At 37.4% G+C, this 144,179-nt stretch overlaps 2 protein-coding genes across 2 annotated transcripts; both read left to right on the forward strand.

Moving 5' to 3' along the window:
• The first annotated feature begins 42,875 nt into the window (after positions 1–42,875).
• LOC121969923 lies at positions 42,876–102,665 on the forward strand. The gene is made up of 5 exons (XM_042520244.1): positions 42,876–43,280; positions 64,041–64,165; positions 74,449–74,540; positions 78,397–78,483; positions 102,399–102,665. Exons 1-5 carry the CDS (start codon positions 42,934–42,936, stop codon positions 102,504–102,506), a joined length of 759 nt encoding a protein of 252 aa, XP_042376178.1. The 5' UTR covers positions 42,876–42,933; the 3' UTR covers positions 102,507–102,665.
• Positions 102,666–105,327: 2,662 nt separating this feature from the next.
• On the forward strand, positions 105,328–106,238 carry LOC121969924 (ATP synthase subunit b', chloroplastic-like). The gene has a single exon (XM_042520245.1). It carries the CDS (start codon positions 105,469–105,471, stop codon positions 106,132–106,134), a length of 666 nt encoding a protein of 221 aa, XP_042376179.1. The 5' UTR covers positions 105,328–105,468; the 3' UTR covers positions 106,135–106,238.
• The last annotated feature ends 37,941 nt before the right edge of the window (positions 106,239–144,179 follow it).

Here is a 144,179-nt window from a genome sequence, read left to right on the forward strand (position 1 = left end):
GATTTTATGGGAAGCCTAGATTATCTCCCTTAGCATAGGAACAGTATTCAAGATGTAGTTTAAACATGAATTCCAGATCGAATAGCAATTAACAGGAAAAAAATTGTATTAGTTAGCAAAATTCTTAAATCAGATCAGTTTTCAGCACATTAAGAATAGTTAGCAATAGTATAATGTGACGATCCGGCCTTACAGCTTAGCCAGTAGAAGGTGGGTCGTTACAGGTATGTGCCTCCATCTCCTACTAGTAGTAACAGAAGCTAAAACTACTGATGGTATGATATGAAAAATCTCCAGAGACTATAATCCTTGAGCTCTATTAAAGTCAATCATGCTTAATGGCTAACCCATCACATGTAATATGTGTTACAACAACCAGACAGGTACTAAATAAAAAATACTAATACATGTCATAAACTATAAAATTACACATCATACCTATATGTCGTCTGGAGATGTTCCATCGCTGTCCAGTCCCCAACTTCTGACCTCAAAATTCCGAACATGAAAATCGTCGAAAATCCATAATAAAATCCGAAACGGAAGTCCAAACATATACGTAATGGAAAATCCGTACAACCAAAATAACTACCCAGTTTGACTCGCAAACTTGGGCTAACACAATATATCCAGAATACTAAAAGCAAGTATCACACCCTGCTCTGATACCAATAAATTGGTATCAGATAAATCTCGAAAATCCGTAACACGAAAATCAAAACAAGTATCGCCAAACTTTGGCGCTCTGATACCATATAAATTGGTATCAGGTTATCACAAATATCCAAAATATGAAAACAAAGATCGTAAAGCTTAAGCTCTGATACCACTAAATTGTCACGCCCCAGAGGAGTCCCTGTCCGAAGAAATTTCGACAGCATCTCCCCTGTACGGCGGACAATCTGAAACTTTTCTACATCATCATATACATCAGCCACATGCGGCTGGAATAATAACAAATATAAATAAACAACAACACAGACAACCACGCAGTTTATAATAATCAAACTGAATAGTAGTACAATGACTCGAAAACAACCCTACTCAACTACACTCATAAAGCTCAAAACTGATATCCTACTCCACTACACTCGTAAAGCTCAAATCCGATGATAAAACCAACTTACCTCTTCTGCCATCTAGGCAGGCATGTAGTAAAAGCAAATCCAAATAAAAGTCATCCATAAGTAAAACAATCCATACAAGATCCAAAGTATCCAAAACATAACAAGTTCAAAACATAGTCCAGTAAAGAAAAAAAACAAAAGATCAATAAGTCCTCGTGGTCTGCAGGGGACTAGCAATTGGAACTCTCTCCTGACAGCATCAACCTGAAAATAATAATGGAGGCGGGGGTGAGTCCAACGCTCAGCGGGTAACAACTGATATACATAGTAAGGAAGTAACATCTAGCACTAATCATGCGTACAGTCTCCTGACGAAATAAAGGTAAATGCAAATCTGAAATGAACAGGAGAATACTGTACTAACTAGGACCTGATACAAGGACAAAATAGTCCGAGAGGTATAGAAATCCTGTATGCATGTCAAGCATGGGCATCCAACCAATATGCAGCAAATAAATACAGCAAACACAATCACAATAAATAAATGCATCAATGTGTATGATGCCAATGCAGTCATGGTCACCCCTGATGCCAGTCAGCCATCTCACACCCAATGGTGGGACCGAGTGGGTAGGGTTGTGACAACCGTGCACTCTGCATCACTACTCCTGATGAGTGACCGAGTGGACGGGATGCTGTCGGAGTACACACATACTCCTATCCCAAATCATAAATGGGGGAGCGCAATGCTCTCATCTCCCGGTACACGATGACGGGGAGGGGTCTTGACGTGCTACCACGCTGCAATCACACTACCCATGAGCGGACCAACGGAGCACCGAACGAGCAAACTGACTTGCTACCACGCTGCGTCACGCTACCCATGAGCGTCAACAACGGAGCACCGAACAGTGATGAAACTGGCGATGTGCTCGATAATAATGGAGCAATCTGTCACACAACATGCAATCATGCGAATGGTGCATGACACTAAGCATGGTAATATACTGAATCAATCTATATACATATAAGATGTGCACCATAGTCAATAAATCATATCAAGTGTACACAGATCAGATAAGGTATCATACCTAGGTCCTGAGCATGGTGAAGCATGGTTATATCACTACCCCTAATCATGTATAATCAAGTAAGCCATAACATGAGATGCAAAACAAGCAATCAACCAAGCATGTAACAGGTAGCGGGTAGTGACTAACCGAAACAAAATAATAAACATAATTTTTACTATTTGTTAAATTCACTACTATGTATATCAAAGACATAAAGTCAAAAGTACCCGCCTCCAATAGAAAAGGATCGTATCCAAAACAAATCCCCCGTCAAGACACCGTCTCGAATCAATGTCCTGTAATAAATCGTACAGTTTAGCTAAGTTTAATTATAACTAAAATAGCTAAACCAAACTATTTTTCTTCAAGAACCCTAATTAAATTGAACTCAAAATCAATTAAGATTAGCTCCATTAACCCTAACCATTCTATTATTCGATTTCATTAAAACCTACACATGAATCCAAGTTAACAATTATTGCTAACTCGACTAGGAATCCAATTACCAAAATATATCCAAGTCCTACACCTCACCTCAATTCAAGAACTCGGTTGAAGAAGGTGCTGCTGGACTAAAGGGCAATTGCTGGAAACTGTGGCCGGAGTCACTGCTGTCACAGTTTTGTTGTCGTCACTACTCAAGAACCACTGCTAGGCATCCTTCACAGTTAGACCATTCCCATAATGATATCAAAACGCAAACCTCTACGAATCTTGCACCCAAAAGTAAACAGACTTACCCCAATCAGTAGTTTACCTCTCTGGCGGAATTGGCACAGTGAAGAGAGGCGAGGCTTCGGCTGCGCCAGGAGGTGCTGAGGGGTTCTGGGCAATGCTGGCCGAACAGCGGCGTCAATAGCAGTGGTGAGCGAAAGACGGCTAGGGCAAGAAGGGACGGCGGCTGTGGCCCAAATCTAGGGCACAACACAAGAGGAAAGATGGCTCAGGGAGACTCAAGTGAGCAGTGGCAACAAAGTAGGGCACGCGATGAAGGGGGCGTCGCGGGAAGAGGAGAAGTGTCGGCACTGGAAAGGCGGTCGGCTGTCAGTTGTGGTGGCGGCGGCGCGTCGCTCAGCGAGGAGGAAGAGCACCCGGCGATGCTGTCGGGTGGAGAAGGCGCAGAGAGGAGAGGGGTTCGGCTCGAGGAGGAGGAAGAAGAAGTGATCTGCGGCGGAAGAGGAGAATCGGGGAAGGAATAGGAGGAGAAAAGAACTATCGGGGAACGGCTCGGGCACGCGGAAGAAAAAAGAAAAGAAATAGAAAATAAAATGGAAAAGAAAATCAAACTTTTCCTCGCTTAAATGGGTAGCCTAAACAGGCTCTTCCGGACCCCGTTTTTATCCCCGTAAACTCGTCCATACGAGCTCCGAAAAATTCCTGAAAAATTTCCAAAAATTTCAGAAAATTCCCTTATTATTATCCGTCATTTTCCGGTATTTTACACTTAGTAGGTAGTTAGACAGATCGTGCTTGATTTACATAATGTAAGGAGATCAAAGGATGCAGTCACAAGTAAAATACTTACTAACCAGTGTAAGTATCCTAACATAGTCACCTGTTAACCAAAACATAAATGACTACATAATCCTCCACTAACCTGTTCAATTAGGTTAACCAATGAATCCAAAGTATATACAGTACGTCCAAATCCTGCATAAACAAATACACAACTAGTATATAGCAAGCATTTAACAAGTCTTGACTAGCACAACAACATGTTATCACGAATAGGTCTCATGGTGGTTAGGGTATATAAATAGTCACTGTTCATGGGAGAATGCTCTACCACGATGGTCCCGTGGGCAGACGGGATGAAGTAGCTATCTAACTCCTTTGCCACTTGCTGGGGTTGCAAGGTTGCAAATATAGTCCTACCTTGAAAACACATGGGAAAGATCATGGGTTTATAAGAGAAAGATATCTCCATTGGTATGAGTGTTGGGTTTTTCGTGTAGGTTAGTCCTAGGAAAACGTACCGGTTCCACTGTATAAAAAATTTTGTACAAGTGTCGAACATTTCCTTAAATAACCTATTGTGTTCTTTAGAAATTAAATTAGGAATCGCAGACAGAACTTAACATTTTAACTTATCTGTTCTTAATGATTTAGATTTGAATCGCAAACGGAACTTAACACTATTGATTCAAATCTACCTAAGTTATTAATTTCCAAAATTGACTTCCAGGACTGCATGGCGAGGCACATGGCCTTCTTGGATATGGGAGCAACCACCACCGCCTAGGCAAAACCTTTTAAGGAAAGCTAATATTTATTTCCTTAAATAACTCTAGGTAAACCAAAAAGAACAATCGAATCACAAATTCGAAAAAGAAAAAAACACAAACTCGAAAAACTATTTCGAAAAACTAGATCTAATTGCCTCTTATATTTAGAATTCTTACAAAGAAAATAACTAGTATGATGCGGAAGAAAACTACTAGTTATACCTACTCTTTGTAAGCTAATGACCTCGAGATCTTCTGCCGTATTCCTCGCCTCGCCTTGGACGTCGTGTGGTCGATAATCCTCCAAGATGAACACCACCCAAAAGAGTCCTTCCTCATCCTCTATAATTAGGCCACCACCACCACCAAGGAGAAGAGAGCAAAGGGAAAGGGAGAAGGGAGAGGGCCGGCCACCAAGAGATCTCCATGTAAGAGAATAAGAGTTGTGTCTCATGAAGCCCCCTCACCCCTTCTTTTATATTACTTGCCCAAGGCAAATAAGGAAAAACCTTTTACAAAAAATAAAATCATCCAAGAGTTTTTCCTTTTTCCTTTTTATTTTTCCTTTTCTTTCCTCTTGACTGAATCAATCACCAATCAATGGTTGTGATCAATCCTATATGGTTTAGGATTAAGTTTGGCCGGCCCCTTGCTTGGGCACCAAGCAAGGTGGTCGGCCACAATATTTAGAAAAGGAATAATAATTTTTTTATAAAATTTTACAAGAGAAAAAACTCTTATAAAATTTTACAAGCTCTCTTTTCTAGAGTTAAAAAAAGGAAAGTTTTTAAAAATTAAAACCATGTTTTAAAATTTAAAACTTCTCTTATAAAATTTCCTTTTTTAACATGATGATAGAAAATTTTAATTTTAAAACTTATCTCCCTTTTTTCTTAAACCATGAGGATGATTAAAAAAGGAAAGTTTTAAAACTTTTAAAACTCTCTATTAAAACATGTGGTCTAATTCAAATAAAAAAAGTTTTAAAAATTAAAATCTCTCTTTTAAAACTTATAGTTTTCTACAAAGAGGATATTTTAAAAATTCAAAACACCCCTCCTATTTGAATTAATCTTGGTCGGCCCCTACAAGCTTGGTCACCAAGCAATGGGATCGGCCCCTATAAGAGGATGTGGTCGGCCATTGCTTGCTCACCAAGTAATGGTCCAGCCCCCTTCTTGGACACCAAGAAGAGTCTTACATTTGGATGGACTTGAGGCTATAATAAGGCTACGACAGGGATCTAGAGGAGAAATTGGTTTTTTCCTTCCGATGAGCTTGAGTATCCCGTGCTCGCCCCGAACACACAACTCAAGTTCATCGATAACAACTCATTCCACTAGAGAGTTATTACCGCACTACCGCACCAATCCCAAATTACATTATGAGCTCCATCTTATCATGAGTGTGTTAGTCTCCCTGTGTTTAAGATTACGAATGTCCACTAATTAAGTAAGTTACTGACAACTCACTTAATTAATATCTAGCTCCAAGAGTAGTACCACTCAACTTTATTGTCATGTCGGACTAGGTCCACCTGCAGGGTTTAACATGGCAATCCTTATGAGCTCCTCTTGGGGACATTCTCAACCTAGATAACTAGGACACAGATTCCTTCTATAATCAACAACACACACTATAAGTAATATCATTTCCCAACTTATCGGGCATATTGATTTATCGAGCTAAACCTCACCCTTTGATAAGTCAAAGAAATAAATATTAAATATATGTGCTTGTTATTATATTAGGATTAAGAGCACACACTTCCATAATAACTAAGGTCTAGTTCTTTTACTAAGTCAGTACAAAAAGAACTTACCTAAATGATCCTCCTCAATACACTTAAAGTGTATCAGTATAATTTATTAGTCAAGATAAACTAATACTTAATTACACTACGACTATTCTGATGGTTTGTTCCTTTCCATCTTAGCCGTGAGCTACTGTTTATAATTTATAGAGAACCGACAACATGATCTTCTGAGTGTGACACCACACTCCATGTTATCTACTATATAAATTAATTGAACAATTACATTTAACAAATAAATGCAGATATTGACCATTGTGATTCTTTTATTTCAACAAATAAATGTTTACAAAAGCTAGACTTTTAATATATACTCTAACAATCTCCCACTTATACTAAAAGACTAAGTTGTCATATCTATTGCCTTACATCTGATTCCCATCCCCTCCACATGTCGATCAAAAGCTTTCGCCGAAAGGGCCTTTGTGAAAGGATCTGCTAGGTTATCTTCTGATGCAATCTTGGCGACGACAACTTCTCCTCGCTTGACGATGTCTCGTATCAGGTGGTACTTGCGCTCTATATGTTTACTTGCCTTATGAGCTTGTGGTTCCTTCAAGTTTCTAACTACACCGCTATTATCACAATAAATTGTGATGATCTTGGGCAAACCAGGAATCACATCTAAGTCCATTAGAAAGTTCCTAAGCCATACAACCTCTTTGGCTGCCTCAGAGGCTGCCACATACTCAGCTTCCATGGTTGAGTCCGAGACGTATTTCTGCTTAACACTCCTCCATGCAATAGCTCCACATCCTAGAGTAAACACATAGCCTGATGTTGACTTACTATTGTCCCTATCTGATTGGAAATCCGAATCCGTGTAACCCACAGGGAGCAAATCGTTTGCTTGGTAAACTATCATATAATCTCTAGTCCTTCTCAGGTACCTTAATATATGCTTTACCGCAGTCCAATGCCCTTGTCCAGGGTTACTTTGATATCTGCTAACCATGCCCACGGTAAAACAGATATCAGGTCTCGTACACAACATTGCATACATAAGGCTTCCTACAGCTGAAGCATAAGGAACTGCCTTCATGTCCTCAATCTCCTTTGATGTCTTCGAGGACATCTCTTTAGATAAGGCTACTCCATGCCTAAAAGGTAAGAAACCTTTCTTGGAGTTTTGCATGCTAAAACGAGCAAGGATTGTATCTATATATAAAGCTTGGGATAGACACAATATTCTTTTCTTGCGATCCCTTATAATTTTGATCCCAAGAATGTGTGCACATTCTCCTAAGTCCTTCATATCAAATTGTTTGGACAACCATACCCTTACGTCCGATAATACCTTGACATTGTTGTCAATTAACAAAATATCATCTACGTATATTACAAGAAATACCACCACGTTTCCGTTACACTTCTTGTATACACAAGACTCATCCGGACACTGAATAAATCCATATGACTGGACTACTTCATTAAACCGGATGTTCCAAGATCTTGAAGCTTGCTTCAGTCCATAAATGGATCGATTAAGCTTACACACTAGATGCTCTTTGCCCTTTTCAATGAACCCTTCTGGTTGCTTCATATGGATGTTTTCTTCAAGACTTCCATTAAGGAAAGCTGTCTTGATATCCATTTGTCAAATCTCATAATCCATATGAGCGGCAATGGATAAGAGTATCCGGATAGACTTAAGCATGGCTACCGGTGAAAAAGTCTCCTCATAGTCGATTCTCTCTTTCTGAGTATACCCTTTCGCAATAAGCCTTGCTTTGAAGGTTTCTACCTTCCCATCTATCCCTCTTTTCCTTTTGTAGATCCACTTGCATCCAATGGCTTTTACACCATCAGGTGGTTCTACTAGCTCCCAGACCTTATTAGAGTACATAGACTCTATTTCAGAATTCATTGCCTTTTGCCAAGATACTGCATCTATATCTTGGAGTGCTTCATCATATGTCCAGGGATCAGGTTCATGTTTACTCGGGATCAAGTCCGAAGACTCCCCCAAAAACATGAATCTGTCAGGCTGCCTTACAACCCTCTTACTACGACGAGGCACCGTCTGTGGTTGTGTATTATGTGTGACACGTGTTGCAGTCTCTTGTGGTACTTCATCTTGTATTGTTGGTACTGAAGTAGACGTGTCCTCTCTAATTTCTTCTAGAACAATTTTACTATTGGGCTTGTGATCTATTATATAGTCTTCTTCTAAAAACTGGGCATTGGTGCTAACAATGACCTTCTGGTCTTTAGGACTATAAAATAAATCACCTTTTGTTCCTTTGGGATAACCCACAAACACACGAACTTCTGTACGAGATTCTAACTTATCAGCATCTGGTTTCAGCACATGTGTTGGACTACCCCAAATCCGAATATGTTTTAAACTGGGTTTCCGCCCATTCCACAATTCTGTGGGAGTAGAAGATACTGATTTAAAAGGTACTGAGTTCAGAATGTGTGCTGCTGTTTCAAGAGTGTATCCCCAAAACGAATTTGGCAATTCTGAATAACTCATCATCGATCTAACCATCTCCATAAGAGTCTTATTCATTCGTTCTGCCACACTATTCTGTTAGGGTGTACCAGGTGCGAACAATTGGGATTGAATCCCGGCCTCTGATAAGTAATTCCTAAACTCTCCTAAGAGGTATTCGCCACCACGATCAGACCGTAGTGTCTTGTTACTTTTACCTAGACGTTTCTCCACATCAGCCTTGTACTATTTGAACTTATCAAAGCACTCAGACTTGCGGCGCATTAAGTAAATGTATCCATATCTTGAATAATCATCTATAAAAGAGACAAAATATTCAAAACCACCTCTATCATGGATAGACATAGGACCACACAAATCAGAATGAACCAATTCTAACGCTTCTTTGGCTCTATACCCCTTGGCCTTAAAAGGTCTCTTGGTCATTTTACCTTCCAAGCAGGATTCACATGTTGGAAAGTTTTCCAACTCTAATGGACCTAAGAGTCCATCGGCTACAAGCCTTTGAATCCTACTTAAGTTAATATGACCAAGCCTTAGATGCCAAAGATGCGTTTGGTTCATTTCCGAAGGTTCTTTTCTCTTATTAGAGTTAGAAGATGTGTTATTAATTTCCATATTTTACTTTGTGGGAGAAATTGGATTTAAAGTATATAAATTGTCAACCAATGCACCAGAACAGATAATCACCTTATTTCTCTTTATAACCATATTGTTACTAAAAGAAACTGAATATCCATCAAAATACAGTTTAGAAACTGAAATTAAATTCTTTCTAAAACTGGGTACATAAAGACAATTTCTTAAAACCAAACTTCTATTCCTATTAAAAGATAAGCAGACGTCTCCCACTACAACAGTCGCCACCTTAGTAGCATTGCCCATGTAGACGGTAATCTCTCCTTCAGTTAGTCGTCGGGTTTTCTGGAACCCCTGCAAGGAATTGCAGACATGATCAGTGGCTCCCGTATCTACACACCAGGTGCTGGTAGATAACACCGCTAAACATGTTTCAACAACTAGAGTATGAGATATACCTTTATTGTTCTGATTCCTACGAGGACAGTCCGCCTTCCAATGCCCTGTCTGCTTGCAAATGAAGCACTTGCCTTTCGGCTTCTTCATTCCAGCTTTTTGTCCCTGAGGTTTATTCACTCTCTTCGCTGAAAAGACCTGTTTCTTCTTCTTCTTGCCTTTCGGCTTAGAAGTAGAACCATTTTCAGCATAGTGAATCTGAGAACTTTGACGAAATATACCTTCTGCTGCCTGTAGTTCTGTCAGAAGTTCCGCCAACGTATACTCTCTTTTGTTCATGTTATAGTTCAGGCAGAATTGCTCAAAACTTCTAGATAGCGTCTGGAGAATTATATCGATCTGGGTTTCCCCATCGATTTCTCCTCCAAGGACTTGTATTTCATTCAAATAAGCCATCATTTTGAGGATATGATCCCTTACGGGTGTCCCCTCAGACATGGTGGCTATCATTAGCTTTCTCATTGCCTCTTGCCTAGCAGTTTGACTCTGGTGCCCAAAGAGTTCTTTGAGATTGTTCATTATATCATAAGCTGTTGGTAAATCTTGATGCTGATGTTGCAATACATTTGACATAGATGCCAAAATGTAACACCGCATCATCTCATCAGCTTTTACCCATTTCTTATGATATTCAATCTCCTCTGGGGTAGAGTCACCGTCAGGTGCATTAGGGCAAGCCTCAGTCAGTACAAACTTATAGCTTTCTGCAGTAAGGACAATGTCCAGGTTTCTTTTCCAATCAATATAGTTGGGTCCAGTAAGTTTGTTCTCTTTCAGTATAATGGCCAGTGGATTGAAAGTCATCCTAAGAATCACAAAATTAACTTTGGTTAGGACACTAAATTTAGAATAATATTGATTCCTCAAACAATACTATTTTAAATTAACCAACACCTCAAAACACCGTGAATTTTGTATGCCACGATAGTGTGGACGTATACAAATTCATCATTTGTAAAAGGAGGGTGTAACCCATTAATTTTATTATATTGTCAACCTAACTTTTTGACAAATAAAATTAATAGTTGGTTTCCTTCGGTCACACAAATAATAGCAGTGACTCCGATGGGGAGGATACTATTAGACGTGCCTAAGTGTATACCATTACTTGACACTAAGTCCATTAATAAGATTGTGCCCCTTTCGATGGGGAAGATCACACGCTCTTAATTAATTTTCTATAGTCATCCTAAATGGAAGTTTGATCTAGTGATCCGCAAACAAACTCATCCGATATGGAGGAAGGCACTCAGAGCCAACGCGCAAGTTTGCTTGCATCACTTACAAACCAGTAATGGAGACCGTGGAATTTATTAAAATAAATCCCTATCCCACTTAGTTATTTAAAATGAGGAATTTTAAACTATCCTAACATACATCACATGCATATAAACATCACAGTAAATAAAAGCAATAAATTTGGGAATTAATTTTCCAACTATTATGGCCTTTTCCATCACTGTCTTCAGTATGCTCCAACCCTAGTTGCTGCCATCTTTAGCCACCGCCATCGGGTTGAGTTGTCGCATCCATCTTGCTTCTTATTCCGCTACGCCTCTGGTGCTCCAAAAGTACCACGCCTCGCAAGAATCCGATCCACAACAAAAATAGAATTTTACATATATCGATCCTATATTCCACGAGGGAATGTACATGTATTCTAGATCGAAAAAATAAAATTTTAAAAATAATACAGCTCCTGCTATATTTTATACATACAATCATGCACACAAATAATGCCCTTGACATGTCCAAGGGTCCAAACACAAACAATATCAATAAGTCATAATAGTTGGAGCCTGCAACCAAAGAGTTAGCATATCCTACTATTTTCCTGCCTAAATTATGTATGACATGTGCATAACCTATTTGAATTCTAAAAATACACAGAGGCAAACCCTGGCTCTGATACCAATTGTTGGTAAGTCCTAGGAAAACGTACTGGTTCCACTGTATAAAAATTTTTGTACAAGTGTCGAACATTTCCTTAAATAACTTATTGTGTTCTTTAGAAATTAAATTAGGAATCACAGACAGAACTTAACATCATTGATTCCAAATTTAACCTATCTGTTCTTAATGATTTAGATTTGAATTGCAAGCGGAACTTAACACTATTGATTTAAATCTACCTAAGTTATTAATTCCATAAATATTAATTTCCAAAATTGGCTTCCAGGACTGCATGGCGAGGCACATGGCCTTCTTGGATATGGGAGCAACCACCACCACCTAGGCAAAGCCTTTTAAGGAAAGCTAATATTTATTTCCTTAAATAACTCTAGGTAAACCAAAAAGAACAATCGAATCACAAATTCGAAAAAGAAAAAAACACAAACTCGAAAAACTATTTCGAAAAACTAGATCTAATTGCCTCTTATATTTAGAATTCTTACAAAGAAAATAACTAGTATGATGCGGAAGAAAACTACTAGCAATACCTTCTCTTTGTAAGCTAATGACCTCGAGATCTTCTGCCGTACTCCTCGCCTCGCCTTGGACGTCGTGTGGGCGACGATCCTCCAAGATGAACACCACCCAAAAGAGTCCTTCCTCTTCCTCTAGAATTCGGCCACCACCACCACCAAGGAGAAGAGAGCAAAGGGAAAGGGAGAAGGGAGAGGGTCGGCCACCAAGAGATCTCCAAGTAAGAGAATAAGAGTTGTGTCTCATGAAGCCCCCTCACCCCTTCTTTTATATTACTTGCCCAAGGCAAATAAGGAAAAACCTTTTACAAAAAATAAAATCATCCAAGAGTTTTTCCTTTTTCCATTTTATTTTTCCTTTTCTTTCCTCTTGATTGAACCAATCAACAATCAATGGTTGTGATCAATCCTATATGGTCCCTTTTTGGTCAGCCCCTTGCTTGGGCACCAAGCAAGGTGGCCCACCATATTTAGGAAAGAAATAATAATTTTTTTATAAAATTTTACAAGAGAAAAAACTCTTATAAAATTTTACAAGCTCTCTTTTCTAAAGTTAAAAAAGGAAAGTTTTTAAAAATTAAAACCATGTTTTAAAATTTAAAACTTCTCTTATAAAATTTCCTTTTTTAACATGATGATAGAAAATTTTAATTTTAAAACTTATCTCCCTTTTTTCTTAAACCATGAGGATGGTTAAAAAAGGAAAGTTTTAAAACTTTTAAAACTCTCTATTAAAACATGTGGCCTAATTCATATAAGGAAAGTTTTAAAAATTAAAATCTCTCTTTTAAAACTTATAGTTTTCTACAAAGAGGATATTTTAAAAGTTCAAAACACCCCTCCTATTTGAATTAATCTTGGTCGGCCCCTACAAGATTGGTCACCAAGCAATGGGGTCGGCCCCTATAAGAGGATGTGGCCGGCCATTGTTTGGTCACCAAGCAATGGTCCGGCCCCCTTCTTGGACACCAAGAAGAGTCTTACATTTGGATGGACTTGAGGCTATAATGAGGATACGACAGGGATCTAGAGGAGAAATTGGTTTTGGCCTTCTGATGAGCTTGAGTATCCCGTGCTCGCCCCGAACACACAACTCAAGTTCATCGATAACAACTCATTCCACTAGAGAGTTATTTCCGCATTACCGCATCAATCCCAAATTACATTATGGGCTCCTTCTTATCATGAGTGTGTTAGTCTCCCTGTGTTTAAGATTACGAATGTCCACTAATTAAGTAAGTTACTAACAACTCACTTAATTAATATCTAGCTCCAAGAGTAGTACCACTCAACTTTATTGTCATGTCGGACTAGGTCCACCTGCAGGGTTTAACATGGCAATCCTTATGAGCTCCTCTTGGGGGCATTCTCAACCTAGATAACTAGGACACAGATTCCTTCTATAATCAACAACACACACTATAAGTAATATCATTTCCCAACTTATCGGGCATATTGATTTATCGAGCTAAACCTCACCCTTTGATAAGTCAAAGAAATAAATATTAAATATATGTGCTTGTTATTATATTAGGATTAAGAGCACACACTTCCATAATAACTAAGGTCTAGTTCTTTTACTAAGTCAGTATAAAGAGAACTTACCTAAATGATCCTACTCAATACACTTAAAGTGTATCAGTGTAATTTATTAGTCAAGATAAACTAATACTTAATTACACTACGACTATTCTGATGATTTGTTCCTTTCCATCTTAGTCGTGAGCTACTGTTTATAATTTATAGAGAACCGACAACATGATCTTCTGAGTGTGACACCACACTCCATGTTATCAACTATATAAATTAATTGAACAATTACTTTTAACAAATAAATGCAGATATAGACCATTGTGATTCTTTTATTTCAACAAATAAATGTTTGCACAAGCTAGGCTTTTAGTATACACTCTAACATTTCGGGCCGCAAAAACCGCTTTTTGCGTTGCGGAAACCCCGAAACCCCAGCCACCGAATCCGTGCGAAGAATAAAATTTCGAAAAACATTCACGTACGAGTTTCTAAGCCTAGATCTACAAGATAAGATCTTTACCCTTGATACGAAGCCCTTCGCTTAATCCCGCTCGTCCAAAGTTCACCGGATCTCAAGAGTATCAAGGTAGATACTCCTCTATGTGTATCCACACAAGCAAGAGATGGAGAGAAACCACTAGGATGATGTGGCACACCATGAAGTGGTCTTGATGATGTGGCACATCATCATTAGTCCACTTAATGTCAACTCACCAATGAGATGGCAAATGGTCAAGTCAAACTTGACCCTTCATCTTCCTCTCAAGTCAAGTCAAACTTGACCACTTCTCTCCCTTGGTTGATCTAATCTAACCATTGGTTCAATGTCAATTTTAATTTAATAAATCTCTATTCATTGAATTAAATTAATTAAATGAGTCTAAGTCCAAATTAGACTCACTTAACACATGAACCAAATTGAGTCTAACTCAATTAGCGCAATTTGGATTACTCTTAATCCAATTTGGTTCATCACATGAACTTAATCATTTAGGTTCATCAAATGAACCTAATCTCCATCTAATTACCCTTTGTGTGTGACCCTATAGGTTCTTATAACGTTGGCAATGCTCCTAAACCAATTTAGAAGAATAAGTAATGAGCGGTATCTAGCAACACATCATTACTACCCAAGTTATAAGAATGTTGAGATCCAACATCACCTTGTGACTACTAATTGTGACTCCTCACAATATATGACATTGTCCTTCTATCCTAGACATCTAGATTGATCAATGTGAGACATAGACCGTGTCATCCTCTAATCAATCTAAATCTTGAACTCCAAGTAGACTCACTCAATCAAATGAGCTCAATATCTCATATTGACTCATTTGGGCATGGCCATGCACTTCGTGGTCTCACTCTATCAAGAATATCGATGTTACTCCTGTCATATAGGAGGGATAGATCCCATCTACATCACTCACATCCCTCCGCATAATTTGTTACATACCCAGTAATCGCTTTTATAGTCCACCCAATTACGGGGTGACGTTTGACGAAACCAAAGTACATAACTCCTTATGTAGGGAACCATGGTGACTTCAGGTCCAAGGACTAGTAGTCATACTAATAGCCACATGAGAAAGTATATGACACTCATATAGCGATCCATGAAACTTTCTCATGGTGGGTCATTCAGTATACATTCTCCAATTCATACCCATGTGTCAACTTGATATCTCCATATCCATAACTTATGAGATCAAGTCATCGAGTTGACCTACATGCTAGTCTCGTTGCATTAACATTGTCCCTGAATGTTAATACTCGACTAGGAATGATTAAGAGTAGTGTTCCCTATATCATCTCACTATCGATTCAACCAATCGATTGATATAGGTAAAAACCTTCTACTCAAGGACGCTATTATACTTAGTTATTTGGCACCAATACAAGTAAGTATAATAACAAAAAACAAATACCTTTATTTATATACAAGAATATGATACAACGAGTCCATACAACAATCATCAAATGATTGGCTCTAGGGCTCTAATTAACAATCTCCCACTAGCACTAGTGTCAATCAGTGTAGGCTCTAAGGCCTAATGACCTAGTGTGACCATCATGCTTTCTCTGTCTCAAAGCCTTGGTCAAGGGATCTGCAATGTTAGCCTTTGTGGGTACTCTGTAAATCTTCACATCTCTTCTCTTGATAATCTCTCGAATGAGATGGAAGCGTCGTAGTATGTGTTTGGTCCGCTGGTGTGAGCGAGGTTCCTTAGCCTGCGCAATTGCTCCATTATTGTCACAATAGAGCTCAATAGGGTCAGCAATGCTAGGAACCACCCCAAGTTCAGTGATGAACTTGCGGATCCAAATTGCCTCCTTTGCTGCTTCTGATGCAACAATATACTCGGCCTCTGTCGTAGAATCCGCTACTGTGTCCTACTTTGAACTCTTCCAGCTCACAGCACCACCATTTATACAAAACACGAACCCTGACTGTGATCGATAATCATCCTGGTCGGTCTGGAAGTTGGCATCACTGTAACCCTTTACAGCTAGCTCGTCATCGCCTCCATATATTAAGAAATATTCTTTAGTCCTTCTTAAGTACTTAAGAATATTCTTGACCATTATCCAGTAACTTTCACCTGGATCTGACTAGTATCTGCTCGTTATGCTCAAAGCATACGAGACATCAGGACGAGTACATAGCATGGCGTACATGATAGATCCTATAGCTGAGGCATAAGGTATCTGATCCATGCGGTCTCTCTCCTCTCTAGAAGAGGGACCTTGAGTCTTCGAAAGACTCACGCCATGTGACATCGGCAGAAATCCCTTCTTGGAGTTCTGCATGGCAAACCGTAGGAGTACCTTGTCAATATATGTACTCTAACTTAGGCCAAGCAACCTCTTAGATCTATCTCTATAGATCTGTATACCTAGAATGCGGGATGCTTCACCTAAGTCCTTCATTGAGAAACAAGTCCCTAGCCAAGTCTTGACAGACTGTAGCAAAGGGATGTCTTTCCCAATGAGTAGTATGTCATCCGCATACAATATGAGGAAGACAACTATGTCCCCTACAACCTTCTTGTAGACACAAGGTTCATCTTCATTCTTGATGAAACCAAACTGTTTGATTGCATCATCGAATCGAAGATTCCAGCTCCGAGAAGCTAGCTTTAGTCCATAAATGGACCTATCCAGCTTGCATACTCTGATAGTATGTTGTGGATCTACAAAACCCTCAGGTTATGTCATGTACACATCCTCGAGCAGGTTTTCATTCAGAAACGCGGTTTTGACATCCATCTTCTATATCTCATAGTCATGGTATGCTACAATAGCAAGCACGATCCGAATGGACTTAAACATTGCTACTGGAGAAAAGGTTTCATCATAGTCAATACCATCAATTTGCTTGAAACCTTTAGCTACCAAGCGACCCTTATAGATAAGTCCATCCATGTCAGTCTTTCTTTTAAAGACCCACTCACACCCAATGGGTTTTATCCCTTCAGGTGGATCAACCAAAGTCCATACTTGGTTAGTGTACATGGATTCCATCTCGGATCTCATGGCCTCTAGCCATTTCTCGGAATCTGGTCTCATCACAACTTCTTGATAGGAGGTGGGCTCATCCTCTATGAGCACAACGTCATCATGGTCAGACAAGAGAAATGAGTATCTCTCAGGCTGACGACGTACCCTATCAGACTTGCGAAGAGGTATGTCTACTTGAACTGGTTGTTGTTCCTCAACTCCTTGTGGAACAACATCATCCACAACACTCTATGGTTCCAGTTCAACTTCCATTGAGGCTTCAGTGCTATTGTTCGCATCTTGAACTTCTTCAAGATCGAACGTACTCCCACTAGTCTTTCTAAAAACAAAATCCCTTTATAGAAATACCCCAGTCTTAGCTGTAACACCCCTAGAAAGCCTAGATAAAGTAAGGGCAATGAGAGTACGAATGTAATGAAAAGAATGTGTAGATAGTCTACGTTGAATGTTCCGATGGGAAGGATTTAGATGATTAAAAACTTTATGAAAGAAAATAAAGTTGAGAATATAAAGTTCTATACATGATTTATAATGCAAGGAATTAATGTAAACAAAAGAAATATGAGATATTATATATGCATGTATGAAATATTTATGCATAATGCATATACATGAATTATTTTGTACAAAAATATGTTAGGAGAAGGAATTGATCCTTGGTTCTCTTGTGGATGCATGCATGTGTTAACCAAGTGTGATAGGAGTGAATATTGTAAGAGGAGAGATGGGAATTATAATTAAAGGAAAGAAAGGAGAGAAATTAAGAGAAAGAAAAGAGAGAAACTCAAGAAGCATTTCTCTAGCATATTCTTTCTCATTAAGAGGAGAAGTAAATGAGGAGGATGAATCAAGTCAAGTTTTCCTCCCTCACTTTAGTATAAATAGGCATGGAGGGGGCTTCATCCTCAACTCACTCTCCTCCTCTCCTCCATTTGTGCCGAGCACTCTCCTCCCTCTTTCCTCTTGTCCCACAACTCTCTTTCTTTTGTTGCCGAGCAACACAAGAGGAAGAAGCCTCCTCTTCTTCCTCCTCCCCTCCACCAAAAGACCTAGCCACTTCTTCCTCCATTGGTGCTGAGCAAAGCAAGCAAGGAAGAAAGGTCCACAAGCAAGTTCTCAACTCTAGGAAACTTAAGCAAAGAAGGTAAGCTTCCCCTCACCTGCGGTACAAGGCTTTCATGTGATTTTCGGATTCTTTTTCTATGCCTTGAAACAAAGTTTTTTTTTCCCTATGTTTGTATACATATATGATGCATGATCAGAGGTGTATGTAACCCTAGAATTTCAATCAAAAATATTGTAAATAGGTTAGGAAAATTATTGTCTAACCAAACTAGTGCAAGTTTCCCTCTATGAAATGCTAAGGACCTTCCTATGGTTTTCTTGCTTGGAAGTTGATTGGAACCAAAAGAACCCCACTCTCATGTTTCGGCCAAGAAAGAATTTAGGGTTAGGAGGACCTTGAATTTAAAATAACTATGCTTATATGACATGATATAAAGTTCTTAAGAGTTGTATACTTGTATGTTGAAAGAAACTCATGAACCTTACTCTTAATATTTCGGCCATGGTAAGGTGATAGTTTAGAGAAGCTTAAACAAAATTCTAATATGCTCAATGACCTCTGTGATATTATGTTATGAAAGACGATTAATGCTCTCATGTTTAATTGGAATGTAGAAAATTAGTTACATGATTTATGACATGTAAGATCACAAGAGTCCTAGCTTGTTTATGATCCAACCTTGTGTATGATGTTCTTAGTAAATCTTGCTATGAAATTTACTTAGGTTTCCCATGCTTTAGGCCACTTAAAGGAAGTTTATATTCTATGAATTTCGGCCAAGTGAGGTTTAAAGGACCTAGAGGCCTTGGAAATGAAACCTAAGGGGTTAAAAGTACTTCTTATGAAAACTTGATAATGTGTGAATGTGATACATGTTTGTATGACCTAAATGAATCATTATGTGTTCGGCCATGAAGGGATAGATGCCCTAGAAACCCTAGAACAAAAATTAAATATGTCTATGTCATGCTGTATGAAAATGATATGATAATAAGTTAGAATGCATGATTGCTTTAGTTACGAAATGATATGCATAATGAAATTATATTATGAAATATGCCATGATGTGTTATAGCATAGAAAATGTTATACATAATAAAAAGAAATGAAGTTATGTTATGATATGTGATAGCATAGAAAATGCTATACATAATGAAAAGAAATGAAGTTATGTTATGATATGTGATAGCATAGAAAATGCTATACATAATGAAAAGAAATGAAAAAGAATAAATGCATGAAAGATTGTTAAGGACATGATATGATAGTTATGCATGATAAGTTATTTTTATGGTTTGTACCAAGGGTGGGCTCCGTAAACGCCCCGGGGTCGATGGAGTAAGACTCGGGCCTCATCAGTAATGGGCCTTTGAGTGCCCTAGGTCGATGGAGTAAGACTCGGGCCTAGTATGTATGCATGGTAGGGCTCAAGACTTGCTACCTTGGACCTACGCATTAAGTATGTGGTACAAACCGGGATCCCAAATGATGATGATATTAATTTCAAGTACTATTAAGTATAAGTTTTCAAATTCACGATGCATTGCCTACATTCATATGTGCTTGAATTATATGATGATATGATATAATGTCATGTGATATTATGATATGAATATGATGTCCTTGTATGTCGTATGCTTATGATACCTTGCATGATATGTTTGAATAGAATGATATGTTATGTTATGATTAGTTGAGACGATGATATGTTGATCCATTCTTGATATACGATGATTCTCGGTTTTAGTGAGTAGGAAAGGAACTTACTGAGCCATGAGTGCTCATAGCTTACTTTCCTTGTACCGCAGATAAAAGAGAAAGCTGGATGTACAAAGGAGCAGCAGGAGGAGCAGATAGTGATGTGTGTGGTGGTGGCTCGGCAAGAACGATTCGGACAAATTAATATTTTTAGTTATATGATCAATATATGCACATTCGAACTAATCAGAATATGTGATATCATGCTTAATAAATTAAATTCTTTAAAGTTTTTATTCTTCCGCTGTTATAACTAAAGCATGTACGTAAGTAGTATAAGAACGTAGCGCCACCTTTGGTTGGGTAAGAAGGGTGGGCGTTACAGGTGGTATCAGAGCCAAGTTTTGCCAGCTCACTACACACACATCAAGCTCCTTCCTGTCGCTCCAAGTAAGTACAGTTGCTTAATTTATTTATATGCAAAAAAATTAGTATGATACTCTAGGATACATGAATAATAGCCTAGGAAGGATACCTTAAGTTATACCCTAGAAAATGGTGCATGATGATAAGTAGGTGATATTCTAGGATGCATGAATGGTAGCCTAGATACAAGAACCTTAGGCTATAACATAAGAGGAATAATGAATCTTTAAAATCTTGTAGAAATGGACTATATCCCGTTCGAATACGATCCCGAGGATGTAGAATATTTTGGCGAATATCTCGAGTTCGCGGATTAACCCGATATGCTGGAATACTTCGACAACTATGTGAGCGACTCGGAATCTCCGGAACACGGCGAGTTCGGAGAGGAAGATCTCGAGGAAATCGAGGAAGGGAATTCGGACGATAATGAAGATGAAGATTCAGAAATTATGGAATATTATGAAGGAGAGAACGAGTTTCCTGAGATGGGCGAGGATGAATTTAACCTTGCTGAATACATGGAAATGGGTTTCAACCCCAACGATGTAATAGACTTCGAGTGGGGACTGAACAACCTCGAGGGGGAACTAAACGAAGACCCGATGGAACCGGACGAACATGTTGAAGAAGACGAGGGAATGGATGAAGAGACAATAATTGACCCGGAAGAGGCATCAGAGATTCAACCTCCGATAATGCCTGATCCACCCCAGAATGATCTGGGCATGTCGATACAGGTTGGGTTGATGATGACTACTGCTATCATGTCCTTTATGGCAGGAGTAGTCACAACCTACCTGGCCTTTTAAGAGAAGGAGTTATGAACAAAAAAAAAAATGTAATAAAAGCTTTTGATGAATAAAAAGAGTAGAAATGGTATCAATTTAAGCATGAGTCAAGAAAGAATGATAATACCATCGGCTAGATCTTGACGCGTATGAATGGTAAGGTAATCTAAAGATGATATGACAACCTAAGAAAGAATACCTCAACGATAACCCAAACATGGCATGAAACCTAGACATGATATGTTAAGATATTCATGCATAAATGATAACTTAGACTAATCTTGTTATCATTTAGGAAAAATAAGTATGGCTAGAAGACGAAATACCAGAACAGAGGAGACCACACCTCCACCTGATTGGGCACATGTAGTTACTGAGCTACAACGACAGCTTACGGAACAGCAACAGATGATTGCTACCATGATGAATCAACAAAGGAATCCTGCTAACCGGAGCCAGTAGTAGCACCAGTACCACCAGTGAATCCGGCACCGGTGGTTCGCCAAGAAGCGTATCTGATCCAGTGGCAAAGACTGAGGCCAGAGAAATTCTCTGGTAATTGTGAAGCATGGGACGCACAAGCTTGGTTTAAGACAATGGAGAGCACGATAGAATTATTGGACTGGCCTGAGCATGAAAAGGTCAAATGCGTATCATTCTGTCTCACGGGAGACGCCCGAATGTGGTGGGACAGAGTGAAAGTGAAAAGACCAGTGAACCAAATGAGTTGGGCAGATTTTGAGACGGAATTCTTCGAAGAATTCTTCCACACTCGGGTAACAAGTAGGCACTATGATGAATTCACCGAATTTCGACAAGGTGACCTAACGGTGGAAGAAGCGGTAAGAAGATTCAATCGCCTGGCACGACTATGCCCGGAACTAGTTAGGACGGAAGGAGAAAGGGTCAGGCTTATGCTGAAAATGCTCAGACCGGAGATAGCACTTAATGTGGCCGGCGGAGTTAATAGGCCGCGGACCACGGAGGAGGTAATTAGCAGTGCCCTGAATACTGAACACTACCTAAAGGCAGTAGGCAAGGACAAGAAGCAAACTCAGAAGGAAGAACCGGAAAATATCAAGGCCAACTGGAAAGGGAACCACGGTGGAAAGGGAAAGCGACGGAACGACACTGAGAGTGGTCTGTCCAACAAGCAGCTCAAGTTTCTCCAGTGCAACGTATGTGGGAAGAAACATCCAGGAACATGTCGTACGGGTACTAATAAGTGTTAAACCTGTGGGATAGAGGGTCATAAAGCAAAAGACTGTCGCAAGAGCAAAATTAAATGCTACGACTGTGGACTGGAAGGACATCTGTCTAGAGACTGCCCTACCAAAACTAAAGCACCACAGTATGTGCCGAACCAAGGTGGTCCCGCAAGGTTATACCAACTGCAGACTTCTATTGAGGGACCTTCAATAAGTCAAGGGAGATTGGAAGCTCCACCAGTATCTAAGGAATCGGAGCAGAAATTGTTATTCTAAGTTCGGGGACGAACTTTCAATAAGTAGGGGAGTTTGTAACACCCCTAGAAAGCCTAGATAAAGTAAGGGCAATGAGAGTACGAATGTAATGAAAAGAATGTGTAGATAGTCTACGTTGAATGTTCCGATGGGAAGGATTTAGATGATTAAAAACTTTATGAAAGAAAATAAAGTTGAGAATATAAAGTTCTATACATGATTTATAATGCAAGGAATTAATGTAAACAAAAGAAATATGAGATATTATATATGCATGTATGAAATATTTATGCATAATGCATATACATGAATTATTTTATACAAAAATATGTTAGGAGAAGGAATTGATCCTTGGTTCTCTTGTGGATGCATGCATGTGTTAACCAAGTGTGATAGGAGTGAATATTGTAAGAGGAGAGATGGGAATTATAATTAAAGGAAAGAAAGGAGAGAAATTAAGAGAAAGAAAAGAGAGAAACTCAAGAAGCATTTCTCTAGCATATTCTTTCTCATTAAGAGGAGAAGTAAATGAGGAGGATGAATCAAGTCAAGTTTTCCTCCCCTCACTTTAGTATAAATAGGCATGGAGGGGGGGCTTCATCCTCAACTCACTCTCCTCCTCTCCTCCATTTGTGTCGAGCACTCTCCCTCCCTCTTTCCTCTTGTTGCCGAGAGCAACAACTCTCTTTCTTTTTGTTGCCGAGCAACACAAGAGGAAGAAGCCTCCTCTTCTTCCTCCTCCCCTCCACCAAAAGACCTAGCCACTTCTTCCTCCATTGGTGCTGAGCAAAGCAAGCAAGGAAGAAAGGTCCACAAGCAAGTTCTCAACTCTAGGAAACTTAAGCAAAGAAGGTAAGCTTCCCCTCACCTGCGGTACAAGGCTTTCATGTGATTTTCGGATTCTTTTTCTATGCCTTGAAAGAAAGTTTTTTTTCCCTATGTTTGTATACATATATGATGCATGATCAGAGGTGTATGTAACCCTAGAATTTCAATCAAAAATATTGTAAATAGGTTAGGAAAATTATTGTCTAACCAAACTAGTGCAAGTTTCCCTCTATGAAATGCTAAGGACCTTCCTATGGTTTTCTTGCTTGGAAGTTGATTGGAACCAAAAGAACCCCACTCTCATGTTTCGGCCAAGAAAGAATTTAGGGTTAGGAGGACCTTGAATTTAAAATAACTATGCTTATATGACATGATATAAAGTTCTTAAGAGTTGTATACTTGTATGTTGAAAGAAACTCATGAACCTTACTCTTAATATTTCGGCCATGGTAAGGTGATAGTTTAGAGAAGCTTAAACAAAATTCTAATATGCTCAATGACCTCTGTGATATTATGTTATGAAAGACGATTAATGCTCTCATGTTTAATTGGAATGTAGAAAATTAGTTACATGATTTATGACATGTAAGATCACAAGAGTCCTAGCTTGTTTATGATCCAACCTTGTGTATGATGTTCTTAGTAAATCTTGCTATGAAATTTACTTAGGTTTCCCATGCTTTAGGCCACTTAAAGGAAGTTTATATTCTATGAATTTCGGCCAAGTAAGGTTTAAAGGACCTAGAGGCCTTGGAAATGAAACCTAAGGGGTTAAAAGTACTTCTTATGAAAACTTGATAATGTGTGAATGTGATACATGTTTGTATGACCTAAATGAATCATTATGTGTTCGGCCATGAAGGGATAGATGCCCTAGAAACCCTAGAACAAAAATTAAATATGTCTATGTCATGCTGTATGAAAATGATATGATAATAAGTTAGAATGCATGATTGCTTTAGTTACGAAATGATATGCATAATGAAGTTATATTATGAAATATGTCATGATGTGTTATAGCATAGAAAATGCTATACATAATAAAAAGAAATGAAGTTATGTTATGATATGTGATAGCATAGAAAATGCTATACATAATGAAAAGAAATGAAGTTATGTTATGATATGTGATAGCATAGAAAATGCTATACATAATGAAAAGAAATGAAAAAGAATAAATGCATGAAAGATTGTTAAGGACATGATATGATAGTTATGCATGATAAGTTATTTTATGGTTTGTACCAAGGGTGGGCTCCGTAAACGCCCCGGGGTCGATGGAGTAAGACTCGGGCCTCGTCAGTAATGGGCCTTTGAGTGCCCTAGGTCGATGGAGTAAGACTCGGGCCTAGTATGTATGCATGGTAGGGCTCAAGACTTGCTACCTTGGACCTACGCATTAAGTATGTGGTACAAACCGGGATCCCAAATGATGATGATATTAATTTCAAGTACTATTAAGTATAAGTTTTCAAATTCACGATGCATTGCCTACATTCATATGTGCTTGAATTATATGATGATATGATATAATGTCATGTGATATTATGATATGAATATGATGCCCTTGTATGTCGTATGCTTATGATACCTTGCATGATATGTTTGAATAGAATGATATGTTATGTTATGATTAGTTGAGACGATGATATGTTGATCCATTCTTGATATACGATGATTCTCGGTTTTAGTGAGTAGGAAAGGAACTTACTGAGCCATGAGTGCTCATAGCTTACTTTCCTTGTACCGCAGATAAAAGAGAAAGCTGGATGTACAAGGGAGCAGCAGGAGGAGCAGATAGTGATGTGTGTGGTGGTGGCTCGGCAAGAACGATTCGGACAAATTAATATTTTTAGTTATATGATCAATATATGCACATTCGAACTAATCAAAATATGTGATATCATGCTTAATAAATTAAATTCTTTAAAGTTTTTATTCTTCCGCTGTTATAACTAAAGCATGTACGTAAGTAGTATAAGAACGTAGCGCCACCTTTGGTTGGGTAAGAAGGGTGGGCGTTACATTAGCCACAACTACCTTGTGTTGTCTGGGAATGTAGAAGTAATATCCCTTAGTTTTCTTGGGATATCCGATAAATTAGCACTTGTCAGATTTGGGTCCCAATTTGTCCGAGACTTGACGTCTAACGTAAGCCTCACAACCCCAAATCCTCATAAAAGACACCTGGGCATCTCTCCCAGTCCATATCCTATATGGTATCTTTATTACAGTCTTAAATGGAACTCGGTTAAGAATGAAGGCTGCTGTGTCTAGAGCATAGCCCCAAAGGAATGTAGGAAGATCTGTGTGACTCATCATAGACAGTACCATATCTAATAGGGTATGATTCCTCCTTTCAAATACACAATTCCACTGTGGTGTTCCAGGAGGAGTGAGTTGGGATAGAATTCCACACTCAGCTAGATAGTCACGAAACTCATGGCTAAGGTATTCCCCACCTCGATCTGATCGAAGTATCTTAATACTCTTGCCAAGCTGGTTTTGTACTTCATTCTTGAATTCTTTGAACTTTTCAAAGGATTCAGACTTATGTGTCATCAAATACACATAACCATATCTACTGAAATCAATAGTAAATGTAATGAAGTACCTATAACCACCTCTAGCAGTGACATTGAAAGGACCACATACATTGCTATGTATAAGACCTAACAAGTCAGTCGCTCTCTCACTGTGTCCACTAAAGGGAGTCTTGGTCATCTTGCCTAGTAGGCATGACTCGCATGTCTCATATGATTCAAAATCAAATAAGTCCAACAAACCATCTTTATGGAGCTAGGATAAGCGCTTGTCATTTATTTGACCTAAGCGACAGTGCCAGAGATAGGTTTGGTTCATGTCATTTGACTTGAACCTCTTGGTACTTATGTTATAGATAGGGCCCTCAAGGTCTAGAATATAGAGTCCGTTCATCAGAGGTGCACTACAATAGAACATTGCATTTAAATAAACTGAACAACATTTGTTCTTTATAATAAATGAAAAACCTTTCTTATCCAAACAAAAAACTGAAATTATGTTCTTAGTTAAAGCAGGCACATAACAACAATCATCCAACTCTAGTACAAGCTCAGAGGGCAGAGATAGATAATAAGTCCCTACAGCAACAACAACAACCCATGCTCCATTGCCTACTCGTAGGTCCACCTCGCCCTTCGTCAATGCTCTGCTATTTTTCAACGTCTGCACATTAGTACAAATATGAGAAGCACATCCGGTATCTAATACCCATGATGAAGAAATAGATAGATTGACTTCTATAACATATATACCTGAAGTGGAAGTCTCACTTCTATTCTTCTTAAGATCTTCCAGGTAGACTTTGCAGTTCCTCTTCTAGTGTCCGGTCTGACCGTAGTGGAAGCAGGTAGCATCCTTGGCGACCCCTCCTTTAGGCTTCAGTGCCTTGCCTTTGCCCTTGGCTTGGGACTTTCCCTTGCCTTTAGGCTTGCCCTTGCCCTTGCCCTTGTGTTTCTGAACCATCAGAATAGAGTTGGGCTTAACCTTCTTAAGGTTGAGCTCAGCAGTTCGTAACATACTAAGTAGTTCGAGCAGTGGCTTGTCAATTTCGTTCATGTTGTAGTTCATGACAAATTGACTGTAGCTCTCTAGTAAAAATTGCATGATCAGGTCAGTGGCCAGTTCTTGGCCAAGTGGGAATCCCAACCTCTGTAGATTCTCTATGTACCCAATCATCTTGAGTACATATGGACCTACAGGAGCCCCATCTGACATCTTGCACTGAAATAGTGCCCTTGAGATCTCAAATCTCTCATGTCATGCTTGTCCCTGATATAGTTGACGAAGATGTTCAACCATATCATAAGCACCCATCAACTCATGTTGCTTCTGAAGCTTAGAGTTCATGGTTGCAAGCATAAGACATGACACATCTAATGCGTCATCTTGATGCTTCTTATAAGCATCTTTGTTAGCTCGCGTGTCATTGGCAGGAGAAGCCTCCAGAATGGGCTGCTCCAGAACGTACAGTTTATGTTCTTGGGTGAGAACTATTCTCAGATTCCTGTACCAGTCCAGGAAATTTGCTCTGTTGAGCTTGTCCTTGTCAAGGACATAACACAGAGAGAAGGTGTTCGTGTTTGACGTCATGGTAATCTACAACAGAAAAATGCAGAAAATAAATAAACATCATATTCTAGTAATCACTTAATTAGGTCTTTTAATTAAATGATGCTCCCACTGAATTCTATAATTCATGTGGGAGAAGATCCACATCATACTACGCCTTGAGTTAGCTTTGACTAAATCGCCCAAGACTTAGTATGATCGGTAGGTAACTATTTTACCAATTACATCTCTATGCAACTCTTGTTTATAGGATCAAGATCCGCATTTATATTAAAACTCGAGTTAGCTTTGGCTAATACGCCCAAGAGTTAATATAAACGTGATTTTGTTCTATCTTCCAACTATTGGATAAATGTCTACAGTTAAACTTGATTTAACTAGTTATACTCAATCTAATTGAGTTTTACTCACCCATACGTTGATAGGCGGGACCAAGATTGTCCCTCCGTACCCTACCAAGATAATATGTGTTGCTCTGCTTTGGCAGATTCAACAACTACGAGGTAGTGATAGGTATCATAGCATGGTAGGCATTACGAGTTGTCGCGATTAAGATCTAATCTAATCGACGAGGTGTATCATATACTCAATTTAGATTTAATCTAATCGTTAGGGTGCATCATGTACGCGATTGATCGAATCTAATCATTAAGGCGCTAATTAATTACTTATTCTAGCATGCATCACATATACACACACAAGCAATTAATTAAATATTTTATGATTAGTCATGGCCCTACTACGATCTTCTCAAGCCAATGAGAAGATCGGATGGTCAACCTAAGGTCAACAGCTTCTCAAGTTCCTTCCTTTTGACCACCTTGTGTTGCTCGTGCCCTTCTCGTAACTCCATCTCGAGTGGACCTTCCACCGCTCCATTTTTGTACATTACAATGGTGAAACTCGAGTTACATTCGAGTCTAAACTAATTTATAACAAGAATAAATAAATAGAAAGACACGATGCGCAGGTCACGTATCAAATATACAACACACACAATCACACGACGACACGCAAGCCGGATTATAAATTACAACACAATTTCCAATCTAATTGGGTCTTTTGGGTCATGACCATCACAAAATAATACATAATTCTAAATTATGCAATTTCTATAAATTTCTGTAATTTTATTACAATTTTTATAATTTTTATGAATAAAAATTCCCGACGGTCCCGTTTAGCGGTTTTCAAGCGCAATCGCGGAACGAACCCCTTGCGGGGTCAGGGGCAGCACCCCTACCCGTGATATAACCATCGCGAGTGTTCCTTAGCGATCCTACAGTGCCTTAGCCCGCTGTCCCAAAAAGATTTGGGGTGAAACCTTGCCGTTTCGGAAAGATCTTCTCGGTAGTCGAAGCCTACACGTGTCTAAACACTTGTGATTCGCTTCTACGAGAAAAATACCCATAAAAACTATAAAAATCATAATTTTACAGAAAGTTATAGATCTGTAATTTTCATAAAAATACAAATTAAAACTCGTACGAGCTTCACACATGACTCTGATACCACTGTTGGGTTTTTTGGGGTGCAAAAATCACTTTTTGCGTTGCGAAAACCCCGAAACCCCAGCCACCAGATCTGTGCGAAGAATAAAATTTCGAAAAACATTCACGTATGAGTTTCTAAGCCTAGATCTACAAGATAAGATCTTTACCCTTGATGTGAAACCCTTCCCTTAATCCCGCTCGTCCAAAGTTCACCGGATCTCAAGAGTATCAAGGTAGATACTTCTCTATGTGTATCCACACAAGCAAGAGATGGAGAGAAACTACTAGGATGTGCTAGCACCCTTGATGGTCTCGACAAAGATGAGGAGAGGGAGAGAGGTTGAGAGCTTGAGGAAGAAGAAGGAATGAATGAGAATCAATTCTCACTGGTAACTCCACCAAAAGTGGCCGGCCACCTTCAAGTGAGGAGTTATATACTCCATGGAATTTCAAGAGTCAAAAACTCTTGATCTTCCTCATGAGGTGGCACACCATGAAGTGGTCTTGATGATGTGGCACATCATCATTAGTCCACTTAATGCCAACTCACCAATGAGGTGGCAAATGGTCAAGTCAAACTTGACCCTTCATCTTCCTCTCAAGTCAAGTCAAACTTGACCACTTCTCTCCCTTGGTTGATCTAATCTAACCATTGGTTCAATGTCAATTTTAATTTAATAAATCTCTATTCATTGAATTAAATTAATTAAATGAGTCTAAGTCCAAATTAGACTCACTTAACACATGAACCAAATTGAGTCCAACTCAATTAGCTCAATTTGGATTACTCTTAATCCAATTTGGTTCATCACATGAACCTAATCCTTTAGGTTCATCAAATGAACCTAATCTCCATCTAATTACCCTTTGTGTGTGACCCTATAGGTTCTTATAACGTTGGCAATGCTCCTAAACCAATTTAGAAGCATAAGTAATGAGCGGTATCTAGCAACACATCATTACTACCCAAGTTATAAGAATGTTGAGATCCAACATCACCTTGTGACTACTAATTTTGACTCCTCACAATATATGACATTGTCCTTCTATCCTAGACATCTAGATTGATCAATATGAGACATAGACCGTGTCATCCTCTAATCAATCTAAATCTTGAACTCCAAGTAGACTCACTCAATCAAATGAGCTCAATATCTCATATTGACTCATTTGGGCATGACCATGCACTTCGTGGTCTCACTCTATCAAGAATATCGATGTCACTCCTGTCATATAGGAGGGATAGATCTCATCTACATCACTCACATTCCTCCGCATAATTTGTTACATACCTAGTAATCGCCTTTATAGTCCACCCAGTTACGGGTGACGTTTGACGAAACCAAAGTACATAACTCCTTATCTAGGGAACCATGGTGACTTCAGGTCCAAGGACTAGTAGTCATACTAATAGCCACATGAGAAAGTATATGACACTCATATAGCGATCCATGATACTTTCTCATGGCGGGTCATTCAGTATACATTCTCCAATGCATACCCATGTGTCAACTTGATATCTCCATATCCATAACTTATGAGATCAAGTCATCGAGTTGACCTACATGCTAGTCTCGTTGCATTAACATGGTCCTTGAATGTTAATACTCGACTAGGAATGATTAAGAGTAGTGTTTCTTATATTATCTCACTATCGATTCAACCAATCGATTGATATAGGTAAGAACCTTCTACTCAAGGACGTTATTATACTTAGTTATTTGGCACTAATACAAGTAAGTATAATAACCAAAAACAAATGTCTTTATTTATATACAAGAATATGATACAACGAGTCCATACAACAATCATCAAATGATTGGCTCTAGGGCTCTAACTAATAATAAGGCCTTTTGGGTAGAGCCCAAGAGCAAAACCATGAGGGTTTAGGCCCAAAGTGGACAATATCATACCATTATGGAGATATCTAAATTCTTTTCGATCCAACAATTAGTATCAGAGCCTGGACTGCCAGAAGGTTTAACCGCCGACTGTGCACATGAGCTATGATCTGATTGAGCCATGTGGGTACAATATTAACCTCGAACAAAGAAAGTGGGAGCTCTTATGTTTAGATCAAGAGGACCAGACACCAAGCAGTAAGTCCTAGTTGTGGTTAGGCAAGGAAGTCCTAGTAGGTCGGGTGGACCGAGGGGCAGGAAGACCTGGTGGGTCGATGATCGGACATGGGATGCCTGTGGTCCTTTGTTTGAGGGGGAGATTGTTAGGGTTGCAAGGTTGCAAACATAGTCCCACATTGAAAACATATGGGAAAGATCATGAGTTTATAAGAGAAAGATATCTCCATTGGTATGAGGCCTTTTGGGTAGAGCCCAAGAGCAAAACCATGAGGGCTTAGGCTCAAAGTGGACAATATCATACCATTATGGAGATATCTAAATTCTTTTCGATCCAACACCACTAACTACAGGAGAGCACTCTACCATGGATGGTCCCGTGGGTAATCAAGGTAAGTAACTAGTCACTGTCGGTGGAAGAATGCACTACAATGGATGATCTCATAGGTAGACAAGTTAAGTAACTAGTCACTGTTTGTGGGAGAATACTCTACCACGGATAGTCCCGTAGGCAGATAGGATGTATAAGTGTACAAACCAAAAATGATAAGTAAGCAGTGGGAATCATCTCCAAGTGTAGACTCTGTTAGCTACACCACGGTATGATCTCTCTAACAACTAGTCACCGTCTCAAACAACTAGTAAGGGTTAATTAGGATACTCATCTATCTATCTACGATCTATGTCCGATATCTCAATAGCACAAATAAAGGTTATGAAGAACCTGTGAGTTTATTAATCAATAATCAAACCCTATTAATTAATTAATCAACTAATTAATTAATCAACTTATTAATTTATTCATCTATCTATTGATTAATTAAATCAACCTATTAATTAATGAATTAAGTAAATAATTGATTTATTTAATTAACTACCCTAATAATTAATTAACCAAATTAAAGAATCAACTAATAATCTATAATCAAAATTATTAATCAATTTATAGATTAGTTAAGCTAAGCCAATCAAATTAATCTAACCTTAATTAACCCGATATCACCATATATATCTAGGTTAATTAAGAATATATTTGTTTACATAATTGTTACCCAACTTATGGTTCTTTCTCTAACGGCAATATAGTGGCCAGTGATGACATGCCATTTGTGACAGGAATCATAGATAGTGGTAGGTTGGTAGCTGTCGGGTTGCAATGGCGGTGTGCACAATGCCGATGGTTCACGAAAGAATTGAGGCAATGGCGCTTGAAGGTGTGGCCCGTAACTATTTTATGACTTCTTCTCTGGCTACAGATCACAGCAACGACCGGGTGTAGACTAGCGCTCGTTGTAGTGGCATGACACGACTATTTGTGGCGACGGCTGGTCGAGGTGGTGGTTGCGTTCTGACTATTTCAAATTCTCGCAGTGGCATGATGCGTTGGGAAGATAGCAAGTGGTCACATCGAGAGGGGAACGGAGAAGAGATGGCTAGGGAGCCATAGTGGCACTATCAGAGCTCGACTAGGGGTCAGTAGGTTGCCACGCCGGCGACAATGGAGGTTGCAAGGAGCCGAAATGTAGGTGGCTATCGCTTGAGCTCAAACACGAGGGGAAAGAAGGTAGCAATTATCTCCCCTATTCTCTAGAAATCAGGGAGGCGACATCGATCAACCGATGACAGTGTGATGACACGACAACCGATGGTGTCATAGGATCGGGTCAGCGCAATGACGACACCCGCATGAGATTAGGGTTAAGAAAAAATAAAATGATTTTTAGAAATTAAATATTTCCTCGCTTAAATAGGTTGAATTTTCTTTTTATTCCCTTTATCCCATAAAATACAAAATGATTCTTTTAAAATTTAGAAAAATTTTAGTAAATTCTATAAATTCATATAAACCTATTTCCTGATTAATTATCTATTTTTATAAAATTTATTTACCTAAATAAATTTAATTATCTCAAATTTTAACCATTTTAATCCTTATATATATTTTCGGGTATCCAACATTTTCTCTTTGTTTGGCACTAGCCAAACAAGGAGACAACACGAGAGAGGAGAAAAACCCATGGCTTGATTTGGTACTCGGCAACAATTGCAATCCAGCGGCACCAAAAGGTGGTCCGATGGTGCTCCCTTGTAGATCCGGGGGTGCTCTAAGAATTCCAGCCACCTTTTGGCCAGAAGAAGAAGGAAGGACGGGCCAGCCACATATCAAGGGAAAACAACAACAGAGAAGGTCCAACAAACTTTTGGTTGGAGTCTTGTAAAGGGGTGGCGACAAGGGAGAGGGGCGGTGGGTCTTGAAGGGGTGACACACCAAAAACCAAGAGGAGGAAAATCCTTAAGAAACTATTAACCCTCTTGTTCTATGAAGATGTATTTGTAAATCTCTTTATTAAGACTTGGGGAACAAGAATAACCCAAGCCCAAGCCTAATCTTAAGCGAACATCATATATGTCAGCTTAATCTACCTACAAGAGGTATGATCCAAAACCAAAATCATGTCTCACGAGTAGACCCAATTTTCCTACAAGAGGCACGTCTCATTAGCCCTTCTGTTGCAACAAATACTTTACATATCTCTCATTCGTTTGGTCCAACTAAACTAAATCACTTTCTCTTTTTGAGAATCTTATTCTCAACTTACTCTTGTTAGTAATAGCCATAAGAGCCAATTATGAGATGATTAGACTTATTGGATTATTGGGTTAATGGTTAATCCAATATAATAATCCAACCCATTAAGAGGAAAACAAAAAAAAATGTTTAATATGAATTAGACTTATTGAGTTAGACTCAATTGGATCTAATTATTGGATTGAATCTAATTCAAATAAGATTCATGGAATCCATTGGGATTGATAAGCTTCAATGAGTGACACTCATTGGGTGAACTTGAATTCACCAAGGAAGAGGAAAGGTCTTTCACATAATTTGATCATATAAAAGAAGAAAACTAAAAGGCCCTTTATAAAAGATGAAAAACCTCTTCATGAAAGATGATTAAGATCAATTCATAAAGGAAGATCAAAAGACATAAGAGGATTAATGCCCATTAATAAAGTTTAATGGATCATTAATCAAAGGAAGACCAAAAGCTAAATGACCTTTGGTATTCCTTGGATGAGTACAAAAGGTTTGTCTCATCATTTTCATTAAGAGAATTGGTCTTCTTCTCCTTCTTCCTCCTCTTCTTCCTCTTGGTCGATCCTTCCTCATGGCTGAATCACCTTGTGTGGTTAGCACCACAAAGTTGGGTCTTCTCCAAATCAAGAGTTCGTGAGATGAATGGAACATGGTCGTGTGGATATCGTAGAGGGGTGAACACTTGATCGCGCTGATATCTGCATCCAAAGAAAGGTTGTTGCAGGGATTGTAAAGGGCACGCATCAAAGGTATATAACTATCATGAAACTTAGTATATATGTTTGTTTATTCTTCCCTTCACATGGATTCTCTTGATAAGAAACTAGATGTTTTTCGCTGCGCTTTCGCATATTTAACGCCCTAGTTCCTTGCAACTCTTAGGTCTTTAAGACATACTCGTAGTGTGTGACCCAATAGATTCTTGATTATGTTGGTTCTTTATAATTAACCATTAATTATGAATCGATTATGAGTAACACTTGATAGTACATCATGATCTACAATTGACCAAAATTATAGTTGATTTTAGAATATCTTCTGAACCTTTTAGTAGTTATAGTTATCAGTGTGTTTGATCCTTTCACTCATCTTTTACCCACTTACTTCAGGACATGATCTATGTATTAGTCTCCATTAGGCTGACTATGTCATACTTAGACCAAGTTGTAGTTCCTTGTCCTATAGATTCAAATTACTCAAAAACATATGTTTAAGAAGACCATCTTCTTGATGTGTTTACTTTAGTCAAAGACTTATGAATAATAATCCTGACAAGAGGTTATAGGGTATACATCTTCTTTATAAAAAGAGTGGTGAATTTTCTTTTGATTATTCAAATACCTTCGGGCATATTAACTTTTACTTAATCATCCCAGACTTACACCTTCTAGGAGATGTTATGCCAAGATGTTAAAATATAAATGACTTGAATATCTCAAGTCTAAGGAAACTTACACTTGAGTTGCAATGCGATCTTCATCAATATATAAAGAATCACCTGCAATCTCATAGCAGGTCACATTCAATGAACTATTTACCCTTACTAGCATCCACATGTTAACTTTCAACATCCTAATGTTTTCGATTAACGAGGATCGATTACTTAGATAAACCATGGAGTATAACATATGCTAGTCTCATGAATTAACGATGCTCAATCTCATCAATTCATCGACTAGGGAAGGTTTCCATACATACATAATTACACATAATGAGATACTCACAAATTATGATCCAATTATAATTTTTCTCATGCTATGTATTATATTGTGGACTTTATTAATTGAGATTAAGATCAAATCACATACATATAGAATGTACACTCAGATAGTAAATTTTATTTATCAAATAAATAATATAATATCTAAGGTCATTACCTTAAGACACTTTCAAATATAATTGTAAGGAACTAGGGCGCTAAATACACGAAAGCGCAGCGGAAAACATTTAGTTCCTTTTTAGAAGATCCATGCGAAAGGAAAACATATACTAAGTACTAATGTTTATACATGAGAAAGTTATACCTTTGTTGTGTGCCCTTCGCAATCCCGACAACAACGTTTCTTTAGATGTGGATCTTAGCACGATCAAGTGGGCGCGCCTCTATGGTATCCACACGAACAAGTCTCGTTTGTCTCAAAAACTCACCAAGTGGAGAATGAAACAACCAAATGTTGTGCTAGCAACCCTTCTTGGAAGTTTCGACCAAGTGGAAGAGAGGAGGAGGAAGAAGAGCAAGAACACCAAAAACTCATTATGAAAATGAATCCAAAAACTTCCTTTTATAGATTCATGAAATTGCCTCATGCCTTAATGTCAATTGCCTTGATTGACATTAATATTTGCCTTCATCCAATGAATCCAATGCATCCTATGCATAAACAATTCAAATGGTTCACTCTTCATCCAATGAATCCAATGCATGAGCAATTCAAATTGTTCACTCTTCATCCAATGCATCTAATGCATGAGTAATTCAAGTTGTACACTCCTCTTTCTTCATGAATTCAAATTCATGAAATCATATAATGAGTCCAACTCATTAATCATCAAATAATTCATGAAATCAGATAATGAGTCCAACTCATTAATCATCAATCCAATTGATTCAATGAGTCTAATTTGAATTGGACTCAATCCAATAGTTGGATTTAATTGAGTCTTACTCAATGAGTCCAATTTGAATTAGACTTAATCCAATGATTCCTCATATGAATCCATCTCCATTGACTTGTTCTTTGTGTGTGACCCAATATGTTCTTGTAACATTGACAATGTATCCAAATCAATATTTAAATACATAAGCAATGAGTAGCATCTAGCAAGGCATCATTGCTACCCAAGTGACGAGAATGTCGAGATCCAACTTAACCTTTCCGTGGCTATTATCTTATATGACTCAATCCTTCTATCCTCGATATCTAGATTGATCAATGAGGCATAGACCGTGTCATCCTCTTATAAATCTTTATATTTCTTGATCTCTAAGTAGACACACTCAATTAAATAAGCTCAATATCGCATATTGACTCATTTAAGTATGGTCATGCATTTTTGTGTCCTACTAATCAAGGGGCCCATAGATATCACTTCCGTCATATGGAAGGGATAGATCCCATATACATCACTCATATCCCTCCGCATAACTTATTGCATACCCAGTGATCGACTTTATGGTCCACCCTATTACGAGTGACATTTGTCGATACCAAAGTATACAACTCCTTATGTAGGGAACCGTAGTGACTTCAGGTCTAAGGACTATTCATACTAATAGTCACATGAGAATGTTTATGACACTCATATAACGATCTATGAAACATTCTTATGGCGGGACATTCAGTATATATTCTCTAATATATACTCATGTGTCAACCTGATATCTCATATCCATGACTTGTGAGATTAAGTCATCCGTTGACCTACATACTAGTCTCAACGCATTAATATTGTCCTTGCATATTAATGCTTGACTAGGAATAGTTAAGAGTAGTGTTCTATGTATATCTACAATATCTCACTATCAATTCAACCAATTGATATATTGTAAATTAGAACCTCCTACTCTAGGACATTATTATACTTATTCATTCGACACTGAATTGAAGTAAATATAATAACCAACTTTACCTTTATTAATAATGAAATATGATACCAAAGGAGCGCTTTACAATTATCTCATAATTGGTATTAGGGCTAATACTAACAATAACATGTTGGAGGGGTTATATATTGGAAGAGCATTAAGCATACGCTAGTAGCCACTTATATTATAGAGGTATAGTTGATAGCATGCTATGAAGCATCCAATTAAGGGATTTTTTTTAACTTGGACATATCATATATGAAAAAAAAGAATTATATTAGGAGGGGGAGGGGCCAAACCTGACCTCCTAATATCGTGTACACAGACTCTACTAATTTACAATAAATTCTAACCTATCTTAAAAGAAAATCTAATATAAAGGAAACCAATCCTATCTAATTTACAAATGGCAAAAAGATCCCTATCAATATCATAACTATATAAAATTCTATCTGCATCAGACTCAAGAGCTTTATTTGTAAGATAATATGTCATAGCATTGGATTCCAATCACAGTATTTGGCTACAAAACTTCATCACAACATTCTAGATCATTGATGGCATTGATAGACCATTGAGGATTAACTATGATAATAAAATCACAAAACTTTATGTCAAGAACAATCGTAGTTCGTCGAAGTCAAAGCACATCAACATAAGATTTCTGACTGTTAAAGAAAAAGTTCTGAGTTGTTAGGTGATGACAGAATATATTAGCACATATTTCATGTTGGCAAATCCACTTACCAAAGGCTTGGTGTCTAAGGTGTTTCATGCACATGTTATGAATATATGATTTTTTTCTTATGGAAGCAATACTCATCTAATAGGAATCTATATTTATTTTATTACTCTATATCTGTTATTAAAGAAAAATAATTTTATTATGAATATTGTATGTACTTAAAACTTAAAACATTCATGAGAATTTTGTTTATTTAACACTTTAAATAAAGTTATCATGATTTAGTATTATTGTTTATCATATGATATTTGTAAATGTGATATAGATTTCATTTGGAATCATAAGATTTAGGTCATGCTTTGTTATTATAGTTTAGCATAAAGTATTTTGCTAATATGATCTGACCCTTTTAGGTCACCTTAGAACCAGTTGAAAATTGGCATGTACTGATCATATTTTTATGTAATTTTTATACTACACATCCACATTTTGATCTACGCCATCAATGACATTGGTAATGTGATTTCTATTGAGGCTTGTTACAATATTATATAATAATTATGACCTCTTTAGTCTTATACAAATAAAGTTAATAAACCAGATTATTTACAGGGGCATTTTGTACCCATAAAGTAGGCATTGACATTGACATCAACTAAAGTTATATCTGTGTGTTGTGTACAAAAAATATATAGCCCAAGTGAGAGATTGTTAGATTTGATCTTTTTTTAGGTGGACTCACATGTGATTTGTCATGCGGATTATGCCATTAAGATATTGAACTGATTAAGTGATCTAATTTATGCTTATTCAGGGTTCAGGTTATTGGATGTGGGTTAGATGTGTATAACCCATTAGTCCACTCTGTTATTATTTATGAGTTGATAATGAATGTGGATCCACTATATATAGGTTAGGTTCCATTGAATTTAGGGATTGATTGTTTTTCTACGTTCCCTATTGACGTAAAAAGTGTTATATTTGAGAGGTGTCCTAAGACAATCGTCTTATGATATGTACTATTTATTGAATAAATAGAGATTCACTATTTGAGTGTACACGCTCTATGTGTTTGATTGGATCTTAAACTCACTTGTTGAATGTCCATAATATGATTCATAATATGAGAGAATTTATAATTGGATCACAACTTGTGAGCATCTCTACATGTGTAATTATGAATGTATTGAAATAATCCCTAGTCGATGAATTGATGAGTTTGGGCATCATTAATTTTATGAGACTAGCACGGGGTTATACTCTATGGTCTAACTAAACAACTGTTTCTCACTGGATGGAGACATTAAAATGTTAAAAGTTAAATGCGGATACTAGTTAAGGTAACTAGTTCATTAGAGTGACCTGCTATGAGACTTCATATGATTCTCTATATATAGAGATATGTCAATAAAGATCTTATTGCAGCTCGAGTGTAAGTTTCCTTCTGCTTGAGGTATTCAAGTCATCTTGGTCATAGAGACTTATACTTTGATATTTTAAGCAAACATTTCCGTGGAGGTGTGAACCTGAGATGATTGAGTATAAGTTGAAGTGTCTGAAGGTGTTTGGATAGCTAATAAATGATTCACCACTCCTTACAAGAAGATATATATCCTATGACTATTTGCCAGGATTGTTACTCAAAGTCTTTAGGCAAAATATCACATGTCAAGATTACGAGACACTTGGACACATATAAATAATTTTAATTCACAGGACAAGAAAATATTACTTGGATTATGTGCGACATAGTCAACTTCATGGGGACTGACACATAGACATGTCTTAAACCAAATGGGTATAAGAAGAGTGAAAAGGAATGAGACACGATTCATTGTAGCTACTGAAGGGTTCAAATGTGATTTTGGAATCAACTGTGATTTTTCGATCAATTGGAAATCATGATGGAATACTAGGTGTCATTCATGATCATTCCATAATTAATCCTTAATTATGGGCGACCAATATAACCAACAACATATAAGATCACACGCACTACGAGTTTATCTTAGAGACTTAAAATGAGTTTTAGAATTGGATTCTCAAATCAAGAGAGAGAGAGTTTGGTTGGACCAAATCAAAAGGACAAATATGAAAAGATATTTATCAGAATGGAAGCGGATGAATTATGACTATTATAAAAGATATAGATTCATTATGATTTGATAATAAACCAAAAAGGGTTTGGTTTAGTTATGAAATAATTTAGTTTAATAATAAATCAAAAGGGTTTGGTTTAATTATAAACCAAGATAGTTTGGTTTTGAACCAAACTTAATCTTAATGATAATAGATCAGGTTATCTTTACTTATTGGGTTTGGGAAATGACTTGCTCTCCAAGTCATGTAGAAGTATATAAATACTATCTATGAGGAGAAGAGAGTAGTGATTTTATTTTTGAGAAAAAACTCTAATTTGATCAGGGCTTCTTCTTATCCTCTTCTCCCTCTCTCTAGCCACCACCCCAATCTCTTCTCGCCCAAGAGTTACCATCGGCCATCTCCAGCAACTGAATTCGATGCCGACGAATTTGGTGCCAATGAATTCAGTTCTAACAAATTCAGTGCCGACGATTTCAATGTTGACAAATTTAGTGTCGATGATTTCGACGTCATACCACTCTCCAAATCGTGGCATGAGAGTTCTCATGGATTGCTTCGTCTTAATGCTTGACTAGTACTGATTGGAGATGAATGACTCATGACTTTGTGAAGCCGTCTCAATGACAACTCGATGTGGATATGAATAGAGGTGAGACTTTCGAGTGTCGCTTAGTTGATTCTAATTCCACTCCTTATCAATCAGTCGCTTGCTCATTGATTCCGAAGGAGACTTGGCTTGCAAAGCTAGCAAACACTATCTATGAGGTTCGATCACGAACTATCAGATACGTCTAGCATAGATTTACTTTCTGTAAAATTTTAATTATGCGATCATGTCTAGTTGTGTTGTATTCTTGCATGCGTATGATGTGTGTGATGTAATAATTAGAAATTATTATGTTTTTATTTCCACTATGCATATTTATGAAACATATTTTAATACATACCACATTAGGCATTCTCTAACAGAAAGGTCGATGTCGTCATCCTATTTATGAAGGAAGATCTCTTTCTCTTCTTTTTCCGTAGATTCTTGAGAATGAGGAGATGACGTTTTCTGATAATGACTCTTCTGCTACAATTAGGTTTATTATCATTATTTAAGCACTTATTTGGTCATGTATATTGAGGAAACTCGATCCATACTTAAAATTATTTTCTCTATTTTTCGAACTCCTTTGTTCTTAGAGTTGAGAAAACACTAGTTCTAACATGCAATACATTAATAATGTTGCTGTAAAAAAAAATTAAATGCACAGGAGACCCGCGAGGAATATTAGACATTTTGATAAAATTAAGATTGAATTCATTGAAGTAATACTTTGGTGCGGAGCAGTTGTTAAGCTCCAATCTGAAAGACACTTTGTTCATCCATTGATGCTTGGACACTCACTTTAAAGTTGAGGGGCAAGTACATTCAGTCAACCATAGTAATTATGCGAGAGAAAGGCTCTAGGCGATTTCTGTGGAGCGGCAGAAAGGAGAAAGAAACAGAAAAGGACCCGTCTCTGGCAGTTTCGACTCACGGCCAACAAATGAACTTTTAGCGACTTGATTGCAATTTGCGGTTAAGGGAGAACTCGTGACCGCTGCGGGCGCAATTCACAGTGAGGGACGAGTTTGTGGCCGCGAATCATGACTAGACCATGAACAACTTGTGGCTTCGCCGCGAACTCACACTCACCGCTGCAGTTATCAACTTGCAATCGCTATAAGCGATTTACAACAACCGAAATGAGTGATTCTTGGCTTGACTGCAAGTTTGCAGCAGTCACAAGCGATTTCAGGCCTAGTTGCAAGGTCGCAGCGACCTCGATTTGCAGCTAGGCTGCCAGCTCACCGTCGTCGACTCGTCGTGAGTGATTCACAACTTGACCACAATTTGCAGTCAGGCCGAAGCTTTCAGTTGTGATTCGCGATGAGGACACGAGCTCTTCCACAATTGGTTATAATTGTTCTTGAGTTTGCAACTCAATTTGTTGTTCGAAATTCGCAATTCACAGTTAGAGTTCATGTTATACGGCCGGAATTTTTTTGAGGGGATGAAAACTTCATTTCGCCTGATTTTGAGCGAATAAAAAGAAAACACAAAATGGTCCACGGTTTGAAGATTATTTTTACGATAGACAAACGGAACCTAATCCATACTAGGATTATTTCTATAATACATAAATATAAAAATTTATCTCAAATCAATCCACGCTTCGGATTAAACATGCCATAATCCACTTGAACAACTATGATTAATTAGTGCTACATCACAATTTTTTTTTTTAATTTCCAAACGCCTCAATCAAGTCGAACCTATGGTGGATTCCAAGTGCAATTCATCCCACTTGAATTCGATCAACTTGGACAATGGTGGAATGGTTATGGGTCGAATCCAATTATGGCGCACGGTAAAGATTTTCTTCTCATGACTCTAAAAATATTGACCGTTTAGATATATTCAATATTTTCCGATTTATCCTATATAGATGATGGAATTAGATGGATTATATTTAATTCATAAAATTGCACCATACTTTAAAAAAAAAAAAATAAGACGTGTATCTTAATTTTATTTATAAAATTATTTACATATTCATCTTTCTCTGTCAAAATAAATAAAAATATTAATTATTTTTACCTCTTCTCTTCTCTTCATAAATTTCAAAAGTTGCTGTATTTTATACACTTGGTAAGAAGCTTCTTCATATATTTTTTTAATAACGATAATTTTTGATTAGCCAGTCAAACCCGTGTTGCCCAAGCCAAGCGGAATTGAGTTTCAAACACGCGCTTGCATTCGTAATAACTAGCGTTGCAGAACTCATCAGAACGTTGGGAAAGGCAGTAAGGCACCAGCGGAAATGAGTTTCTTAGCCGGGCGTTTAGCGGCCACAGAGGGCGCTTATTTCCTCCACGAGTCGAAGAACGTCGTCAGCCGCCACGCCCAGAAGCTTCCGCCTACTCCGCTGCCCTCCCTTCCCGTGGCTGCTGAGGCGAGAAGCAAGATCGCCGATGTTCTTCCGGAGATACTGCGCCACGACGTCCCCCTCAAGGGGATATCGACGGCGGATGCCTCCTCCCTCTCGGCCTCATCCAAGTGGCTCGTCCGTGGCTCCTCCTCCTCCTCCTCCTCTATGGTCTCGCCGGACTCTCTCAATCCTCTCCGAGCATATGTTTCTCTTCCGCAGGCTACTTTCGGTCCTAAAAGGTCAGATCTTCGTTCGTCTTCTTCTACGATCTACGTTCCTCTTTTAGGATTGTTTTTTATAGTAGAAACGATTGCACCTTTCTATAAATGGTTGGGTTTAGGTATGCTTTGTGTTTGATATTGATTTCGATATAGATCAAGTGCTATAGATCAAGTGCTTTGTGTAATGAATGGGAGCTGAATTGGATAAGACTTTACCTATCTTAGAGTTGGAGTACCACCTCGCTAGAGAGTCATGAAATTCTTGATCATTCATTGTTAAGCCCCAACACTTTTTGTGAAACAGGGCTTGATCTTGGCTTGGTTGAACATAACAAGCAATTGAGCTAGCTCCAATTCAATAATAACTAGAGTATAATAAAAGAAAGTATCTGAAATCTAACAAATTCTCCAAATTTAAAAAAAAACTTTGTTAGCCTAGATCACCATTGTTTTTCTAGTTATCGGAGAATTCACTTCCTGTCAAATAAATATGAAGTATTACTTGAGGAAGGCAAGGTTAGACATATGTGCAGTATGGTGATGTTAGGGCCCCAAGTTTGTTGCTTGAACCAGTTGCAAGGTTGTTAACTATGGTGATGTTAAGTGGCTTGAAGCTACCTTCAAATATGAATATGACAATTGCAAATTTACCTCTAAAGCTAGAACTCCTCACCGGTTAAAATATCCATCCACAAAAGTATAATCCTTGCCTCCTGAAGTATGGTGATGAACAAGTTTGTGTATATGACCACTATGCTCTAGTAACGACATTGTATGAAATAAGATTATTTCTCTTCCTAAATGGAAGAAGATACGAAAATATTATAGGTACAATACTAGCTCAATAATAGCAAAATCGTGGAAGGAAATGGAAGAGAAATTGAGAACCACATTTTGTGTTATGGTGCTGGTGGTGATGGTCTCTCTCTTAGTGGCTCTACATGGTCCTCATGAAGGTTAGAAACCATCGATCTAACAACTTAGGCTTGTCAACTATCCAAGTAACTCACTACTCTCATGTTATTACACTCAATACGTCCTTATATCAGTGTAAATCTTACTCAAATGAATGTTTAATGTAATTATACATTTGACCTCATCATGCAAATAAAACAAATGGTTAGCGTAAGACTTATAAATTCAGAAGTTGCGAAGGATGGTGCATCAAGACCTACATAGTAGGAAAAAAAATATTACCCAACAAACATATGAATCCAACAATTTATATGACAAAGATTATCAAAGGTAAAAATAGAATGAAGTTTCATCATTCCTTATGAAATATGATGCACAATTAATAATTGATAAAATATGATCTTGTACAATAATAACCACTAACCAAACATCTCAAAGAACTATCTAGAGGCATATCCTAATTTGCCACAAAATATGATTTGGTGTTACACACCACATTGTAATATCCTTGGAACTTACAAAATCCTTATTAACTCTAGAAGGGGACGTGATTTTTATCTTTGGACCAAATCAATAATATTTTCTAAACTGATCCTAGGAATCTAATCTTGACTGATACAATCCAATCTCTATCATGAAGATTCTCAAGTTCAAGTTAGGCTGGTCCTTGACAATTGACTTTCTAATAAACGATGACCTCTTAACTCATGAAGGTGTGGACCTGAATTCAAAGTGGAATGGAGCTGTGGATTTGGTTTAAGTTCAAAGTGTAAACAAGGACAAATGACACGCTTTGTTCTGTCAGTCCTCAACTCCTTTGTCTTTGAAAATTGAACTAGATTTTACTTCCATTAAACACAAAATTATATGTCTTGGCTCCTCAATAATATTCACCCTATGTTAACATTTGTTCGTTGCTAGAATGACATCATAACAAATCCCATTAATGTTGGTGATAAGGTACAGAGTACAAAGATTAAACACTTAAATCTAACATTTGTGCAAGAATCACCCATATATTATAGTGATCTAGACAAGGATGAGGCTCAAAAATCAAGTATAACCTTGAAATAACAGACAATAGATGATAGTGAGATTTTTACCTTGCCCATGACAAGTATGGAATAATGTTTATTGCATTTTGTATATATGAAAATTCTTATCCACATGGATGGCAACCTTGCTACCCCTTACCTTCATTGTATGGACAACCTCCTTATGCCTTCCTCTACATGGTGGACCTATTGTAGGACTGATGAAAGCGTTTTTTTGTTTTTTTTTTTTTGGGATCTTTTATTTTATAAATTTTGAGTAAAAACACAGCGGAAAATAAACGACACAAAACACTTTATTTTTTTCTTGGTTCACAGCCTCCGGCTGCTACCCGCAATCCCTTGGATTGTTTGCGATTGTGCAATCACTAATTTTCTCCTTTTGAAGACTTCTTTGGAGGCAGAGAAACCTCTTACAATGAGTAAAGATAGAGTAACAAGTTTACCGACCTTTGAAAAATGAAAGTGCTAAAATTAAAAGCAATTAAATCTTTATCGACAACACGAGAGTTATTGAAATGAAGCTTCGTTGTCGGGGTAGCACAACGTAGACAACTTGATTTGAGCACAAGCAAGGGCTTAGAGGCTTGTAAGTTGATGATGAGAGCCTTCTAGTCAGGTTTCTTTTATATCACTTGTTCGGTCGACCAGATGCCTTGTTCAGTCGGATGATAAGCAGTCTAATCTTAGGTCGACTGAACCAAACCCTCTATCCCGCCACTTACCTTTTGCCACATCAGCATCTGAATGTCGGTCATTGGTCACGTCAGCCTCGTTGAGCTTATCCTTGACTGTGCATCTTGCCACGCTAGCAATTCGAAGGTTATCTTGACCAAGCCTCTTGACACATCAGCAAGACGAACTATATCCTCTGCCACGTTAGTCATCTGACCACCTCAGATGACACATCAGCATATCAAACACTCCGTTTGCCATGTCAAAGGCCTATGCACCTCAGCTTTTGGTCGACCGTACCTTACTGTTCGACCGCTTGGACCGTTTGGTCGACCGATAACTCTTGTTCGGTCGCTCAAACTTTGCAAAACCAAGTTAGTATAGAAAAGAGTGATATATGAAATGCATGTTCTAATTAGGACAATTAATTGTCTGATCAACTTTGGAATGTGAGTAGGACCCTTATTTAGATCTTCGCCTAAGTTTGTCTCTATAATGAAGGCTCGTCCTTGTCTTTCTTTTTATAAGGATTTCTCTACTCTAGGAGCTTAGCTTTTCTCATCTTCTACCAAACATAAGTTCAGATGACCTGTTTGGGTTTCCTCTACTTGACTTCAGATTACTAGATCCACTAGGACTTCCCTTGACTCATGTCTATTGCTTGCCATAGCTGCATGGTATGATTATGAGATATGACAAATGGATGTGAAGATGATATTCCTTAATTGTGATATTAAGGAAGAGATTTACATGGCTCAGCCTGAAGATTTCACATCTGTGGGAAGTGAACATAAGATATGCAAACTTCAAAGATCAATTTATTGTCTCAAACAAGCATTGAGAAGTCGGAACCTCAAATTTAATGATACAATCATCGAGTTCAATTTTATTAAGAATTTTGAGGAATCATGTGTGTACAAGAAGGTTAGTGGGAGTGCAGTGACATTCCTGTTACTTTATGTGATGCCATTTTACTCATTGGGAGTTGGAATAACACCCAACTCTTGGATGAAATTTCTCATCCAAACTGTCTACTTTGCTGCTTCTAAAACCGCAATATATTTTACCTCAGTGGTGGAATCCACAATTATGTCTTGTTTGGAACTCTTCCACAAGACAACATCGCCATTTAATCGCACTGCCATATGTCACAGGTACTCTTGAGACCCTATCAGATCTCCTTAAGGCGTGTACTTGTTTTACTGACTGTTAGGGTGCGGGTTCTATTATTTCAGTTATGGAATTGTCGCGAACCTCTTCGAGTTCTATCATCCTGCCTTTTTTTGTCTAATAAAAACTCCTTCTCAAAGAAGTTGACATTTCTTGAAACAAATATTTCTGTTTTCTTGGGATTATAAAAATAATATCAAATAGAGTTCTTTAGATATCCCATAAAATAGCACAAAGTGAATCTATTATCCAGTTTATCTCCCATTGCCTGCTTCACATAAGCAGGACATCTCCATATCTTCATATATGAATACTTGGGAGGTTTTCCCATCCATGTTTCATATGGTGTCTTTTCTACTGCTTTTGTATGGACTTTATTTAACAACGTTGCCGCAGTTTCAAGTGCATAGCCCCAAAACGATGGCGGTAAATTAGTGAATCACATCATAAGATCGAACCATGCCCATTAGCGTTCGATTACGATGTTCTGACACCATTAAGCTGTGGTGTTGCAGGAGGAGTCCATTGTTGGACGAGATTCGAAATTCGTGTATTATGTTTCTAGATCTTTATATGTAGCGGAAATTTAAAAGTTATTTTATGATTTAACAATTAAATCAAAGGAGTGTTCATATGAATTTTCAAAAACAAACATGAACATAATCTTTAATCTAAGTATGTATTACAATCTAACTATTAAAGTAAGATCCTTAAAGCATAATAAAAATAAACTATCATTTGAATGATTCATCTAATATCATTTTAATCCTTTTATTTAGACATGCAAAACTATCTGATTTAAATATACTAGATCTTTTAGCAAAATCTAAATAAAACCATTAATACATGTAGGGCTGTAAATGAACCAAGCGTTCGTGAACAAGCTTGATGTTCGGCTTGGTAAGAGCTTGTTTATGTTCGTTCAATATACATAAGATTAATTAAACAAACAAACTTGAACAGCTCGTTAAGCTAAACAAACAAGCTTGAACACATATGTGTTAAGCTCGTTAACGTTCGTGAACAATGTTTGTGAACAACGTTCGTGAACAATGTTCACGAACCATATTTATTAATAAAACTCTTTCAATATGCTAAATAAATAATAAAATAAAATAAATAAATTTAAATTAGTAATCTTAATAACTAATCAAACAATTAAAAGTTTCAAACAATCAAACACGCTTGAATCGAGAGCTTGATAACATCTAAACGAACCAAGCTCAAACCAAGCTCAAGCCAAGCTCAAACCAAGCCCAAGCCAAGCTCAAGCCAAGCTTGAATTGAGAGTTTGATAACATCTAAACGAACCAAGCTCAAGCCAAGCTTCAAACAAGCTCAAGCTCATAAAAAATAAACCAAGCCAAGCTTGAACACTCATTTCAAAAGCTTGGTTCATTTTAAGCTCGGCTCGGCTCGGCTCGATTATCTTATCAAACAAGCTTGAACACCCCAAAGCTCGGCTTCGCTCGGCTCGTTTACAGCCCTAAATACATGCATCATTATATAAATGAATCAAAACATAAGTGATAACATACCTTTCAAACAACCTTTGCTTGGGATGTCTCCAACTATTCAGGTTTAGCGAAATAGCTCTTCTTAGTTTGTCTTGAACTTGTGCTTCCTCCGTCTAATCCGGTCCACGATCGGTGCCCCCTTTCCAATGCTTGATCGTGCTAGAGATTGTCGTTTTTCGTCGAGACGGTCATAACAAACAATTGACAAAAGATGGAACAATTGATAAAGAGATGGATTCCCTCGCTGACCCATCGAGTTCGTCCTACCCAATGTCAGGTCTAACCGACCCATCTAGATTTCGTATTCAATCCCCTTGATCTGTCAAGTCTTCGTTGCCTAGTATCTGGTCCACCTGACCTACTAGGGCTTTCCTATTAAGTCCTGCACGCTTAACACAGCTTATCAATAACTTTAAACTTTTGTCCACATTAAAATGCAAGTTCGATTATGATGCTTTCTTGTCCACATTAAAACACAAGTTCGATTATGATGCTTTCTGCACAACAATTTTTCCCTTTTTGATATGTGACAACTCAGTTTAAAGTTAAAAAAATATATGCACAAAAACAACATTTTTCAAAACTCCCCTGAATTTAAAAACTCCCCCTGAATTTCAAATTCCCCCTTGAAAACACTTAAATATTTTCAACATTTTAAACATTTTTCAATACTTTAAACATTTTCAATACTTTAAACCCATATTTTTTAGTGTTCTGAATGGCAGGAGAGGCGGTTGTCTAGGCGCTGCCTAGGTGGGAGGTGGGCATTAACCGCATTGCCTTTGTATGAGGTAGTGCTTTAGGTGGTAACTCACCTCCTTCTGCCGTCGCTGTCACCATTTTGCCATTGCAATCATCCAAACCCATCGCTTGGGCGTGATGACGAGTCCATTCGGATGCATCGCAGGGCCTAGGTGACACATCGGGGCTCGTCGTTGAGCTCGAGCAACACGTAGACCCGATGACGCATCCGAACGCATTACAGAACTCGGGTGACGCTCCGACCCGATGACATCACCCTGTTGAAACATGATAGTTGGTAAGTTAGAGTTTAATTAAATACCTTTAAATTAATAATTTTAATCAACTTCTAGCTACGATTGAGATAATTTAAATAGACTTAATTAAACCTAATAAAATTATCTCATTAATTTAATATATATTTATTTTAAAAAATATATTTATATTTTTAAATATTTAGATTATTTTTTTATTTTTAATTAATATATTTTATTAAAGAATAATGATTATTTATAATATTATATATAAAAAATAGTAAAAAAAAATTCAATTGCCTAGGCGTCCGAGGTGGTAGGCGAGTCACTGACCGCCCGCCACCGTCTATTACCGTTTACAACACTGATATTTTTCAGTACTTTAAATCTATATTCTCCATCTTTGTTATACATTAAAATGGGAATAATAGGTTAGAAAAATCATAAGTTTTGAAAAAGATTTCAAAATATATTTCCTAATAATATTTCCAAATTGTATTTAAATTAAGTGTATGGAAATATAAAGTTTTTAAGGTATTAATTTTCAAAGTATGGAACCTTTTTTTGAAACACAGTGTTTTCAAATATGTTTTCTTGGCAAGTTTTAAATTTTTCTTAGATAATTTATTAATTTTTTTTCAAAAATCATTTTGATAAAAAGTCTCAAAATTAAAATTTCAAAATAAATTTTGAAAGCACTTGAAAAGATAAGTTTGAAAGGCACTTTTAAAGTTGTTAAAAAAGATTGTCCAAGTAAGTTTTGTAAGCACTTTTAAAATTTTCAAAATAAATTCGAAAGCACTTTTAATATTAAAAATTTTAAAATAATTTCGAAAGCACTTTTAATATTTTCAACAAAGATTTTCAAAATAAATGCTAAAATATTTTTTGAAAAAATTATTTAAATAATGTCAAAAATATTTATTCTTATATTTAAAAAAACCAATTCATAAAATATTTTTTAAAACTTGTAATAGGGCTATTATCCAAAACAAACAAAATCCAAAGATGCTAAAAAAAGGATTAAGGTGAAAACATCTTTAATTAATTATCAAATGAGTTAAATATAAATAATTAAAAACTTAAAGAAATGCAATACTTGAAAGAAATGCATATAAATAACTTAAAGTTCATTCATGACATGTATTTCATAAGCACGGATCCTAATTTAGGATTTAACCATTTGTAACCAAGCATAATTAAGCAATCTAATATTTTGAAAATATAATATTTAAAGCTACATCATCTAAAATATTGTATGATGCGATGATGAAGAGTGACTCCACCAAAGATAGGTCAAAGTAAGGAAGACCGGCTGACGTGGAAGTTAAAGTCAAGGAAAGCGTCAAAGTCGGCTGAGTAGGCCAGTTATGGTCGGGCGGCTAGCTTGTTGGAGCGGACGAGCAAGGTCAAATGGATAACACGTGACTAAGAGACAAACAAGTAGTGCATCCCCGGCCGTCGTCCCTGCCGAGCGGGAGGCTTGTTCGTTGGGATGAGAGACAACCCTCCGACAACGGAAAAACTAAATGAAGGGAGATTACTCTGTGCAGCACAGCCGAGCGGGGCGTGCCCTTACCGAGCAGCCTCCGGTCGGCTTACAGCGAGACCCACCTACGTATCTCTTCGTATCCTTTTGGAGGTTTGTGCCACTGACAACGTGTTCTGTAGACAAATCGTACGGTAGAAGCTTCTAGCCTGTCATATCAGGGATCTGTATGCTTGCTTAAGGAAAGGTGTTAGAGACACTTTTGGACTTGTCTTTTCCTAGGACGCTTGGAAAAATGTGCGCCCACTTTGATATGCATGCATAGACACTACAGTAACACTATAAAAGGAGGGTTCCCATCTATAAGAGGAGGTATGCACAACTTTGTGATTTTACACACCCTTTGTTATTACATTCTCATTACTCCCCACTTCGTCGGAAATTGACTTGAGCATCGGAGGGCCAATGCCGGGAACCATTTCCTAGCCTGGTAATAACGCCTCTTGTGTTGCAGGATCGTGTGGAGTCTTAATTTCGTCCACTTTCAAGCCACATCCCCAGCTTGTCGTCTTCTCCACTTTCGGATAGGAACATTGTGCTTAAAGAAATATCTAACGCTGTATTCTCAACTCAAATGATTTCAATGAATCATTAAGTCTAGTTCGGAGTTAGTCACCGTAGTGATTTAATGGTGTTTATACCCCCCTTGATTCATATTGATGCACTGATTTACATCTGGAACTAAGGGTTGGACCTAACATTTCACGCTCGTCTACGTGGCGCAGTACATGAACAAGTTAATGCAAAGACCACCTAGATTTATAGGTACATGAGATCTACGTTATATCCTAGTTTAGTTCCATAGTCAGAGAAAATCTATACTATTAAATTAAACTGTGATGCAATTGAAACACAAAGTTAACCACATACTTATTTAATTTTTCTATTTTTTCATCTCACCCATTTAGAGTGATTAGTCATGTTAGTTTTATAGGTTTTGTGAGATGATATTTCATTAAAATTTTTTAAGTTTGAATTGGGAAGGTTGTTTTACCTTAGGTAAGATTCAAGTTTAGCCTTAGTCAATTAAGTGGACATTTCTAAAATTAGCTTCCAGCTTGTAGTGATGCACAAGACTTCTTAATTAAATCAACGACCACTTCCTTAGATAAAATCAACTCAAGAAATTGCACACTTAATCAACTTAGTGCAAAATCCTAGTTTAACTAGTTTAAGATATGGTGAGTTAGCTTCAGTCAGTTCCTCTTTGCTAGATGGACCTCGTAGGATACATCTTATCCAACCCAAACACTTATACTAAGTATCCTAATGTACTATCAGCTCACTGCGTTCTAATACTATGTTGTCAAGATTAGACAACCTTTTTGCTTATCTAACCATTATAGTCCTATTTGTACATTCTACTTTAAGCATAAATTAAAATCAATTAAGATAGGCAAGCATGCATAATTCAACAAATTAATGAAACAATTTTTTTATTGGCTCCTCTTTGATCACGGTTTCAATAATTCTTATCTAAGTAGTGAACTTGATATTTGGAGATCCAATATTGATTAACTGCTACTTTGTTGATTAACAATGATTTTGGGATTATGCTTGGATTGTTTTTTTAGCATATCGATTAACTAAGGACATATAGGATGCTTGTCTAGTCTTTGTTTTGAATCCAAATCTAGATTTGTTGTACACGTCTCGCTGTGTCCCAAATATCATGTTTTAATACTTAGAGTTCGAGGTGAACCTTTCCAACGAATCCTTGAGTTCCTCAATTTGCTATTTCAAGAGAGAATTCTCTTTCTCAAGTTTTTCAACTTGAGTTGAAGCCTTGAACTTGGTTAGTCAAGGGGCTAAGGTCTATCTCCTTAACGTCTTTGACTTCTTTAAGAAGTGACCTAATCCGGTCTTTAGACTTAGCTAGTTTCTTAGTTAGAAGTGAGATGTTACTTGATCTTCTTGATTGTTTGAATCGGATTCGGATTCGTGTCTTGACTCGGACTCGACTACGCCTTCTTTTGCCATTAGAGCCATGAAGCTTGTTTGGTTCGGTTCCTCCGTGTCTGACTCCTCTAAAGACGATTTGTCCCATGTGACCTTTAGTGCCTTCTTCCTTTGCCTCTTGATCTCCTTTAAGTTTGGGCATTCGAACTTGTACCCTTTTGGTTGCATCCGTAGCAAGTCACCTCCGACTTTATTTTGGTGGTTTTGCTCGGACTCGTCTGCTTGCTCTTTTTTTTCATCTTCTTGATCTCCCATTTGGTGAAGCCCTTCTTCTTGATTATCTTTCGGACCAAGTTGATGATCTCTGAGGTTAGCTCTTCGTCATCCTCGCTTGAATTCGACTCGTCTTTGGATTTTGGTTTCGGTCGAGACTTTAATTTTGACTCCTTGCTCTTGACTTATTCTACAATCAAAGCAATGCCTTTCTCGATTTGACTCGAGTTAGTTTGTTCATGTGGTTCAAATTCACTGAAAAGTTCATTTAGCTTGATTTTAAAAAGATTCCTAGTGACATTGCATGCATCTACCATAGATACCCACGAGGTATTCCGAGGGAAGGCTTTAAGAGCATACTTTATGGCGTCCCAGCTCTCCAATGGTTGTCTAATGGAATGTAGCCTGTTTAGGATGTTCTTGATGTGGGCATTTAATTGGCTCGCGGATTTACTGTCCTTCATTTAAATATTAAATAATTTATTCAAATAAAGATCGTGCTTTATTATCTTGGTGTTTATGGTTCCCTCGTGGAGCTCGACCAACTTGTTCTGGAGGTCCTTGGCACTTACGAATGGTCCGATGCTGTTGAGCTCTTCTTTGGTAAACCACACCTTTGTGCCGGCTTCAATTTGCCTTTTTATGTTGGGGTCCAATTCTCGCATCCGAGTTTCTCTCCGACTTTATTAACCGGTAGGGTGAACTCAGTATTGACAATTATCCACATCTCTACATGAGGCAAAATTCTATTCGACCCTTCTAGTAGTTGAATACGTAGCAACCATTTTCTTGCATGCTAAAATTTAAAATATATTCCAAGACTTGGTCTTTTAGCTATCTTTTTGTTTTCAAAATTTGTTCTTTTATAAATTTCGAGTAACACCGCAACGTAAAATAAATTGCACAAAACACACTTTGTTTTTTATTTGGTTCACCGCCTCTGGCTGCTACTCTAAGGCTCGCAATCCTTTAGATTGTTTACGATTGGGAAATCACTAATTTTCTCCTTTCCAAAGAATTCTTGGGAGGTTGAGAAGCCTCTTTCTATGAGTAAAAATATGATAACAAGTTTACCGACCTTTGAGAAAGGAAAGTACTAAAATTAAAAGCAAGTAAATCTTTATCGATAACATGAGAGTTATTGAAACGGAGCTTCATTGTCAGAGCACAGTGTGGACAACTTCATTTGAGCACGAGCGAGGGCTTAGAGGCTTGTAAGTAGATGATGAGAGCCTTTTGGTTGAGCTTCTTTTATATCACTCATTGCTCGATCGGACCTGTTATTCTGTTGACTGATAAGACGTTTAATCTAGGGTCAATCTAATCTAGAACTATTTATCGGTCGCTCGATGTACAGGTTTGGTCCACCAAACCCTCTATCTTGCCACTTGCATTCTTCCATGGCAACATTTGGATGTCAATCCTCGACCACGTCAGCCTCTCCGAACTTATCCTTGATCGTGCATCTTGCCACTTCAATGAGCCAAATGTTATCTTGACCAAGTCTCTTGACACGTTAGCAAGCCAAACTCTGGCCTCTGCCACGCCATTCATCCGAGATTTATCCTCATCCATCTCAGGTGCCACATCAGTATATTAGACACTTTCGCATCTCAGGTGCCACATCAACATATCAGACACTTCGGCTGCTATGTCCAAGACCCGTGCCATCTCAGCTTCCGATCGGTTGGACCTTACTATTCGGTCGCCCGAACTGTTTGGTCGATCGTTAACTTTGGTTCGGTTGCTTGAGCCTTGCAAAACCAAGTTATCACATAAAACAATAAATATGAAATGCAAGTTCTAATTAGGATAGTTAATCAATTGTCCGATCTCGACATTAGAATTCGAGTAGGATCCTTAGTTGGATCGTTGTCTAAGTTTGTTCCCATAACAAAGACTCGTCCTTACTTGTCATTTTTTTCAGAAGGACCTCTCTACTCCAGGTGCTTAGCTTTACTCACCTTTTGCCAAACATTAGGTTCAACTGACTGTTTGGGCTTCCTCTACTAGACGTTAGATTACTTGACCCACCAGGACTTCCCTTGATTCGATGTCGGGTCCTTGCTGACCCATCGAGTCTGTCCTGCTAGATGTCAGGTCCAACCGACTCACTTAGATTTCTTACCTAGTTAGCCCCCTTGATCCGTCAAGTCTTCGTTGTCTAGTATTTGGTCTACCTAACCTACTTTCTGTTACGTCCTACACGCTTAGCATAGCTTATCAGTTCACAAGATAATTTAATTTTAAACTTTTATCAACATTAAAACTCAGATTCGATTATGATGGTCTCAGCACCAATAGCTATGCCTGGATAAAATCTCCATCTATGACCTTAGTCACTGTAACTATAATGCCTATGGTCATGTTGATCATCCATTGACTTAGTTTCATATTTAAGCACATTGCCCTTGTACCTAGCTAAATCTAGTATGATTTAGTGACATCCTAGTTGAGTACTTTGAGGACTAGAAGCAATATTCAAGGTGTCCTAGCAGTTCAAGATAAATAATTTGAGGATCTTATCATATGAAGTTGTGCTATAAATATTAGCATCGGGAATACTAGTGTAGATGTCCTTCAACCTCTTCCTTAACTTAATACTCATGTGTCCTTAGGGTGTATGCCATCAGTCCATGCGATTTAGGTGTATCTCTAATAGATCATTTTAGGCCTTGAATAAACCTACAATTCCATGCAATGCATAGCTCTCATATAAGTTTCCAAAGATAGACATGGAAAATTATTGAGGGGTCTCAATGGCTAATATTCTATTTACTAAACCTACTATCACAATGGATGGGGATTCTTTCCCTTATGTTCACATTCAAAAAGGGTATGGAGAAACTTGTAAGTGCATATGGGAATATCATGAAAGGCGAGGTAGTAGACCTAGACTCGACCCGGGGTCGGGTCTGGCCCGTAACCGGGTCAACGGGTAGGTTGCTCATTAACCCGGTTCGCCGGGCCGAACTAGAACCGGTTCGGCAGGATGCCGAGCTGGTTTCGGTTCTAGGGCTCTAAAGTCGACAGACCGTCGGTTAACCGTCGATTCACCCTAATTTTTTTTAGCCAGTTGGCGCCGATTAACCATCGATTCCTAGCCGTTGGAACCATCGGTTAACTAGCTGTTCATAGCCATTGATGGGGTGGGGTTTTTTTTTGGATATTTTTTTAACAATTAAGATCATTTGATCATTTTTTGATCAATGACTATGATTTAGTGTCCATTACTATCCAAACTCTATAAATAGAGAGTTCATTTCATCATTTTCACACACGTCTTCTTTACTTTTAATCTTAATTTCACATTCATCATTTAATCTTACTATCCAAACTCTAACGATAGTACTTATTTCGGTTTATTTTTATTTTCGGATAATAAATTAAGAGAATCATTAACTAAATTTGTTTTCGGAGAATATCGTTCTTTTAATTTTGGATCTAAATGTACATTTGAAGATTTTTGTAAAGAATCTCTTAAACCATGTGCTAAAGACTACACTTATTCATACAATTAAAAAATTAGTAAAAAAAGGGAAAAAAAATTTAATTGATGAATTTAGTAAATTAAATATTAAAGTTTCTTTATGTTCCGATATTTGGTGTGATCATAGACCAACACATTCGTATATGGGTGTGCCTTGCCATTGGATTGATAACTTTTGAAACTTCCAAAAAAAGATTGTTAGCTTATAGAGTTTTTGATGAATCACATAATGCTCATATTATTGTACCATTATTATGTTTAATTTTAGAAAAATATGGATTAACTCATAAAATATTTTCATATCATTAGATAATGCTAGTTCCAATACTACTTGTATAGATGATCTAAAATTTATTTGTCAACCTATTATAGATGGTTTATTTTTTCATATTCGTTGTGTATGCCACGTTTTAAATTTATGTGTTCAAAATGAATTAAAATTTTTCGAAAATTATATTAAACCAATTAAAATTGCAATTTCTTATTTATGACCAAAGTTGTCAATCACGCGTAGCGCCCTGTAGCGCAAAGGGCGCACATGGCTATAGCGAATAGCGCAGCGAGGGTTATTTGAAAGTATAGCGCCACATATATATATATATATATATAAATAAAATCATAATGTACCTATCAATTGACCATAACATCAATTCAATAGTTCATACTCGAATAACAAATATATAGGTTCAAGGCATATAAAACCTCAATTCTAAAAATAAAAAAAACATAATCTAAAATTCATCTTCATCTTCTTCATCAAGATCGAGATCATCTTCTTCATTTGGAATTGCATAATGCTCGGCATCATTCTCCTCTTCACTCTCTTCATCAAAATCGAATTCATCCTCTTCATCTACAAGATCAAGTGTAGTAGATGTTCCTATTGGCCTTTTCCCTCTAGACTTAGATGTGGACGCCTTCGAACTTCCTGTAGGTGTAGATGTGGTCGTCTTTGAGGCTCGTGTAGATGTAGGGGTCACTTTCGAGGCCCCTTTGGATTTTCTCAAGGTATAAGGAGCTTCATTTACTCCAACAGCATCTGCAACATCTAGCCAAGTCAAATCATCGCCATCATGAACAAAGTCAAGCTCTTCATCCTCCAGTCTCCCTACCAACCATTCATTTCCATCATCTGCTTCACTCAATATGATAGGATCGATGGTATCACGACTATCGTATCTACGCCTTAGAGCTCTGTTCTATTTAATGAACACCAAATCATTCAGGCGTTTTTGCTCCAATCTATTCCTTTTCTTGGAATGAAGCTGTGCACGAGACATGAGAACGAATTCTTAAAATTTCACAGTAATAAAAAATAAAAAGTGTAATATTATAAAGGCTTACATGTTCAAACACACTCCAATTGCGCTCACAACCAGAAGAACTACAAGTGAGACTGAGTATCTTCTGGGCAAGTCTTTGCAACTTTGGTGTCGAAGCTCCATAGGAGTTCCACCATGCAGCTAGTTAATAACAATAGTTATATACTTATATTAGTATTTCTTATTGAATTTATTTCAAAAAAAAAAGGAGAAAACATATTTTCATACCTGGTGATACAACCTTTCTCATTTGGATTGCAATTTGCTTCCCAAAAAGACCTTCGGCTTATTTGTATTTTAACAACTCTGTATGTATTGTTCCCTCTGACTCAGGAGCATTAGTCAACCTACTGATTGAATTGTACAACCCCATAACTACTTCTTCATCTTGTTCTATCTCAGAATTCGAGTAAAAGAACTCGGGGTTCAAGAAATAACCCGCTGCATGCAAGTCCTGATGGAGCTGCAACTGCCACCTATGGTCAATTATCTCAAAAACATCTTTGTACCTATCCTCATTATTACCAAAGGCTTTTGTTATTTTCTCCTTAGCCCTATCCATTGCCTCATATATATAACCCATGGCAGGCTTCTTCTCCCCATCCACCAACCGAAGTACCTCCAATAATGGGCCACCAACTTTCATAGCATAAATGATGGAATTCCAAAATGAAGGCATCAATATAATTTTCTGTGCTTGCTTACCCGTCTGTTCCTTCGCGAATTTGCTTTTACTCCAATTTTCTGAAGTAAACATCTTTCTCAAATTTTGCTTATGCTGCTGAAAGCTTCTCATAGTCAAGAAAGCAGTGGCAAAACGAGTTTTAGCTGGCCTTATAAGGTCTCTTTGGCCGGTGAACTCTCTCATCATGTTCAACAACATAGTTCGGTTGTAAATATATCCGTTAACAATGATTGCCCGCTCAAGCGCCCTCTTCAAATCCGACATTTTGAATATGTCCTCAAACATCAAATCCAAACAATGTGCTGCACACAGGGTCCAATACAAGTTTGGATATTTATCCATCAACTTCTTTCCTGTAAAGAACAAGAACATAATAGATTAGTTAATCAAACTAATTTATGAAATTGAAAAGATGATGTAAGTTAGTATATTAGATTTTCTCACCTGCAAAAACATTATTTGATGCACTGTCGGTGACCACTTGAACAATATTATGCACCCCAACTTTTTGCACAAACTTGTCAAGCAACTCAAACATCTTCTCTCATAGAGTAGCTAGATGCATCAACTGATTCAATAAACATGCTGCCTTTTGGGGTATTCACTAAGAAATTGATAAGTGATCTCCCCTTTCTATCTCTCCACCCATCAGCCATTAAAGTACAACCATTCTTCCCATCTCTTCTTCATTCTGTTTCAAAATCAGCATTGTATGGTTGATCTCTTCTTTCAAAAGAGGTTCTCTCACCTCATGATAACTAGGTGGTTTCATCCCAGGACCATATTGTCCAATTGCTTCGATCATTGGCTTGAAACTATCATATTTGACTGCATTGAATGCGATTCCAGCATCATACATCCACCTTGCAAATTTTTGAGCTGCATCAGACTTGAGTTTTTTTTGAACTTCATTAAATTGGGGTCCTTTGCCACCTTGATTCTGGGCTTCCAACTTAAAGAAAGCATTTATAGGTCCTAACTGCCGAGGTTTTTTGGGCTGTAATATTGACGAGTTGGCCGAGGAAGACATAGATGTCGACCTCTTTCTACTAGAGGGATCCTTGTGTGTGTCAATATCATCTCCTTGCTCTTCTTGTATGTCAAAAACATCATCAAAGTGAGGTATGAAATCCATGACAGTTTTTTGGGCTAACTTTTCTTCAAGTGATCTTTCATTTCTTGCTTAACCAATGCTGGGACTTTTGGACAAAGTTTTGTATTTTTAAATCCTCCAACAAGATGTTGTTTGAGCCTTGTTATCCCACCCTTTGTAACTTTTTGGCAAAAGTTGCATATTATTCCATCAACAATCTTGTCTGGGTTGACCATCCTCCCATAATTCCATCCAATATCTTTTTTTTTAATATCTTCTTGTAAGTTTTCCATCTTTTAAACACTGAAAAATAAAGAAAAAACAAACTTCAATCAATGTGGAATGGGGTGTGTTTATTACCAAGGTAATATATTTCTGGATTCTTGTAATATATTTCTGGATAGATTAAAAAGAAGATATAAAAACAAGGTAATATATTTCTGGATTAAATGTTCCACAATCCAGAAACATTTATATTTCTTTGTTATTAACAAGGTGTCTATTTTGAATCTTCTTTGCTCATAACTTTTCCTTTTTTTTATATCTTCTTTGTAAGATTAAATGTTCTAGAATACAGAAACATTTATTTCAAGATGTGCACACTCATTCATCAAACAGGTGCAGATAGAGAGGAATTGGGTTTGTTTATTACCTTGTAATATTCAGAAACGAAGCACACAACCAGTAGGAGGAGAAGGTTGCGTAGAGTGGAAGAAGCAAGAGAGCAAGGCGAGGCGAGGCAGAGATCAGAGGAGAAGCCTTCGTCTCTTGCGCAGGTTTCTTAGGAGAGCAGCGAGATCAGTGAAGGAGAAGCAGTCGTCCCTTGCGGCTTGTGCAGATAGCGATCTAGTTGTTTTCTTAGGAGAGCAGCGAGATCAGTGAAGGAGGCAGGTGTCCCTTGCGCAGATCAGCAATCCAGTTTAAAAAAAAAAAAGAATCGGTAGAGTTTCTTAGGAGGGGTTGAGAGCAACGATTCAATTTTTTTAAAAAATGGTCCTAAAAAAATTATGTAATGGGCCTTTAAAAATAAGCCTAAAAAATTAGGCAAATGGGCTAAAAAAAAAAATCTGTACTACATTTTGCAATAGCCCTACTACGGGCGCTATTGCCATCCTCTCTATAGCGAGGATAGCGCCAATAGCGATCGCTATCGTCAAGATCGTTGCGCGTAGCCCCTCATCGCCCCAGGCCGTCACCTCGCCTCGCTATTCGCTATAGCGAGGGCTATTGGGGCTATTGACAACTATGTTTATGACCACATTCATTTATAATGAAACAATGGGGTATGTTTTGTAAAACTAATGGAATGAGACATAAAACATTTTCACGTAATGTACCAACACGTTGGAATTCAACATACTAATTATTACCAGATTCATTTCAATATAAAGAATTATTATGTTTATTTTTTTTGCATAAAATACTAATATTAATATATATTTATTTTCACAATAATGTTATATTTCTAGTAATTTTTGTAAAATTTTAAAAATATTTAATGATGCAACCGAACAACTTTCCGATGTTTATTATTTCACTGCTTAATTAGTTTTAGAATTTTTTTTAATATAGTATTAGTTTTAAATGAATATATTAATAATGAATTTTTATCTTCTTGCATATTAGCTATGAAAATTAAATAGAAAAAATATTTTTATTTTATTCTTAAAATTTATTTAATTACATTTGCTATGTTAACTTTATATTATGACATTTGTGACATTTTATTTCTAAAATACAACAAACTACTAGTAGTAATTTAAAATTTATAAAAGCACAACTTTTATTAAAAAATGGACGAAACATCCACGAGGATCCTCAAGTTCCACATAGGAACTTCAGAATATATTTGACTTTTTTTAATTTTAATGAAGCAGGTAGCGAAAATTTCGATATCTTAAAGTGACGGTCACAAAGGTTCAAAGCTTTCCCGTCCGCTTTGTCATTGCCAAAGAAATTTTAACTTGTTCTGTGTCAATTGTTGCTGTGGAGCAGACGTTCAGTGCCGGTGACAACATATTAGATGAACAACGATCAACTTTGTCTCCCGACTCATTGGAAGCTCAAGCATTACTCGATGATTGGATTAGAGCCGAGAAAAGAATTCAAGGATTGCAACTTTGACGAAGTTGAAGATTTTGATATTGAAGGAATGAATACGAACAGGAAATGGAAGTGAGTGACAACACCACTTTTAAATGTAAAAGGGTAAAAATATAAAAGAACTACGTGAGTTTTGATTTCCCTATACCCTAAGGGGATACGTAGTCAACTTAAATGAGTGCAAGTTTTTTTTAAAATAAATTTAAAATTTAATTTTTTTTAATATAATAATCTTAATCTATGGCGTGAATCAGCGGTTCCGAATCGTGAACCGTAACTATCTTGGGCCGTTAAGATTAAGGGTCGACTTGTTAGGAATCGTTAAACCAGCGGTTCCGAACTGTGATAAGATCTAAGTAGACCCTGATATCACTTTGTAAGTGAGATCAACTTGCAATTTATCTGAGCCATGCTGCTCTTTGAAACAGTCTACAAGCGATCGGTGGTCAAGATGGGGTTATATTTGTTGGTGGTAAAGATGGTAAAGTGATCATGGAGATAATGGAATTGCAAGGGCTGGGAAGGTGGCAAAGAGTCCACAATACAACTCTAGACTTGGTTTCCGGAGAATTAATCTTGTGTGAAGAGATTTAGGAGAATTGAGCTATCGGGTGAGAGAGGTGGGTGGAGGCTCTTGACATAGGAAGGATGTTGTTGGGAGAGGGAGACAAAGGGATAAGCTTTAAAGTGAAGTTGGAGAAGAGGTGGTGCTTCGTTGAAGAGGAAGAGAGATTCTTGGGACAAGGTAGAGATAAGTTCGACAAGGCTTTCAAATGAATCGGAAGGGGGAGCCTCACTAGATGAGTGGCCCGGTGAGACAGATGCTGGGAGAATATGGGAGGTTCTGGTATCAAGTGTCAATTTGATATCTTATTCACTAATAAAGAAGGAATGTAAATCACGTATTCAAGGACTTCAAGATACCTACCTACCTACCTAGGGAATTAAACTAGGTGAGTGTAAGATCAAGTAGTTTATGCCTATTTTCTCTACCATATTGAAAGAAAAATAGATGTATAGCATATACAAGACATTTAAGAAATTGAGGATCAAAACTGTATTGATATTCCCTTGCATAGAAAACTCTGTAAAACCATGAAATCAACAAGCCAAAACTCACGTTAGATTCAGAAAATCAACATTGATTTTAGTGGGACTTGTGATGTGGAAATAGTGAACTTCACCTGCTCAATGGTGTTCTGCTCTACTTGATTGCTTAGTAAACTTATGCAGGCATTTGCCAGACAGCACTACTTGAACACCACTATGTGCATGATAAGTCAACTGTGAGGTCCTAACATTTCTTCCCCGACCAAAATCATCAACTAAATCATGGTCCCTTGTTTCTTCTGGTTATCATGACCTAGCTATGATGGAGAGAGCCCATTCCCAACAAAGGGCAGGGAGAATGTCGAGCTAAAAGTCAAATTAGTGATTGAAGTTACGCAACAATTAAATAATCGAGATTTCACATTAGAGCTTGAAGAAGATGAGAAGCATGGAGAAGTCAATCAATGCATCTACCACCCACCTGGTTACGTCGTAGAAATACTGCCTTGTGAGGAGTAACTAACCTATTGTCTAGCCCATGGAGAAACATTGGATGTGAAATCTTTGAAGCAAAATTCTTAGTCGTTCGTCATTTAACCCTGGGTTGAACTTGGCCCATGTGATCAGACAGTTGGGCTAGACCCCCATCAGGACAAACATAATGCATCTAGACCCCCATCAGATTCAAATTTCATTGGAATTTGTGAAGGTTTTCTTGGATAGTTCTATTAATTGATGAATTGTCACCCGATGTTTATATTTGGTTTTGCACCTTGAGTTTTTCAATTTGGTGCTTGGTTGCAAATTTGCCTCAGTTTTTCCCCATGAGATGATAACACAGATAAAATGATGCAGTTAAGGAATCTATTTGAATTTCAAATCAATTCCTTATTTACATCAAAACATCTTTTCTAATTTTAATTTTTGACTTTCTGAGTTGTGATGGTTCTATCATCAGGAGATAGTTATTGCGTTTATTATTTAGTGCAGATGGCAACTGTCTAATGAACATCCAAACATTTCAGCATCCACAGCAAATGACTTGAGACGTGATAGATTTCCCCGTCCTGCTGATCCTGAGAAGATAAAGGCTGCATTAGCAGCATACGCCCAAAGTAATTTCCTCACTTTATAATATTGCATTCAAGGTTTCTAATTAATTTCGTTCATAATCTGTTTTGGTTTGTGTAGCTGATTGTAGTTCACAATTTTATAGATAATTCTACATCTTAAAAATCATCTGGATACCTTTAAATTTTTCTTGCTTTGTCACTAAAACTTATTTAGAATGCAAAATATAAACTGCATTGAAACATTTATGTTGAATACTTTTGAAGATTTCCATAATTATAGAGATTATGATTAATTTAGATTAACTTGATTATAGGGATTGTGATTGATTGACAATTAATGATTGATATACATACCATAATTATAGGATATTCTTTTCCTCTTTATATATATAAATACCTACATGTAAGCGGAGTATTAAATGTAGAAATATATGGTCTCTTTCTCTTTTATATGGTATCAGAGCAGGGTTCTCCTTCTCTGACCTAATTTTTCTGCCGCCCCTTGTTGCTCCTTCCTGTAGCTACTACTGTCGTCTCCTATTACTACTATCGATTTCGGCGTTGATGTCCTTTTCTGTTGATTTCGACGCCCACGTCCTTTTCTGCTGATTCGGTGCCAACACGTGTGTTGTCGATTTTAGCACCAATGTCCTTTTCTGCTTCGGGTTCTTCGTGTGTGGTCGTCATGATATTAGTTTTTTCTCATCTTCCGACACTTCGGCTATGGTTGCTTGTGGTTGTGGGTTCTTTCGGCGTTGTAACCGTAGTCAGGTCATGGTCGTGGAACTGATACCACTGGGAGTAGCCGTTCGTGTGTTCACTGTGACCGTTCCAACCATGCCTCTGAGAAGTGTTGGACGAAGTTTGATAAGCTCGACTGAGGTAATAATGCATCCACCGAACTATTGACTCCATCACTAGACACTGGACTGGTGGTCATGATGATATGGTCTCTATTTCTCGTACGGATTATGAGATATTGCTTCACTCTTCTGCTAGCATTCCCTCTGCCACTGTTGCCTCATCCTCTCCAGGTGCGTTTGTTGTGTCTCGTGATAAGTCTTGAATGTTGGATTCCGGTACGTAACAAGTCTGTTTTCTCTTTCTCTTTTGTTTCCTCATCTATATCCCCTGTCCGTCTAACCAATGACACCTATTCTCCGATTACGAGAAGAAGTGTTGTTAGGTTCATTGCAAATACCACTCTTGATAATGTTCTCTTTGCACCTAAATTTCTGATTAGTTTACTCCATAAGCTAGCTAACAAAAGCTCACAATTGTTCTGTATCTCTTTATCCATCCTATTATATTATTCAGGACCTACACACGAAGAGGATAATTGGTGGAGGACATAAGAGTAATAGCCAATATTATTTGAGTTTGGTTACACTTGTAAGTTCCCGGGCACTCTCAGCAACTGTCTCCTTATCAGTGACATTGTCATCTAGGTCACCCATCTTCTTCCACTTTTAAAAGTTTGGTTCCCGTTTTGTCTACCTGTGAGTTTGGCAAACACGTACTTCTTTTCCTTCTAGAGTTGATAAACGTAGTTCTTTTGCTTTTAAACTTATTTATTGTGATGTTTGAGGACCTAGTAGAGTTGAGTAGAGAGGAGGTTTTCAGTATTTTATATTTTTTGTTGATGATTATTCTCGCATGACTTGGTTATATTTATTCAAAAATATGAGTGAGGTTCTTGAGGTGTTAATATCATTTTATAACGAAATAAAAATTCAATATTCTGTTGCCTTGCTCATTCTTCTTACCGATAATGCACTTGAGTTTACTCAAAACACAGTATCTATATTATGCAATTCTTATGGCATAGCATAATTCATCAAACCTCTTGTTCATACGCTTCCTAACAAAATAGAGTTGCTGAATGCAAACATCATCATATTTTAGATGTAGCTCATACTCTTCTTTGTCACATGCATGTTCCTAAGTTTTTGTAGGGTGATGCTATACTCACAACTTGCTGTCTCATAAATAGGATGTCTTCTACTGTGTTACATGGGGATATCCCCTTCTCTTCTCTTCATCATGACAAATCTCCTGCCTCCTCGTATATTTGGTTGTATTTGTTTTGTTCATAATTTTACTTCTAGCTTGGATAAATTGTCTCCTCACTCGATTAAATTCATCTTGTTTGGATATTCTTTCACATAAAAAGGATATCCTTGTCTTTACCCACTCACAAAATGCAGTTGCACACAAACGTAACACCTGTGCTGATGTTACATTTTTAGTCCCGACCTTACTTTTTCCCTGTGTACCTCAGTCACATGATACATTAGCATCTCCTCCATTACCTATCTTACCATCCATGTCTCCCATTACAGATGCTCTATTTCTTAAACCATTACAGGTGTACATGAGGCGTGCTCAGCCAGAACTAGATTCATGTCCCTCGCTGCCTCTTCCTGCAGATCTTGATGCTCGCCCCTCGATATTGATTTGCTTATTACTCTTCGTAAAGGTATTCGGTCTTGCATTACTCATCCTTTGTCTAATCATATTTCGTTTGATTACCTTAGTCATGCATTCCGCGATTTTGCTATTTTTCTATCATTTACAGAAGTTCTAACTTCCTACTCTGAGGCTTTTCAACACTCGGCTTGGTGAATTGCAATGGATGAGGAAATGTCTGCCCTTATCTCTCGTGGTACTTGGGAGCTGTTGGCTGCACTATCTTTTGTTGATATTGTTGTCTGTCGTTGGGTATTTACTTTAAAATTTAAAGTCGACTTTACTATTGATCAATACAAAGCTCGTTTGGTGGCTAAAGGATTTACACAGTTTTATGGTCTTAATCTTTAGGTGTTCAATCTTTAAGCACATTAAGAAATCTCTAGGAAAAAAGTTGTCATTTAAGAGAAATGAACACCTAAAAATTGAAGCTTATTCTTATGTCGACTATGCTGGATCTAAGACCGACAGACGGTTCACTTCTGGATATTGCACTTATGTAGGGGAAATCTAATAACATGGCGAAGTAAGAAACAAATTGTTGTTGCTAGGTCGATCACCGAAGCTGAGTATAGAGCCATGGCTCACAGTGTAATTGAGATGTTATGGTTGAAGAATCTGCTTAAAGAATTAGGGTCCACTGCCAATGTACTGTGATACCCAAATAGTTATTCATATTGCAAGTAACCCAGTTTTTCAGGAGAGGACTAAGCATATTGAGGTTAACTGTTACTTTTTTCGCAAGTATGTAATGAGTCAGAAAATTGTCACTCCATTCACATCATCATTCAACCAAATTGCCCATGTCTTCACTAAAGCATTAGGAGGAAAATGATTCTTGGAACTTAGTGACAAGCTGAATATGATTATGATTGACATATATGCTCCAGGTTGAGGGAGAGTGTTGAATACTTTCGAAGATTCCTTTAAGTGTAGGGATTATGATTGATTTAAATTAGCTTGATTATAGGGTTTGTGATTGATTGTAATTAATGATTGATAGACATACCATAATTCTAGGATCCTCTTTCCCTCCTTTTATATATATATATATATATATATATATATATATATATATATATATAAGCGGATTATTGGGTGTAGAAATATATGGTCTCTTTTTTACAATTTAAAATGTTGTTTCGATTTTTATTTATATAACTTGCAAGTATCGTTGCACTGTACATTATTTTAGTAAATAATAATGTTAATTCTTCCTAAAAGTCCCAACAATGCAAATTATGTTGTATGGATACGCGTACGAGTATCGTATTAGACACGACACGGATATGGTGATACGGAAAATTTAAAAAATATAAAACACGATACGGCTAGGATACGACGATTATTAAAAAATATAAAAATACTATATATATATATATATATATATAGTATTAAAAATTTAAAATCCTAGAATAGAAAATCATATTACATCAATCATAATATCCATCAACATATCAAAACATAAAATACCAAATCCATCTTAAACTACCAAATCCATCTTGAATAAGTAAAAAAATCAAACATCCATGTCAGTCTCAGCACCAATACTGTCTTCGTCAGTAAATAAGATTGATTCCAATTTAGATTCATCAAGAGACAAATTGGCAATTTCAAGGATAGTAGCACCCTCCATGTCCATGGAATCAAATCCATCTGCTCCAACATCCTCCATCTTACTTTCTCCTTCACTATAATGTGGACTCCTCGATAAAAAACGAAGATTATAGTGAACATACACCAAATCTTCCGCTCTTTCGGGTGTTATCTTGTTCCTCTTCAATGAATGTATGAAACTATACGTGCTCTAATTTCTCTCACAAGAAGAAGAAGAACAAGATGGTTGTCCAAGTAGCTTTAATGCTAAACTTTGAAGAGTTGGTGCAGAAGCACCATGGATAACCCACCACTTAGTTGGAGACATCAAACCTCGATCACACATTGCATCATTATCAGAAAAATCATCAATGACAGCTGAAAAAGAGGCAAACTTCTCATTGACACTTTTTCGTTTGGATGAATTGGAGTAATATCTTTCAATGCACTTTTTCCTTTCCCTTGAAACTTCGATGTCCCTATGAGGAGGAAGACGATTGGAAGATTCTTGTAGTCACTCATGGCTATAATACTTATATAAAAAGATTGATAGTTTAACATCATTCATGAACTAATATTTTTAATTTGCTAAAACTTAGAAAGTTAAACATTTTAGAGCTTTACCTTGGATTCAAAGACTGCGCCAAACAATGTAGAGATGTATTGCTTTTATTCCATCTCTCCACCAGAATATTATGAACAATCTCATAAAACTTTGAATCTCCACTATAAGGCCTCTTTGAGATAGCAACTTTCATTTTCTTTATCATTTCATCCCACCACTCATAGATTAAATGAAGACAAGGTTGATTAGTCTGCTTTCCTTAACATCTCATAAATCGGACTTGTGAAAGCAAGTATATAATCAATCTTTTCCCAAAATTGATCATCCAATATTTTGTACTTCACTACTCTGGCCTTCACTACATCCTCATCCTTGTATAGATCTCATCTTTCACTAATCACCATGTTTTCAAGACATTTCTTGATTTGTTGAACCTTTTAAGCATAATGATCGTGGAAGCAAATCGAGTATCCGCAAGTGATACCATCTTCAAGTTTGAGTTATTGTTGAACATCGATAATCTCATATTGTGATTCATGATAAAATTCTTGATCATTGAAGCATCATTTGCTACTTCTGCTATCCACTTGCACTCATCAAAGGCTTCTTTGTTTTGTAGAGAGTCAGTCGGTGCACAAATATTCTTCAAAGCAAGATTAAATGTTTGCACAACACAAGAAGTCCAAAATATGTGTGGGTACTTTGCCTCAACGAGTAACCAGTTTTGCAAACAAGAGCATTATCGGTGACCACTTGGACAACATTATGATGTCTCACTTCATTTATGGCATTAATGAGTAACTTGGAGATGAAAGTTTTATCATTGTACTCGCCTTCACAATTTATAGCCTTAAAAAACATAGGACCACTTTCACATACGACCATGATATTAATTAGCGGTCTTCTTTGCACATCTGACCACCCATCACTACAAATACTAACCCCCTTTTGTTTCCAAGCAGCTTTTGCTGGCTCCAACAGCTTTTCAATATGAGCTTTTTCTTTTTGAAGAAGTGAAGTTCTTAATAAATTGTATCTAGGTGGAAGATAACCTGGAATCGTTCGTTGAGTAGCCAAACTGAAAGCACGAACATAATGAGGATTCCTAGCAATATTGAAACATAATCCCCCAATATAAAACAACCTCGTAATTTCGGAGTGGAGCTCATCTCTAGCATTTAATGGTACTTTCCTCTTCTTTGTTAGAGTTGGATCATCATTTTGCAAAGGACCACTAAATGAGGATTTTGAAGCCATGTTTAATGATACAGATGACGAAGGCAATGAAACTTCTTTTGGTTTAGGATTCTTCTTTCTCAATTTCGCATCATCCACAAGCTGTTGCATACGCTTCATTTGATCCATTGTAACAATCGTACAACCAGCAATACCAGAACCTTTTTGTTTTAACAGGTGTCCTTTCACCCTCGAATATGATCCTTTGCACACTTTACTACATATATTGCATGACCAAGTGACATTTCCTCCTCCAACTGCCTTTTCTACCTTGGTTATAAATTTTTACAAAGGTGAATAATCATCGACATCCTCCTACCTATTCTCATTTTGAAAACTTTCCATGGCAAATAGGCTAAAAATAACATAAACATATCGATCAATAGACTTTCCCAACATCCTATTATACAATATTTTTTTTTTGGCGTAACAAATTAAAGAAGTGTTAGTCCATTGCAAAATAAGCTGAACATTTTTAATTTTTATGCTAAAAACAACATTTAAGAAGAAAAAATAGATTTTGGAAGGCAGCGATTTCAGAAATTCTGAGCAATGATATCAAAAGAAAAAACAAAACAATAAACTTGCCAAAAACTGGAGAGTGGAGGGCAGCGGTGGGAAAGGGAAGCAGCAAGTTCGGTGGCACAAAGGGAAGCAACAGCAAGCAGTAGGTCCGGCGGTGAAAACAGCACCAGCAAACAATAGGTTTGCCAGAGGAGGGAGGCAGGCCGGCGTCCAGCAGACGACGACAGTTCGGACATTTATGGGTCAGAGAGTTGGGTTCACCTTTCGGTCCTTCCCCGCGTCTCATGAGATACGCACAATAAAGTTGGATTATGGAATAAACATATCATGCAATAAACATGTCATGCAATAGAGAAAATTAAATAAATACTTGAATTGATTGTTAACGATTACATCGGGCTTCTTCTTATCCTAAATCTGGAAAACTACTCCATGGATATGGAGTTACAACTGAGAGACATTGAATATAAGATATTACAACTCAAAAAAGGTGGGGAGAGAAGAAAGTTTAGCGGTATGGTTGCCGGTCTTTGAAAGGAATTCCAAGCTCCAATCAGTGGATTGATCGTTGTGGCGGCTCTTGGAATAGTTGCTCTAGGTTCCCTAGAACAAGGAAAACCCTCGTCCCCGAGTTAAGAGGCTTTTTGGGCCTTTTATAGCCCTCCAACCTTTTTAACGTTTATAGAACTCAAAACCGTCAAAGAGATATCCATGTGACATGGTGGTGCCTCCGAGGCACGGTCGGTGCATGTTGTGCTTGGGTGCTGGAGCAGGGGTCGGACACGATCGGGGCGTGCCCGGTTTGGTTGCTGAATCGGGGCCAGACATGGCCGTGCCTAGGAGGCACATCCTAAGCGTGTTTGGCCTGGTATTGGTAGCTCGGTCGTGCTTGGGAGGCACGACCGAGGCACGTCTGGCTCGGTGATGAATCTAGTCAGACATAGTGTGTTATGCTGGCGGATGAGGTACGACCGGGCCGTGTTGAGTTCAGTGGAGGGAAATACGACCGTGCCTCAGAGCTCTGGATGAGGCATGGTTGTGCCAGGGGCACGCCCCCAGGGTGTGTCAAATGCTGAAAACTCCATCTCCTCTTTGTTCTTTGTTTAACTTTGTTTGAAGGAACACACCCGTGTCATGTTTCTTATTAGCTTCTCGTTCTAAGGCTTAAATGACTTCGTTTTTTTTTCCCGAAAATTCATTAGATCAATAAAAACAAGGACAGAGGAGTTTTCCGAACCAAAAGAGTAAGAGTAAAATAAATACAATGAAGATGCAAGAATGCAAAATATGTTCATGAAGTACCGCAAAATTCATGTTAAACAATATTAAAATCATGTAACAAACACACGCATCTATGGCATAAAAAAAGAAAATCTTGAAACATGGAGACAAAGTTGATGATAACTAATATGGACTGACACCTTATAATGCAAAAAAATAAGTCACATGGATACACAAACAACTACAATGGTGAAGCTAATGGTGGCTTAGAAGTTATATCATGTCAAAATTGTTCTTTGTTTTCTCTAAGTATAAATGTTGCAACCATTATCTTATTAATTAGTATAAATGATAACACTACTTCTTTAGATTACGGAGTTGAAGCTCTATAGTATAATTTATCAATTACTTTAGTAGTTTTTATAATTTAATTTATCATGATTTTCTCAAAAGGAAATAAACAACTAGATATACAACTATAATATCACAGGACAAGTAAGACGAGAGAAATTTGTAAAGCAACAAGAGTAAGGGACCTAAAGAGGGTTGTTACACAGGTTATAATAGTTGTTACCCATAATGAAAGATGACATAAAGTTCCTCTAAAATAGGCCTTAATGTAAAAATCAAAATTTATCAAAATTACCTCCAATCAAAGCCAACTGTCACCCAAAAGGGTGTCTAAGTCGGGAACCATCTTCAAATCCTCGTCGGCACCTTTGGAGGAGAGGAGGAGAAAGTCGCTGCAACCATCAACTTAATTCACCAACTAATGAAGAACCTTATCAAGTGGTGGCAAAGTTGTTGGACAAACCTCAACAATTGGGGCACGGATTCCTACAACGACAAGCAGCAAAGATGGGGGCTACAACTGTGGTGCCGACAGTTTGAGAGGTGTGGGCATGTCGTGACAACAACAATAAAGGTTGCCACATCAAGATACAACAGTTTTGGTTTTTTGGTGAGAGACAATTAGATGTTGAGTAGATATACAAGAGTATATAGGTCTTTAGGTGTTTACTCAGATCTGATACTTACATGACTAACCCCAAAAGCCTTATTTTGTACATTTTGATATATAATTTTTACTTATCCAAAAAAAAAAAATAGTGTAGTGTTGGTTGAGAAAAGAACGGGCAGAGTGTTGTTGCCTGAAGTCTGGAACATCGTATGCTAGCCAAGGGAGAGATTGAGAGGGAAAAACAAATGAAGAGGGAGGAGATGGAGACTTTGGTGCATTAAACTTCGGGTGACAACGACCAAGCGATGATGGTTAGGGGTGAGTATTTGATTAAAATAGAACCAAACTAACATAATTTTTTTAATAAAAATTGAATAAATCTGATAAAATATCGGTTAATTTAAAACCAAATTAATTGAATTTTTATAATTAGGGTCTAAAAATTTGGTTCGGTTTAACAAAATTCGGTTTCGGTCTAAAAATTAGGTCTAAAAATTTCATGCGGTCCAAAAATTCGGTTTATCTAGTCTATTCAGTTTAACCGAATAAAGAATTTTAAAATCAATTCCGAACCGAATTAACTATTTTTTTTTAAAAAAAAAAAATTCGAATAAACCGAACTCAATTTTAAAATTCGGTTTGTTCGGTTTAAACGGACTTTTGCTCACCCTTAGTGATGGTAGGTAGTTGTGGCAAGGCAGTGTCTTTTGCTGTTTGCAACGAAGAAAGAAAAAACTAAAATAAGAAGTGCATGGAGAGGGGAGAAGGAGATTAGGTTTTATTTGGCATTTTGCAAATTAGTCTATTAGTTTTACAAATTTACAATTTGTCCCTAAAAATTATTATTGTAACAGAGGGTGGATTGAAAAATGTTTTTATATGTCAAAAGCAGTTGAGATTAAAAATTATATTGCTTATTTTAGAATGAAGTCAAATAAAACTAATCTGTAAGAAATAAACCTATATACCTTTGTTATAAGTCAATGCCAACTTGCTTTATCTATAACGTTGTGTTATTGTATAATATACTGTATCATTTTACATATTATAGGATCTCAAAACTGTTCTAAGAAAACAGAATAATCTTTTAACATATTTTATGATTTTATGTGAATTTTATGATTCACAATCTTAAAATTCATAATATGATACAATACAATATCAATCTTGGTGCTTGAAATGGAAGTCAACAACTGTCACTTCATGGAGGTTATTTTAAATTTTATATAGTAAAGCCTCATAAAATTATGCTAACCACATCTATGACAATCTCACTGAGAAAGATAGCTAGTGCACAACATTTGCTTATTACTTAAAATGGATGTGATTCATTCTTAGTTGGTACTGGTAGAAGGATAGTTTTATCTCATGAAGAAGTATATTGTCTCAATTACAAATATGGAGTTTTTAAGATCACTGTTGATTGTTCGCATGATAAAATTTGTTCAATATTTTTAGTTTTTTCCTTTAAAAGTAGTAGCTGTTAGATTGTAGGAAACACAGAATGTTAAATTTTCTTTTAAATCTTCATTAGAGTTGCAGAAAAATTTATGTTTTCCTCAGATCCTTGTTAGTTTTATGTTGAAACTTGATTTATTTTTTGTTTTTTGCTACATTGTCTACTAACTATCCAAAGGGATTTGTGATTTGAACACTAGTGGCTTCTATTAAGACTATCAAGGACTAGTTTTTTATTTGTTGCTTATAGCACAAGGTAACAAATCTGATATTTATCATTTTGCACTTTTATAGTTGGGAAGGCATTTGCTGCTGCTACATCTATAGTATTTGGTGGTGCTACATTCCTGTTTGTATATGTAGCTTATAAGCTGGAGTTGCACACTGTAAGTTGCCATACAGATTTTTAGTTAACTATCCATTTTGAAATATTTATTAGTGCTCAAGTAATTTCTACTAGACAACCATTACATGTGCTTGCCGATTGCTATTTCAATCACACTTGGGATGAATGTTATATTTCTCATCATCTGTTACTTGTTTGTGAAAAATTATAGTCAACCATTAGATTTCTTGACATTTTTGATATGTAGTTTTTCTTCAGAGGAGGATAGATAGTATGAGGTTATGATTTGACTAATGGCCTGTTTACCTTGGACGGGTCAGGGAAAGCATGGATCACACGAGACTTGAGACACTTTCCTCCATTTAGTTGATGCAAAGTTAGGGAAAAGTGGGATTCAAAATCCATCTATGGATCAACTTTATTTTTTCTTCCACCTGAAATTGGGCAAAATTTCTATTCTTTCCTCCCAAGAAAAACTCTTTGGTGTCTGCTGTGAGCCAACAAGCTTATGGCAAGCTTGCAGCTGCCCGGTCGCTTAACCGTGAATTCGCTGCAGCGGACTAGCCACGAGCTCATGGCCTATCCATTCTCTAGGGTAAAGAGAGTATAAGAGAATGAGAATGACGAAACTTCAAGTAGATGAAATAACATTTCATATAGATAAATACAATGAATAAAAATAATGAATAGGAAAAGCATAACTGAACAGCTTTTATTCTAGTTTCCTAGAAAAAGATCTTCAAATGGATAAATTATAATTAGATTTTTGTTCATATTTATTTATTTATTTCATTGGCACCAAGACGTTTGCCATGAAATATTCAGATTTTAAAAGTTGGACCCTTGATAGAACATATAGTTGTTATGGTACTTGATACAAGTAAGATGCAATGAATCTCACTTCAATAAGAGAAAAATTGTTATTCAAGTAAAAATCAAAATAATGCCTCTTTTTTACATAATCATCCCTTTTTTATTTATCATCAAAAAAGGGTGCCCCATGTTGTTTTACTTTATTGTCCTTCTAAACTCACTACAATTTTGCAAGCCCGCCTAAACAAATTAGCTTGACCATCCAATAGGTATTATATCTACGTCTAAGAAAACTTGGTCAAAATTACTATATAATTTATATTTTCTTAAAATAAAAAAATATATTTTATTAAAAAATAATTGAAAGCAAAGTGATATATTCTAGTATATATATTTTTTAAAAAAATGTTACATAAATTATAAATTAAAGTATTTAAATTTATTAGAAATATAATTTTTATAGGAAGTTCTAAAATTTTTTATAAGAAGTTATCAAAAATAAATAGCTATATGTTCATTTTCTTTCAAATTTTGAAACTGAACATATAGATGCACTTGAGAAGATCTTTGGAATCCATTTTAAAAAAAAAAGACAGCCTGGTGCATGAAGCTCCCGTCATACGGGGTCCCGGGGAAGGATCCATTGCATGCATCCTTACTCTGCTTTTTTGCAAGAGGCTGTTTCTAGATCTTTGGAATCCATTTATGTTTTCAAAATGATAAAATAACTCAAAATGGATATAGCAGTTTTGGCAAAAATTGATACATATTTTTAATCCATATAGTAGCTTTGATTTAAATCGCTACATGACAATGTTTTTTTTTCTTTTTATAAAACTTTAATTTGAATGTATAGATCCCCACTTTAGAAGGCTATCGGAGTGCATTAATCTTTCAAAGTGATTACACAACTTAAAAATAACCTTGCAGAAGTTATGGTCTAAAACTACCATACGATCAATTTTAACTTAAATTTTGAATTTAAATATATAGATGCATTATAAGAGGTCATTGGAGTACATTCATGATTTTCAAAATGACCCAACAACATGATCATGTAACAATTCGGCCAAAATTATTACATAGTAATTTTCTACTGAAAATTGAAAATTTGGATTTGCATAGAATAGACTTGTCTTGAAATTGTAATCGGGTTTGAACTGTAACCAGCCCATCTCTAGATGGGTCAGTAAAGGTTTGTTCTCAAAGTGAATGTTGAACTTAATCATAGGTTTAACTGTTTCATAAGTATCTTAACAAAAAAATCTTATTTTTTAACAAGTTTAGGTTTTTTCAATGAGAACCTCTCATTTAATAAAATAACATTTTAATATTTAAATGGCGTGATTTAATATAAACTAACCTATTTATTTTTAATTTTTTAATGTCGGATTAATCCACCTTTTATTGAAGTTGATTTTTCAATCTATTTGCCTTGAATTTTTTAATGTTGAATTTATTAATCTCATTTAACTCGCTTAATAGATGACACTCGTTGATTTTATCAAGGAATATAATTTGTTCAACAATAAAATTATATATATGAAAATTATCATCGAACATAGAATTTGTTTTTATAGGAATTAGTGAACTAGTGGGCTTAAATTCCCTTATACTATAAGGGAATATATAGGCAACTTACATAAATTTAAGTATTTTTTTTTAATTTTTCCACATTTATAAATTTTTAAATATTTTTTAAAAAATAAAATATAAATAATAATCTTGAATCGTTGCGAAATGTGAACTGAATCGTAATTGGTGCTTTGAATTGTGAAGATTAAGGTTAAGGGTCGATATTTTTTGAATTGTTAAATCAACAGTTCTGAATCGTGGTCAATCTACTTTAGAAGACCATTGAAGTTCAACCATGTTTTAAAAATGTCCAAATGATTTAAAAATAGCAATTTTGACTATCTATTTGAAGGGGAGCCTTGATGCAATAGTAAAGTTGCTATGGTGTGACCTAAAAGTCAGAGGTTCGAGTTGCAAAAACAACCTCTTGCAATGCAAGTAAGGATGCGTACAATATATCCAATATAGTCCAACCCTTCCCCGGACCATGCATTGGCGGGAATTTCGTGTACCTAGTTGTCCTTTAATTTTGACTATATGTCTAGCAGTTTTGACCAAAACTGTTACATAATCAAAGCTGGTAGTTCTGTATAACATTTTTTTTTGTTATTGCTAAGTCATTTGGTTATTTCAAGAGGATCGTTGGAATTCAATGGATTCATTCAAATTTTTAACAAAAAATGTCCATGTAAAGTTTGCACCAAAACTCCAACATGACTATTTTTATAATTTTTTGAAGTTATAAAAAATAAAAAATATATTATTTTTACTAATCTTAAATTTGTAATTCATGTAAGATTAAATATATTTTTAAAAAATTTACAATTTATGCAGTAGTGTTGACCAAAAACTATATGAGTTTGTATATGTGCATGTGTCAAACCTGTTGAATGACCAATTTGTCAGATGAAGGTGCAAAAGACTTTGAAGGACAAAGTTGACATAAAGCATCAACTGATGAAGTTTGTAAAATAAAGGAAGAGCACTCCTTTAATGATCTGTAAAAAAATGAGCACTTCAATAATTTTGTAAAAGATAGGTGTTGTTTCTATTTTTGCCCTTTTATTCCTCTTCCACAGATCTTCTAACACAATAACTTGACGAAGTTTTATTATTATTTAACTAGTTCTCAAGTTCAATTAATTAACCACGGGTGATGTCACAGTTAAGTTTACGATGCTGATTTACCTAATTGGCATGCTCAAAGTATAACAGCAGCATGTAATGAATCGTTAAATTCAGAATGAGAGAAATTATGCATATTAATCATGGGATTTTTGGTAGTTTGGCTGATTTTGCTAACTGAACTTGTCATTGAGGATTTTTAATCAATTCACTAACTTTTGATTTTTCGAATTTTTGTTGGTTTTCCCAACATTTATATATACACTTCATAAAGTATTTCTGGTAGCATTAATCATTGTTCAGCTTCATGTTAACTTTATTTGTTTCTCTATTAAAGTGCATATTCACAGAACAAAATATTATAAGCTTTATTCTCTTTTCAGACTGATGATATAAGGATAAAAGTAAGGGAGTTGATCCAGCCTGGTGCTGAAACATTAATGGAGCAAATGGGTCCATTTCGTGCTTGGGTATGTTGATAGGTTTACTTTTCTAAATAGTCCTTTTAATGAATAATAAAATGATACAATTTTTCTGTGATTCAGAATTTGTAGTTTCCTGATATCCTGAAAAATCCTAGAGCTTGTAATTTGTTAAATTTGCCAGCGAAAAATGTGTTTCTTGTATTGCAATTCTCATTTCTGCTTGAAACAATACTAACTAATTTTCTTGAGCCTTTGGTTGATTTTATACCACATTAAGGGAACCAAGCATAAAACCAACCTGAACTAGTTTTTGTTTGGTTAAGTCATTAAGATTTTTTAATTTCTTTCCATGATTTTTTTTTTTTTTCAATTTTAATATTTTCCCCTTATTTTTCACTCACATTTTTTTTTCCTTTCGCACTAACATTTTCTCTTTTACCCATTTACTTATTCATCTTTAACCTTAGTATATGGTAATAAGTTGGAACAGATTGATTTTTAAGGAAAGAGAACTATAATCTCTTTTGTCATATATTGTTTGTTTAGCATTGCCACAGCAAAACCATTCTTGTTTAATGGACTTTACATGCCAAGCATAATGATTTTTATTTGAATTGATTTGGGATAGAACCATAGTATTGATAAAGTGCAACATTAAAAGTTGTACATGCTTATGTTCCTTAAAGAAGTTTGATTATATGAACAGTTGGAAATTGATTTTGACTTAGAAAATGAGGAAGAAATAATTTCTTATACAAAAGAATAGCTACACGACTTTCTTGTTTATAGAGAGAATTTACAATAGAAAGGAAACTAATGAAAAGGAAATTAAATAACAAGGAAACTAATTAAAGCTAATTCAAACTAATAATTGACAAATGATCTTTTCCTATTTTTCCTTATTTGTATATCTTTGATTTTAATGATGACGGGATTTCTAACACTCCCCCTCAAGCTGGTTTGTAGATATCTTCCATAGTCAGCTTACTAGTCAGCTTATCAAATTGTTTCTTGTGTAGTCCCTTCGTTAATACATCAGCTAATTATTCATTTGTTGGAAGATATGTCATGCATATTACTCCAGTGTTGATTTTCTCCTTGATGAAATGTTTATCCACCTCTATATGCTTTGTGCGATCATGAAGAATAGGATTATGAGCTATGGAAATAGCAGCTTTGTTGTCACAATAAACCTTTATAGGAGTTGAAAAAGAAAGCTTCAATTCCTCAAGAATTCTTTTGACTTACATTACCTCACAGATTCCATGGGCAACAGCCCTGAATTCTACTTCAGCACTACTTCTGGCTACCACATTTTATTTTTTACTTCGCCACATAATTAGGTTCCCACCAACAAAGGAACAGTAGCCTGTTGTTGTTCTCCTATCCATAACACTCCCTTCCCAGTCTGCATCTGTGTAGACGACTTGAAGATGTCCATGTTTCTTGAATAATAAAGCTCTTCCTTGAGTTCCTTTCAAATATCTCAATATCCTATAGACGGTCTCGAAATGTTCTGCTCTTGGTGAGTGCATGAGCTGTCTTACCATGCTAACTGCGAAAGCGATATCAGGCCACGTATGAGACAAGTAAATTAATTTTTCTACGAGTCTTTGATAAAGGTCCTTGTTCTTTACTTCTTCAGCCCTAACAGCTTGTAACTTCAAGTTAGGTTCAATTGGAGTCTCACCATTTTACATCCCAGCAAACCTATTTCTCTAAGGAGATCAAGAATATATTTTCTTTGATTAACAAATATACCTTCCTTGGACCTTGCAAATTCCATTCCGAGGAAATACTTAAGGGCTCTTGACACACTTTTTCACTGCCAAGTCCCTTCTCAAATCCTGGCGGTAGACTCATGAATACCTCCTTCTAGATCACCATTGAGAAATACATTTTTAATGTCAAGTTGATGTAGAGGTCAATCTGAATTTGCTGCAAGAGATAACAGAATTCTGATAGAGTTTATCTTAGCAACTGAAGCAAAGGTCTCTTGATAGTCAATCCCATAAGTCTGAGTGAAGCCTTTAGCCACCAGTCTAGCCTTGTACCTTTCAATGCTTCCATCAGCTTTACATTTTATTGTAAACACCCATTTACACCCAACTCGTTTCTTGCCTTTGGGTAGATCAACTATCTCCCAAGTGTCACTTCTCCTTAACGCATTCATCTCTTCCATGACTGTTAAATTCCAACTCGGATCATCCGACGCTTCCTGTATATTCCTTGGAACAAACAAGTGTGAAATCCTAGAAGCGAAAGCTTTATGATTTTTTGACAGTCTTTGGTAGGAAAGATAATTTGCAATAGGGTGATTAGTGCAATTTCAAACACCTTTTCTAATTGCTATAGGAACATTAAGATCGGGAATAGTAGGTGAAGAATTAGACACAATAAGAGGAATCAAAGCTGGACTTGTGATAGGGTTACCTGAAATTTCAAAGCCAGAGCTCGGTTTTTCAAACGAGTGTTGTGCAGGCTTGACATTTGAGTCTTTATTCCTCGGAAGAAATCTCTTCCTAGTATAAACCCGAAGCTCAGAATTCAGATCATGATGATCAGTTTGTAGTATTTCTCTCCTTGATCGAGAGTTTTCAACACTAGGCACTAGAGGTGGGTGATTATTTTCAAGATTGTCGGAAAAAATGATATTGGGAAGTGCGTTAGAAATGTCCAAAAAATTATTTTTTCTTCACTTGTCGTCTCTTGAAGAGAATTTTTAGAAAAATAGGGTTTTGTTTCTAAAAAGGACACATCCATGCTCAAAATTTTTTTTTTGTTTGAGGATCGAAACACTTATACTCCTTTTTGTTTGATGAATAACCCAAGAATACACATTTTATAGCACGTGGTTCAAGTTTTGAACGAAATTGATATGGAACATGAACATAGACAGTACATCCAAAAATTGACAGACAAATCAGAAAATAATCTAATTTCAGGAAAAACAATTTTAAGGCAATCAAGTGGTGTTTTGCACTCTAACACTTTAGTAGGCATCCTATTTATCAAATAAGAGGTTGTTAAAATTGCTTCACCCCATAAATACTTAGGAACATTCATATAAAACATCATTGCACGTGCTACTTCAAGTAAATGTTTATTTTTTGGTTCTGCAATGCCATTTTGTTGAGGGGTATCTCGACAAGTGAATTGATGAAAAATACCTTTTTCATTAAAAAAATCACCCAAGTGCTCATTAAAATATTCTGTTCCATTATCAGAATGTAAAATACAAATTTTGGTTTGAAATTGGTTTTCAATCAGAGTGTAAAAACTTTTTAAACAAATTTCTCACTTCCGATTTTTTATTCATTAGATAAATCCAACATAAACGTGTATGGTCATCAATAAATGTTACAAACCATTTTTTTCCAAAAAGAGTAGTAATTTTAGATGGACCTCAAACATCACTATGAATCAAGTAAAAAAGTTTGGAGGCCTAGTAATTTTTTGGCAAATAAGTTGAACGATAAAATTTTGTAAAAAAACAAGTTTCATAATGTAAAGAAGAACAATCAATGTCTTTAAATAATTCTGGAAATAAGATTTTTAGATAAGGAAAGCTAGGATGTCCTAGTCTATAGTGCCATAGCATTATTTTTTCTCGAACTGAGTTTGAACTAATACTGTTAACGATCTGAGTTTTTTTTATTACTAACAGGTATTTCATCCAAGTAGTAGAGACCTTCAATCATCCTAGCATGCCCAATCATCATCCCCGAGTTTTGGTCCTGAAATTCACAATGTGATTCAAAAAATATAATACGACAATTAGAATCTTTAGATAGTCAATCATCCTAGCATGCCCAATCATCATCCCCGAGTTCTGGTCCTGAAATTCACAATGTGATTCAAAAAATATAATACGACAATTAGAATCTTTAGATAGTCAATCATCCTAGCATGCCCAATCATCATCCCCGAGTTCTGGTCCTGAAATTCACAATGTGATTCAAAAATATAATACGACAATTAGAATCTTTATATAGTTTACTAACAGACAAGAGGTTGCAGGCTAATTTAGGAACATGAAGAACAGAATTGAGATTAAATTGTTTGGTCAGTTTGATAAGTCCTTTGCCTGCAATAGGTGAAAAACTACCATTGACAATTCTAATTTTCTCATTTCCAGAACAAGGGGAATAAATATCAAATAGGTGAGAGCAACCAGATATTTGGGCTGTGGCTCCAGAATCTATGATCCACGGAGAGGAGTTTAAGCAAGAGAGATCTTTAGACATGCGGAGAGCTTTAGGATTGCTACTTGTTTGTGCCAAGGAAATACTAGGAATACGAGATGAGAAGTTGGATTTTATCGGCTTCAAGAGTTGATCCATCTGCTCTTTGTTGAAGGGACCTGTGTCGGCTTCATTTGCGGTAGGAATTCCATGATTCTTCTCTCCTTGCTTGCTATTTTTCTAGTTGGCAGGTTTGCCATAAATTTTCCAACATGTCTCATGTGTATGGCGAGACTTGTTGTAGAAATCGCACCAAACCCGAGGCTTATCATCAGACCTGCGCTGGTAATTTGCAACATTAGTAAATAAGGTAGAATTTTCAACTGACTCACTGGTACTCCTTTTTCCGAGTATGACACTCCTTCGGCTTTCTTCTCTTCTGACTTTGGCAAATACTTCACCAATGGATGGGAGAGGAAGTCTCCCAATAATCCTTCCTCGTACTTCATCAAATTCGACGTTGAGACTAGTAAGAAATTTGTAAATACGATCGTCTTCCATGGTTTTCTTGTGGTGGTTGCAGTCATCAGCAGATTTCCATTCATATGTGCTGAAGAGGTCAAGATTCTGCCACAATCTTTTCAATGAATTGAAATATTTTGTGACAGAATCATCTCCTTGACGTATTTCCTCCAACTTTAAAGTCAATTCAAAAACCTGTGATTGGTTACCTAGGTCAGAATACATCTGACTAACATTATCCCACAGCTCTTTTGCAGTAGGATAACACATGTAATTGGTACTTATATCCTCCTCCATGGAGTTGACTGGCCATGTCATAACCATGGAGTTTTCAGCATCCCATAGGCATGCAGCGGATCATTAAGAGCAGGAGCCTTCTTGTCACTCGTGATATAACTGATTTTTCCTTGCCCACTGATATACATCCGGACGGATTGCTACCGTCGGAGGAAATTGTCACCATTTAGGCGGATGCTAGTGATCTGGACTGAATGAGAGTTGGAATGATGTTGCAGGGTCTTAGAAGGTTTTACCATAGTGACAGAGATTGTAGTGGTTTCGGACGTGACTTCTGACATCGCTTTGATACCAACTTAGAAAATGAGGAAGAAATAATTTCTTATACAAAAGAATATGTACACGATTCTCTTGTTTATAGAGAGAATTTACAATAGAAAAGAAACTAATGAAAAGGAAATTAAATAATAAGGAAACTAATTAAAGCTAATTAAAGCTAATAATTGACAAATGATTCTTTCTTATTTTTCCTGATTTGTATATCTTTGATTTTAATGATGATAGGATTTCCAACATTTTGTAATTATTTGGAAATAAAATTTTATAGTTAAATATATGCATTTTGGTTTCAGGTCATAGGAAATTGTGAATCTTTTACAACTTATAATATTCAAAAAATACTAGAAAATATTGAATAAGTTTAGAATTTTATGTGAAGTTAATTATGAATATGAAGTAGATAATATGTTGGACAAGTTTTTGATGCTGATCAATGCCACCAGATATGTGCGGTTTCTACCCTTCCAACATGGGACCAACACTAAGATCCAATTGGCATGCTTGTGCTGGTCATTTCGTAAGAGATTCTCATGGTCGGTCATAAATTTTCTTCCGTGCTTGTGATCGACAAAGAATAAGACAAAGAATCACTCAATTGCTTATGTCAATCATGCGAGAGGAGACCAAGAGGTTATAGAAGCTCTAAATTTCACTAGAAGTACTAGCTAGTGTCAACAAGAGGCTACTTGTTGACAACAAGAAGCAATGAGTGACAACTGGTGTCAGACTCTTCGGCTTAGGAGAATTAGTGCATTGGGTGACGGTTATAGTCGGTGGCAGTGTTTATTGGAGGTTGCCGACCAAATTGAGATCGCGACATTGCGAGAGGGAATTAGAAGTTAAAATTATGAAATAATTGATATATAAATATATCAGTGTCATCTGAGTTTTATTATAATTATACCAAATTTTATATATATATATATATATATATATTTTAGTATCTGTTATATTAATAATATATTGCTGTACCTGTTTTAATTGTTAACAGTGTTGTAATAACACTATTATTTTATTACTATAACTGTTAATATTAACATAACAGAGTTATAATTATTATGACAGTTTATATATAATTATAACTGTTGTATATAGTTTATACATATGTAAGTTTAATAGTTTATATATTATAACAATTTATATATAATTTACTGATTATATATTATTAAGTAATTAATTAATTAGACATAATTAATTAATATCTTAAAAAAATTAGTTTTCTTATTTTTTACTTCATGATGCAGCTCTGAGTGAAATAAAGAAAGTTAGGTATATTAAAGTGAAATGTGTAATTAGAGTTAGCATTAATTATATACAACCTATTTACAATTATACTTTCAATTTTTTTAGTACCATGATTAAACATACTTAAAATTAATTTAAATTTTATGAAAACAACCTCTAAAATATTCATAATTTTAGAAATTTAATTTTAAAATCTCAAAAAATATTTTAAAATTTTTGAATAATTTTCATGATTTCAAAAATAATTCTAGATTTTTTTAATCCATGTAAAAAATTGATTATAAATTTAATATATTTTGAAAAGCAATATATATTTCCCAAAATATACTTTTAAATGTTTCAAATAATTATTTTAAAAAATTAGGAATTTTTAAATAGTATTCATAATGTAACTTGAAATCTTTAAATTTAAAATAATCCTTGAACTCTTCAAATAATTTTCCTTGAAAAATTAATTATATATTTTTAATAATTAAAAATAATTTTGAATATTCAAACATTTATATATAATGAGTCTACAGATATGGTTGTGACATGACAGAGTGATAATTTTAATAAACTTATAAATTTTGTATTTTATATTCATTTATACATTGTCCCATGTCATGTTGATATCTGCACTGATAGTTGTGATTAATCTTGGTTTCATTAATTTAATAGTTCAAAATTTTGAGTAATATTTTTGTATGAAAATATTTATGTTGTGTATATTTTTGTTAAAGAAAGGGAACATTGGTGCGTAAAGTTGTTGCCATGTGATCTAGAGGTCATGAGTTCGAGCCTTAAAAACAACCTCTTGGAAAGTAGGATAAGGCTACGTATAATAAACTCTTTCTGGGACTCCACATTGGCGAGAGCTCTGTGCACCTTTTATATTTTTGTTAAAATTAATATTCTTTTTTTTAAAAATTTTTTATGAATAAGATAATATTTCATATGTTAATTTTAATGTTATAAATTGTGAATATTTAGTGTATTTATTTATTGTGAGTATTTAATCTTTTTTTGATACTAGAAGAGCGTTCTTTTCTTGTGATTTTTTATGTCTTTTTAATGATGCATAGGTAAACAAATGATATAAAAATAACTCTCTTATGGTCCAACTTAGAGACACATATTGACTAATCCTATGTTGACTAGAGTACTTATTTCATTGTCGGTGTGGTTACATTGCAATATGATCTAACACAACAATGGGGTTACACTTCCAAAGCGACATTTTGCTAATGGATAACGGATGCTTCCAAGTGTTTAAAAGTCCCTTAAGGAATTTGTTGTGCAATGGAGGAACGTATGCCAAATAGGATTTTAAGTATAAATAACAACAACATTAAGATTTTAATAGATAAGCCTCTAGGGAATTTGTATATGATAAGTTTGAAGGTTGTGATGAAGATATCTGAAATGACCAAGAATTTCTACTGTATTCTTTGTGCTTCTTGAGTAGAATGTGAATTCTAGTGACATATGCGATATAGTGGTGATATAATTGGTGCTAGTGGAAGTGACTTAATTATTGGACTAACATTGAGAAGTGCAAGTCTTTGTATTACCCCATCATGAGGTGGTATTGGTTGTTTTTTTTTCCTTCTATGGGATGAAAACATGTTGTCGATATCATGGTTTAAAATTTCATTCCGTACCAAGCGAATCAAATGTAATTTATCGTTTCGTCGGCCAGGGAATGCCGCGAGCTTGGGGAGGCTTTTATCGGGGTTGTGGAGGCCGCTGCAATCCTGCGGGGTCGCGGATGTTGCCGCGATCTCGTGGGGTCGCGAAAGTTGTTGCGATATCACGTTGAACTTCATGGGATCGTGACGAAGACGCTGCGGAGACCATCGTGATCTCTGTAGATCGTATCGGGGATGCCCACGACCTCCTCGGGTTGTGACGGGGATGCCCACGATCTCCACGGGTCATGGTGGGGTGCTCGTGACCTTGGTTCACGTTGGGGACATCTGCTAGTGCGCCGTAGGGATGTAGAAAACTTAGGTTTATAATTAAACTTATGGTTAATAATTTCAATCAACTTCTAGTTATAATTTATAAAATAATCTAAACAGACTTAATTAAATCCTAATAAAACTATCCTATTAATTATATATATATATATATAATTTATTTTTATTTTGAAAATATATAATAATTTATTTATTTACCATATGGAGACGTAGTGATCCCGTATTTTTTTCATATTTAGATTAAAAGTTTATTTTTAATTAATATATTTTATATTTAAAAATACAGAAACCATACTTGTACGACCTAATACGGTATTGAAACAGTATAATTCCGGTCATAAATCAAACTTCGATACAACTCAAGATTAAATCATGGTTGATATTGATCCGATGACATTTGCAAACCAAGCTAGCAAAATATTGATGGTGCCTGCACAAAGGAGAAGATGAAATGGATCGACAAAAATATTGTAATTTTTTATTTTAATTGTCTTCCATTGAATGCAACAAACAATACATACTGCCATTTATGATGTCTAACCACTAAAAGCTATGAAATTGTTGGTTGATACCTAGATAAACATGTGGAGGCGATAAGTCCCTTCATATAAGAAGCAATGTGACCTATATGGGGTTATGATAATGGGCAATGGCTGGGATCTATACAAATGTGCATTATCACTTTTCTATTATATAAAATAGAAGGATGATATTTTACAAATATGTTGATGCAATTGTGGAATATCATTATGTATCTTATATATATCACTTATGGATTGTGTCGCTTAAAAGATATATGAAGAACAAGTAGACGCATCACAAACAATGGTGCCAAATTTAAAAGATTTGAAGAGTTGGAGTAAAAACACCCAACATTGTTATAGATACCATGCACAACACACTATATCAATTTAAAGATGGTGGATTTTAGTAAACTCGATATAGTAAGAAGGTAGTGAAAAAGTGCAATTGTTATAAAATTTCTTTATAATTATCATTGGATTTATTGATTAATGAGGAAGTTTATTGATGGGAGATTAAGATCGGGAGTAACTAGATTTGAAACTCATTTTCCTATGTTAAAGTCATTCTACTAGAAAAAAGTTAGATTGAACGTTATGTTCACTTTTGAGGATTAGGAAATCTCGCAATACTCTAGCACCATTGAAAGTTAACATCATCACTTTTGAGGATTAGGAAATCCGTTATGTTTACTATTGACGCTAACCTAATGGCTCATGGTTAGGATGGATGGGAAACAAGAAACGAAGCATATGATGTTACTTCTAGCCCCCATTTATATGCTTCAGATTAGGTGCCCACCCAATGAAAAACTGCACATGATTAAGTCATCTACTTCGGTCTAAACTGAACAACTAACTTAGTGCAGTTTATGCAGAGATTTAACCACGTTCATCTGTTAGTTCCAGATCATAGACGAGTTAGCATCTCAGTGTGTTATGGTCTCGAGTGTAGGATCGAGTCACAGGTTGAGATTCGGATCCGTACTTGGTAATGCGATACGTAAAGGGAAAAGGGAGGGGGAAAGATACGTCCTAGATGGAGTCCAAGTTACTCAAAATTTTCTTCCCTTCTTCATTGATAATAACACTCCTTATATAAGGAGTCAATTGCATGGACTATTGAAGGAAAAAAAGGAAAAGACCAATCCCTAAAGGAAATAAGGAATCAAAAATAGAAAAACCCTTTATTTATTTCTACTTATAGTAGTAGCAAATTTGGGCCGTAGTAGAATTTGGGCCGTAGCTAATTAGGCAGTAGCAGTTTATTCAGTACCTAATTAGGTAGTAGCATATGTATTCCAAGGTTGCTAATTAGGCTGTAGCAGATTTATTCCAGTAGCTAATCAGGTAGTAGCAGATTTATTTCAAGTTGGTAATTTGCTTCCGATTATAGTGACGTCCAACAAAGACATCCATATCATCACTCCCCTCCTAGATGTTAAGTTGGTCCTCAAGTTCGAAGGCTGGGTGTACAAAGAGGAACTTCCCAACCGGTTCCCAAGTAGTATCTTCAATGGAGGAATCCGCCCAATGCACCAAGTACTCCTGTGGTCCCCTGTTGAGACGGCTACGCAAAATTGTCTGGGGAATAGGTAAAGCTTGGCCCGTAATCTGAGGTAAAGTTCTCGCATTATCCGGTGGGGAGCCCTTATATGGCTTTAGCAATGAGACGTGAAAAACACCATGGATGCAGCTATCTGGTGGTAAATCAAGTCTGTAAGTAATAGACCCAATGCATGCTGCCACTTGAAATTTGTGTTGTTAAAGGCGCGCCCGAGGCGCGCCTGTGGGGCGCCTGAGGTGTCCGGTGCACAAGGCGTTGGGAAAAACGCTTTTTCCCAAGTGAGGCAGGTGTTGTTCGTCAGATGCGCACCTGGGTGCGCCTAGGGCGCCTTCGCACCTCAACTGAGGCACGATCGTGAACCATTTCTAGATTTCTAACCAAAAATAGCATTTCGAACCAATTTGGTTTGAAATTAGGGCATGGAGAAGAAAAGGATAAAAGGGAAGAAGAAAAGAACGCAAGAAGAAGAAGAAACTTAAATTTGAAGAAGAGTCGTGTCGTCGTCCAGGTATTGCCGTCGTCCGCCGCTGCTATTGCTCAGTCGGGCCGTCGCCAGGTATGTGTTTTTTCCTTCTTTTTTTTTTGTTTTTATGTTCTTCACTTCTTCTTCTCTTCTTTTTTTTTCTGTTATCTTCTTCTCTTCGGTTACTTCTTTTCTATCTTCTTCTCTTCGGTTACTTCTTTTCTTCTTCTTCTTCTCTTCTTCGTTTTCACTGTTTAGTTTTTCTTCATTTTTTTCATCTTCTTCTTTTCTTCTCTTTGTTCTAGTATTTTCTTTTCTTTCTCTTTTTCTTTTTTTTTTCTTCTTGTTGAGTTGCTGGTTTGTATTCTTGCTGTTGTCCGGTTTTGTTTGTTTGTTTGTTTTTTTTTCCATTTTTACAGGTTGTGTTCTTGTTGCCAATTGTTGTCCAATTTTGCTGTTGTCCGGTTTTTCCTTTTTTTTTGGCCTTATTTTTTCATTTGTTTTTCATGTTTTTCTTTTTGTTTTTTCCTTATTTGTCTATTGTTGGTACAGTGCTTTTCTATTGTTGACATGGTTTAAAGTGTCGTGTCGAGACGGTCGAAACGGGCGAAACGTCTTGTTCTGCCCTACGACCGGCACCGGCACGACCCTGACACCAAACTCGTAACAGCTGTGACGTGTTGCGCGACCCCATGGCCGCAGCGGAGCTGCCGCCACAGAGGCATCGCGCGACCTTGCGGCCACTGCAGAGGGGTCGCACGACCACCGCGATAGCATCAGAGTAGTCACACGATCCCCGTGGTCATGGCTAAGGGGTCGCGCAACCCCGCGGCAATGCCGAAGTCGCACGAGCTCGCGAATGGTGTCGGATTTCAGATTTTTTTAAATTAAACTTAGATTAATTATTTTAATCAACTCCTAGCTATAATGGAGATAATCTAAAGAGACTTTATTAAACCCTAATAAAATTATCTAATTAATTTTATATTTCATTTATTTTAATTTAAAAATTATAATATTTTTTTATTTATTTATTTATCTATTTTCACATCTTTTGCTTTTTTAAAAGATTATTTTTGATATTGCTTATTTTTAAATATTTATGTTAAATATTTTATTTTTTTAATTAATATATTTTATATTTAAAAAAAATCGAAACTATATCGGCACGACACGATACGATACCGAAACCGTATCGTTCCGGTCCAAGACTGAAACCTCGGCACGGGTCGAAATTTTAAACCTTGATTGTTGGTACAGTGCTTTTCCATTAAAGTGCTTTTTAATTTTATTTTTATTTTTTCGATTATTTTCTTGTTAAATTATCATGGAAGGTAGTAGTGATACTCCAACATATATATCAAAAGATTCGGCATGAAATTATTTTCAAAGAGTTAATCCGGATAACAAAAATGATTTAATTTGTAATTTTTGTCAAAAAGTTACAAAAGGGATATCTATCGTGCAAAACAACATATTGTTGGGCGGTTTCGAAATACTACGACTTGCAAATTTCATGGAGTAAAAATGGAGAAAAGTAAGGGTGTGTTTAAGGTTCTAAAATTCGCTAGGCGCTAGTCGGGCGACAGACCAGCGCCTAGCGCCTAGACCGCTTAGGCGGGGACTAGGCGCCGCTAGGCGGATTCCTCGGTATCCCTTGTTTCAGGCAGATTTATAATTTTAATATTTATAAATCCGATTAAGATAAATTAATACTATATAAAATTTATAAATATGTTTTATATAAATTAATAATATGTATTATATTTTTAAAATTTTAAAATTTTTTATATTTTAAATATGACAAATGATAATATTTATTATAATTTTTAAATCTGTTAATATATAAATTAATATTTAATATTATTTATTTAAATCTGATTATATAAATTATAAAATTAATAATGGAATTTTATTTTTATATATAATTTTATATATTTAAATTTCTTTTATAAAAATTAATAAAATTTATTAAAAAAAAATAAATTTATAATATATTTAATTGGGATGGTAATTTTATTAGGTTTTACGAACCAACCCTTTTATTATCCCCGTTAGGAATTGTTTTAATTTAATAAATCTAAAAAAAAACAAAAAAAAAAGCAAAAAAACGCCATCCCCGTCTCTCTGTCGCGACTCGCACGACGGCGCGGACACCACTGGCGCCTCGTGGGAGGTCTCTGGCGCCGCCGGAAGCTCCCTCGGACATGTCCGGCGCGTCCGGCGAAGTCCGACGTTGCTTCCAGCGGCGCCAGAAGCGTCGCAGAAAGCTTCCAGCGCCACGGGAAGCTTCACGAGATGTTGTCGGACGCGTCTTACGACGCTTCCGGCGGCTGTGGATGTGTCCGGCGTCGCCGGAGATTGCGCGACGATGACTCAACACTCAACAGGAATAAAAAAAGTTAAAAACTTGACAGAATGTAAGGAAACAAGACGTAAAAACTTACCGGAGCCCCGGAGCGACGAAGCCTTCGACGCAGCGACGATGAGAGAAGTCAGAAGACAAAGCGGCGCACGACGAAGACGTAAACAGCAAATTTGGAACAAAATATTAAAAGTTTAAAACCTAAATAACTCGGCCGAGGCCCGCCGAGGGCCGCCTAGGGCCGCCGAGAGCCGCCTAGGCGGCCCAGCCGCCTAGGTCGAGTTTTCGAACATTGGGTGTGTTTGGTACGCGTGTTTTCCATTTTCATTTTCTGGAAAACGCGCGTTTTCTGAAAAATGGTGTTTGGTTTGCATTTTTCATGCTTGTTTTCTAAAAAATAGCTAGCGTTTTCTAGAAAAACAAAAAATGACAAAAAGTCGTTTTCTGTTTTCTAGAAAACACGCGTTTTCCAGAAAATGAAAATGGAAAACGCGCCTACCAAACGCACCCTAGTCTTTCTAAACTTACGACATTGGACTTTGAGGATGTAGACCCTCTTGGTGATGATATTGATATGGATGATATTTGAGCTAAAGTTGTGTCGCCTATAAGTACAAGTATAAGTTCTAGATCAGTGAATATGCAAAAAAAAGGTCAAGATAAATAGGTCCAATAGATACGTATTTTGCTCTTAATGTGTAAAAAAATATTGAAAGCAGAAAGAGTAGAGAGAGACAAACTACGATAAATGAGACAAACAAGAAAGAATTGAGGGAAAAACTTGTATTTCCATAACTGAGTGGATGTATGATGCAGCAATTCCTTTAGCGTCGTTAACTATTCAAGCTTCAAAAGGATGTTGGACTTGGTTGACCAATATGGTGTAGGTCTAAAAGGACCTAGTTATCATGAGGCGCAAGTTCTTTTTCTAAAAAGGTTGTTGATAGCTTGATGGTAGATGGGTGGACAGACAAAAGACAGAGGACATTGATTAATTTTTTAGTGACTTCTCCTAAAGGTTTAGTTTTTCGATCCCACCTAGTGGGAAAAGGTTTGGTTGTTATTATTATTATTGTTGTTGTTCTAAAGGTTTAGTTTTCATTGAATCGATTGATGCTTTTGATTATGCAAAGACTAAAGAGAAAATATTTCAGTTGCTTGATCGATTTGTGGAGCGTGTAAAAGAAAATGTTGTTAAAAAAAAATGTGGAACCGCCACATCAACGACCCCCCTAGAAAAAAAAAAAATGTTGTTCAAGTTGTTACAGATAGTGCAAGTAACAATGTGCTTGCCGATAAACTTTTTTAACGATATACTTTTTCTTATATATGTTAAACTTATTTAGTTTTTAAACTTCTTATGTTGGAAAATTATTAGAAGCAAAAAGACCACACTTGTATTGGACTCCTTGTGCTGCTCACTCCGTCGACTTGATCTTAGAAGATATTGGAAAATTGGCTAATTTTAAAACAACATTGAAGAAGACAATGAATGTGAATGCTTACATTTATGTTCGGCTCGACATGGTAAATATGTTGAGGTATTAGTTCTCGACCCTGAATACAAGAACCTTATAAGCAAGGCTTAGGGCATGGCATCTCTACCCTAAAAGGGTCTGGGGTCGGGGCAAGGGCCGAGGAAGGACGGGAAGACAGCGACGTGGAGTTTCTCTTTGCGTCTGTCCGGCTGAGACTTTCCATTATGATTCTTTGGTTGTGTGCGCGCAGGCAGCTGTTCATGGTAGTCTCGCCTAGTCAGATTTTTGGCTTAACCATCACAACCTTATGTGGAGTGTGACTTAGGGCGGGTACGGATCGCTCCCACGGGCTCTGAGAAAGCTGGCAGCACTCTACTTGTGCCGATTTAGATCTTCATATCCTACGGTCGTCCCCACTGCCTAAGGTATAAAACGAACCTTTCGTAAAGAGGATGAGGAGGGGAAGACAACTCTCTGGCCAACCAAAGGGCAATGCAATTTCCTTACTTGACTTGACTAATCAATCAGTCGAAGCTTAGTTGCACGGTTTTGCAGTCTCAGCCTTGAAGAGACAAGACAAAAAGAACTTTGTCGGGCGGGTGTCACAGGATTTGTTACTACTTTTCTCACTTTTGAAAGGATGCACCTACAGAAGCAAAATTTAAGAAAAATATTTATTTTAAAGGATTTGATAGAGAGTAAATAGGCAAAAGAAGCGACGGGGAAGAAGTTAGCTAAAATCATCATGAAACTTAGATTTTGGAGCAGTATTGGACATATTTTAAAGATATATGGCCCTTTAGTCCGTGTTTTGAGACTGGTTGATAGCGAAAGAAAACCTGCAATGGGCTATATTTATGAGGCTATGGATAGGGCAAAAGAAACAATTATGAAAGCCTTTAAAGAGAAAGAAGAGAAATACAAAGAAGTGTTTGAGATCATTGATACGAGATGGAAATACCAACTTCATCACTCTCTGCATTCTGCAGGATATTATTTGAATCCAGAATATTTTTATTCATACACAAATTTAAATATCTGTGGAGAAGTGGTGAATGATTTGTTTGAAACTATGGAGAAATTGGTTTCAAGCACTGTTGAGCAAGATAAAATCACTACCTAACTCTCTATATATCGAAAGACAGAATGGTTATTTAAGAGGAATATGACAATTAGACATAGAAAAGCATTATCTCCAGTAAAATGGTGGGAATGCTACGGAGCAAATACCCCAGAATTGCAAAAGTTTGCTATTAAAGTGCTTAGTCTCACTTGTAGTGCTTCCGGCTGTGAGCGCAATTAGAGTGTATTTGAGCGGACATGTAATAAATATAAATGTATAATACTATTAGTATGTTACTTTTATAAGTAGAAAATATTCTTTGCTATTTTATTATACTTATTGTGATTTTTTGACATTTTGTATATTCACAGTAAAAAAAGGAATAGGCTAGCTCAGGAGCGCTTAAATGATTTGGTATTTGTGAAATAGAATCGTGCCTTAAAACTTTGGTATGATACACGTGATAAGATTGACGCCATCTCTTTGACAGATATCGATGACAGTAATGAATGGTTGATGGGTAGAATGAATGGAGAAAATGATAATGAAGAAGATGAGTTAGTTTGTGAAGGTGATGACTTGACATGGGATGTCGTTGCTAGGGCTAGTGGAGTTGAAGAGCCTGAATATTGTACTAGAGGAAAAAACATTGCATCCATGACCTCTAGTTCACATGCTAAGCCTAAACAAGTCGAGAAGGGAAATATATCTTCCTCTGTGAGACACTCATCGCTAAGACTTAGAGATGAAGAAGAAGAAGAAATTGAATTTGAAGAAGATGAAGATAAAGACGAATACAATGAGGATGATCTTGAGCTTGATGATTAATGACTTATTACGCTTGTTTTGATGAACTTTGTTAGTTTAGATTAGAAAGTTAAAACTTGAAAGTTTGAAACTTTTATTAATTTTATCATGATGTTGTTTTACTTGTCATAATTGATATTTGTATGTGTGGAATATTAATAGTTATCATATTTGACATATATGAATGTGCCAGTAGTTTAGTAATCAACCTCATGTTCAAGAGACATACGCCTCGGGCACGCGTCTCGCCTCGGGCTCTAGGAGCCCTTGTGCCTCGGTGCACCTCGCGCCTCTAACAACATTGCCTGAAATGGACTGAAAGATTTGGGAAGCAACTTGTGGTGACGTTGGCGAGCCACGAGAGTTGGCGATATGGCTATAGACGCAACGAGACCCAGTTCCCCATTGCAAAGCTCAATTCACGGTGAGAGGAGTCAAAATCCAATTTGGCCGCTGCTGGGATTGTAGTAAACGTGTCCTCGCCACCTGAAGCATCTCATCCCTCTCCATCAAGGCACGATCCACTGCAGCAACATGAGTAGAGCCTCAAGAATAAGATAGAAGATGAGGAGGCTCTCGTCCATACACTAGTTGAAATGGTGTAGCTCCCAAAGCGGTATGGAAGGATGTGTTGTAGCAATACTCGGGCCATGGAAGCCATTCAAGCCATTTCCGTAGTTAGTCCCCAACAAGGCAGTGCAGATACATTTCAATGGTGCGGTTAACCAACTCCATTTGGCCATCAGACTGTGGGTGATAGGCTGAGGAAAAAGCTAGCTTGGTTCCACAAAGTCGGAACAATTCCCGCAAAAAAAAAGAGCTAAGGAAAACCTTTCACGATTAAAGACAATAGATTCAGGCGTTCCGTGGAGGCGGAATATCTCAGTAAAGAAGATCGCAGCCACTGAGACTGCTATATACAGATGGTCTAGGGGAATGAAATGAGCATACTTGGATAAACGATTCTCTATTATAAACAAGACGGATTTACCCTTCACCTTCGGAAAATCCTTGATAAAGTCCATCGAGATATCTGTCCATACTTGTTTGGGGATAGAAAGAGGTTGAAGTAGACTTGCTGGTTGTAAGTTCTGCCATTTATTGAGCTGACAGGTAACACATTGTCACACAAAAGACAAGATATCTCACTTCATACCTGGCCAATAGAAGTCGGCATGAAGGCGGTGCAATGTCTTCTGTATCCACTCATGCCTAGCCTCATGAAAAACCACGAGCACTGTGGAAAACAGCGGAGATTTGTTGGAAGGAAAATCTGCCCCTTGTAGAAGATTAAGCCATCCCGAGCTTCCCACTCGGGCCCCTCCTCTCCACGTTGAACTCGACCTAGTAATCCGAACAACTCCGAATTAGAGTTCACTTCAGTTCGTATCTTTTTTAAAGATCTCCGCACAGGGAATAGAAAGAGTCATTATAATAGGTTCCTCCTTGTGACAGCGGGAGAGGGATTCAAGCAGCCTACCTTAAATTCCACCAGGAAGTCGAAGTCCATTAGCTTGCTAATCCAATGTTGTTGGGGGTGATGTGCTGTTCCAACAAGTACTTCAAACTGCAAGGGTTTGTTCGTATCAAAAAGTGACGATCCCACAGGTATTCTCTAGTGGATAACGACTTTGGCCAAACCAATGAGTTCTTGTTCATATGCTGCTAAGTTGAGATGATGCTCTGCTTATTTTCGACTGAAGAAAGCAATGGGGTGCCCTAGTTGTTGAAGAATGGCTCCAAGTCCACTCCCTGTAGCGTTACACTCCACTACAAACTCTTCACAAAAATTAGGCAAACAAAGCACCGATGCTTCTGATAGGGACTTCGTAAATTGCCCAAATGCCTCTTCAGCCTCTTTGGACCATTGGAATGCATTCTTCCTAAGAAGACTTGTGAGAGGGGCTGTGATTTGCCCATAAACCTGGATGAATTTGTGGTAGTAGCCTGTTAGTTCGAGAAATCCCATGAGAGCTTTGCAAGTTTGAGGTTTGGGCCACTCCTCAGTAGCCTGGATTTTTTGCTGCGATCCACCTCAACCCCTCGGGAATGGATAACATGACCCAAGTAAGATACGTGGGGCTGACCAAAGGAACACTTGAATTGTTTTAGAAATAACAATACAAGGACAAGTCGGCAATGCTCCAAGTGAGTATCCCTCGTGGGCTATAGATCAAGATGCCGTCAAAGAAAACCAAAATAAACTTACAAAGATAGCGTTGGAAGACTTCATTCATCAATGCTTGAAAGGTTGACGGGGCATTGGTGAGGCCGAAGGACATGACCAGGAACTCAAAGTGACCATGGTGGGTACGGAAGGTTGTCTTCTCGATATCCCTGGGGTTCATTCGGATCTGGTGGTATCCGGAGTGCAAGTCTAGTTTGGTGAAGTACTGCGCCCTATGGAGCTCGTCAAGTAATTCCTCCACTACTGGAATGGGAAACTTGTCCTTAACATTACGGTTGTTGAGCTCACGATAGTTAATACAGAAACGCCACGAGCCATCATGCTTTTTTTACCAGGAGGATGTTACCATGGGTGAGAATCGGGTAGTGGTAAGGGCGGACCACCATGGGGGCGAATACTGACAAGAGCATGATACGATGATTACAGTTTCGGGGTGGAGGGAGGCCTGCAAGTTCTTAAAACAAGTCATCGTGATCCTCAAGCAATGACTCCAGTTTGTTTCCCATGAATTCCTCATTGCGTATCATGGCTGTACATGGCTTCGATTCCAACGGGTGATCGCGCCAGAGGACCTCCTTGTCCGCCCAGACAAATTTCATCATTAGGGAATGAAAGTCCCATATAATAGGGCCTAGGGTGCGTAGCCATTTAACTCCCAAAATCATGTCAAACCCTTCAAACGGAAGCATGTAGAAATCAACAGAGAAGGTATCTTTGCCCACCTGTAAGGGTACATACTTGCAGAGGCCTAAGCTTGGCACGTGCTCTCCGTTGGCAACGCATACCTTCAGGCCAAGTCGCTTCTGAATCTCCACGTTTAGGCTTGGCACTAGCCCTTCGCGCAAAATCCACTAGGACCGAGATAGGTATCCCATGGGTTGCGGCCAACAGTTGCATTGTTTGTGAATTTCTAACGCCACTGATAGTATGGAGGAAAATTTCCGGGTCCGTCTCCCCCTCTTCCTCACCTTCATTGTCATCATCCAACACTTCCATCCAAAACAGACGCTTACACTTGTGACCCATGGAATAGGACTCGTCGCAGTTAAAACAGAGGCCCTTAGCTTTTCGTTCTACCATCTTGGCGCAGGATAGACGCTTGAAGAGTGAGGCAGGTGGAGTCCCCTTGCTGTTGTCCTCCATGGTCTTGGTCTTTGTTACAGGAGTGCCTTTACTGCTAGGGTTGAACTTGGATGTGATTCCGCCCCAATTTGTATGCAGTGGGCGCTCGCCTCGATAGAAGCACTGCTTCCGTTCTAATGCCCTGATTATATTCATTGCAATGCCCAGGTTTCCAAGCTTCTGTAGCTCGATGTTGATACGAAGATCTTCAACTAGCCTCGTTGTGAACAAGTCAACCTGTTGTCGGGGTCAGAGGTCCGAGGTTCGGGAGAGGAGGGATTGAAATTACCGCTGATAGTCTTCTACAGAGCTTGTTTGCTTCAGATTTACTAGCTCTCCCAGAGGATTGTTGCTAAAAGGCGGGCCAAAGTGGATATAACAGTGGTCTCTGAACTGCTTCCAAGTCATCTTTGGCTCTTCTTGCTTTATCTGATCAAACCAAAGTTAGACTTCCCCTACCAAGTAGAAGGCAGCAAAGCCAACCTTCTCAGCCTCTGTGGTCCTTTTGTTGGTAAAGAATTTTTTTGCACCTTTTAACCTAGCTCAGTGGATCCCCTTCTCCAGAATAGGTGGGAACTCTATCTTCGAGTATCGCGGAGCCATGGTACCAGCGGGTTTGACCTCCGAGGCCTTAGAAGGGCCATACTCCGCTTGGTAGGGTTGTCTGCAGTGGGCAAAGGTTATCATCTAGCATCTTGAACAGTATGGGATATCTTGCCCATCTGCTCCTCTAGTCCTGGTTGGCAGGAGGTGATTTGTTCCTAAAAAACTTGCTGATGTGAGGTCAATTTCTCCATGAAGGCATCGAGTTTGGATGCGGTCGGATCCGTGTCACCCATGATTGACTCTGATACCAAGTTGTTATGGTCCTGAGTGTAGGATCGAGTCATAAGTCGAGATCTAAATCCATACTTGGTCATGCAACACATAAGGAGAAAAGGAAAGGGGAAAGACTCGTCCTAGATCCAAGTTACTCAAATTTTTCTTTCCTTCTTCATTGATAATAACACTCCTTATGTAAGGAGTCAATTACATGGACTATTTAAGGAAAAAAGGAAAAGACCGATTCCTAAAGGAAACAAGGAATCAAAAATAGAAAGATCCTTTATTTATTTCTACTTATAGTTGTAGCAAATTTAGACAGTAGCTAATTAGAGAGTAGTTAATTTATTCCAGTAGCTAATTAGGTAGTAGTAGATTTATTCCAAACTGGCAATTTAGGCAGTAGTAAATTTATTCTAGTAGCTAATTAGGTAGTAACAGATTTATTCCAAACTGACAATTTAGGCGGTAGTAAATTTATTCTAGTAGCTAATTAGGTAGTAACAGATTTATTCCAAACTGATAATTTGCTTCCAATTATAGTGGTGTCCAACAAAGGTGTCCACATTACTGTGGTTCAAGAGATAGCACAAAAAATTACCTCAGTTTGGGCTATTTCGGTGCATGTAGTACATTTTTTGCCATTCCAGTTAAGTTTTGATTAGCTAATTAAATTTTTCGCTTCTTCAGACTAGTTTAATATTTTCCAACAACATTCATTAGCAGCATGCACTTAGCATTTTTTTTTTGTACATAAATTGTTTCCTAATCTATTCCTAGTCATCTTATGCCTGATTGTGGCCACTACAAATCAACTGACATACATTGCTTGTCCATTGAACCTGAATCTTGACTGGATTCAAACTTCCTAAACCCTTTGCTTTACTGCCTCCGCTCCTTTTTTATACCTCTACTTCCACCAAAATTAATCTCCATCAACCCAGATGCTCCTAACCTAGATCTTTTGTTCTAAGGTGCTCTCGTCCGATAGGACCAAAACCTATTGTGCGCAATCACATTCCCCATCAAGAACCCTGACATTGAAGTAGGGAATTCAATTGGGATTATTTTATCCCAAGTCTTCAATCATAACTGAGGCCAAGCTAGAGAGGATCAGTGCCAGATATTGCATTTCAAGGTTATATCTACTTTATACTTTCTTCAAGACTAACAAAACTTAAATTTGTGAATGTTGGCTCCGACTACCTTTTCATCCCCTCTTAATCCACTTGTTGGTATTGAGGTAAATAATATCAAGTGTCTTTTGCTAGCGTTTGAAGACTCCATGCTAGGCTGACTTTGATGGAGAAGTTTGTAATATAGATGATGATAATATCCATTGATTCAATATGATCCGACCCTTTCTTGAGATGATGAGAGCTCCGTGCACCAGATTGCCATTTACATTTTGTTATAACATGATCTCACGAGTCCTTTTCGTTTTTTGGATTCTTGGAGGAGGTTTCTAGTAGGCTAACTATTGTTGATTGAACTTGAGGTCATCATGCACAAAATTATGTTGGTAGGAGATGGTTAATTAATCTGAGAAACCTTCTATTAAATAGAAAAAATAATAGGGGAGGCGTAAGAGTGGGAAAGTGGGAAAATATGGTTGTTTACTGCACTTCCTGAACACGACAGAGATAAAAGAACAGAAGAAGAGCCTGCTGAGGGCAGATGTTGAGTCTAAAAGAATGATGATTCAAAATCTTTGAAAGCATTACTCTTCTTCCCATTCTTTCAGTCAAGTAAACACCATTATGGGTTTTTCTTCTTCTCGCTTCTCTCCAGTCCATATTTCCCCTTTCTTATGACTCCAACCATTGATTTAAAGAAAAGCTCAGTGCTAAAAATGAGTAATGAAGCTATCAAATATTTCATTTGACATAATTACAATCTTTCTAAACAAAATTAGTGCACCCTTAAATTAGATTCAATGACAAAATTAGATTCTTTTAATTTTAAACAATTGCGCATACAATTTGTGGTTTACTAAGATCCAAACATTGACAGACATCTAATTCCTTTCTGTATTTATCAGAATTGAACTAGAGGCTCAATTTAATTTTCTATTAATGTTCCATCTCTTTAGTCAAGATTTAATTCTAATCATTCGTCGGAAGTACTTAGGATGGTAAATGAATTGAATGCTCATGAACAAGTTTGGTGTTCAGCTTGATAAGAGTTTGTTTATGTTCGTTCAATACACACAAGATCGATTAAATAAACAAACTTGAATAACTCGTTAAACTAAATAAACAAACTTGAATACATATGTGTTCAGCTTGTTAATGTTCGTGAACAACGTTTGTGAACAATGTTCGTGAACAACGTTTGTGAACCATGTTCATTAATAAAACTCTTATTAACTTACTAAATAAATAAAAACAAACTTTTAAAATAAACAAACAAGTTTAACTTAATAAGCTCAATAACTAATCAAACAAGTAAAAGTTCCAAACAATCAAATAAGTTTGAATTGAAAAATTGATAACATCTAAACGAAACAAACTTAAGCCAAGCTCAAGTTCATCAAAAATAAACCAAGCCAAGTTTAAACAATCATTTCAAATGCTTGATTCATTTTAGGCTCGGTTTAGCTTGGCTCGGTTCGGTTACCTTATCAAATAAACTTGAACACCCCAAAGCTTTGCTTAGCTTGACTTATTTACCGCCCTTCAAGTACTGTTCCAAAATTCGGCCTCACTGTGACTAAGCATAGTGATGCATTCTCATTTGTTCTTTGCATGCATGGAGAATGTAGCTATTTAATAGTAGGGTATATGCTAAATGTTTAGTCTTGATTAGTATTTTTAGTTTTAATTAGATATTTGTAATGGTGCCATATTAATATTCCTAATATATATTATTGCATTTACTCTTAGTGCTTAATTACATGGGTAATAGCACAATTATTTTTCCTGAGATACTTTATTAGTGCATGGATGCTCCATTGGTACTTTTTGTTGTCTACGGGAGAGCTAAATATCGTGACATTGGCTTACCTCAAGCTCTCTGGCCCTCACTGTTATATCTGTATCTTTGCTGCTGAATTAGTTCTTAATGGAAATTCCAGGTCGCTAACACGTCAAGAAAATGGCATCATGAATCGGATGGCGGTGCGAAGGAGAAGACTATTGTTAAAGAGCTATCTAAGACGTTCCGGGCACGAACACCCAACTGATGTATATGACTCATGGCTGCTTTTTGTATGAGTATCTCACTGGACCACTTATTTTAGGAGTCCTTAAATAGTGTCATATGAGGTATTTTACACTAAACTCAATAAACTCAAAATAAAATTTGTGTAATGTGGTTAAGAACACTTGGGTTTGGCGTTTCATTGCTGTTTGCTATTTGGATTCCGAATTCTTACTGAAATTTTTTATCTTGTTCAAAACCTTCAACTTTTACACCTACAACTGTAACACATATATGGTAGAATGAAATAAAATGAGAATGGATTTATGCTCCATATGACTCCTTCAATTTAGGTAATTCAATTTAATATAGAATGATTTAAGGAATGACTACTTCAACAACCTAATGGAATGAAACATTTTAGTTTTATTTAATATAATAATACTATCAAATAATATTAAATCTAAAATGTACATTAATTAGTCAAGGGAACTAATTGAGTTAGGTTAGTTAATTATGGAAGAAAAAGCTAGGCAAGTTGAAAGGTGATAGATTGAGACAAATCGAATGAAACAGATTAGATCACAGACTAAAAAGGAAAATATTTAATGAATTGGGCATAGCTGTAGACTAAATGTTAACTAGAGGGGTTTGGATGTATTGGATAGATCAAAGAGGTCGAATTGGTTGGACAAATTGAGTGAGGCTTTTAGGCCAAACTCAATGGGTTAAACTAATCAGGCAATGTATCAAGTATACTAGATAGGTTGAGCAAGTCAGCAGAATAATATGCCCAAACAAACAAGTTGAACTATAATAGTCGAGCTAGTCAAATGAAGTAGGTGGATTGAATGAAATGAACATATCAAGCGAGCTAGACAAGTCATGGAGGTTGGACACACAGTATGTTGAAATACATTTGTTGAACAAAACGCCAAATAGAAAAATAACAATGCAAATTGAATGAATGGGTTAAACTAATAGGTTAAGTTTAATAGACTAGACCAATCAATGGATTAAACAAGTTGGCCTAATCGGAGATCCAAATAGACAATCAAATTAATAGGAAAACCAAAACGGTTGGAATAATCAATGGATAGTCAAGCATAGTAGAATATAAAGGTCAAATAGACTAGGTGGCTTGACTGGATTAGATGCATTGGAAGTGCTAGTGTAGGTTTGAGAACCGTGTTGGTTAGAATGGACGAACAAATTGGACAAACTAGATGAGATAGATGCATTACGATTGTTCCACAAAGTCAATCTATTTCATTTCCTTGTCGTTCCCTCTTGTCAAATATATCTTAAGAGTTATATGGAGCTGCATTTGTGTGTTCTAGATGATCAAGTGGGTCATTCATTTGAATAGTGACTTGGTCGATGGATCAACAATAGCCATGATTGAGCAATGTTCCTTTTGAGTTTTTGAAGTTGCATCACAATTTCACAATAATGTTTTTCTTCAACTCATTAATAGACTATGATGATGGAGTAATTTGTGCTCCCTCTTGATCTACTCATTCATTAAGTGTCTAGATGGTAATGTAACTTAAGCCAATTATGTTAATGTGCAATGATGCTCTTAAGTGGTTTGGTAAGATTGTTGACACAAAAAGTGGTTAGATGATCATGTTCCCTTGAGGATGTTTTAATATATATGACAAAAAAAATATATAGTTAGATTTATCTACGGTATTAATATCTATGTATTGAGTTTGTGGGGACATGGAAGGTTTTATATGGGGTTTCTCAACAGAGTTAACTCAAGTTGATTTGGCTCAATGGCTCAGAGCTTTGGTATGAGGTGAACTTCAAGGTAATCAAATAAGACTTCTGTGGGATTAAAAGATTCTAGTAAGGTGGACTTTAAGATGAGGAGCATATAGTTGATGAATATTTTGAAGCAAGACCTTTGGAGATGTGAAAATCTGGAGGCAAAGCCTTTATGCAAGTGGTTGAAGACTTGAAAGTATGGAGACTGGGCATGTGAAGACAGCATGGAATTTTTAAGTAGTATCATTATGGGCGATATGGAAATCAAGACTTGAAAGATTATATATATATATATATATATATATATATATATAGCATGGGGTTTACACTTTGGATAACATCATCAAAGAATGATATGGGTAAACTTGGATAGGGGCTAGTTAGATTGTAGAGAGTTTTTGACCAAGGGGCTACCTAGTTAGCTTGTAGACAGTTTTCGACCAAGGGGCAACAAGTTTCTAGTTGTAGTTTGGGATCAAATTTAACCGTGGAGCTGTGTTGGCTTACGAAGGCATAAATTGACTGAAATTGGGATCTTTAAGTTGATTGAGTTGACTAAAGGTTGGTTCAGTAGATTAGAGTATTTAGTCGATTGCTGAGTGAATTATACATTATTTGTTCGGAAATAGAATAATCTTTTTTGGGTTTGAGTCAATTGAACAGGGTTTAGTCAATTAATGGATTGGTCCAGTAACAGCAAAACTTTTGGTTATCTTGTAAAGACTAGCTTGATTTCAAACGATTGATTGAATTGATGTTGGTCAACTAAAGTTACTTGAAAATTAGTCGTAGCATCGAGTGTGTTTTCTTTTAGTTAAGTATTTATGTTTTTTAAATGTTTTTTTTATAGATATAAGTACTTAAATATATATTTATACTATATCATTTTAAAATTAAATTTCATATTTATTATTAAGAGTTATTGAGAATTAGAAATTGAGGGTGTTTTAGAAATTAAGTTGGAGCGACTCATTTTTTCAAAAGTATTAGAAATCGAGTCGGATGTTTTTGTGGGAAAAAGTAAAATACATAAAATACATCATTTTTATTTATTATTATGCGATGTGCGTGTGTGTGGTGAAGAATTGGTTGGAATCCGATAAGGTTAGGGTCCTCCTTTCTCTGCCTCATATCCGCCGCTTTCTTCTTGGCCGATCAGTCGCAGGCAAACTCAATCGAATTATCTATCAGCTCCGGCGGAGGCAGTGATCTCAGTAGAGGACATACATACCATGTCGTGCACCGCCACCATCGCCTCCTCCCTCTCTTTCACCTCCACAACATGCCGTCGAGTTATCCGCCCTCTCCCTGCCATCCGGATGTCCGCCGAGGATAGTGATAGGCCCAGCCTGGGCAGGCCTCTGCTTCCACCGCCCTTCCGCCTCCTCACCTTCCGATCCCTCCCGATCGCTGCCGCCGTAGCGCTGGCCACCTCGCCCTTGCCCGCGCTGGCGGAGCAGATCGAGAAGGCGGCGCTGTTCGACTTCAACCTGACGCTGCCGGCCATCGCCATCGAGTTCCTCCTCCTGATGGTGGCGCTGGACAAGATCTACTTCACGCCGTTGGGCAAGTTCATGGACGAGCGGGACGCCGCCATCCGAGGCAAACTCACCGACGTGAAAGACGTGTCCGCCGAGGTGAAGCAGCTGGAGGAGCAGGCAGCTGCGGTGATGAAGGCGGCGCGGGCCGAGATCTCGGCCGCGCTGAATCAGATGAAGAAGGAGACGACGGAGGAGTTGGAGAAGAAGCTGGCGGAGGGCCGGAAGCGGGTGGAGGCGGAGCTAGCGGAGGCGCTGCAGAACTTGGAGAGGCAGAAGGATGAAACGATCAAGGCCCTTGACTCGCAGATTGCCGCCCTCAGCGATGAGATCGTCAAGAAGGTTCTCCCTAGCGTTTGATTCCGCTCCTTCTTTTTCTCCTTTCTTCTTTCTCTTTGCTGTGCTCTGCTCTGCAATGTAGTAAGTTAGTAGTGGCCGTATAAAGAAAAGAACTTTATTCATTACTGCCGAACCGCAATATCGTTACAGATTTGCCGAACCGTAATATCGTAATGTTGGATACAACTCATTTGTTGTCGGAGATATACAGGATATTAATTGAATTTAAATTACTCTGAATTAAATTCAATTTACAATCAAGATGATTTAAACAGATAATCTCAGACCGTCAGCAGGGGTTGATTTCTGTTACGAACCGAAGAATTGCTGAGTAAAAAGATCAGTTGAGCCGTTAGTCTGTGCGGCAGAGTGGGCGGATCGACCAAGAGGATAGGTCGGCCAAGCAGAGGACAGATCGATCGAGCGGAGGACGGATCGATCGAGCGGAGGATGGATCGGCCGAGCAGAGGGCGGTTTGGCCGAGAGGACGGATCGACCAAGCAAAGGGCAGATCGGCCAAGAGGAGGGTGGATCGATCGAGCGGAGGGCGAATCAGCCGAGAGGGCGGATCGACCGAGAGGGCGGATTGGCCGAGTGGAGGGTAGATCGGCCAAACACTGGTGGTCACGGCGAACTGAGTGGCACCCGATCGCTATCACGGATACTCTGTCGAGCAGGAGTTGTACGACAGAGGAGGGAAATGAGGTTGAGAGCTTCTGCTTGCTTTGTTGCGTGTGTGTTCTCTATCTGTGATCGCATCCTCCTTATATAAGAGATCAGATCAACGACAACGTTAATGGTCGATTAATGACCAATACTAGCCGAGCAGTGAAACGTCTACTGTTTCACTCATTATTACTCGAACGTTGAGATTCTGCATTAATCTCAAACTTAATGCATCCGTTACACAACAGCAAAAGGTTTACGTGATAAAATGTTGGTTGTTTCACTTGAGCGAATTTTGCCCCGACCAGTCCGGCGTTCAGCGTGCGTAGGTCGTGCCCGCACACGAGTCAACATGGTTCAGTGCAATCCGTACCCTAGATTTGCACCCTTGCGCACCCACGTGTGAGAGAGAGCCTCTCCCTATGCATTTGTTCACATCCTCAATACATGTGAATCAATATAGACCAGCCAACAAGCCTTGAAGCTCCCAATATGGGACTAAAGTCCCATTCACAATGAAGTTTCTCTCTTCTTCCACATCTTCTCCATTCACATATTTAACAATCCTCCACATAAATGGAGATAGGATATGTGATAACATTCAGTAGTTGAGTCAAGTATAGGATAGGTAGGTTTTCCCCTTTGAACCTTCCCTTGTGAAGATTTAGTTGCTTACTAGCTGATAGTAGATATGATGTCCTTGAACTATACTATCGTCTATGTAAGCAGTGATAAATCTCACCCAAGACTCTCTCTGATATAACTTAGTTCTCATGAGTGTGTTCGTTCTTGGCTATGAACACGCCTAGTTTTATGAGAAGTGTTAGGACCTTCGGACGCGGCTAGAGAGGGGGGGGGGTGTGAATAGCCGACCCTAAATTCACGTTTCTTCCTACAATTTTAGTCAGCGCAGCGGAAATAAAAGATAGAAACGAAACAGGAGAATATCAAACCTCAAACGCGACGATATAACGAGGTTCGGAGATGATACTTCTACTCATCGGCGTGTCTGTAAGGTGGACGAATCCTATCAATCCGTCGGTGGATGAGACCCCAGAAAATCGGCTAATAAAAACTCCTTCTAGGTGGAGAAACCTCGCCACAATCTCTCTTGCAACAGCAAGATCGGAGTACAAATATAAAGCAAGAAGTCAAGAACAATATGAATGTAAATACACTAGTTTGCTTGCCTTCTCGTCGACTGTTGATGAAGCAGCAACTTCACGGATGCCAACCACAGCAGCAACTGATCAGTTGGAGACCCAGCCGAGGGAAGCTCACACGAAGCTTAAGCAGTGGAGAGCTCAACAAAGCTCAGATCGCAGGAGCAAGAAGAAGTCAACCTTACTGTAGAGGCCCTCCACCTCTTGTTTTATATGAACCTGCGAAGAAGAAGACACAGACACAGAATCTAGCCGTTGTGACTCAACGACTAGACCTGGACCGATCAGGCTCCACCCTGATCGATCCAGGATGGATCTGATCGGTCAGGGGACCGATCAGGCCCTATGCTGATCGGTCCCCATACCGATCCCAACTCTCACAGAGTTGGTTGCAGAGCCTTGATCGGTCTGTGGACCGATCAGGCCATAGGTGGATCGGTCCACAGACCGATCCCTCCTATTTCTTCTCCTAATCTGTTTGGTTACTGATCGGTCACGGACCGATCGAATGACCGTGAGAATCGATGTATCCTTTGGATCGGTCGTGACCGATCCGATACCATAATATCACGGATCGATCGTGAGACCGATCCAATTTCCCAGCCTTAAACCCTAAAGCCTTCCTGATCTAGAGAACGAGCTACCGAGCCCTCTCTGACCTAGTCCGGAGAACGAGCTACCGAGCCCTCTCCGACATTCACGTCCGGTCCAGAGAACGAGCTACCGAGCCCTCTCTGACCTAGTCCAGAGAACGAGCTACCGAGCCCTCTCCAACTTCGTCCGGTCCAGAGAACGAGCTTCCGAGCCCTCTCTGACCTAGTCCGGAGAACTGTTGGTTGCTACTCGGAAAACCTAGTGGTTCCACTGTACAAAAATTTTGTACAAAGGTCTGAATCTTTTCCTAGCTACCATGTGTTCTTTTAAATTAAATTTTGGATCGCCTGCGGAACTTAACACGTTTGATCCAAAACTTAATCTATTTGTTCTTTTAGGTTTTGACTTGGGTCTCCTGCGGAACTTAACACGTTTGACCCAAATCATCTTAAGTTATTAATTCCATTAAATATTAATTTCCATAATTGATTCCCAGTACTGACGTGACGAGGCACATAGCCTTCTTGGATATAGGAGCAACCACCACCGACTAGACAAAACCTTTTATGGAAAGCTAATATTTAATTTCCTAAAATAACTTTAGGTTAACCGAAAAGAACAATCAAATCATAAGGGGAAAAAAAATAAAACAAAAGAACACAACATCGAAAAACATATTCGAAATACTAGAATCGCATGCCTCTTGTATTTGGTATTATTTCCAAAAATAACTAGTATGATGCGGAAAGAAAAATTACTAGTTATACCTTTTAGAAAGACCTCTTGATTTTCTACCGTATTCCTCTTCTAACCTCGGACGTTGTGTGGGCAACGATCTTCCGAGATGAGAAACCACCAAAGCACCTTCTCCTTTCTTCAAATTTCGGCCAAGCACAAAGCTTCCAAAAGATGAAGATCTTTTCCACCAACCAAGCTCCAAGGGATATAAGCTTTCTCTCCTTCTTCCTCAAGCTAGATCCGGCCACCAATTAAAACTCCATGAGCATGAAGAGGTCACACAAAGAAGAGAAGAAGAAAGAAAGGATCGGCCACACCCAAGGGAAAAGAGAGAAAAATAGAATAGAGTCGTTAGTCTTGAAGCCTCCTCTACCCCCTCTTTTATAATCCTTGATCTTGACAAATAAGGAAATATTAATAAAAACTTCCTTAATTCTTTTGCCATTGAAAAGGAAATTTATTTAATTAAAAATAAAATTCTTTCTCAATTTTATTTGGCCGGCCATATGAAAGCTACAAACAAGGAGAGTTTTAATTAATTAAAACTTCCTAATTTGTCTCTAGAAATTTTTTTTAAAAAAAATTTCTCCAATAATTTTTATCCCTTTATGATTGGTTTATAAAAAGGAAATTTAATAAATTAAAATCTTTCTTTTAAATATGTGGATAAAAAGAAAGTTATCTCTAAAAATTAAAATCTCTTTTAATCTACAAATAAGGAAAGATATCAAATCTTTTCTTAATCTTTTGTAGAAACTTATAAAAGAGAATATTTAATTTTAAACTCTCTTTTAAATCATGAACATGGTTAAAAAGGAAAGTTTTCTTAAAATTTAAAATCCTCCTTTAATCAACAAATAAGGAAAAATTTCAAATTTTAAACTCTCTTTTAAACATGTAGATGATTTACAAATAAGGAAAGTTTTTACCAAAAATTAAAACCATCCTTTTAAACTACAAATAAGGAAAGAGATTAATCTCTTCTCTTAATCTTTGTAGAAAGCTATAAAAGAAATTTTAATTTTAAACGCTCTTTAAAATCATGATATCCACATAAGAAATAATTTAAAAAATCCTTTTTAATATTCTAGTTGTCACCTGAGCTTGGGACCCAAGCTTTGGCCTACCACTACAAGGCTCATCCACTTGGTCTTGGCCTACCCAGCTTAGGTTCCTAGCTTGGCCGGCCCCATTGGATGGGTAAGAAGGTGGGTATGCGGTGGGTATAAATCTCTATATACTAGAGGCTACGATAGGGACCGAGAGGAGGAATTGGTTTTGGTCTCCCGATAAAATTAAGCATCCCGTGCTCGCCCCGAACACACAACTTAATTTTATCAATAATAATTCATTCCACTAGAGAACTATTATTGAACTACCGCACCAATCCCAAATTACATTTTGGGCTCCTTATCATGAGTGTGTTAGTCTCCCTGTGTTTAAGATAACAAATGCCCACTAATTAAGTAAGTTACTGACAACTCACTTAATTATTATCTAGCTCCAAGAGTAGTATCACTCAACTTCATCGCCATGTCGGACTAAGTCCACCTGCAGGGTTTAACATGACAATCCTTATGAGCTCCTCTTGGGGACATTCTCAACCTAGATTACTAGGACACAGTTTCCTTCTATAATCAACAACACACACTATAAGTGATATCATTTCCCAACTTATCGGGCTTATTGATTCATCGAACTAAATCTCACCCATTGATAAATTAAAGAAATAAATATCAAATATATATGCTTGTTATTATATTAGGATTAAGAGCACACACACTTTCATAATAACTGAGGTCTTTGTTCCTTTATAAAGTCAGTATAAAAGAAATGACCTCTAATGGTCCTACTCATTACACTCTTAGTGTACTAGTGTAATTATATAGTTAAAATAAACTAACACCTAATTACACTACGACATTCCAATGGTTTGTTCCTTTTCATCATGGTCGTGAGCTACTGTTTATAATTTATAAGGTACTGATAACATGATCTTCTGTGTGTGACACCACACACCATGTTATCTACAATATAAATTAATTGAACAACTACATTTATCACAAATGTAGGCATTTGACCAATGTGATTCTTATTTCTAGATAAATGTTTATACCAAAAGCTAGGCTTTTAGTATACACTATAACAATCTCCCACTTATACTAAAAGACTAAGCTGACATATCTGCTGCCATACATCTGATTCCCATGCCTTTCAAAAAACTCTTGCCTTAAGGACCTTAGGTTATCATCTGATGTAATCTAGGCGGCAACAACTTCTCCTCGTTATACAATTTCTCGTATTGGGTAGTACTTGCGCTCTATTATGTTTACTTGCCTTATAGACTCATGGTTTCTTCGAGTTTGTTACTGCACCATTATTATTACAATAAATTGTAATAATCTTTGGACAAACTAGAAATCATATCTAAGTTTATCTTGAGGTAATTAAGTCATTCAGCTTTTATGGCTACCTCAGAGGCTTGCCATATACTCAGCTTCTATGGTGGAGTCCAGAAAAACACCTATGCTTATCACTCTTCCATAGTTATGACTTTTCCTTCTAAAGTAAACACAAAACCCCGAGGTCTACTTATTATTGTCCCTATCCGATTGGAAGTTAAAATCCGTGTAACCCACATGGACCAAATTAACTGCCTTGTAAGCTAGCATATAATCTCTAGCACCTCTAAGGTACTTTAATATATACTTTACTGCAGTCCAATGTCCTTGTCTAGAGTTACTTTGATATCTGCTAACTATGCCCTTGGCAAAACAGATTTCTGATCTCGTTCATAGCATGCATTAGGTTGTCTAACTGCCGAAGCATAAAGAACTGCCTACATGTCCTCAATCTCCTTTGATGTCATCGGAGACATCTCTTTAGATAAAGACACTCCATGCTTAAAAGGTAAGAAACCTTTTGAGGAGTTTTGCATGCTTAAAACGAGCAAGGATTTTCCGATGTATCAAGCTTGGGATAAGTAAAATATATTTTTTCTTTCGATCCCTTATTATTTTGATCTCAAAAATATATACATTCTCCCAAGTCCTTTATATCGAATTATTTGGATAACCATACCCTTACTTCTGACAACATTTTGATATTGTTTCCAACTACCAAAAATGTTATCTACGTATAGTACAAGAAATACCACCACGTTTCCCTCACACCTTTTGTATACACAAGACTTATCCGTTTACTCAATTAATCCATAGGTCTGGATTACTTTGATAAACCGGATGTTCCAAGACCTTGAAGCTTTGCCTCAGTCCAAAGACTGATTGAGCTTGCACACAAGATGCTCTTAGCCCTTTGCAATGAACCCTTCTGGTTGCTTTATATGGATGCTTTCATTAAGACTTCCATTAAGGAATGCTGTCTTGACATCCACTTGCCAAATAGACAAAAGAATCCGGATAGACTTAAGCATGACTTCCAGTGAAAAAGTTTCCTTTTTCATCAAGCCTTGCTTTGAAAGTTACTACCTTCCTTTCTATCCCTCTTTTCCTATTATAGAGATTTTTACACCCAAAGGCTTTTACACCATTTGGTGGTTCTACAAGCTTCCAGATTTTATTAGAATACATATATTCTAATTCTGTTATTCATTACTCTTTGCCAAGATGTTGCATCTTTATCTTGGAGTGTTTCGTCATATGTCCGGAGATCAGGTTCATGTCCTCCAGGGATCGAGTCCAAAAACTCTCCCAAAACATGAATCTTTTTAGGTTGCCTAACAACCCTCCCACTACGACAAGACACTTTCTGTAATTGTGTATCATTTGTGATACGTGTTGCAGTTTCCTTGTGGTATCTCATCTTGTACAGTTGGTACTAGATTAGACATGCCTTTTATTATTTCCTTAAGAACAAATTATCTTATAGGCACATGGTTTATTACATAGTCCTTTTCTAGAAATCGGTCATTGATGCTAACAATGACCTTCTGCTTTTTAAGACTATAAACCTACTTTCATTTCACTAGGATAACCCACAAACAAGTGAATTCCTGTCCAACTTATCATTATTTCTCTTCTGCATATGTGCTGGACTACCCGAATCCGAATATGCTTCGAAATAGGCTTACGCCTATTCAGCAATTCTATATGAGTAGAGAGTTCTGACTTTAGAAGGTACTATATTTATTCTCGTTTCCAGAGTATATCCTTAAAATGATTTTGATAATATTCTTAATAACTCATCAATCTACTTATTTCCATAAGAATCCTATACCTTCCTTTTCCTACACCATTCTGTTGGGGTGTACCAGATGCAGTTAGTTGGGATTGAATCCCTACTTCTGATAAATGACTCCTAAATTCTCCCAAGAGGTACTTGCCACTACGATCTTACCGTAGTGTCTTGATACTTTTACTTTGTCGTTTCTCCACATCAGCCTCGTACTCTTTGAACTAATCAAAGCACTTAGACTTGCGGCACATCAAGTAAATATATCCGTATCTCAAATAGTTGTCTATAAAATAGATGAAATATTTGAAACAACATCTTGCCTGGATGCTCATAGGATCACACAAATCAGAATGAACCAATTCCAATATATCTTTGACTCCATACCCCTTAGACTTTAAAAGCTTCTTGGTTATTTTTCCTTCCAAGTAAGACTCGTAGGTTGGAAAGATTTCCACTACTAATGAACCAAAAGTTCATCAGCTACCAATGAATCCTACTCAAGTTAATATAACCTAGCCTTAGAAGCCAAAGATATAATTGGTTCATTTTCAAAGGTTACTTTCTCTTAAAGTTAGAAGATATGTTACTAATTTTCATTTGTTGTATCGTGAGAGTTATTGGATTTATAAATTGCCAACCAACGTACCAGAACAGATAACTTCCCTCTTTTTCTTAATAACAACTTTGTTATTAAAAGAGGCAGAATATCAAGTTCTTTGAATAGTTTAGAAACTGAAAACTAGTTCTTTCTAAACTTGGTGCGTAAAGACAATTACTCAAAAATCCATGTTTTATTCTTATCAAAAGATAAACATCTCCCACTGCAACAGCTACCATTTTTATAGTAGTGCCCATGTAGACGGTGTTTTAATTTTCATTTAGTTGCCGGGTTTCCTGGAACCCTGCAATGAATTGCGGACATGATTAATGGCATCTGTATCTACACTCCAGGTTTTGGTAGATAACACCACTAAACATGTTTCAACTAATGAATTAAATACACCTGTATTGTTCTTAGTTCTAAGAAGACACTCTACCTTAATGTCCAAGTCCTATTTCCAATCATTACAATTGGGATTACTAAGTCTTTCTTATAGTATGACTACTAGGGGATTGACAAACATTTTAAATCATAATAATTACAAAAATACTTGGTTAAGATCAACTCCTTAAAAATCCCCATGAATTTTGTATGTCACGATAGTGTGGACATATACAAAATCGAAGAGGAGATTTTATTCATTAATTTTATTATTTCGTCAACTTTACTTTATGACGAATAAAATTAATAGTTGATCTGTCTTTGATCAAATATTTGGTAAAAAACTTTTGAATTTTTTTTAAAAAAATATTGATTCGTCAAACAATATTATTTAAATTCACCAACACCTCAAACACCGTGAATTTTGCATGCCACGTTAGTGTGGACGTATACAAATTCAACATTTGTAAAAGGAGGGTTTTAACCCATTAATTTTATTATCTTATCAACCTAACTTTTTGACAAATAAAATTAATAGTTGGTATCATTTGGTCACACAAATAATAGCAGTGACTCCGATGGGGAGGATACTATTAAATGTGTCTAAGTGTATACCATTACTTGACACTAAGTCCATTAATAAGATTGTGCCCCTTCCGTTGGGGAAGATCACACGTTCTTAATTAACTTCCTATAGTCATCTAAAAATGGAAGTCTGTTATAGTGATCCATAAACAAGCTCATCCGTTATGGAGGAAGGCGCTCAGAGCCAACGCGCAAGCTTGTTTGCATCACTTACAAACCAGTAATGGAGACCATGGGATTTACTTAAAAATCTCTCTCCCACTTAGTTATTTATAAATGAGGAATTTTAACTATGCTAGCCTACTAAATATGTAAACTAACATGCACACACAGCACAATATAAAAGCAATAAATAGAAAATCTAATTTTCAACTATCATGACTTTTATCTCTTGTTGTCCTCCGTGTGTTGTCATCCCAAGCTGCTGCCATATTTGGCCACCGCCACCGGGTCTAGCTGTCGCATCCATCTTGCTCCTAGTTCCGCTGCGCCTCTGGTCCTTAGAAGGTTCCACGCTTTGCAAGATTCGATCCGCGACATAAATAGAATTTTACATTTTGATCCTATATTCCTCGAAGGAATGTACATGCAACTAGATCAAAAGTAAAATCCTAATAAAACTAAATACAGCTCCTGCTGTATTTTATAATACAATCATATACACACAATAAAATGCCCTTGACATGTCCAAGGGTCCAATCACACACATAATAACTATAAGCCATAATAGTTGGATCCTGCATCCACAAAGTTAGCACATCATACTATTAACCTGCCTAAATTATGTATGACATGTGCATAATTAAACTAATACCAAATACACAGAGGCAAAACCCTAGCTCTGATACCAATTGTTGGTTGCTACTCGAAAAATCTAGTGATTCCACTGTACAAAAATTTTGTACAAAGGTCTGAATCTTTTCCTAGCTACCATGTGTTCTTTTAAATTAAACTTTGGATCGTCTGCGGAACTTAACACGTTTGATACAAAACTTAATCTATTTGTTCTTTTAGGTTTTGACTTGGGTCTCCTGCGGAACTTAACACGTTTGACCCAAATCACCTTAAGTTATTAATTCCATTAAATATTAATTTCCATAATTGGTTCCCAGTACTGACGTGGCGAGGCACATGGCCTTCTTGCATATGGGAGCAACCACCACCGACTAAACAAAACCTTTTATGGAAAACTAATATTTAATTTCCTAAAATAACTTTAGGTTAACCGAAAAGAACAATCAAATTATAAGGGGAAAAAAAATAAAACAAAAGAACACAACATCGAAAAACATATTCGAAATACTAGAATCACATGCCTCTTGTATTTGGTATTATTTCCAAAAATAACTAGTATGATGCGGAAAGAAAAATTACTAGTTATACCTTTTAGAAAGACCTCTTGATTTTTTACCGTATTCCTCTTCTAACCTCGGACGTTGTGTGGGCAACGATCTTCCGAGATGAGAAACCACCAAAGCACTTTCTCCTTTCTTCAAATTTCGGCCAAGCACAAAGCTTCCAAAAGATGAAGATCTTTTCCACCAACCAAGCTCCAAGGGATATAAGCTTTCTCTCCTTCTTCCTCAAGCTAGATCCGGCCACCAATTAAAACTCCATGAGCATGAAGAGGTTCGGCCACAAAGAGAAGAAGAAGAGAAGAAGGAAGGGTCAGCCACACCACCAAGGAAAAGAGGGAGAAAAATAGAATAGAGTCGTTAGTCTTGAAGCCTCCTCTACCCCCTCTTTTATAATCCTTGATCTTGGCAAATAAGGAAATTTTAATAAAAACTTCCTTAATTCTTTTGCCATTGAAAAGGAAAATTTATTTAATTAAAAATAAAATTCTTTCTCAATTTTATTTGGCCGGCCATATGAAAGCTACAAACAAGGAGAGTTTTAATTAATTAAAACTTCCTAATTTGTCTCCAGAATTTTTTTTTTAAAAAAAATTTCTCCAATAATTTTTATCCCTTTATGATTGGTTTATAAAAAGGAAATTTAATAAATTAAAATCTTTCTTTTAAACATGTGGATAAAAAGAAAGTTATCTCTAAAAATTAAAATCTCTTTTAATCTACAAATAAGGAAAGATATCAAATCTTTTCTTAATCTTTTGTAGAAACTTATAAAAGAGAATATTTAATTTTAAACTCTCTTTTAAATCATGAACATGGTTAAAAAGGAAAGTTTTCTTAAAATTTAAAATCCTCCTTTAATCAACAAATAAGGAAAGATTTCAAATTTTAAACTCTCTTTTAAACATGTAGATGATTTACAAATAAGGAAAGTTTTTACCAAAAATTAAAACCATCCTTTTAAACTACAAATAAGGAAAGAGATTAATCTCTTCTCTTAATCTTTTGTAGAAAGCTATAAAAGGAAATTTTTAATTTTAAACGCTCTTTAAAATCATGATATCCACATAAAATAATTTAAAAATCCTTTTAATATTCGGTGGTAGACGTGAGCGGCACCACTTTGGCGACCATCACCATATTCATCCACTTGGTCTTGGCGGCCCTCAGCTTGGGTTCCAAGCTAGCTTGGCCGGCCCCTATAGGATGGATAAGTATGCGGTGGGTATAAATCTCCATATACTAGAGGCTACGATAGGGACCGAGAGGAGGAATTGGTTTTGGTCTCCCGATAAAATTAAGCATCCCGTGCTGCCGAACACACAACTTAATTTTATCAATAATAATTCATTCCACTAGAGAACTATTATTGAACTATCGCACCAATCCCAAATTACATTTTGGGGCTCCTTCTTATCATGAGTGTGTTAGTCCCCTGTGGTTTGAGATACAAATGTCCACTAATTAAGTAAGTTACTGACAACTCACTTAATTAATATCTAGCTCCAAGAGTAGTACCACTCAACTTCATTATCGTGCCGGACTAAGTCCACCTGCAGGGTTTAACATGACAATCCTTATGAGCTCCTCTTGGGGACATTCTCAACCTAGATTACTAGGACACAGTTTCCTTCTATAATCAACAACACACACTATAAGTGATATCATTTCCCAACTTATCGGGCTTATTGATTCATCGAACTAAATCTCACCCATTGATAAATTAAAGAAATAAATATCAAATATATATGCTTGTTATTATATTAGGATTAAGAGCACACACACTTTCATAATAACTGAGGTCTTTGTTCCTTTATAAAGTCAGTATAAAAGAAATGACCTCTAATGGTCCTACTCATTACACTCTTAGTGTACTAGTGTAATTATATAGTTAAAATAAACTAACACCTAATTACACTACGACATTCCAATGGTTTGTTCCTTTCCATCATAGTCGTGAGCTACTGTTTATAATTTATAATGTACTGATAACATGATCTTCTTTGTGTGACACCACACACCATGTTATCTACAATATAAATTAATTGAACAACTACATTTATCACAAATGTAGGCATTTGACCAATGTGATTCTTATTTCTAGATAAATGTTTATACCAAAAGCTAGGCTTTTAGTATACACTCTAACAAGAACGAGCTACCGAGCCCTCTCCAACTTCGTCCGGTCCAGAGAACGAGCTTCCGAGCCCTCTCTGACCTAGTCCGGATAACGAGCTACCAAGCCCTCTCCGACTCCATCCAGTCCAGAGAACGAGCTACCGAGCCCTCTCTGACCTAGTCCGGAGAACGAGCTACCGAGCCCTCTCTCCCTGCTTGGACTTTTCCGTGCCAAGTCTCCATACTTGGACTTTTCCCGTGCCAAGCTCCCTGCTTGGACCTTTCTGTGCCAAGTCTATGTTGGTGCAACCTTAGGTCAAGGTTGACCTGGTTGACCAGACTCGAGTTAACTTGACTCGAGTTGTGTTTTGATGTTTGACGAGTTATGTTTGACAATGTTTGACGTGAACAGAAAAGTTGTATCTTGATGTTTTACAAGGATACAAGCTTTAGAGATTGTGGGTGCAACCCGTGGTCAAGGTTGACCTGGTTGACCCGAGGTGAGTTGACCTGACTCGGAAAAGTCCAAGCAGGGAGCTTGGCATGGGAAAAGTCCAAGCAGGGAGTTTGACATGGTGAAAAGTCCAAGCAGGGAGTTTGGCATGGTGAAAAGTCCAAGCAGGGAGCTTGGCACGGGAAAAGTCCAAGTATGGAGACTTGGCACGGAGAAGTCCAAGTATGGAAGCTTGGCACATGGGAAGTCGGAGAGGGCTCGGTAGCTCGTTCTCCGGACTGTGGTCAGAGAGGGCTCGGGAGCTCGTTCTCTGGACCGGATGGAAGTCGGAGAGGGCTCGGTACCTCGTTCCCCGGACTGTGGTCAGAGAGGGCTCGGTAGCTCGTTCTCTGGACCGGATGTGGAAAGTCCTGGTAAGTGAAGCCAGGCAGACGGATAAGTCCTGGTGAGTGAAGCCAGGCAGTGGGAAAGTCCTGGTAAGTGAAGCCAGGCAGTTGTGAAAACCCTAGTGAGTGAAGCTAGGTGAAAGTCCTGGTGAGTGAAGTCAGGCAGTGGGAAAGTCTTGGTGAGTTAAGCCAGGCAGTGGGAATGTCCTGGTGAGTGAAGCCAGGCAGTTGGAAAGTCCTGGTGAGTGAAGCCGGGCAGATTGGAAATCCTGGTGAGTGAAGCCAGGTGAAAATGCTAGTGAGTAAAGCTAGGTGAAAGTCCTGGTGAGTGAAGCCGAGCAAGGGAAAATCCAGATGGATCAAGGGTGATCGGACATCTGGTGTTGAGAAGGTCAAGTAGGTCAAGGGAGTGACCGGATACTTGACACGAAGAGAAAAGTCCAAGTGGGTCAAAGGGATTGACCGGACACTGGGGAGTCTTAGCAGGTCAAGGGTGGCCGGATGCTAAGCATGATTTACCAAGAGGTCAAGGTTGACCGGATATTGGTTTGAACTTGGTTTGGGCAAAACCAAGACTGGATCGATCGGTGACCGATCCATCTTGTGGTTTCTGATCGGTGGAGACCGATCGAAGCGATCGATGTTCCTCGTGAGCTTCTTGATCGGCGGGGACCGATCGCGAGCTGATCGGTCCCCGGACCGATCATGATACAGAGAGTTGGGCAACTCTGTGAAAGCATTCTGATCGATGCGGGCCGATCAGCTGGATCGGTCTCCATGGCCGATCGGAAGAACTCGGACCGATCGGGTGGGCTGATCGGTCGGACTAGCCGATGACTCAGCGGCTGGTTATTTCGAACCGTGTTCGCCTTTTTGCTTGCGTGTTCGCGAGTTGGTTCGGGATATCGGAGGTTATAAAAGGAGATCGAGGCGCTACTTCTTACTTCTTCTTCCTCCTCGAGCCGAACCGTTCTCCTCTCTGAGCTTTCTAGCCGAAGCTCCGCCGGGAGCTCTTGACTGAGTTGCTTGTTGGCATTCGTCCGTGAAGTTGGTGCTTCATCCGGGACTTCAGTCGACGAGAAGGCAAGCGAGTATTTGTACATTCATTGTGTATTTTGTTCTTGCTCTTCTTTGTATTTCCATATTGCTATTGCAAGCTATTGTGGCGAGGTTTCTCCACCCAGAAGGAGTGATTATTAGCCGGGTTTCCGGGGTCTCATCCACCGACGGATTGATAGGCTTCGTCCACCTTATGGACACGCCGAGGAGTAGGAGTATATCTCCGAACCTCGTTACATCGCTGCGTGTTGAGGTTTGATCTTCTTGTCTTTGTTTCTTTGTTTTATTTTCCGCTGCGCTAACGTCAACTTGTAGAAAGAAACGAAGATTTGGGGTCGGCTATTCACACCCCCCCTCTCTAGTCGCGTCCATCGATCCTAACAAGTGGTATCAGAGCAAGGTTGCTCTTCGACGGATTAACACCCAAGGGAGCACAAGCTAGAGAATGGAGTTATTTGGAGAAGACGTCACAATTCCACCTTTCTACGATCGCGACGACTTCACGTTTTGGAAGGTAAGAATGAAGTACTTTCTTATGACTAACCTAGAAAATTGGAGGTGTGTGCAATTAGGTTTTACTCCTCCATTGGATAAAGAAGGAGAACTTTTGGAGAAGAAGAAGTGGACGAAGGAGCAAATCCACCAATCAACCATCAATGATGAGGTAACGAAAATCATTGAATTTTCTTTACCTAATGATGTTTTGTGTAGGATAGGTGGATATAACGATGCCAAGGAGTTGTGGAACAACTTGGCCAAGCTCCATGAGGGAAGCTCCATTTCAAGTCATGAAGAGGAGTCAAGTGAGCCAAGTAGCTCACATCATGGAAGAGAGGAATTAGAAGTTGAGGGCTACTCAACATCTAAGGAAGAAGAGGAGGAGAGTTCTTCTTCAAGAATGGAGCAAGTGGAAGAAGCTTCTACCTCCGGAAGGGATGAAGAAGAAAGTCTTCATCCATCCTCAACCCTAGGTAACTCAAGCATTTCAATTTCAAATAAATTACACATAATGTACTTTGAGTGTAGGGAGTATGGACATTACAAGAGTAAGTGCCCAAGGAGGATTAGGAAGACTCCACCGGCACCAAAAGTCAAGGAAGCCGGAGTCCTGATATGCAAGGGCAAGGAGCACGTGATGTGCTTCCAATGCAAGCGAAGGGGACACTATAGGAGCCAATGTCCGAGGGGGAGGCAACCTCACAAGGACAAGAGATCGAGCACATGTATAGGAGGAGTTAGGGCAAACCCTAAGGTAATCTCTAAGGCACATTCTTGCAATTCTAGTAGGATGCATGCTAGTAGCCTTATTGCTATTGTCAAGAATGATAAGCATGTTAATTATAGGAATCAATATATGTGCTTAGGTGCTAAACATGTTACCGTAGGTAAGGACAACACTAGAAATGTCAATCCTAGTATTAACTCATCTAAGGTTAGGGAGAACCTAGGTAGAAATCCCAAATCAACTAGACACATGTCTAGGAATACCTCAAAGAAAAAGGATAAATTAAAGCTTGAGGTATTAGAGAAAGAAAATCTAGTCTTGAGGTCAAGACTTGACTCTCTAGAAAAAGCACTTAAGGATTTGACTCTAGGGTCTAGGGGTCAAAAACCCAAGTCCAAGGACAAGAAAGGTTTGGGTCAGAAACCTAAGTCCCAAGTAGTCAAGCCCAATTATCATAATGTTCCATTCGATTATGGAACAAAACCTAGGGCTAGGAAGAACAACACCAAAGTCACAAGGGGAGTCACCCCTAAAGTTGATCTTGATGAGTCCCAAATGACCAAGGCTTCAAAGCCAAGGAGGGTCATTAGGAGGGTTGCTAGGGAAGTCATCCCTAGTGAATATTTAGTGAACCCAATGAGCTCCAATAGGTATTGGGTTCCTAGAAGCGTGATTTCATCACGCTAGATTAGTTAGGGTGTGCCAACCTTACTTGAATAGGTAGTTAACCTAATCATGGCAAAAGGTGGCACTTTAGGATTTTTCAAGGTATAATCAAGCCTTGAAAATGAAATTAAGAATTATTCCTAAGGTGATTAGAATGTGCCAATCAAATTTGAGGAGTTTTCTAGAGTCAATCTAATTGGCACATAGTGATCTAAAAATCTTTGGTATAAGATGCTAGGTCTATTACACTTAGGAATATAGAACCTATGGCAAAATGATCAAAATTATCAAAAATGACAACTAAGGCTAGAATTAGGTATTTTCTATACCTTTATGTGCTATTTGCCATATATTGTTTGCCATATGCCATGTCATGACATCATATTTATTTTATGATCATTTAAAATGTCATGATAATGCTTAGTTTAGTTAAATGTCATGTTTTATTTAAGTTTCATACTTTATACCATGACATCATGACATTGGCACATGTTTCCATTTATGATACAATTATATGCCATGTCATCATCTTGTGCATTAATGATCAATGAAATTGATTTAAGGACTAAAACACAATTTGATATGGAGATCAAATTGTTATTTAGAAAAATGCATGAGAACTTAGATTAAGCTAACCTAAACCCATATCTCACATCAAAATTGACTTGGATGCGTTTGATACACCTTAGATGTGTGTGAGATATTAGGATTGTGAGTTAGGATCAAAGTGCATAGTTCTTGTACCTAGATGAGCCTAATTCTAATTGGGGATCATAGGGAAAGCTTGTGTACAAGTCATGTACATTTAGCCCTAAGATTGTGGTCCCAAATTAAAGGGTTTAAAATCATTTTAAAATTGATTTGAAAAACCTTGATGAAGCTTTTCTAGTGATAGCTCTCATCATTGAGCAAAGTGATACAAAGATGAGTTAACTTTGAGCTATTTCAAAGACTTTTGAACTTTGTATCAAGATTGAAAAATGGAAGATATTTTCATAGAAAACTAATTTTCCTTGATAGTATATGTTATGAGGAATGTATCCTCAAAGTTTTATAATTTTTGGAATTTTCTGGAATTTTGTAGGGGTTTCTGAATTTTGGAAGGAAATTCAGAAACTGATATCAGAGGTTGTGGACCGATCAGAAGGGAGTCTGATCGGTCCAGGCAGTTGTGGATCGGTCACTGTGACCGATCCAGGGAAGACCTGATCGGTCTGGTGACCGATCAGGGCGTGCCAGTTTCGACTGTGCTGTCTGAAATTTCTGAAATTTCAGCAATGAAGTTGGTGTTTTGGATTTCTAAAAGGTTGAAACTCTCCAAGACATTGTTGGTACAATGGTCAAGGGGGAGTTGACCTTTAGGGGGAGTTTTACCTATTAGTCAAGGGGGAGTGTCAAGTTTTGACCTCAAGACTTGATTTTCCTTCTTTAATACCTCAAGCTTTAATTTTCCATTTTTCTTTGAGGTATTCCTAGGCATATGTCTAGTTGTTTTAGGATTCCTATGTAGGTTTTCCTTAATCTTAGATGAGTTAACTCTAGGGCTGACATTTCTAGCATTGTCCTTATCTAAGCTAACATGTTTGGCACCTAAGCACATGTATCGGTTTCTATGGTTATCATGCTTATCATTATTGACAATTGCAATAAAACTACTAGCATGTGTCTTATTAGAATTGCAAGAATGTGCCTTAAAGGATACCTTAGGGTTTGCCTTAGCTCCCCCCATAGATGTGCTTGGTCTCTTGTCCTTGTGAGGTTGCCTCCCCCTTGGACATTGCCTCCTATAATGTCCCCTTTGCTTGCATTGGAAGCACACCACGTGCTCCTTGCCCTTGCGTATCGGAACTCCGGCTTCCTTGACTTTTGGTGCCGGTGGAGTCTTCCTAATCCTCTTTGGACATTTACTTTTGTAATGCCCATATTCCTTACACTCAAAGCACATTATATGTAATTTACTTGAAATTAAGTTGCTTGAGTTACCTAGGGTTGAGGATGGATATAAGCTCTCTCCTTCATCCATTCCGGAGGTAGAGGCTTCTTCTTCTTGCTCCAGTCTTGAAGAAGAACTCTTCTCCTCTTCTTCCTTAGATGTTGAGTAGCCCTCAACTTCTAATTCCATACCTCCATGATGTGAGCTACTTGGCTCACTTGACTCCTCTTCATGACTTGAATTGGAGCTCTCCTCATGAAACTTAGCCAAGTTGTTCCACAACTCCTTGGCATTGTTGTATCCACCTATCTTACACAAGATATCATTAGGTAATGAAAATTCAAAGATTTTCGTTACCTCGTCGTTGATTATGGATTGGTGGATTTGTTCCTTCGTCCACTTCTTCTTCTCGAGAGGTTCTCCTTCTTTATCCACCGGAGGAATAAAACCTACTTGTACACAATTCCAATTTACTAGGTTAGTCATAAGAAAATACTTCATTCTTACCTTCCAATACGCGAAGTCGTCGCGATCGTAGAAGGGTGGAATCGTGACGTCTTCTCCAAGTTGATCCATTCTCTAGCTCGTGCTCCCCCGGGTGTTAATCCGATGAAGAGCGACCTCGCTCTGATACCACTTGTTAGGACCTTCGAACGCGGCTAGAGAGGGGGGGTGTGAATAGCCGACCCCAAATTCACGTTTCTACCTACAATTTTAGTTAGCGCAGCGGAAATAAAAGATAGAAACGAAACAGGAGAATATCAAACCTCAAACGCGACGATATAACGAGGTTCGGAGATGATACTCCTACTCCTCGGCGTGTCCGTAAGGTGGACGAATCCTATCAATCCGTCGGAGGATGAGACCCCGGAAAATCGGCTAATAAAAACTCCTTCTGGGTGGAGAAACCTCGCCACAATCTCTCTTGTAACAGCAAGATCGGAGTACAAAGATAAAGCAAGAAGCCAAGAACAATATGAATGTAAACACACTAGTTTGCTTGCCTTCTCGTCGACTGTTGATGAAGCAACAACTTCACGGATGCCAACAAGACACAGCCGAGGGAAGCTCACACGAAGCTTCAGCAGTGGAGAGCTCAACAAAGCTCAGATCGCAGGAGCAAGAAGAAGTCAACCTTCTATAGAGGACCTCCACCTCTTGATTTATATGAACCTGCGAAGAAGAAGACACAGACACAGAAATCTAGCCGTTGTGACTCAACGGCTAGACCTGGACCGATCAGGCTCCACCCTGATCGATCCAGGATGGACCGATCGGCTAGGTGATCGGTCCCAGATCGATCCCAACTCTCACGAGTTGGTTGCGAGCCCTGATCGGTCTGTGGACCGATTAGGCCATAGGTGGATCGGTCCACAAACCGATCCCTCCTATTCCTTCTCCCAACTCTTTGGTTACCGATCGGTCACGGTGATCGGATGATCCACGGTGAGAATCGGTGTATCCGGATCGGTCGGAGACCGATCCAGATACCCATAGTATCACTTTGATTGGTCGTGACCGATCCAATTTCCGACCTTAAACCCTAAAGCCTTCTTGATCTAGAGAACGAGCCACCGAGCCCTCTCCGACTTTCACGTCCGGTCCAGAGAACGAGCTACGGCCCTCTCCGACCTAGTCCGGAGAACGAGCCACCGAGCCCTCTCGACTTTCACGTCCGGTCCGAGAGCGAGCTCAAGGCCCTCTCGACTTAGTCGGAGAATGAGCTACCGAGCCCTCTCGGCCTAGTCGAGCGAGCTACAGGCCCTCTCCGACTTTCACGTCCGGTCCAGAGAACGAGCGAGCCCTCTCGACCTAGTCCGGAGAACGAGCTACAGGCCCTCTCGACTTTCACGTCCGGTCCGGAGAGCGAGCTCAGCCTCTCGACTTAGTCCGGAGAATGAGCTCAGCCCTCTCGGCCTAGTCGAGAGCAGCTGAGGCTCTCTCCGACTTTCACGTCCGGTCCAGAGAACGAGCTACCCCGCCCTCCCTCTCGAGAACGAGCTACCGAGCCCTCTCCAGCCGTGGGTCCGAGAGCGAAGCTTGAGCCCTCTCGGCCTGAGTCAGGAGAGCAGGCGAGCCCTCTCCAGCCGTCGGTCCGGACGCAGGCTTGAGCCCTCTCGACCTAGTCAGGAGAGCCGAGCCCTCTCCGACTCCATCCATTCCGAGCGAGCCACCGAGCCTCGGCCTAGTCAGGAGAACGAGCTACAGGCCCTCTCCGATCCGGTCGAGCGAGCTCACAGCCCTCTCGACCTAGTCCGGAGAACGAGCTACCGAGCCCTCTCCGACTCCATCCAGTCTAGAGAACGAGCTACCGAGCCCTCTCCGACCTCCCATGCCAAGCTTCCATACTTGGACTTTTCCCCGTGCCAAGCTCCCTGCTTGGACTTTTCCCGTGCCAAGCTCCCTGCTTAGACTTTTCCGTGCCAAGTCTCCATACTTGGACTTTTCCCGTGCTAATCTCCCTGCTTGGACCTTTCCGTGCCAAGTCTTCATACTTGGACTTTTCCCGAATCAGGTCAACTCAAGTTGGGTCAACCAGGTCAATCTTGACCAAAGGTTGCACCCACAATCCCCCAAGTTCCTATTCTTGTCAAACAACAAAATATAACTTCTCTATTCTTGTCAAACATCAAAATATACCTCGAGTCAGGTCAACTCGAGTCGGGTCACGTAGGTCAACCTTGACCTAAGGTTGCACCAACAAGAAGCTCTAAGAATTGTGCCTCCAATTTTTTTCGAAGCGACTCCACTTCTTTCTCACATAGGTGATCTCTCAAGAGTTGTCATCTACTCTTCTTGATCATTAAAAGCCTATCGGCTTACCCTGATCTAGTCACTGCTTCATTGGCTATTTCTCACAGTGTGTCTAGTCAATGCAGATTAGTTCTCCCTTTGAACCTAGTTTTTGGGATCTCCAGTCAGCATAGGTTGGGTGTCCTCTGCGCTAATCGCTGATAACGGCATCAAACCTATTCTTTGTGAGGAGCTTGCTACTAACTCTCGATTTAACCTTTTGGTTAGCGAATCTGCTAGGTTATCCTTTGACTTTACATAGTCAACAGTAATAATTCCCGTTGAGAGTAGTTGTCTAATGATATTATGTCTACGACGTATATGTCTAGACTTATCATTATACAGATGGCTCTGTGTCCGACCGATTGCTGATTGACTATCGCAATTTATACAAATCGTCGGCACAAGTTTCGGCCATCGTGAAACATCTTCTAAGAATTGCTATAGCCATTCAACCTTTTCACCACATTTGTCAAGAGCTACAAACTCAGATTCCATCGCGGATCTAGTTATTACGGTTTGCTTAAAAAATTTCTAGGAAATGACTGCATCTGCTAGAGTGAAGACATATCCACTCGTAGATTTAGAGTCTTTTATATCAGATATCCAACTTGCATCGCTGTATCCTTCGATCACAGTAGAATATCTTGTATAGTGTAGTCCATATTCACGGGTATACCTCAAATACCTCAGTACTCTTGTTATTAGTTTCCAGTGCTCAACACCGGGATTACTCATGTATCTACTCAGTTTACTTACTGCGTAGGCCAAGTCTGGTCGTGTACAACTCATCAAGTACATCAGACTTCCAATCACTCGAGAGTACTTTATCTGCGAGATACTTTCAACTCGATTTTTCGATAGATGTTAACTCGTATCTATCGACGTTCGTGCCAACGCAGTATCACCCTTAGTGAATTTCTCAAGAATTTTGTCCATGTAATGAGACTGACTAAGAACAAGTCCTTCTGTTGTTCTAAGAATTTTGATTCCTAGAATCACATCAGCTAGACCCATGTCTTTCATATCAAATCTTGAGCTCAACATACCTTTTGTAGATTTTATTATTTTATCATTACTTCCAATGATAAGTATGTGGTCTACATAAAGACACAAGATGATATAATTACTTTCTATGACTTTTATGTAGACACATTTATCACATTCATTGATTTTGAATACATTTTCCTTCATGACATTATCAAATTTTTCATGCCACTACTTTGGTGCTTGTTTTAAGCCATATAATGACTTCACCAATCTACCAACCTTGTTTTTCTGTCCTGACACAGAAAACCCCTCAGGTTGCTTCATGTAGATCTCCTCTTCTAAATACCCTTTTAGAAATGCAGTCTTTACATCCATTTGATGTATTTCGAGATTCCATAAAGCGGGATAGCCAACAGTACTCTAATGGAAGTTATTCTCGACACCGGAGAATACGTATCAAAGTAATCGAGACATTCTCGTTGTCGGTGGCCTTCTCGTTGCCTGATAATGATCTCTTAATTTAGGTTTTTTTTTAAAAAAAATTTGAAATCCTTTAAGGTCGTCAAAATAACTTTGTTAAAAGTGATTAATAATAACCCTTAATCAAAAGTGTTCGATGATTGAAAAGATCCCAAATTTGTATCAAATAAATATAGTTATACTCTGGCAACCCTATGAAGTTATCCATTTTAAAAAAATTTAAAATAAGTTTACCCAAAATCATTAATAATCTTAGAGAGTTCGGATTACTTCAAATATACATTGTTTTACTCCTATAGATCTCCTGAATTCATCCATTTTTTTTTTTTCAAATTTGAAGCCTTTTACATCTATCAATAATATTTTGCCAAAAATCATTAATGACATTTAAAATCATTAATGAGTTTTGGGCAAAAGTGCATCATTTTGTTCCTAACACTCTTTTGAGTTTAATCATGCTCAACTTCCGTGATTTCGATTCCCTTTCAGCCACTAATAATTTTGATTAAAAGCGATTAATGGACCTAGGCATATCAAATTCACTCTAAACCTAAACCATTCTTTCCTTAGCACTCCCTTGAGTGTCATCGTACCCAAACTCTGTTGGCTGATGACCTCTTTCGGCCTTGAATGACTTTTGAAAAATAAATCATCCATCTTAATTGAACTTGACTGCGAATGTCGATAGATGAATCATCGGTGAATTACCTCTATTGCTAATTTAATCATCAATCGTCGAATGACAATAAGGATAATGATGTGGTTGGAAATCTAGACGGAGACAAATAACAAGAAGAGAGTTAAAATGACGGCTAGGGTTTTCCCGACATAGTAACTCTGCGCTCAAGTTAAAGGATGAAGAAGATGAATATTAGAGTTTTGATATACATAGTGGTGCTTATGTGTATGCGTATCTTAGAGGTTGAAAAGACTACCTTTTATAGAGAGAAAGCAAACATTTCTTTCCATTCTGATCTTCATGTCGTCATTATTTAAATCCATAAATAATATAAGATTTATTCATGTCGCCGCCTTTTCCTAAAATAATCAAGATTGACAAACTTTTTCTTTCTGTTCCAATCTTCATATAGTCATTATTTAATTTCTTAAATAATGTAAGATTTATTCATGTCTCTGCTTTTTCCTAAAAAATTTAGGATTTGTGCAATGATTATTCTTTTCCTAAATGATCCTTTATCCTACTTCGCTGAAGAGTCGGGAGGCCTGAGAGTGTAAGGAACCAGGAGTCCTGAGTAGCCAGACATCGATTTGACCTTCCATTGGAACCCTTTGGGAACCACCTCAGCAGATTCTCTAATCTCCTTTTATCCACGTGACATCCTATTGATTATTCGCCATATCAAAAATCTCCCCTTCAAATCTAGTTGAAAGAGACGAGAGTCTGACTGACTAAATAATTTTATAATTAGAATGATCCCTACTGCCTTTCTCCTTAAGCCATGTGGTAGATCTGTTGTGTATTTTCGAAGAGATTATGTATTAAATGTCAGCATACCTAGGTCATTATATCTTTAGATGCAACCACTCCTTTTGAGCACACCACCTACGTCATCTATCTTGATTCCTAAGCCCAGAATGCACTAGTAAACCTTTGAGGTTGCATCATATTAATGTGATAGGACTTGTGGCAGAGAAAATTGTGTGTCTTTTTAATTAGTAATGATCTCCCTTGAGTTTGTCCATGTCTTATGCACTGGATCGTATGGTGGAAAGTCTGTCTTGCCTTTCAACAGTAGAGCTCCAATGCTTCCTCTTGAATGAATTAGGCTATATTAGGTCGGATAGGAATACTTTTACACTAGCTGATTCTCTCATCGCTGCTTCTTCGTCTCCTTCATCTTCCTCATCTTCGAGTTTTCTTCTCCACCCAATAAGTAATTTTAGTCCATTTTTACAATCCTTTTTCATCACTCCCTTAGAAGTGTTTTGAAGGATTGAAGAATGCGATTGGGGGGGGGGGGGGGGAATATTGCTCATAAAAAAACTCTTTCTTTTTTTTATCATAAAACCAATCAAAGTAAGTAGTGTAAAATAGTATAATAAAACAGAAGATTTAGGTGTTTACTTGGTTCGTAGCTTACGTCGACTCTTACTCTAAGACCCGCGATCCTTGATCGCACTATTGGGTTATCCACTATGATTCTTCTTTCCAAAATCTTTCGAAAGAAGCAATACGTATAAATGCAAGTAGAAGATAGTAACAAACTACTATCTTCTTTCAAGTTAAGTACAATGCAAGCTTAAATAAATATACTGACAAAAATGGAACACAAACCTCGGTCGACACTTGAATGAAGCAGCAGTTTGCTTGAATATGAAGCGATTAGTAGTAACACGAGCAGCTTTGCACATAGATGAACTGAAGAATTGATTGCCTTCCTCGGACCTCGAGCTCCTTTTTATAAGAATCATCACCATTCGATCGACCGAACCTCGGGTTCAGTCGACTGAACCCGCTTCCTATCTTCTTCGCTGAGATCTGATCTTCGAGCATTAATGATGTTTAATGTTTTAGTTGAACGATCATCATGTTCGGTCAACTGAACATTGAACCTTCCCTATTCACCGAGATTCGCACTTAATGCTCCATTAATGAGAGATCTTTCGGTTAACCGATCCTCTAGTTCGGTCGATCGATCCTCCGGTTCGGTCGATCGATTCTCTGCTTTTCTTCTCTGCTTTGGCTCGGTCAGATTTGTGCCACATCATGAAGGTTCGGTCGACCGATCCTCTAGTTTGATCTATCGATCAAGCTTTGATTGGACTGTGCTTTGCTTTAGTCTGAACTAGTCTCTGGTCTGAGTTAGTCTTGTTTGGTCGACCGATCCTCTGGTTCGGTCGACTGATCAGGTCGTTCCCTTCAAAATAGAGTTAGATAATTCCCTGCAAAATAAAGATTAGCACAGTAATACAGTGAGATGCTTGAGTAGTAAAAGACAGTAACATTGTCTTGATCTCAACTTGGAAACCTTCTCAGTTTCTTCAGTTGGATCAGCGGCCTAGGGTTTGTTCCTTTCCAGAACATGACCTTACTGTTGCTTCTCCATTTACTTACCTCAACCTACCTACTAAACCTTGGTCCTCCAGACCTATTTAGACTTTGTCGCTTAGTATCGGATCGGTCTACCAGGACTTTCCCTCGATCTTTGGTCCTCCAAACCTATCGAGCTTCCTTGCCAAGTGTCGGGTCCTCTTGACCCACTTAGTCTTTCTACCTGGCCTCCACGATCTGCTAAGTCTTTCCTGCCTAGTCATGACTAGGGTTTTCCTAGTTGAGCAAACAGCCTACACACTCAGTCAACTTGTTAGATCACAACAAAACTTAACTTGAACTTTTGACAATATCAAAACTCAGGTTTAATTCTGATGCACCCTGCACCAACAATCTCCTCTTTTTTGATATTTAGCAATCAAGGTTCACAGTTAAGTTAATAACATATGCAAACATATAAGTAAACAAGTATTTTTATTTTTCACTTTACTCCCCTTGAGTTTAACAACTCCCCCTTAATTCACTATCTCTCCCCCTTTGACACATCAAAAATAGAGGAAACACAACTTAAGAGTTTTGAAATATGGTTTCAAAAATAAGGTAAAAAATCTAAGCAAGTAAGAAAAGTATACCTTCAAATACATAGAAAGATGCATTTTGAAAGGAAGATTGAAATTTTCTAAAGTAAAAAAATAGGAACATTTGGTAAAGTTAAAAATTTGGTAGGGAAAATAAATTTGATATATTAAATTTTAAAAGGTTGTTAGTATAAAATAATTTGAATTTTTTTTAAAAAAATTTGATAAGTTAAAGTTTAAAAATTTCTTTAGGTAAAAAGTAAATTTAAAATTTTGATAAGTTAAAGATTAAGTTAAAAAAAATTTGAAACTGAAAATAATTTAAGTTGGAAATTAAGTTGAAGATTAAATGTGAGTTTAAAATATTTAGAAAGATTTGAAAATAATTTTTGAAAAGATTTTTAAAGATAAAGTTTGAAAATTTTGAAAATATGTAAAAGGAACTTTTGAAAATAATTTGAAAAACAATTGAGAAAATGTTATTAATGCCCCCCTTCAAAAAATTGGAAAGTACCTAAAAGTCCAAGATGTCCAACCTTCATATTTAGCTAACTACCACAAGATAACCATTGCTGATTTAGGTTGGTCAATATGAGCGTGTGATTCTAACTAGCTTGTTACTAGCCAAATTGTCCAAATTGATCAATGTGATTTGTTTAAAGCCTAGATTTATAGCGATACACTGACTTAAACATCTGAAATATTAGGTTAAGTCCTAAGCAGTCCACACTATTCTAGATTTCAAAATACACAAGCAAGGTATTTTACTATGTTTGTGAGATGCTGACTACTAAAATTATAGGAACATCCATTTCTATGGTAAGACCTAGGCTACTCCAAAAATATTTTGAAATCTATTTTGAAAATAAATTTTGAAAATATAATTTTGAAAAACTACTAGTAATAATTTTTGAAAACATGTAATAAAGAAAAAGAACTATTCTATAAAATACATGCCTAATTGTCTTCTTAACTTGTTGAATTCAGTTTCAGGTAAAAGTTTAGTAAATATATCAGCCAGGTTATATTTGGATTCAATATAGTTAAGTTCAATATTTCCTTTAGTAACATAATTCCTAACAAAGTGATGTTTAACTTCTATATGTTTAGTTCTAGAGTGATGTACTGGATTTTTAGTTAGATTTATAGAGCTTATATTATCAGTGTAGGTTTTAACATTTTTATAGTCTAGATTAAAATCTTTTAAAGTATGGGACATCCATAGTAATTGAGCTACATATTCGCCCATTGCTATGTATTCGACTTTAGTAGTAGATAAGGCAACACAATGTTGTTTCTTACTAAACCAACTAACTAGAGAAGATCCTAGTAGTTGACATCCTCCACTAGTATTTTTTCTATCTAACGTACATCCAGCATAATCAGAGTCAGAATATCCAAATTGTTAGGATGTATACTAAAAGTCTAGCTTTTTTTGTATGAACATTTATTTTGAAATGAGAATCACATTGGTCAAATGTCTGCATTTAGTTAAATACAGTTGCCCATTTAATTTATATTGTAGATAACATGGTATGTGGTGCCACACAGAAGATCATGTTATCAGTTCCTTATAAATTATAAATAGTAGCTCACGACCGAGATGGATAGGGACAAACCATTGAAACGGTTATAGTGTAATTTGGTATTAGTCTGTCTTGACTATAAAATTACACTAGTATACTATGTGTGTATTGAGTAGGACCATTTGAGGTTGTTTCTTTTTATACTGACTGCATAAAAGAATAAAACCTCTGTTATTATGGATGTGCATACTCTTAATCCCGATATAATAACAAACACATATACTTAGTATTTATTTCTTTAATTTATCAAAGGGTGAGATTTATTAAGTGAAATCAATAGGTCCGATAAGTTGGGAAATAATATTATTTATATGGCGTGTTGTTGATTATAATGAAAAACTGTGTCCTAGTAATCTAGGTTGATGATGCCCCCTTGAGGAGCTCATAAGGATTATCATGTAAACCCTGTAGGTGGACTTAGTCCGACATGATAATAAGGTTGAGTGGTACTACTCTTGGAGCTAGATGTTAATTACGTGAGTTGTCAGTAACTCATTTAATTAACGGACATACGATATCTTAAACATATGGAGACTAATACACTCATGATAAGAAGGAGCTCATATTGTAATATGGGATTGATGCGGTAGTTCAATAATAACTTTTTAGCGGTATGAGTTATTATTGATGAACTTGAGTTGAGTGTTCGGGTCGAACACAAGAAGCTTAAGTCCATCAGGAGGTCAAAACCAATTCTTCCTCTCGGTTCCTATTGTATCCTCTATAAAGCCTCACATTCACCTGTTTTGATTTTGCTTCCAACCCAAGAAAGGGGCCGGCCACATCCTTGCTTGGTGCCCAAGCAAGGGGCCGACCAAGCCTTGATTCCTAACCAAGAAAGGGGCCGGCCAAGCTTTGCATGGTGCCCAAGCAAGGGGTCGGCCAAACCAAAAGAAAAAGAAAAGAAAATAAAAAGAAAAGAAAAAATGGGAGATTTTTTCTCAATAGAATTAGAGATTTTTATAAAAAGAATTACGTGGATTCTTTCTTAGAAATTTTCTAAAAAGAATTATATTAATTCTTTCTTAAGAATTTTTTTCTAAAAAGAATTATGTTAATTCTTTCCTAGAGATTTTTTAAAAAAAAATTATGTTGATTCTTTCTTAGAAATTTTCTAAAAAGAATTATACTAATTCTTTCTTAAGAAAATTTTCTAAAAAGAATTATGTTAATTCTTTTCTAGAGATTTTTTCTAAACAAAAATTTATTATTTTTTCTCCTTTTTATCTTGGGTAAAGGGTTAAAAAAGGAAAGGAGGTTGTGCCACAAAAATCAACAATTCAATTAAGAAGTGATAAGTTTTTCTCCAAAACTAAAAACCCTCTCCTTTCCCTTAAGGTCGACACCCCATTCTTTCTTTTCTTTCCTCTAGGGTCGGCGCCCCACTTCTTTTCTTCTTCCCTTTTCTTCCCTCTAGGGCCGACGCCCCATCTTCTTTTGGTGGTCGAAGCTTGGAGGAAAAGACAACGAAGAGACGAAGCACCTTGGTGGCCGGCGGTTTGGAGGAAAAGAAGAAGAAGGAAACGTTCCTTTCTTTGCATTTTTTGGTGGTAGGCGTCTTGTAAACAAAAGGGGTTCGGGTGTTTTTGTCTTGGTAAATCGTCACCCACACGACGCCCAAGAAGAGGAGAGGAATACAGCAGAAGATCAAGAGGTCTTTGTCTATGAAAATAGGTACAACTAGTTATTTATTCCGCAACACAACTAGTTTTGTTTTCTTTGTATGGATCCTGAAATACCAACACAAGAGGCTAGCGATTTTGTTTTTCATTTTTGTGCTTCAATTTTGTGTTTCGATCTTGTGATTTGATTGAGGTCTCTGTAGTTAAACCTAAGGTTACTGTGAGAAGTTTAAATATTCAATTTCTTTGAAAGGCTTTGTCTAGGAACTGGTGGATGATCCCATAACCAAGAAGGCCTAGTGCATCACCAACGACATAGAAGTCAATCCTTGAAATAAATATTTAATCAACTTCTGTAATATGGTTTACCTTCTGAAGAACACAAGGGTTGAACTTGGAGTAAAAATGTTAAGTTTCGTTTCCAATTCAAGTTTAACTTTGAAGAACGAATTTGGAGTAAAAATATTAAGTTTCATTTCTAATCCAAGTTTAACTTTTGAAGAGCACATGGGTTGCTAGGAAACGTTCTGTGCTTGTACAAATTTTTGTACAGGGGAAACAGAACGATATTCCGAGTAGCGCCCAACAAGTGGTATCAAAGCTAGTTTTCTACTTCTGTGTGCTTGGTTTTCAGTTAAATTATGCACTGCTCATACATAAGTTTAGGCCGGATAATAGTAGGATGTGCTAGATAGATTAATTCTGTGGTTGCAGGCATCCTAGATGTAATTATTATGACTTATGTGTGCTTGTGTGTGATTTGAACCCTCGGGCATGTCGAGGTTGTTGTGTGTGCATGATTGTAATAATTAAATATGGCTGGTTGTCGTATTATTATTATTATTATTGTTTTATATTCTGTTCGATCTAGATTACATGTATATTCCCTTCTGGAATATAGGATCGATAAATGTAAAATTTTATTGCGGCTTGTATCCTTGCTATGCGTGGTGCAATTTTGAGGACCAGAGGCACGACGGAGAAAGAAGCGAGATAGATGCGACTGCTTGATCCATTGGCGGCATACACGACGGCTAGATCCATTAGTAACATATTAGAGGACAGCGTTGGATGAAGCCATAATAGTTAGAAATTTTATTTTCATATTTATTGTCTTTTATGCTATTTTATGTGCTGTTATGAGTGCTGTGATGTGCGTGCATGATTAAAATCCCTCGATTTTAAATAACTAAGTGGGAGAGGAATTATTTAAGTAAATTCCACGGTCTCCATTACTGATTTGTAAGTGATGCATTCAAACTTGCGCATTAGCTTTAAGCGCTTTCCTCCACATCGGATGAGTTTGTTTGCAGATCACTAGATCAAACTTCCTCTATGGATGATTATAGGAAATTATTTAGTTTTGTGTGATCTTCTCCATTTGAAGGGGCACAATCCTAATTAATGGACTAAGTATTAAACAATGGTATATACTTAGGCGAATTTAATAGTATCCTCCCTATCGGAGTCACTGCTATTATTTTGTGTGACCGAAGACAAACCAACTATTAATTTTATTTGTCATAAAGTTAGGTTGACAAGATAATAAAATTAATGGGTAAAACCTCCTCTTACAAATAATTGAATTAGTATGCGTCCACACTATCTGGCATACTAAATTCACGGTGGTTTGAGGTATTGGTGAATTTAAATTATATTATTTGAGGGATCAATATTATTTTAAATTCTAAAGTTTTGACCAAATATCTTATTTTATGATTCTCAGGATTTCAAAATGGCTTTCAATTCTCTCGCTGTTATTTTAAAAGAAAACAAACTTACTGGTCCCAATTATATTGATTGGAAACGAACTTAGATATTGTAACTGCTAAGTGATATAAGTTCGTACTGTTAGTTAGAGCCCTAGAGCCAATCATATGATGATTGTTGTATGGACTCATTGTATCATATTCCTATGTATATAAAGACATTTGTTTTGGTTATTATACTTGTATTGGTGCCAAATTACTAAGTATAATAGCGTCCTTGAGTAGAAGGTTCTTATCTATATCAATCGATTGGTTGAATCAATAGTGAGATGATATAGAGAACACTACTTTTAATCATTCCTAGTCATGTATTAACCATTCAAGGACAATGTTAATGCGACGAGACTAGCATGTAGGTCAACTCGATGACTTGATTTCACAAGTCATGGATATAGAGATATCAAGTTGACACATGGGTATACATTGGAGAATGTATACTGAATGACCCGCCATGAGAATGTATCATGGTTCGTTATATGAGTGTCATATACTTTCTCATGTGGCTATTAGTATGACTATTAGTCATTGGACCTGAAGTCACCATGGTTCCCTACATAAGGAGTTGCATACTTTGGCTTTGTCAAACGTCACCCGTAACTGGGTGGACTATAAAGGCGATTACTGGGTATGTAACAAATTATGCGGAGGGATGTGAGTGATGTAGATGAGATCTATCCCTCCTATATAACGGGAGTGACATCGTTATTCTTGATAGAGTGAGACCACTAAGTGCATGGTCATGCCCAAATGAGTCAATATGAGATATTGAGTTCATTTGATTATAGTGAGTCTACTTGAAGTTCAAGATTTAGATTGATCAGAGGATGACACCGTCTATGCCTCAAATTGATCAATCTAGATGTCAAGGATAGAAGGACATTGTCATATATTATGAAGAGTCACAATTAGTAGTCACAAGGTGATGTTGGATCTCAACATTCTTGTAATTTGGATAGTAATGATGTGTTGCTAGATACCGCTCATTACTTATGCTTCTAAATGGGTTTAGGAGCATTGCCAACATTACAAGAACCTATAGGGTCACACACAAAGGACAATTAGATGGAGATTAGGTTCATTTGATGTACCTAGAGGATTAGGTTCATGTGATGAACCAAATTGGATTAAGAGTAATCCAAACTAGACTAATTGAGTTGGACTCAATTTGATTCATGTGTCCAATGAGTCTAATTTAGATTATGACTCATTGAATCAATTAAATTTAATGGATAAAGATTCAATAAATTAAATTTACTTGAATCAAAGGTTGGATTTGATCAACCATGGGAGAATTTAAGTCAAGTTTGACTTGACTTGAGAGGGAAGATGAAGAGTCAAGTTTGACTTGACCAAATGCCATGTCATTGTGACTTGGCATAGGGCCGGCCAATGATGATGTTCCACATCATCAAAGGTTACATGAGTGTGTGCCAGCTCATGAGGGAGACCAAGAGTTGTGACCCTTGGTATACCATGGAGATAAAAACTCATCCATTAAGTGGTCGGCCACAAAAGTGTGCATTTGGTGTGCTTGTGTAACTCCATCTTCTTCCTCTTTTCATCTTTCTCCCTCTCCTCCTCCTTAGCCGAAACCTCCATGAGTGCTAGCACACTCTAAGGTTTCTTCTCCACCTTTTTGTTCGTGTGGATACACATAGAGGGGTGTTCACTTGACACCCTTGAGATTCGGCGAACCTTGGACGAGTGGGATAAGCGAAGGGCTTCGCATCAAAGGTATAAACTCATTAACATGTAGATCTAGTGTAGATCTAGGTTAGAAAACATGTGCACAAAATTTTTGTTCTTTTAATCTTCGCACGGATCTGGTGGCATGGGACTTTGGGATTTCCGCAACGCAAAAAGCGGTTTTTGCGGCTCGAAAGCCCCAACAGTGGTATCAGAGCCACGTGCGAAGCATGTACGTGTTTTATTTTGGTTTTTATGAAAAACTACAGATCTGTAAGTTTCTGTATATTTACTGTTTTTATGTATTTTATGGTATTTTTATCGTAGAAGCGAAGCAACAAGTGTTTGGTCACTTGTAGGCTTCGACTACCGAGAAACACCTTCCGAAACGGCAAGGTCTCGCCCAAAATGTTTTGGGACAGCGGCTTAGGGCGCTATAAGATCATCGTGGGGCACTCGTGAGACTCATTTCACGAGAAGGGGTGCTACCGGGCAAGGAGCATTGTCCCTTGATCACACCCAAAAACCGCTAAACGGGACCGCCGGGAAGTTGTAACTCATAAAATTGTAAAAATAGTAGAAAAATTATAGAAATTTATGGAAATTACATAATTTAGAATTATGTATAATTTTGTGATGGTCATGGCCCAAAATCCCAATTGGATTGGAAAAATTGTGTTGTAATTCATAATATGGTCTGCGTGCCATTTTGTGTGTTTGTGCGTGTTGTATATGATCGCGACCTACGCGTCGTGCCTTCCTTTATTTTATATTCCTGTTGTAAATAATTTAGACTTGAATGTAACTCGAGTTTCAAATTTGTAATGTACAAAAATTGAAGCGGTGGAAGGTCCACTCGAGGAGGAGTTACGAGGAGGGTGCGAGCAACACATGACGGTCAAAGGGAGGAGCTTGGAGAAGCTGTTGACCCTAGGTTGACCGTCCGATCTTCTCATTGGCTTGAGAAGATCGGAGTAAGACCATGACCTAACAAAATTTAATTAATTGCTTATGTGTGTATGTGATGCATGCTAGTGTAGAGTAATTAATTAGTGCTTTAATGATTAGATTAGATCTAAATCGCGTATATGATGCACCACGATTAGATTAGATCTAAATCGCGTATATGATACACATCAACGATTAGATTAGATTTTAATCGCGACAACTCAAAATGCCTACCATGCCGTGATACCCATCACTACCTCGATCACATGTTGTTGTTGAATCTGCCAAAGCAGAGCGACGCATATTATCTTGGTAGGGTGCGGAGGGACAATCTTGGTCCCGCCTATCAATGCCTGGGTGAGTACAAACTCAATCAGATTGAGTAAAACTAGTTAAACTCAATTGGATCGGGTCTAACTATAGACATTTTTCAATGGTTGGTAGATAGGTCAAAATCACATTTATATTAACTCTTGGGCGATTTAGCCAAAGCTAACTCAAGTTTTAATATACATGCAGATATTGATCCTATAAACAAGAGTTGCATAGAGATGTAATTGGTAATTAGTTACCTACCGATCATACTAAGTCTTGGGCGATTTAGCCAAAGCTAACTCAAGGCGTAGTATGATGTGAATCTTGTCCCGCAAGAATTATAGCTAGCTGGTTAGAATATAATGAGTGTGGTTTGACCACATCCATGACTCGATTCTACAAAAGTTCTATAATTCAGTGGGAGCATCGTTTAATTAAAGGCCTAATTAAATGATTAGTGGAATATGATATTTATTTTCTGAATTTTTTGTTGTAGATTGTCATATCGTCAAACACGAACACCTTCTCCCTGCGTTCTGTCCTCGATAAGGACAAGCTCAATGGAGCTAACTTCCTGGTCTGGTACAGGAACCTGAGAATTGTTCTCACTCAGGAAAGGAAATGTACGTCCTGGAGACACCCATTCCCGAGGCACCTCCTGCCACTGCCACGCGAGCTGGCCGTGATGCTTATAAGAAGCATCAAGATGACGCATTAGATCTATCCTGTCTCATGCTCGCGACCATGAACTCTGAGCTTCAAAAACATCATGAGTTGATGGGTGCTTATGATATGGTTGAACATCTTCGTCAACTATATCAAAGACAAACTAGGCACAAGAGATTCAAGATCTCTAAGGCACTATTTCAGTGCAAGATGCAAGACGGGACTCCCGTAGGTCCATATGTACTCAAGATGATTGGGTACATAGAAAACCTACAGAGGTTGGGATTTTCCCTTAGCCAAGAGCTGGCCACTGACTTAACTTGATTACTGTTAATAAAGTATTTAACGCCCAGACTCATAATGATGCATAGATATAAGCATACTGGAGTCCAGGCTATACCCTATGCATCTCACACCATTCTATGTTTTTCAAACACAAGCAAGGTATACCCAGGTGTTTGTGAGATGCTCTGGCTTAAATATAGGGGAACAGGATTTCTAGGGGGAAAGCCTAGGCTAAGTCCATATATGAAAAATCTAAGAAGTCGGGATTTTGAAAAATATATTTGCCTTAGGATTTTCAAAACATTTTTAAAAGCAGTTTTGAAATTATACTCACAATTTTGAAAGTTGACAAATAAGTGCTGAATTAAAGCATAAATCAGCAAAATATAAGATGATCAAATCCAAGAGTACGATAATCTAGATCCAGATCTAATATACAAGCAAAAGAGTGAGTGACATATCCAGATAATCTAAAAAGATATAGTGTCAAGCAGGGGGATCGTCAGCTGGAGGATCGGCAGCTAAGGGATCATCGACCGGGGTGGTGCTAGGGGCTGCTCGGGTGCAGGCTGAGGCTATCCCTGGCGTCGTGTAACGACCACCCTTCTTACTACTACTACTCTCTAAGGATGACCGTTACTTAACTACTAACTCTACTTAACCGGTATGATTAACAAATCACATGGAAACCCTACCGAAAAATTTCGGCAGAGTCTCCCCTGTACCGGTGACCAAATCCATAATACAAACAATATATACGTAGCCACAAGCGGCTGGAACACATTTTATTCACAACCACGCAGTATAATAACACAATAAGAAGGAAGAAACTACTCTAGCAATAGTAAACAACTATATCACTCCACGAATAATAAAAGAAAACTAATTACAAGTGCGGAATAAACTCAACTACAATCATAATTGCATAAAAACATTAAAAGAGAACTAAAAGAACTAAACAGAAAAGTCTTGGCAATTTGCCAGCACATTCTGGATCTCTCCATAGTCCAGTCATCACACACCTTCATCACCACCACCTTGTCGCCTTCCTTGCTAAATCTTTTCCTTTCCTTTATCTGCAGTAGGAGGAAATGCAGTCTATAAGCATAAAGCTTAGTGAGCGCTATCTACTCACAAAAACTAGATATGCAAGTATACAAATAAAAGCATGCTAAAACTGAATGCTAACATGTAAAGCTACTCATGCTCATAAACTAATAAAGAAAGTAAACTAACTGAAATGCTAACATATAAAGCTAAACATGCTCATCAACTAGCAAATAAATAACATGTAAGAAACTAAACATGTAAAAGCTGCTAGCATAAAAGAAAGCTAAACTTGTTGATCTTTAAAACAAAGTGAAACTTACTTCATTTACTCTAAATTTATTCTTTTATTTCACTTGTTTAAAATTTATACTTTAATACTTGAAAATAATAATCAACTTCTTTTGGGCCCAGCATTGTACCACTTTGCGCGCATTCTTAATAAGAATCGAGGTAGCTAATCCCGAAACTACTAAGATACTTCTAGGCCTTGTGCCTAGGGGCAACTTGGAGCCCATCCCTTGGACCTTGTGTCCGGTACATGCCCTTTAAAAGTAAAATACTTATTATCTTATTTACTTCTTCTTTAAATGCCTTGGCATTTTAATAAGCACATCGTGTGCCAAAATCCCTAAAGTCTTGACTTTGGGATCTACTTAAGGCCTTGACCTTTTTCTTTCCTTTCTTTATCTTTCTTATACTTTTCTTTATCTTTCTTATACTTTCCTTAAACCCAAAATACTGTTAGGGTATCTTTCGTATGCATCTATAAATGAAACTAACTATGTAACACATAATCATGCATAGAATACAAAAGAAATCTACACATACAATACTTATCAGAAATCTATACTAATGCTTAACAAAAATCTGCATACTAGCTTGATAAAAATCTGCATAATAGCTTAACAGAAATCTGCATACTAGCTTAACAAAATCTGCACTTGCTTAACAAAAATTCTGCAAAGAAACTTAACAAAAGAAAACATATTCTGGCTAGTACAGATTTTCATCGTCTCTCAAACTTCCTTTCCATAATATGACTAATACACAGCTTATCTGGAATTCACTCAATAAAGATATTATAACTCGTATTCCATTTAAAATTCTAGAATCAGCTAAGCACAGATGTTATCCATATACTTGAATGGAAGTAGCATAGCTAAACCTCAAGCTCAGATTCAACATAAGCAATTTATCTAAACCTCATGCTCAGATTTAATGTAAGCAAATTATCTAAACCTCATGCTCAGATTTAACATAAGAAAATTATCTAAACCTCATGTTCAGATTAAAGAACCTCAAATCTGTATACTCTAAAGACTTAATCAAACTTCACTATAATCTTTTAAAACTGCACTATGAGGAGATCTAAACTTCCAAATTGATTTCAATTATCTCAGTTTCCCCACTCATCTAATATAAAAAATCTGCACTATACTAGACTTAACAAAAATCAGCATATTAAACTTATAAAATCTGCACTTGTGATCTTAATCAAATCTGCATTATACACTTAACTAAATCTGCATTATACACTTAACAAAATCTACTCTAAGATCTCAACCGAATCAAGCACAGAAACCTTGAGTTACTTCAAGAACATCACAGAATAAAATCAAATCTCATATCTAGCAACAGGATACTAATTCTTGCTACTATAGAATTTAAAAGCAAGGAAAACAAAAACGCATGCTTCTAAAACTTCAACAAAACAAAACCCTAACAAAAAAGGGAACAACATGGCAAGGCTACACGGAAAATCCACAATCGTGGCAAGAAACCAAACCAATCGAAAACCAATCGAAGGGAACTACTCCTACTGTAGGTGAGAAGCAACTCACCGACGATTCTTGGACTTACGACCGAAGGAGAGGAAGGTCTAGGGTTCCGGATAGGTGAAGATTCCCGTGATCCCTTGCGGCAACACCTTCTCCTCGATGAAGGGGACTCGCGATTGTGAAGATCTCACCGGGAAAAACCCTCGCCGGCCGCCGGAGACGAAGCTAAAGCTTCGTATTTCCTTCGCTCGGCAGAAGCGGCGCCGTCGCACGCAAGGAGAAGAGAAAAGAATTTTGAGAGAAAATTTTAGGTTTTCGAAATAAGTTTAAATCTTATACCTTAGGTTATTTTCATTTCTAACTTTACCTTATATACTTGTCGCTGCATA

Source organism: Zingiber officinale, chromosome 4A (genome assembly GCF_018446385.1).
Source record: "Zingiber officinale cultivar Zhangliang chromosome 4A, Zo_v1.1, whole genome shotgun sequence".
NCBI lineage: Eukaryota > Viridiplantae > Streptophyta > Magnoliopsida > Zingiberales > Zingiberaceae > Zingiber > Zingiber officinale.

What these genes read in the sequence shown, in the direction of transcription:
- LOC121969924 (XM_042520245.1), top strand. Translation starts at nt 105,469, where the DNA reads ATGTCGTGCACCGCCACCATCGCCTCCTCCCTCTCTTTCACCTCCACA.
- LOC121969923 (XM_042520244.1), top strand. Translation starts at nt 42,934, where the DNA reads ATGAGTTTCTTAGCCGGGCGTTTAGCGGCCACAGAGGGCGCTTATTTC. An exon ending in ATAAGCTGGAGTTGCACACT is followed by an intron (nt 74,541 to 78,396) that starts GTAAGTTGCCAT and finishes TTCTCTTTTCAG; the next exon opens with ACTGATGATATAAGGATAAA. An exon ending in TGGGTCCATTTCGTGCTTGG is followed by an intron (nt 78,484 to 102,398) that starts GTATGTTGATAG and finishes TGGAAATTCCAG; the next exon opens with GTCGCTAACACGTCAAGAAA.